At 42.3% G+C, this 120,367-nt stretch overlaps 2 protein-coding genes across 3 annotated transcripts; one reads left to right on the forward strand and one right to left on the reverse strand.

The window, feature by feature from the left end:
* The first annotated feature begins 12,012 nt into the window (after positions 1-12,012).
* Ppp4r4 (protein phosphatase 4 regulatory subunit 4) lies at positions 12,013-99,975 on the forward strand. The gene is made up of 25 exons (XM_032908312.1): positions 12,013-12,175; positions 13,509-13,582; positions 39,607-39,709; positions 61,769-61,916; positions 62,325-62,398; positions 64,320-64,426; positions 67,915-68,022; positions 71,505-71,626; positions 73,091-73,213; positions 74,347-74,516; positions 74,820-74,939; positions 78,104-78,181; positions 78,819-78,902; positions 80,140-80,322; positions 82,940-83,045; positions 84,401-84,548; positions 87,031-87,175; positions 88,358-88,399; positions 88,483-88,557; positions 89,960-90,029; positions 90,996-91,082; positions 91,928-92,021; positions 94,043-94,113; positions 96,943-97,096; positions 98,932-99,975. Exons 1-25 carry the CDS (start codon positions 12,053-12,055, stop codon positions 98,954-98,956), a joined length of 2,634 nt encoding a protein of 877 aa, XP_032764203.1. The 5' UTR covers positions 12,013-12,052; the 3' UTR covers positions 98,957-99,975.
* Positions 99,976-102,677: 2,702 nt separating this feature from the next.
* Positions 102,678-111,135, reverse strand: Serpina10 (serpin family A member 10). Of its 2 annotated transcripts, XM_032908313.1 has the most exons (5): positions 111,054-111,135; positions 107,982-108,714; positions 106,371-106,644; positions 104,125-104,275; positions 102,678-103,027 (listed from the first exon to the last, which is right to left on the reverse strand). In XM_032908313.1, the coding sequence occupies exons 2-5, from the start codon at positions 108,673-108,675 to the stop codon at positions 102,836-102,838; spliced, it is 1,311 nt and encodes a 436-aa protein (XP_032764204.1). In that variant the 5' UTR covers positions 108,676-108,714; positions 111,054-111,135; the 3' UTR covers positions 102,678-102,835. The 2 variants fall into 2 exon arrangements, with proteins under 2 accessions (XP_032764204.1, XP_032764205.1); XM_032908314.1 differs by lacking the exon at positions 111,054-111,135 and having other exon boundaries at positions 106,371-106,482; positions 107,982-108,675.
* Positions 111,136-120,367: the final 9,232 nt, after the last annotated feature.

A 120,367-nucleotide genomic window follows, 5' to 3' on the forward strand; every position in this document is an offset into this window, starting at 1 on the left:
GTTTGGATTTACATCTGAAATGTCCCTCCCCTGCGGCTCAGGTTTTGAATACCTTTCCACTTGGTGGGAGGTGCCTAGCTGACCGGAAGTAGATCACTTGCAGCAGGTCCTTGAGTGGATCATGTGATTTCTGCCTCCTTCCTGGTTTGCTCTCTGCATTCTGATACATCAACAGCTTCTGCGTGTAGGCTCCTGTTGTCATGGACTGGTCACATCATCATAGGAAACCTCTGAAACCATGAGTCAAAATAAATGCTGTCTCTCTCCAACGGTGTCTTCTGGGAATGCTGATTATGGTGATGAAAAAGTAACTAATCCACGGTCCCTCCTGTCACACTGCAGCCCCACAGTCTTGGCATGTGTGTCAAGGGAACAATGACATCTCAGTGATACAATACAACAAAGGTTCAGTTTTTACTTATGCAGCAGGAGGTGGGATGCCCCCACCATATGCGTCTTTCCCTTTACAGATGCCTGGATGTAATTAAGCATTGGATGGTTGTTGACTGTGTCTTCTGTGTGCTCGCTGGTCTGTGCACCCCTTGATGGTATGCTCCAGCTGTTTGTTGCTAGCCATCCCTAGTATGTCGGTCACTTTTTGCTACTGTTGACAAAACATCTCAAAGAAAAACAAGATTAAGAATGTTGTTTGGCTCCTGGTGTCAGAGGTCCCAGTCTGTGGCCTACTGGCCTAGTTAGTATGGATCTGGAGAAGGCTGGGGAGCAGAAGGAGACCCGAAGGGGCCAGAGAGAAGATATACCTTCCAAAGACACATCCCCAATGAAGTCCTCCCACCAAATTATGAATCATCAATGAATTAGGAATCTATCTATAACCCATTGATTATGACAGCACCCTCCCTGACCAACCTTTAGTGATGGGAATCACTAGCTGTTTGGGGACCAAGTCTTCAACACATGGGTTTTGGTAGACAATTCATAGTCCAAACCATGACACCTTCTCCTAGAACAATTCCAGACATATTTTTGAACAGAATGGCTAAATTGTAACTAGAAATCAAATAATTGCCCTAATCTAAACAAATCTAAACTATGGTCTGGATAGGTGGATCAGCAATTAATACATGGTTCTCAGTCTGCATTTTAGGAAGCTCACAGTAGCCTGTCCCTCCAACTCCAGGGAATGGACTCCCTCCTATGGACGCCACAGACATTGTACTCATATGTACGGACCCACACACAGATATACACATATAATAAAAGAAGTGAATCCGGGGCAGGAGAGGTGATTCAGCAGTTAGGAGCACTGGCTGTACTTCCAGCCAGTGTTGATTCCTGAATGTTCCTGAGTCTGGTTCCCATCACCCACATGGTGGCTTACACTGTAACTGTCCAGTTCCAGGACATCTGATGCCCAATTCTGGCCTCTGAGGACATAGACATGCAAGTGGTGCACAAACACATATGAGGGTAAAATACCCATTGTGATGGCTATTCTTGGTTGTCAACCTGACTGTATCTGGAGTGAACTATAATCCAGAAATGGAGGGCACACCTGTGACCCACATCTTGAGGCTGGTAGACACGAGCTTTTGATCCAGATCTTGGGGCTGGAAGACATACCTCTTTAATCCAGATCTTGAGACATACCTTTAATCTGGGCCATACCTTCTACTGGAGACCTACACAAGAACAATTGAAGAAGGAAGGGTTCATTCTTCTTTGCCTGTTTGCACTTACTTGCCAGCACATCTGTTGGAATCTACCTCTTTAGGATTTCAACTTATACAGAAGACCAGTTGAAACACCTAACCTCTTAGGACTGAGCAACCAGCTGTCCATTGTATGAATATATATATATATATATATATATATATATATATATATATATACACACACCATAAGTTCTGTGACTCTAGAGAATCCTAAACACCTATATTTAAAAATAAAATAAATTTTTAAATTAAAATATCTAAAATATGAACTCATACATAAATTACATGAAACAAGTACACACTTATTTTATTTTCTTTTTCAAGACAATTTCTCTGCATAGTCCTGGCTGTTCTGGAACTCACTCTGTAAGCTGGTCTAAAACTCAAGAGATCCACCTTCCTCTGCCTCCTGAGTGCTAGGATTCAAGGTGTGTAGGAGTGTGCCACCACCTCCCCAAGTACATGCATTTTAAATAAAGATAGAAGAAACACTTCACTTACTTTGTAAAAAACAAAAAAACAAAACAAAACAAAACAAACAAGCACATTCCAATGCCTCTGTGGGTCCCACTCTGATTACAATTCACTGCTAAGGCTAAACAACAGATTGCATTTTGTACATTTTGTATATCATCCCACCATTGGGGGTTGTTTTAACCATATCTATATTATCTACATTAGTGTTTTATATTATCTACATTTAATGTTATGTAATGGTGTCATGGCATAGAAAATCTTTGGCAACTTATATCTGTGGTTCGACATGTTCATAGAATCTGTCTTTGTGAGTGATAAAATTTATCTTTGTGAGTGATAGAGCCATTCATTTTCATTCCCAGTTTCTCACTTTTGGGCCTAAAGTTGTTAATTTATCCATTTGTCTGTTGATTGTTGTTGGGGTTGTTTCCAGGTTTTCGCTACAGTCTGTACTGCTGTGAATTTTCTTGTATGTGTCTCTATATGAAAATGAGCAAGAATTTCCCAGAACATATGCTCTGAAGAATGTTTATGCCTTGAAGAAGCAACATATCTTATTTAACAAGCAAGTAGCAAATTCTTTTCCAAAGTGGTTGGACCAGTTTGCACTTCAGTCAGAGTAAGTAGCTGTCTTCGTTTGTCATCTCCATGACTTTAGCCTACTTAGTGGGTTTGTCTCATTTTGTTAATGAATGTTGAGCTTAATTATTAAGGTATGGTCAATTTATTTTGTATGTGGTATATGTGCATATATGTCCATGGGCATGTACACATATGTGTGCAGGTTTATATGCATTCATGTATGGGGGCTGGAGGTCAATGTTGGGTATTTTCCTCCACCTTGTATTTTGAGACAGATTCTCTCACTTGAACTCCTCAATTTGGCTATCTTGGCTGGCCAGAGAACACCACGAATCTGCCATCCCAGCTCTCTTGGTGCTGGGATTACAGATGTGTTCCATGGAGCCTGGCTTTTACGTGGTGCTGGAGATCTAAACTCCAGTTTTCATACTTCCACAGGAAGCATTTTCCCAGCAGAGTCATCTCCCAGCCCTTGTTAATGATGAAGAATTGGCATTTGGCTCCTTTTTTTATGGTTTGCAGGCAATTCTTCTGTACATGGTTTGTTAATCCCAGAGATATGAGTGGAAAGATCATCATCCTGAATTATAGCCAAGTTAATTAAAGTAAGCTTTTTAAAATTTGTGTACATGGTTCGTCTTTCCCTCAAGGCAGGATTCAAGAGATCAGTGTTTGACGCGGTGGGAGAAAGGGTTTTTATAGCTTCAGAGTAGAGGGTTTTCAAACGGGAAAATACTGGCAGGAAAATAGGCAGGGTTACAGAAGCAGAACATAAGTATAACAAGTTGGTCATAACAACCTCCTGAAACAAAGACAAGGTTGCTAAGTGGTCATAACAAGGTGGTCACCAGGTAGTAACAAGGTGGTCATAACAAAGTGTAACAAGGTGATCATAACAAGGTGTAACAAGGTGGTCATAACAAGGTGTAATAAGGTGTAACAAGGTCATTTTGTGGTCATTATTGTGCTCTTCCTATTGCTGCTGTAACAAGTTACCACCAAACCTGGTGGCAGAAGCAGCAGTTTTGTCCTTTCAGAGTCTAGAAGGTAGATGTCTGAAGTAGTTCCTACTGGGCTGAATCTGAGGTGTCAGTAAGGCCTGCTTGTCATCTGGAGATGTAGGGGAGAAATTTCAAGGTTTGGGCGACTTGCCTCCCCTTTCAGACTTCAACAGATCATCATCTCTCAGTCTCTTTGTTTTTGAATGTGCACAGTGGCTAGCTTAGTCCTCCTCATGTGGACAAACTCTGCCTGGACTGTCGAAGTCTGCCCCTCTTCCATGCAAAAGGTTCTATGACTTGACTAGGGCCTACTCTGACAAACAATTGAGAAGAAACTGGAAGATCACCTTACACCATAAATCAGTCACCTCAAAGTCCACTTTCCATGCAGACATCATTCACAGGCTCAGGGAATTAGGTCAGGAATGTCTTTGAGGAAGCATTGCTTTAACTCCCACAGAAATCAATGAGTTCATTATAATTTATTGGCTCTTTTCTGAACCTGAATCCAGATGGTCCCTAGTCTGCTAGCAATAATAGTAATAGTAGCCTCTTATGCTGGGAAGTTGTTTTTTTAAATTGTTTGTTTGTTTGTTTCTTTTGAGACAAGGTTTCTCTATGTAGCCCTAGATATCCTGGAACTCACTCTGTAGACAAGGCTGGCCTGGAACTCACAGAGATCTGCCTGCTTCTGCCTCCTGAGTGCTGAGTTTAAAGATATGTGCCACCCACCTCCTGGCTCTGGGAAATCTTTCAAGAATTGAATACATATTATTCCATTTAATTGTTTTTACAGCTTTTGGAAGTAAAGATTATTGTTGTTATTATTATTGATTTATTTTTAACTCTCTCTCTCTCTCTCTCTGTGTGTGTGTGTGTGTGTGTGTGCATGTGTGTACTCACATAGATGCTTAGGAAGTCCAAAAGAGAGTGTCAGATGCCCTGAGGCTAGGATTACAGACTGTGGTGGTGGTTGGAACTGTACTTAGGTCTTCTGGAAAAGCAGTATTGTTCTCTTAACTGCTGAGCCATGTTTCTAGTTCCAAATGTCAATATTACTGTGTGTATATGTGTGCATTTGGTTGTATGTACATGTGTGTGGGTTGTTCTCTCATGCAGTTATGGGTGAAGGGTGTCAATGGTGGGGAGTCTTTCTTTAGTACTTTGAACCTTAGTTTGGAGACAGTCTCTTACAGAACCTGGGGATTACTGGCTGCTCATAGATCCTCCCATGGTCTGCCTACTCTGTCCTCTCCCCAGCAGAGGTTACAGTCATGTGCCGCTACACCCAGTTTTTGCATTGTTTGTGGGGATTCAAAGTCAGATCCTCATCACACATGCACTGCAGTCTCTTTACACACTGAGCCACCTCCCAACTTCCTTGCATACTATTAGTCTTAGCTTAGCTGTACTCAAGGACAGTGACATTACATAGGATAGTGGGAAGTACCTGAACTCTGATCAAAGTTTAGGCAGCGGAATCCCAAAGTCCTTGTGCTTAGCTCACGCTACTATTAAATGAGCAGGTGAAGTGGCCATGGCTAGCTTTCCTTAGCTGTGTGTTTTTGCCCAAACCACACAACTTCGCTGAGCTTCAATTTCATGTCTGGTCAAATGGTAACAGCAGAATATCTTTTCTGTGCTCTACTGGCCTGCTCTGAGGGCACAGTGAGCCATGTGTGAAATCAGGGCAGGAAAGAAGAATGGCACTCAGAGAACTTATCCTCCAGGTGTCCCCGGCAGAGACAAAAACTTGGGTTTCCTGGCAGCCAGGCGCCTTCCATCCCAGGATGACCATTAGAGCACTTACAGATTCCAGTCATCGAATGGAGCATTTCTTTGCACCAACCTCCTGCTTTCTAATCGCCAATATTAGAAGTGTGCAGTGGTATTCACTGCACACCAAATCTTAGATGGTGCTGTGATAGAGTCCAAATATGCAAACTCCTTAGCCGGAGCAGGGTAAGGTCCCTAAGTAATAATTAGTTTCAGTAATGCATCGAAGGAAAGGGGGTAATTTTCAGAAGTTTACAGCCAAGGGAAGCTACATGGGCTTTGCTCCTCATGACTTTGCCTTTTCTCGATCCTCATGCCATCACACTTCCATTGCCCCTTGACTCCTCTTTGTGCAGTGCGGAACCGAAAGCCATGATTTTTAGCTGTGGGCTCGCCACCTGTTATTTTTGTTTTGAGTTTCAAAGAAACACTGAAAAAGAAAAAGTAAAGAATGGGGAGAGGTATAATCTATCAGATATAAGTTTAGATTTTTCAAAGACCCACCTTTAATATGAATTTTTAGATGTTTTAACCTCCCTTGCAGCCCACCATACACCAGAGGTAGTGGAAAAGAAAGGTTATTAGGATACGAAAGAAGTGGACCTGTTTAGAAATTGTTCTTTAGAGCAAATCCAATCTGCATTGCCAGGAAATCAGCAGGGACAGCTGACCCATTCCCAAACACTTCCTGAATATAGCAGCACTCCAGTTCAGTAGTGTTGGGATAGCAAACATTGTATCGGCAGCAGTGGCATGACCTAGCAGAAACAGCCAGACCTCCACTGAGTCAGCACAAGTCAGTAGGAGGGACCATGACCATCAGAGATGCCAGGAGAAGTTCTCTGCTGTGCCTCTCTCAATGAAGTGAAGATAGGTGAAAGTTCAAGATCAACAAAACATTGCAAAGCTGGCTATGCAGACAAGCCTCTGTCACTGTCTGCTGAGCCTTCTTCATACTCCCTCTAAAGCTCACATGTCCTCCCACAGGTCTTGCCTCACCGTGTGAGTCTGTGTCAGCTGACATTACTTTGTCAGTTGGCCCTAGTCTGAGGAAGTGGCAAGAAGCCACGCGGCCAGAAGTTTTTGGTGCATTTCTCTTTAGGGAGTCATGACCAACAGAGCTCAGCAATGCAATGTAAGGTGAACCAGTACAAGTGTGTCATTAGTGAGGAATCCTTCATGATGTGTCCTTTTACGTGCTTGCTTTAGCAAAACATCCTTTCACCTGTGTCTGCTTCAGGAAAACACTCCTTCACATGTGTGCCCCGACAAAACGCCATCCAACACTACTGGCTTTCCAAAGAAACCTTAAGTTTCCACTTCAGTCGGATGTGTAGATGGACGTTATTCCCTGCTTCTATACATAGGGGATAGATTTCAAGGTTCCTAGCAGATGCCTGAAACCTAAAATAAATGTCCAAATCTGTATATTCTGTTTCTCTTTATAAATACATACCCCTGATAGTTTAATTTATAAATTAGATACTGTAAGAGAGTCACAGTAGGAACTGATAATAAAATGGAACTATATCAAGTAAAGTAAATGTAGTGTAAAACAAGTACTGTGGTATTCTAACGGTATATCTGATGATCAAAATGGCTTCCAAGTGACTGACAGGTGAGTGGAATATATCATATGGAAATGCTGAGCATGGCGATGACTCGTGCTCTGCCTCAGGTAGGATGGAATAGAATAGCATGAGATGATCTCTGCTCCAGATGGACCACAGATGCTGGGCAGTAACTGAAACCATGAAAAATGACATTGTAGCTGGGGGGGGGATACTGCATACATAAGGCATAGAAATGTAATCACAAGCTGAGGAAGTAAGGAAGTTGGCTAAGTACTTGCCTGTGCATCAAGTCCTAGGTATAATCTCCAGCAGCACACCAGGAATAGTAGGATACATGTGTTAAGTCCAGAACTGGAGATGTAGAGGTAGGAGGATCAGAAGTCAAAGCCATCGTTGACTACATAATGAGATTGAAGTCAACCTTGGCTCAGAAGACCCTATCTAAAGCAAGCAAGCAAAGATACAAACAAAAATGTAGTTCAATTAACATAGCACTGGCCTAAAATATGTAGATTAAAAGAGCAACAAGAAGAGCTAGAAACAAATGTGTATGCCTTTGAGTACTTGTCATAGCACAGAGAAGCAAGCACGTATTGGTGGGGGAAAGATGTGTTGTTAGGTGCTCCTGGAAATTGGCTCACTAAATAGAGACAGTATTATCACATTCCTATTAATATTACACATTGAGGTGACCCCCAGATGCCGTAAAACCTAATTATGGGAGGTGCAGATGTGAAGCCAGATAGAGCAACAGGTAGGGGAATAATTCATTTGGTTTTGGGTGAGAAATGATTATTTTTTTGTTTTGCTTGTTTGCTTTTTTGTTTGTTTTTGTTTTGAGAGAGTGAGAGAATCTCAGTATGTAGCCATATTCTAACCCTGATTGCCTCGTAACTGGATATATAAACCAGGCTGGTTTCAAACTCACTGGGATCTGCCTTGTGAGTGCTAGGATTGAAGGCCTATGCCAGCACACCTAGCTACCATTCTTAAATAGGTTCTCCTTTAAATGTACTCCCTGCACTAGTCAGGGTTCTTTAGGGTAACAGAATTATAGAATGAATCTGTATATATAGAAAAGGGATTTATTAGGATGACTTCCAGGCTGTGGTCCAGCTAATCCAACAATGGCTGCCTATGAACGAAAGGTCCAAAAATCAGTTGTTGATCAGCCCATGAGACTGCATGCCTCAGTGGGTCGTCAATATATGCTAAAATTTTGAGCTTCCTTCTTCTACGTCCTTATCTAGAATTCTAGGAAAAGTTGTGGCCCAGATTAGAGGTGGGTTTTCCAAGCTCATAGGATATGGATTAGAGGTGTGTCTTCCTACCTCAAAGCTCTGGACTAGAAGCTTCCTGGTTGAAGTTAGGTAAAAACCCTTTACAGGTCTGCCACTTTATTTTTGAGTTTTAGTTAATTCTAGCCATTGTTAAGTTGACAACTAAGAATATCCATCATACATCTAAACCTTCATGTATTTGGCTATTTCAAAAGAAACATCCTCATTAATTGTAGGGTAGCAAGGACAGAACGAATAGGCACCAAAGGATTGGGAGAGCTATTTATGGTGTTCAAAACTAACGAATCATTATTTGGAACATAAGAAACTCCTACAATTTACTTAGAAAGGTAATAGGAAAGCAGAAAAACCAGGCAAAGGACATAAATAGGCATGTCTCCGAGGGGAAAATCTTAGCGGTTAAATATGTAGAAAGTGGTCAGCACATCAACTCATCAAGAAAAACACAAGCCAATGAAAGCGACATTCCTCTCTAACACAAACTGGCCCTCAGGTAATAGCATGTGTCAGCATGTGGCCTGAGGACATAGGAATGTATTCTTCATTTATGCACCATCCGAGACAATCGCCGGACAGTGAAGGCAAGCCCTAGAGGCTCCAGGACCCAGCCATTTCTCACTGAAGGTCTGGAAGGGGCAGGCTTATCTAATGCCCACCCTAGCACTGTCTGTGTTCATTTTTGAGGACTTGATGATAGTGTTGGGCAAACAATTTGTGATGGTTTGAATAGGTATGGCCCCCATAGACAGGGTTTGATTGCTTGATCACAGGGAGTGGTACTATTAGGAGGCGTGGCCTTGTTGGTGTAGGTGTGGCCTTGTTAGAGGAAGTATATCACTCAAGGGGCAGACTGAGATCTCCTATGTTCAAGCTATGCCCAGTGTGGTACAGTCAGTCTCCTGCTGCCTATAATCAAGTTGTAGAACTCAGCTCCTTCTCCAGTACCACGTCTGCTTGCCTGCTGCCATATTTTTCACCATAATGATAACAGACTAACCTCTGAAACTGTAAGCCAGCCTTAGTTAAATATCTTCCTTTCTAAGAGTTGCCATGATCATGGTGTTTCTTTACAGCAATAAAACCCTAACTAAGACAGAAACAGAGTTGATCAGTGGCAGGATTAATGTCTTACTGGTGTACAGAGCCATGTGACAAGCTACAGCCCTGTTATAGGTCATATCTTAAATCTCCCCCAAAGGCCATGTCTTAAAAACTTGGTTAGCAGACATGGTGCTATCTGGAGATGTCAGGAACAAGTTAGGTCACTGAGCGTATGCTTTTGGGACCTCTGGGCAACCCACCCTTTCTGTGGTCGTGAGGTAAACAGTGTTCTGTCACAAGTTCCCATCATGATGGGCTGCCATAGCTGTGTTCACCGAAATTGGGCCAAACGACTATGGACATAAAATTAGGAATCATGAGCCAAATGATTCTTTCTTCTTTACACTGATTCTGTCCAGTATCTTGGCACAGTGATGGGAAACTAATACAACTTCTGAACTATTAAACCAAGGAAAAATTAAGCAACAGAATGCGTTCTTACCATACCACCACTCATTGTTTAAATAAAAGCAAACACACGAACCAAAAACATTGATTTATTTTGAGATGTGTACATATACTCATATACTGGGGCATATTTTAAACACAAGGAAGTGTGTGTGAGTAAGTGGGGTGAGAGCATGGAATATAGGCAGATCCATGCTGACGCATGAGGTGGAGAGCATGAGTAGCATAACTTACTCTTCTTCCCTTCTGTTCCTATGTGTATATCCCTGTGTGCACTCGTGTGTGTGTGTGTGTGTGTGTGTGTGTGTGTGAGCGCGCGTGCATGCTCACAAGTACACATGCATGTGTTGTATACAAGAAATAGGAAGGAAAGGCCATGACTGCTACTAAGTATGGTGGAAGAGAAAGTTTATGCTAGCTCTGTAGGAGAGCATGGCCAGAGGCAGGGACCTTGTGGGACAGTCCAGAGTGGACATGAGCAAATGGAGCTGTGTCATGTGAGGAGAAGGGACAGACTGAACCAGGTGCAGCTGCCAGGAGGTCAAACATACAAATGGGGGGCAGGTAACCAAGATTTCTGGATTATATAGGGAAGAGCCTCTGGGGGAAGGGCAGGCAGCCCCTGGGCTGGAGATTTCAGGGTAGAGGGTGGGTTATGCCAACCATACCCTCTAACAGGTAGGACATGAGGGATGCTGGGAGAACTTGGTGGCCAGGTCCACTAGGATATGTCAAATACACACCTTAGCCATTCGTCCTGGCTTTGAGAGCTAACAGTCTGTTTCGTGAGGAAGCGAGAGGAAGCTCTCCAGTGTTTTGTCCTGATTTTCTCTGTCAAGATAGGGTCTCACACTGAAGCTGAAGGCAGATTGCAAGCTCCTAGGATCCTTTGTCTCCAGCCCCTCATGTGGGGTTACAGGCTCATGCTGGTTCTTTTTAAAATGTGGGTACTGGGATCTGGACTCATTTCTTACTCTGAGTCATCTCTTCAGTTGTGTGTGTGTGCGTGCGTGTGTGTGTGTGTGTGTGTGTGTGCATGTAAGATGGAGTGAGTGTGGAGGGGTCATAGGACAACTTGGAGGACTCAATTCTTTCCTTTCACTAAATGTGTCCAATGGATGGACTGGCAACAAGTTCCTTTACCTACTGAGCCATCTTGAATATGAATATGAATATATATATATATAGTCTTATAGTTTCAGAAGGTTACTAGTCACCACGTGAGTGCTAGGTATTGAACCTGTGTCCTCTGGAAGAGGAGCCAGTGTTTTTAACCACTGGGCCATCTCTCCAACTCTTCCTGCCTTATTTTGACTAGAACCATATGTGAGTCGAGTCAACTGCTCCACCAAGGTCTTTCATGTCTTTCTACCCACTGTCCTAAGCACCACCTCCCAGTCCTCTAAGAAGAGCTGCACTCATCATGGGTCCACGTTTTCCCCTTCCTCCAACCCAGCACTGCAGGACTGTATTCCCATACACCTGTCTCCTGTCCTCAGGCACACGCTAAGCACTAACCGGCTTGATTTGGTCACTTGAGGGTTCCCTAGGCCGGGAGTTGAGTTGGCAGAAGGTTGTCTGCAAATGCGGCAGGCCAGCAGAGCAGAGCAGCCATCAAATGACCAGAAAGTTACTCACACAGGTGCAAGAGAGTCCAGCACACCGCACACTTCCCCCGCTTCACTCTCATTGGCTCAGCCTGCCCGCGCCCATTTCCCGCCCCCAGCCCGCCTCCTGGTCGCCTGGGTGACGCGAAGAACTTTGCGCACGCGCCGAGGGGCGGGGCTCGCCCTATAGAGGCGGGACGAGGGACCCGGGAGCCGAACCCGGGCGCGTCGTTGCGCGGCAGTTGCGTCCTACCGCGCGCAAAGCCCCCGGGCGGAGTGGGGGCGGGGCCGAGGCGGCCGCTGAGGTGGCTCCCTGTTCTGGCCCCGCCCCCTCCGCGCGCCCCGCCCCCTCAACCCGCCCCGCCCCCTCGGTGCGCTGCGCTCCGGCTCCCGCCGCGCTCGTGCTCTCGCCGCCTGCGGCCTCTTGCTCTGCTTCCCCGCAGCCGAGAGCGGGACCAGAGAGTCCTTCTGGTGGGCGGCGCGGGGCTGCGCGCGTCCGGCATCCCGGGGCCGCTCGGGCCGTCCGGCGAGGGAGCCCCTCGGCGGTCCATGCATCCGCCGCCGCCCGACGCCGGCGTCGCGATGGATTTCGGGCAGAACAGCCTGTTCGGCTACATGGAGGACCTGCAGGAACTCACCATCATCGAGAGGCCGGTCCGCCGGAGCCTCAAGGTGCGCGGGACCGAGAGACGCTTCCCCTCAGGGCTGCCCGCCCGTCCGACTGCCCTTCGGCGCTCCAGCACCAGTCGCCGTTGTCACCGCAGCCGCTTCCGAGCTTCACTCCCTGCCGAGGGTCGGCCTGTCCCTGACCCCCGACTGGAACCTGTCCCTTACCCTGACTAGAGCTAGCCCTGTCTCCTGACTGAGGCTAGTCCCTTCCTCTGACTGGAGCCAGCTGGGTCCCTTGACTACGGCCATCCCTTCTCCGAACTGAAATCAGCCTGCCCCTGACTGGACTCAGCCGGGTCCCCGGACTTAGTCCCCGACTGCGGCCAGCCCTGCGCCCCACCCCGCTCTGGCCTCCCCCACGAACGGCCAAGCCGCTGTTCTCAGGGCCAGCCTCCGCAGCCGGCTTCTCAGCCGGTGGTGCCGTCCCAGGTTCTGGTCGCTGGTCCATCCTCGGTTTCACACAGCCTTAGTTCCATCTTTCGCCCGGACGTCTCAGGTCCCATCCTTTCACGGTCCTCCCCCACACCTCTGCATAAGATCAAGCTTGGGTCTCCCTGTGCAGCATGGCCTCCCTCACCTCCCAAGGAGAGGCACCCTTCCCAGAGTCGTCCTAGTTCAGGGTTTCAAAGCCTCTCTCAACCCTTTTCTCCCATCCTGAGTCACCATGCATCCTTTTCCACCCAAGCCCTCCAGGAGTGAAGGCAGGACCCTGCTCCTCAGCCCCCTTGAGGGGAGTCAACCTTCTGCTTGTCCCCGAACTCCACTCGATCCCCAACCTCGCAGAGTCATCCTTCTAGACTTCTGAGGCTCCAACCCTCACCCTCACAGATAGCAGACCTAGTTTTTTGGTCGGTTCTCTTCCCTACCTTTCTGGCTAGTCGCTTATTACGTTTCTAGAACCTTTGGTTCCCTTTCAGACTGAATTCATTCGGTTCCCAATAGGAACTACAAAGCTTGTCCGTTTCTGTCCCATTCAGCCCCCTTTCAAAGCATCTCTTGGTGTGGAAAATGCTGTAGCGGTTTGGGGGATTGTGTTGGAGATAAAAAAAAAAAAGTGAATATTTAGGTATATATGTTCACACGTGATATGTATGCATATGAAGTTGATTCCATTGAGGTCCTACAGTCTGTACCTTAGAAGAGTAAAGATAGTCCCCGCACCCCCACCCTCAGCACCCAACTGGAGATCTGTGTTTGATATAGTGTAGAAGATTCATAAGATTAGTTGTCTTTGCTGTCATTGTGAAGCCTTTTCACTGATAGGGTCGTCAAGGGTCTTTGGGAACCAGCAGTGACCAAATGCTTGTGTGCCTAATTTGCATTTTATACTTGACAGACACCAGAAGAAATAGAAAGATTGACTGTTGATGAAGACCTCAGTGATATTGACAGGGCTGTTTATCTGCTCAGGTATGTCTCGGTCTTCCTTTCAAAGTGCTGCCCTTTGCCTATTGGGCAAACACGAACTGTTTCTGAAATGTCATGTTTCAATTGCTGACTGTATTTAGATCGACTGTTCCCCTCCACCAGAGTACGTCTGTGTGCATCGCAATTATGTTATGAATTTCGTTAGGTTTGGGCTTATGAATCTGAGAACTGAAATCAAATAACATATCTAATTTAAAGAACATTGCCCTGGAGGAGGGACTGCAGAACAGCAGTGGTTTGAATTGAATCACATCCTTTTGAAATTACTCTCCAACTTGCTCAGTAAGGATAGAGAAGATTTAAGGGTACCCAGTGATTAATTTTTAAGTTTATTGTTGAGAATGAATATTGTATGCAGTACTGTATAGAAAAAATTTCAAAAATATGAATTTTTGCTCAGAATATAGTTTATATTACTTTTGCCACGTGAGATTTATATTGCTTGCAAGCTTTTTTTTTTTAATTAAATTGAGTCTACTCTCTTAAGTTTCAGACCATCTCATAGGCTCCACAGAATAGCTTAAGACAAATGGTTGTGCATATGCTTCTGATAATTCTACATTATACCAGTCACAAAGGTCTCCATTTGGGTGCTGGGCGTGAGGGGGGGGCAGCTATTTTTACCCTCCTAACTTAAAGACCTTAAATACCTTGCTAGAATCAACTTTATGTGCGGATATGTATGTGTATGTATACACAGTAATACAAATGTTTTGAATCATTTTAAAAGGTAAATATATTGATGAAAATCTTCAGAAATAGAAAATTTCACAGGCATTTTGTATATATTTAAGAATTCTTTTCACCTGGATATGTATGGTATGTCTCTCTCTCTCTCTCTCTCTCTCTCTCTCTCTCTCTCTATATATATATATATATATATATACACACACACACATACACACATATACATATATACATATGTATACATATATATATATATTTTTTTTCTTTTGGTAAATTAGTCTTCACTGCTTGGAATCATTTTGAAGACTGGTGTTACCTCCTACAATGTCTGTCTCCTTTGCTTAGGTCTGCTTTACTAGCTTCAGCTGCTGTCTATCTTCTTATTCTGTTCTTGATTATAGATTATAGATCATATTTCTGGTTTCATGGTATTCATTGAATGATTCCATAAAAAAATTCCTTCTTTATGATTCTTCCGCCTCTTCCTCAAATTCAGTGCCTTGTCTATATTAAGCAAAGTGTTTACCACTAGGTTACCCTCAGCCTCTCTTCAGGACTTTTCTTAATTATTCTTTATCTAACTGGTGGCACCTTGAATTTCTCTTCTCACCGTGTATACAATGTACTTTCCATTTGGACCCTGTTGATCATGGTCTTCAGCAATTATACCAAACCAAACCCAAACCAAACAGATAAACCAACAGATAAGCAAAGCAAAGTGAAGGTGGGCCTGGTGGGTGCACCTGTTATCCCAAAGCTGATGCAGAAGAATTGCTGAGAGTTCAGAGACTGCCTGGGCTACACAGGAAGTACAAGGCAGCCAGTGCTTCATAGTGAGACCTGTCCTGCCGATTGGCTTTCATCATAAATCTTCTGCAAATGAACAGACAGTTGAAGAATACTGGATAAGTTTCTCTTGATATGGAGCGGTTAATAATGAGAAAGCAAGTCCTGCTATCCCTACGGCGTGCTTTGTTTTCTTGTCCTGCAAACCCTGGCTTAGTGTCAGGAAACAGAGAGTCTTGCTCTACTTAAGCTGACAGCAGACACCTCATTCTAGATGTCATTGATAGCCCTCCCCCCCCTTTTTAAAAGGTTTTCACTTTGCTTTTACTGTTGGTTAGAGACAACTAAGTTGTTTTTCTTTTATTCAGATATCGAATGTATGTTCCCCTTAGTTCTAGAACTTTACAAAGGCCGGGTTAGCCATCCCTCCCACCCCACCTACTCTTCAGAGAAGAGAGTTTAAAAAGAGATCCCTCTCCTTTAGTTTCTTCCGATTTACCTACCTGTAAGGAGGCTCTTGTGTGTGGGTTACCCTGCTAAATTCTCCTTTTGTATTGCTGCCCTCTTCCCACCTCCTGGGGGCAGGCAGAGTTCCTCTTTCTAGCTGGTCTCTAAAGGGATTATGGCAGGATTGCCAGAAGGATTCTTTCTTCTCCAGGATTCAGGGGAGGAGACTGGGTTGTCTCATAGATATATTCACACTGTCTTCGTTCAAGTTTCCTTTTTATCTGCTCTCTTAGAATGAGCCTTTTATTTTAAATAATTTATTCCTTTAAAAACTAGTTCTCAATATTCTAGAGCCTAATAGGGACTTCTGTCTTTTTCCTGTGTAGGTGACTTTCAGGTTCAATTTTGAGTGCTTTACCTGTCCTTGTGTTGGACATGTGCTTTTCTACGTTTGTGTGTTAGATTTTGGTTCTTTAGTTCTCTTACTGTGTGAAAACTGTTAGAACCCTTTAAAATATGGATGTTTTTCCTGTATGTGTGTCTGTGCACCATGTGCAGTCAGTGCCTGAAGAAGGCATTGAATCCCTTGGAACTGGAGCCCCAGTTCTCTGGAAAAACAGGAAATACTCTTATCCGCAGAACCATCTTTCATCCTCCAATTCTTGGAATATTAATAATACTACATTATAATTCAGCCAAATGTATTAGCATTGGTAGGCAAAGCTTTACATTAATGGAGGTTCTCATAGCACTTCAGTCGAATCCACTATCCAATGACGAATGAATGCACTGTCTTTTACTTTGGCCTGCAAGCATGACAGGTCAGTTATCATTGTCATTTTAGCAGAAAGTTTAGAACATTACAACGCTTGAAGATTTAACACAGATGACTCTGAGTCTTTCATAAACATGATGCTGGTAGACCCATCTGTGGCGTTTAGCACCAAAGCAAAACAGCTTTCTCAATAGTCACGGCTTGTGTCTCAGTCAAACTCAGATCACAGCATCTTTCTCCTGTTCTCTCTCTTCTGTGTGATTTTGGCATGTATTTTAGGAATGTACTCAAAAATTTGTGAATAATTTTATTGGAGAAGAGTCTTTAGTATGCATACTGTATTTTCACTAAGTAAACTCTCACTCACACACCTCTGTTTTCTAGATAACCCAAGACCTTTAAGGCATTTAAAATGCTTGGCCGGTGTGACTCCTTTGGCTGTGTATTGTGGTAATCCTGGTCGTTCCTCACTTTTTAAAATGGCTTTACCGAACTGTGTTTCTTGTTTCAGATGCTTTCTTTTAAAGCGAACAGTTAGCATTTTTCTTGTATTCACAGAACTGTGCGTCTAACGCCACTATCAATTTTGAACATTTTTGTCTCCCCATAAGGCTTGTAGCTACATCTCACGTCTGGGTCCTTCCAGCTTTGGGGAGCCACTTGCTCTCTGTCCCCATGGACCTGCTTCTTCTGGCATTCCTAGAAATGGAATGGCACATGATGTACCATCTGCATTTCACTTCTTTTACTTAGAAAAATATACCCAAGGTTCGTGATAGATCATCATTACTGCATTCCTTTTTATTGGTAAATAGTGTTCTATTGCATGGGCATATGGTAGTTCCCTGCTATCTACAGGGCATATGCTTTGGAACCCCTTACTGGATGCTGAAACTGCAGAATACCGAGTCCTGATAGTTAACGCATCTTCCATGGTTACTAGGCATATAACATGCTAGAACTCTTGTAGTTTGAGATTAGACAGCAAAATAAGCTCAAATCTCATTTTCTTTATTTACCATTTTATAGAACTTTCTTTTCTACCTTATGTTTTAGCAATTTTAGCATACAGCTTTTCTTTTCTTATCTTTTGTCTTCTTGTTGAGAAGTTCACCTTCTCTCTTAAAGGAAGCACTTCATGGCTTCTTTCTGGCATATCCAAATTGCCAGTGCTTTGGCCATTACTAAAACACACACACACACACACACACACACACACACACACACACACACACGTACTGGAGGGCATTGCAAAAAGAGAAATTGAATCATTCTTGCAGAAATGTCATGTGATTTACAATTTATGAATATTTTATTTCTAGAATCTTCCATTTGATAACTTGATAGTATTGAGAGTGAATAACAAAATGCAGAAAGAAATATCTTGGGTAAGGAGGGACTATTGTACCACATGTTTTCTTGATTCGTTCATCAGTGGATGGACATTTGAGCTGTTTCTACTTTTGTCAGGACCTTTTGGAGCAGTAATGCTGATTACTGTCACTTAGATCCAGGTGCCTTTCCTTATCTTAGAATATCCCTTTGTCAGACCTGTCTAACATTTACCATCCCAGGATCCAGACACAATCTTGCACCTAGTTTGAGGCCTTCCCTGTTGCCGAAGTGGCTCTCAACTCCCCTACAGTTTTAGTGCCAGCATCCCTAAAGAGAGACGGTATTCCTTCACGCTCCTTAACTTGTGCACATTGTTTCTGACAGATCTCATACTTTTGAAGGACAGGCTGTGTTCTGTTTTTCGTTCTTTCTTATTTGTGCTGTGATATGAATATATACACCTCTTAACACAAGGAAGAGCATTTAAGACGACTAAAACCCTAGAGGGGATTGAGCAACTTGTGATTGTGATTGTGTGTGTGTGTGTGTGTGTGTGTGTAATGGGCAGTAGGATTAGCGTATATACTACTCAATATTGATTAGTTTTGTATTTATACTAGGGTTTTAGATCTCTGATGCTTTTCATTTGTAAAGTGGAAATATCCCCGTTTCTCAGAAATGTGAATTAGGGGAGCACCAGGCACTGGGGTGCCCAGTTAACTCTAGCCTCCGTCTCTGTTTTCTGCTCACCCTGTTTCCCCACCACTCAGAGGCTTCAAAGTCTTGAAGAGGATAGTGCTGTTGCTTTTTCTTAATAATTTAATGAAGTATAAATAAAGTCATCAACTGCAATTTGTAACAGATATCTGTTAGCTTCCTTTGCTGATAGTACTTACTCAGAGACCAGACCCCATGAAAGCATTTTCAACTGAGTGACTGTTAGATTGGCTTGCAGATTTATAGATATTTTGCAAATGATGCCCTGTCTTAGCATTGCGCTATTGATATCTTGTATTGAACGTGGTCACTGGATAGAGCACCTAGCCCATCTTGTTGTGTTGCTTACTTTTAAAGTCTCTGCAAAGTATTTTCCACTTTGCGCTGTGAGTTTTGAAACATTTTGTACTCTAGCTTGAACCAAGGAGGTTCAAGGGCAGTGAACGCAGGGCAGTAAGTTGTGGTTCCCAGTAAGAACTCCACCTCACTCTGTGTTCAAGACCCCAGTAAGAACTCCACCTCACTCTGTGTTCAAGACCCCAGTGTAGGCAGGGGCAGCACCAATGACGCGCTTTCTCTCATCTAGTTTGGATATCTATTTTACTCAATACCTGTTCTTGATATCTGAAAGTAAACGTTGTATGAAAACTCCACTACATGCTTGTGTTTTAAAGAGCTTCCCCTCCCTCACATAGCTCTGATTTTCACTATTGTTGTGGCTTCTGGTTTTGAGACCTTCTGCTTTTTAGTGCTGTTTTTGGGACTCATGGTCCCATGCTGAAATCCTACAGTGCAGTTTGTTCTTTCTACCCTTTAAATACTTAAAGTAAAATTAATGAATTTGGGATCTAATTTAAAAGTGTGTGTGTGTGTGTGTGTGTGTGTATGTGTGTGTGTGTTTCGTCCTCTAAAGCAAGCTTTGAATATACACAGAAATGTTCACAGGTCATAAATATATAGCTTCTTGAACTTTCCTAAATGTCAAGGAGTTAAGGAACTAGCATCTGTATCAAGAAAGAGAACATTATTTATTGAGTCAGCCAGTAGCCTCCCGTGTACTCATTCCATTCCCCTCCCCCTCTGTGTGTGTGTGTGTGTGTGTGTGTGTGTGTGTGCGCGCGCACGCGCGCGTGTGCGTGTGCGTCTGGTCTCCTTTGCTCAACATTACATAGAGCTTTAATCATATTGATTCAAGAAGCAATAGATAGTTTGTTAGTAGTCTGTTTTCATTGCTGTATGGTATTCTTATAAGAGCAATCACAATTTAGGATGCCCGTGGTGGGTGTTTACCTGGCTTCTAGTTTGGGGTTTTTATGCAGAATGCTGCAGTAAGCATTATATACCAATGTGTTAGTAAATAGATGTATTTCTTTGTTATCTTTTCTAGAAATAGAATTAATTGGTAGCATACTCCAATGTCCAGCTTGAAAGAGCTGTGTAATGGTCTCTGAAGTGCTGTTATCAGTCTCTCTTTCTGTCAGCAGTGTTTAAGTGTCCCAGTCTGCATATTTTTAGGGAACAAAAATGACAAGCTTTCTAGCACAGCAGCAACGACCTGTCAAGTTAACAGCTTTGGATGTTTCTGTCCTTTGTCCTGACTTTCTCATATCTGCCAGCTTCTCTTCTGTCCCTACAGGAGAGTTTCTGTATGCTCTTAAACCTGGTGTCTGTTCTGCCGAGGCTGTGGTTAGAAGGGTTCCATTTCCTTTCCTTGTCTTCTGTTCTGAGGACAACCACAGCAGGCGTCTGCTTTCTTTTTTCCTATATAATGAAGCTTCAGGTTATAGGACATGAGATGCTTTGTGTATTTGTTTCAGAAAGAAAAGCAAAGTGAGTGTTGGAGTTCTTTGCTTTTTTTCTGAAAGTTCCACTCCAGGTCCCCATACTTTGAATGGTTCCAAGAGGTTCTATTTTTAAAAGTGCTGAGGTTATGTCCGCTGTGAAATTGATGTCCAGCTCATTTGCCCTTTTACATAGAAGTTTTAGGACCACATATTCATTGTTTGGCTAGGACCATTGTTTTCTGTATTAAGAAAGAATTATAGGTGGAGCTCAGCTGCTTGTCTTCCATTGGCTTGTCTTCCAATGGCTTGTCCTGCCATTGCTAAGGGCAAGTGATTTTAGTTCCTGGCAAACCGTGAGTTCCCTGTATTGGGAAAGTTCTAGGTCTCCGAATATAAGAGGCTTGAAGACAATTTTTCATCCCCTTTCCTGGTCTTCTGTTCTGAGGACAACCACGGGAGGCATCTGCTTCCTTTTTTCCTATATACTGAAGCTTCAGGAAGTGCTCTCTGTGAATCAGAAGACAGAGCAGTCTCATGGGATCTGCCTGAAAAGCTTAAAAATAAAAAATGGACTATTTTCATCATTGTAAAAGTGACCCATATAATGTCATTGGGAGGGCCTGGAGTTTAAAAACATGATGCTACTATGAGAGGCCTGGGTGAGTTTTCATCTTGTAACTACTGCTATTTGGTTACTCATTAAAATACTTAAAATTTCTGTAATAAAACATCATTGAATTATTTAAAATAAAGATTTTATATATTTGAATATTGCATAGGCTAAGTCATATAATGTAGCTGTAATAAATATATGTAAGTTTTACATACATGTATTTATTTTCACTTCATACATACCTTTCAGGTATAGGTAAGGATTGAATTTTATCCTAAGAGTAACCTATTGGGTTTCCAGTGAACATTTGGAATTGTGTTCTTTAGCTTGAAGCCCTAAGTTGAAATTAATAGTGATTTCTTAGTGTTTACATCAAGAATTAGCATTTACTATAATAAGTGATAAAAATCATAGTTGTCATCAAATTGGGGCTAAATGAAGGCAGTGAAACCATTGAACACTCTAGTAATCATTGAAATTTGTTCATCTTTGACATGGACATTAAGTTAGTACAGAATCTTTCATGGCCCATGCTGGCCACCAGAAGTAGGAGTGAGGGAAAAATTGCTGAGCTCAGGTTTTCATAGTCTCTCTCTTTCTGCCTTATCCTTCTAAGACTGGTGTATGGTAATTCTATCAGAATTGTTGGATGGCTTATGTCTGCCCTTGATGTGAGCTTCCTTCCAATCAGAGATGTTAGTAAGGGGAACAGATTATAGAGTAGCTAGTAGTCAGTTTATAACGAATCTTAGAAATTTAAATGGAAATGTACCAAATATTTATCAAACATTCCATGCCAGGCTCCTCTTAAGAAAAGAATGGGGTGTACTAACGTACCTGTGTTCAGGGAAGTCATGGTTTAGGAAGCAAACAGATTTTACAGATTTTTTAATGACATAGTAGTCATCCTGATTCACAAGTATTTTATCGAGCTAGTACTATGTGGAGGCTGAGGCTCACTCATTCACTGTGATAGAACTCGGATAGGCTGTGTTCCTTCTCTGAGCCCAAGCTCAGTCCAATTCTCAGACCAGAATACACCTATTCTAAGTAGCAATACGAATACCTATGTTGTAGGATAGGAGAAAAGATTCGAGGAAATATATGTGTATGTGGCACTGGCTTGATACAGAATTGTGTGTTCAGTAAAAGGTGATTTTTTTTTACTGTCTTTTAAATCACCTGTTTTCAGGGCACAACATACTTCTTTTACTTTTGATGTAGAGGAAAATTTCCATGCAAAACCATTATGTAGAGAGACTTTTCTCTCTGGATTTCTAAGTTGCACTATCCATCCCTCCTACAATTTTATGAAAATTACTGTATTGTGATATACTTCAAATAAGTTAAACATATAGTTTGATGATTTTGAAAAGTAGATCACAGCAGCAGACTGAGACAGAAGCAGATACTTCTACCCACACAATAGACAGAAGCTGGGGACCCCAGTGTTTGATAGGGAAAGGCCAGAAGAAGCTGAGGAGGAGGGTGATCCCATAGGAAGACCAGCAGTTTCAACCAACCTGGACCCCGAGATCTCTCAGTCACTGAGCCACCAACCAGGCAGCATACATCAGCTGGTTCTTGGCCTCAGACACATATACAGCAGAGGACTGCCTGGTCTGGCCTCCATGAGAGAAGATGCACCTAACCCTTGACAGACTTGAGGCCCCAGGGAATGGGGAGATCTGGTGTGGGGCATGGGGGGCATAGAGGTATGGGGACATCCACTTGGAGACAGGGGAGGAGGAATGGGATGAGGAACTGTTGGAGGACTGAACAGGAGGGGCACAATGGCTAACTGTAAAAAAAGATTAATAATAATAATTAAAAGAAAGAAAGAAAGAAGAGTGGGTCCCTGTATGACCAGCATTTCAGTCAGCATATAGACCATGCACACTGGTGTCCTTTCTCAGTTAATCCCTTCCCCGACCTAGGCAGCCATTGATGGTTTTTATGACTGGTGATCAGCTTTACTTGTTCTAGAATGTGCACATGTGTTTTCGTAGCTCTTGGGTAAGTACTTTAGAATAGAATGCCATGAGTCATTGGAAGTATATATTTTTCATTTTTATAGCTTTATTGAGATGTAATTGACATCCAGTAAGCTATACGTATTTCCACAGAGAAATCCCGTGAGTATTTACTTTATCCTTTCTACCTGTGTCGCAGTGCTACCTCCACTCAGGACAATTGTGGACCTGGTTTCTATTATTATAGGTTGGTTTTCAATTTAAGGGATTTAAGAGCAGAGTGAGTTCTTGGTAGTATACAGATGTTTATAGATTTAAGTATAAGAAACCCTGACAGAGTGAAAACTATCACAGACGTTCTTAACCTCTTTGAGATTTTTATTTTAAGGAATGGGCATTTTGCCTGCATGTGTGTCTGTGAACTATGTTCAGTTTAAGGGACATGAATAGTGAAGATGATGTTCTTTTTTGGTACAGTTTTATTCAGTATAATTTTGTTGAAATTCGTGCATGATTATCCCACTTTATGGATGGGAGATATTTTGTTTATCTACTTATCAGTTGCTGAACATTCGGGTGGTTTTGGGTAGTTTGGGAAATTTGTGTAGCTTTTGAGTATTGAAAATTAGGTGACTGTAAACATTAATTTACAAATCGTTATGTGAACTGAGTGTGGTAGCACATGCTGTGGTCCTACCATGCAGTAGGTAAAAACAGGAGGGAGGTTCAGGAGTTCAAGGACAGCCTCAACTACATAGTGAATTTGAGGTTAGGTTGAGATACATGAGACTCTGTTTTGAGTGTGTGTGTGTGTGTGTGTGTGTGTGTGTGTGTGTGTGCGCGCGCGCACACGCACGTGCTTTCCTTGCTCACTATTAAACATTCAGAAGTATGTGGTGTGATGTGGTTGTGGTAGCACATGCCTTTAATCCCAGCATTTGGGAGGCAGAGACAGGTTGATCTCTGTGAGTTAGAGGCCAGCCTGGTCGATAAAGCGAGTTCTAGAAGTAGACTGACCAGGTTGAATGCAGGGTCTACATTTACATTTTATGAAATAGCCAAAGGCTCTATTTGATGTCACTCTGTATGAGCAGACTCTTACATTTAAGCCATGCTAGTGTGTGTAATGGTATTTCATTATATTCATCACATGATATTTCATTTAGTCCTAGTTTGGGTTTGCCAATGGCCAGTGGAGGTCATGTTTGTTTATGAAGCAGCCATGAGCAGTCTTTCTTGGTGATGTGTCTGAGTCTTGGCTCATTGTTGGATAGCCTTTCCAAATACTTTCTTCCAGGTGGTGGCTTATCTTTGGAAAAGAAAAACCTTTTAATTTTGATGAGACATGGTTAATTGATGTTTTTCCTTCATAGTTAGTACTTTCTATGTCTTATTTATAGGGGGTCTTTGCCTAACAGGTCGCCAAGATATTTTTACTTTTTTTTTTTTGAAGTTTTTAAGAGTTTAGCTTTTGCATTTTAGATCTATGCTTCATTTTCAGTTAGAGTTTGTAAATGCTACAAGTAAGGACAGGTCTCAATGTTTCTTCAATATGGCCTAAGTAAAGGGCAGTTTGCTATTGTAAAATCAGGTAATTGGCTTATGTTCTGTCATCCAAGCCTTTCAGCTGCTGTGTCTGAGAGAACCTGTCCTTTTGTTTCGGAGATGAGATTGGACAGCAGTTTCACATTTCAACCACTAGGTGTTGCTAGTAGAGACCATTGTGGGGTAAAACTTTAAGATGGTTAGCCTCAGAGCCAAAGGGCAAGCCTCAACCTACGCAGAGAACTATAGGCACCTGAGGAAGGCTGGGAGCAGCAGAGGTGGTTTTCCCCAGGGAAGAGCAGGAAGACAGTGGGTTGTCCAGTGCCATATTGTCAACCCTGAAAAGACATACAAATGACGTGGTATGGCCCGAGCAGGTTATGTTTAGGAATACATACACAGAATGTGCAAGGACAATTAGTGAAAAAAGAGGCCGTGGATTTCAAGGAGAATGGGAAGGGGCATAAGGGAGGGTTTGGAGGGAGGAAAAGGGAGAAATGTTTTAATTATAATTTCAAAAATAAAATAAAAAGGTCATGTTTAAGGTCATTATGCATAATTCAGAAAGTGGCTGTGCTTCATTATGGATTGGATTATGGAATATAATCAAATCACAGATATATCATTTTACTAACCTGGAAAAATTGCTTTTGAAGTTAAAAATTTTAAATTCTGTTTTACAAATTGTGGCTGCATTTTTTAGCAGTATTTGGGGCAGAATGAGTTCTAGGGAGCATACAGATGTTTATAGATTTAAGTGTAAAAATGAGACTGCATTTTGCCTGCAAGTATGTCTGTGAACCATGTGCATACCTGGTACCCTTAGAGGCCAGAAGAGGGCATTTGATGTCCAAGAACCGGAGTTACAGATGGTTGTGAGCTGTGTGTGAGTGCTAGGAATTGAACCAAGGCCCTCTGAAAGAACAGTCAATACTTGTAACCACCAAGCCAGCTCTCCAGCCCTTCACTAAAGTCCTTCTGTAATGTGCTATAAACTGGATTTGCTTTAAAGTGACATTGGAAGATCTCTAATTACCGTTTATAAAGTATGTTCACTTATTACAAATGCCTACTGCTGTGATGAAACCCCAGGACCAAAAGCAGCTTGGGGAAGAAAGGGTTTATTTCACTCCCATTTCCATAGAACAGGTCATCATTAAAAACACTGAGGGCAGGACCTCCGGCAGAGCAACAACAGCTCTGAGGCAGGAGCTGGTGCAGAGACCCTGTGGTAGATGCTGCTTGTTGACTTGCTCCTCCTGGCTTGCTCAGCCTTCTTTCTTATAGAACCCAGGACCACCAGCCCAGGGATGGCCCCACCCACAGTGGGCTGGGCTCTCCTCCATCAATCATGGATTAAGAAAATGTCCTATACCCAGATCTTATGGAGGCATTTTCTCAATTGAGGGGCCCTCCTTTCAGATAAATCTTAGCTCAGTGGTTCTCAACCTTCCTAGTGCTGAAATCCTTTAATATAGTTCCTCATGTTGTGTGAGCCCCAGCCATAAAATTATTTTCATTTTTATTTAATAACTGTAATTTTGCTACTGTTATGAATCATAATGTAAGTATCTGTTTTCTGATGCTCTTAAGTGACCTGTGTGAAAGGATTGTTCAGCCTCCTGTCCCAATTAGCTAGCACAAAACTATGATTTATATTTGCTTGAAAACTGGATAGTTTCAAAGAGGAAAAGGATTCGCCGAAAGGGCGGCTTGGTCACACTGTGGGGGAGGATGCCTCTTGTTATGCCTGTGATGATGGAAGGAGATGGCTTTCGATATGCATGCTCAGGAGATCCGACTTATATCATATGGTGTCAGATGCTTCTGGACTTCATTTGTTAATGCCTTTTTAGGGCCTTTCTCTATTCTCTGTGTCCATATATGTGTATGTATGTGTGCATGCATGTGGAGGCCAGAGGTTGAGGGTATCTTTCTTAATTTTTTTTCCATCTTAGTTTTTGAGATAGAGTCTCTCACTAAACCCAGAGCTTGTAGATTTGGCTGGACTGAGCGTGAGCCCCAGACTTTTCTGTACCCACCTCCCCAGACATGTGCTGCTGGTCCCAGCTTTTATGTGGTCTGAGGCCAAACTCACATCCTCTTGCTTGCAAGCAAGCACTTTCCCAACTTAGCCATCTCCCAGCCCCTGGACTTTTCATCCATGTTAAGGAGAGCCATGGCCTGTAGTTCTCCCTTCTTGTGATCTTGGCCTATGCGTGTGCTGTAACATTCAGAAAGTATGTTGAGATGGGGCTCCTACTTCTGGATGCAGTTTTATAGAAATGGTGCTCTTGCCCCAAATGTAGATTTTATAAATTAAGCCGCCTAGTGGTGAAATGTTTTTGAAAGTTCTTAGTAAAACCTGTAGACGTCGCAAATAGATGTAGGCCTGTTTGCACCATCTGTTTCTTCTTCAGTGGACTTTGGTGGTTTGTTAAGGTCTTGCTGTACTTTGTCTGAGTTATGAGAATTGGGTTATGCTCTGCTGGTTCCGTATTGCTCTCTCAGGGTTTGTGACCTGTACAGCAGTCCCTATGCTTTCTGTGATTGGTGCTTTGTGTCTTCTTGCTTTTCCTTGGTCAGTTTAGCTGGGGCCGTATCAACCAGCTTTTGACTTGACAGCCATTCTAATGAAGACTTTGTTGTTCTCAGCTTTATTGACTTTGGCTCTACTTTCTGCTATTTCTTTCCTTCTCCTTGCTTTGTATTTAGTTTTTTTTTTTTTTTTTTTTTCTTTTCTGTCCCTTGTGAAAATTAGGATGGCTGCAGAGATAGACCATGTGATCTTACTGGACCACTGTCAAATGTGTGGTCCCTTGGTGGCACAAAGGTCTTTCTTTATGCAACTCTACTGAATCCTTGCTACAGAACATCTGTGAGCTAATAGATATGCTAATTAGTCTTTTCTGGTAACCACTGCACAGTGTGTATATTTCTCTCTTTTTTTTTCTTTTCTTTTTTTAGGAGCTGGGGACCGAACCCAGGGCCTTGCGCTTGGTAGGCAAGCGCTCTACCACTGACCCAACCCAAGACCTCACTATGTTTTATGTCTTGACTATCAGTTATGCCTCAGTGAAGCTTAAAATCCCCTTTTTATACGTTACCTTTAATGCTAGTACTTTATATATTATTAAAAGAAATGGTAGAATTACCTAAAATACTTATTTACTATGAGGATCAGCAAGAGGAAAATTGACTCTCTTAAGGAAAATATGCAGGTGTGAAATGAAGTGAAGAGTTACTCGGGAACTCATGTAAGGTCCTAGAGGACCAATACATAACTGTTTAATCGGATTCTTGCTTTATGGAGATTTTTCTTTTACCCGGTTAGTTGGATGGCTTTGAATGAGTATCCTGGTTGCTTTCTTTACTGTCACAAAGCGAAGGTCATGAGGGAGGTTCTTTGTATTTCTAAGTCCCTGTTTAACTCCCACATTCTATCCTGTCCTGCTATATCCTGTCTTTCTTGTTACAGATGGCTGGCTGAAAGGCTCTTTGGTCTCTTTGGGTAGATATCAGGAGTAGGTGAGAGGAGCAGCGCCCATAGTGTGACATCCTGACCTCTTGAGCTCCAGAGGCTTGGGAACCTAGAAGCCATAGCCCTCCAGCCTTGAGAACTAGGGACTCATGGCTCCAAGTTTTCTAGACCAGAGAGGCTTACTTTAGCTTGGTGCGCAGGTCAGTGGCTTACTGCTTTGGGCTGTGAGTGCCTGTGGCTTCTTGTACCCACCTGCTGGTCTTGCAGCCCTTGAGCTTGGGGTGCTGTTGTGTCTTTGCTTCTTAACCCTTGGCATGATGGATGCTCTTTCAGCAACTGTCTGTGTTCTGCGGTCTCTCTCATTCTGTAGTCCTTCATTATCGCATTCTTTAGTCCCTGATGCTCTCTGGAACTCCTAAGCCACCTTCTAAGTGCTGAACGAACAAGTCATTCTGTAGCAAGTTTTAGTTGCTGCTACAGGGTTCTTGGGGCTGAAAGCTCAAGGTTTCATCCATTTTTGGTATTACCCACTCAGTCTGTTCTACCTGTAGTAAAAACTTCAACCAGGCAGTAAAAGTCCATTTGGGACAAACCTTTCTTGGAGTCCAAGTGCAGAGGGCAGTGCAGCAGAGAGAAGCCACTGGAGTCATTCTGCAGAGTTAAAAGCAGCATGCTGTGGACAGTCACAGGGGCCTGGCATGCTTGTGAGCAACCATTCACCAATCACAGTCTTACTTCACTGTGCCTGCTTTCCCTATACTCCAACCACAGGCCTTTCGATGGGTCAGTGAGGAGGTGCTCCCTTCTGAGACATCCTACCTGAGGTTAGCTGCAGGGTGAAGTAAGTCACCTCTTTCACTGAGCCTTACAGCCACTGCATGTTGTTTGGAGTGCTTGTTCCTGAGGAAAGCCTCCTGAAACAGAAGTGAGGACTGTAGCAACAGCTGAGGTGTTCCTTACAGTTGGAGTGGGGTCTCCTCAGGGCAGTCATAGTGTTCAAAGCCCTCTTTTGGCACTGCACACATGCATAGAAAACATATATATATAAAAAAATTTAAAAAAACCTTGGAAAAAGCATTGAAAGAGGCTTACAATAGTGACTGTATGAAACTGACATTCTTTTAAAAGTCAGCCTATGTTGATTTTACCAAATGAGGGGTTTTCTGTACATGGATAGAATGTACTTTTATATTTTCCTGTTACTTTTTCTTGTCCTGTCCCCGCTTTGTCCATGCATATCGCTAATAATATTACTCTTATTTTCAGGTGTTCCCATCTCCTAGATTCCATATGAGAGACACTTGCAGAACCTTTTATTTCACTAAGAGGATGATTTCTCGTTCCTTCAGTTTTCCTGAAAACAACATACTTTCATCTTTCTTTGTCTTTGTGCGTGTGTGTGTGTGTGTGTGTGTGTATGTGTGTATCATACAAACATAAACACATGTACATGCACACATGCATAGGTTTCATTCTCATTCACTGAAGGGAGCCTAGGCTGAGTCTGTAACTCGGGCATTGTTAGCAGTGCATCCTTAACTATAGGTTTGCTGGTCTCCACAGTAGCTGACTTTGATTCTTTTGGGTATCTGCACAGTAAAGGGAATTCACATTCTTCACAGCCTAAAGTGAAGGCTTGGGTCCCTTTGTGTCTCTTCTCCTGATGGGAGAAGGAGCCAGTGTTCCACACAGCTTTTGCACACTCACTTAGTTGACTCAAGATCCCTTTATGTGTTATAACTGATTTGTTTGTCCTTCATTTCTTCCAACTCAGGGTCTTACTTCCCAGCCACATGAAGAGGCAGGGAGTGTTGTGTGTTATTGGACTCTCTGTGTGACTCATGCTGTTCACTCTGGAGTTTGGTCATCGTTTCCATGGTATTGTCTCCAAATCTGGACTGTAGGTAGCTGCCCCTGACTTTTTCCCCCTGAGCGTCAGGTCGAGCTACTTTGCTGGAACTCTGGTACTGTACTTCTACAAGATGTCTCCTTTAGAATGTCTTGTTGGCCTTTCAAATGTGAAATTGCATTCACCACTTTTTAATCTAAATATGTTCATTTGTTATTGAAGCCCGACTACCCTTTTAAATCATTTCAATTGTGTGCTCTTCCTTTCCCATCAGTCCTCTGAAGTGCCAGCCACTAATTGCTGCCTGACAAAGTCTATTATTAGATTGTGCTGGAGGATTGAGAACAGTGCCTGGTGCCCAGCCGTTCTGGATAAATATTTCCTGCAGGATTGACCCCGTCAGTCCACTTGTCTTCTGAAGGCTGGGTAATTGGGTCTTCTCCTTTTCCTGCAGTAGCTGCTTATCACACCTTTCCTCTGATGCCAGGCTTCACAAGTGTTGTTTGCCATTTCATTTTCCCTTCTGAGTGTCTCTCTTAAATCATCTTGGATAATCGATCCCTCCTGCTGTGCCATGACGTATCAAAACTATGTTTTAGATGCATTTTGAAAGGATTTTCTTTCCAAAGTTTTTAGTTAATGGGGAAATCATATAGTTGTTTTAAAAGTCTAACAGAGAACGAGCTTCCAGAACCTTCGTATTTTGCTGACCTTTGTGCCTTTCAGCACTACCACTTGCTCAGGATGAAAGCAGTCCTCCATGACTTCCCATCACTCTACAGAACCCATAGAACTTTTATCCTCATTATTAATCTTTTCTGCCTGTGTGCTCACCAACAGGAATGCATTTTAAATTGTGATTGGCTATATACGAGTGCATGTTTGTGTGTGTGATTATCAATACATACATACATACATACATATATATGTAACAAAAATTTAATAGTACTTATTTCTATGTTTAATAAAACATCAATGCTAACACTAAAAATAATCTTACCATGGAATTATAAAATGGAAAAAACCAAAGTAAATTACACAAAAATAAAATTTAATGATACGTCAGGTGTGCTGGGTATCTAGTTCTACTCCAGGGCAAGTAGAGATTTTGTCCTGCTGTGGAGTGCTGTGAGGTTTCTTGTGAAGTGTGAGGAGAGGGAAGCTAACTCCAAGATGTATGTTTAAGAGTCAGAGATCTGTTTGTACCTCTGTAAAAAGAGGAAGATAGAGAAGCTGCTCAATTTTAGGTAGTTGGAGGCCTTCCCACAGAGGCTGTTTAATGTTTAGTAAAGCTGAGGGTTGTGGCTCTTTACAGCAAACACCCCCCCCCCGCCCCCAGCCACAAACATAGCATTTTGATAGTAGAGGGCACATATCAGGAGTCATCAGTAAAGTAGTTTTTACAAGCATTGATGCTATCAAACAAGCATCTGACAACTCTTGTGGCAGTTTCAACATAGAGATTTCCTTTTTCAGTGGCAATGAGGATCAAACTCAGTGCTAGGCAAGTCCTTCCCATTGAACTATATCTCCAGCCCAGAGAACTAACTCCCTTCCTCCCTCCCTCCCTCCTTTCCTCCTTCCCTCCCTCCCTCCCTTTCTTCTTTTTTTTAATGTTGACTGTTAATCTGTCTCTTGTTATGGCACTGTGATCTGAGGAGATTTGCTAAATATTATGGACTTAGAAATTGTAGGATGAAATCCTTCTGTAATTTTTACTAATTGATAACTTTGAGCAAGCCATTGTTTCCTCCCTGGGTCTCAGTTTACTCAATTTTAAACTATAGAAATATATTTCTTCTATAATGTAAAGATTAATGAAATACTGTATGGATTGTGCTTTGCCTCATGTAGTAAGCGAGGCCCTCCGTGTTAATTTTTTTACACTTGCATTAGTTTTCTTAAAAGATGTATGATGGTGATTATAAGCAGGTTTGATGGTTCTCTGACTTTATAAATCTTCTAAAACAATGTTTTGAAGATTTAATGTTGATTTTGATGAATAAAGAAATAAATAACTATATGGAGTATAGTTATTGTTATGATCACAAAGCAAGGCCTGTTTGGCACCCACTTCTTCATAAATTCAAACACAGTGTCAGTGATTTCTGTGCTGTGTTTGATCTTGAGTGAGAGAGAGCCACTTGCAAGGTACCCTTGGCTCTGTAGGGAGCACAGGCCATTTAAACCCCAAGCATTGTCAATCAAATAGTACTAGTGAGGTTCTCAGATGCAGTAGTGACAGGTCGGCTTATCTTTTGGGGGTACCATCTACTGCACTTCTCTCTCTTTAGTAACTGGTTAGGATTAAGGAAACTATGTAGACTGTTCAGGCCAGGACAGGAGAGGACTTTATGCTATGTAGCTCATCTTCCTATCATGGGAACCCGTCTTCTTGCTGAATTTTGAGCTTTTAGATGGTTGGAGCAAGGTCCTAGAGTAGTCACAATATTTTAAGGATATAGATTCACTGTAATTGCTGTCGATCAAACCCAGGGTTCCTTATATGTTAGGCAAACAATCTGCCATTGAGCTACATCCCTATCTCTTTCTTGGCCTTTTGTCACTTGATGGGATTGGACAAGGGTTTCATAAACTAGAGCACGTAGCCTCATTTTGAGAGACTAGAGAGTCTTTTTCAATTTCCCTCCTCTCTCCCTTCCCCTCCCTCCTTCCCTTCGCCCCTTGTCTTTCTTGATAGAGTCTCATTGTATAGCCCAGGCTAGCCCTGAACTTCTATCCTTCTCATTCTCTCTGTTGCTTGAGGTTATAGGTACGTGCTACCATGTCCTGCTCTCCTCTCTCAGACATATACATCAACCTTCCTTCCTTGACTGTCTCAAATTGATTATCACTTTGTGTATTGTTCCATAGGAGTGGGCTGCATAGCTTAGGTTAGGAGCCAGAGTGGGTGAATACAGTGGCAGGAAAGGCTTGATCCCGGTTATCCATTTAGTTTGTATTAGTTACTTTTCTTGTGGCTCCGACAAATGCCTCATAGAAGTGACTCAGTGAAGGGAGAATTTGACTCATGGTTCACAGGGATGATGGAGGAGGTAGAGTAGGGCGGCTTCATGCGTGGGTGGGAGAACTTGTGCCATGCTATGCCACAGTAGCAGATGTGAGCAGAGGTAGCTAGACCAGAATTTAGAATACTGGCCCCTAGTGTTCCACATCTGCCACCATGGCTCCATTTCCTAAGTGTTCTGAGACCTCCCCAAATAGCATCCCATCTGGGACCAGGGGTCCCAACATGAGATGGTGTAATCCACACATTCAAACACAGCAGAGGCTGTGTAGTGTGTAGTGTACAGTGTATAGTATAGTGATTGACAGCGTATATTTTGAGTTGTACAGGATGGATCGCTTTAGACCCTTTATCTTTCTAAAGAGAAAATAGGATGTAGCCTGTGATAGTATCTAACTAATTGTTGAGAGAATTAGCCACTGTGCAGTAAGTCAGATGTTTATTAGCACAGGCCTGGCATGTAGTATACAAGACATTATTTTATCTTGTTATGGGGGGGCAAAGAAATAATGATTTGGTGAAAGTGTAACTGACATAGTTATGAGGGTAAGGTTGGCACAGAAGAAAGAAAACCAGGGGGAATTTTAATGTTAGAAACTGGAGAGTCCAGAGCTGAGGGACTGGGATTGTAATGAGAGTGGAACTAGTTTCATCCTTGGAAAAAATGCAAAGTCAAGGGTTCTGGTCAGCAAGGGAGCTCACAGAGTTTAAGGTTCTGGACGTGGTAAAAAGATCCAGCCTTTGACAACAGACGTGGAAGGCTGGCGTGAAGTAGAGGTAAATAAAGGTTTACCGTGTGCCTGTGTGTCAGGTGTGGAAAGTACAAGATCTGGGCCGAACACCCTAGAGGAGAGGAGGTTGGAAACGGCCAGTTGGTCACAGTCCCCTGAATGGTGTTTACTGTCACAGCAGAGGGAGTGGCAGCAGTGACAACCAAACTTTATCATAGTAACAGATGCCTGGCTTAATGTATCATTGAAAAGGCATTTTAAAATAGGTGTATCTCCCAGGGGAAAGCAAATAATTAGTAACACTAATTGAGAATTTGAAAGCTAGCTGTCCTAAATCCATTTATTTAGTTTTATATTTTCTCCTCTTCCTTTTTTAACCTTTGGTGTACAAGTGAGATGATTAACCCAGTTCTTTTCAGTGGTTGAGAAACGGCTTGCTGTGTGACTTTAGAGTGAATCGTTTGCATCATGTTTCTGAGTGAGTGAGCATCCTAAAGAGAAGCATGCCAGGAGACTAGCCAGAAGGAGCCATGGGGCAACCCAGGAGTATTCTTCATGCCTGGCTTTCAATAGAAAGCTGGAGGTTTTGAAGTCTTAGAAATGTAATTTGTTTAAATAAAAAGGGTAAGAATAATCAGATAACTATTTAAAGATTGCATATGTGCATTAAGTAACTTTTTTCATAGAATATTGTTCTGGGTCCCTTCCACTCAGTGGTGGTAGTACAGATAAGTATTAACCACATGTGATTGTTATGTTTATCCTGACTGTGACCAAAGTCAACAGAGGGTAATCAAAGGCTCACAGCCTTGAAAAATTCCAGTTCAGCTTTCCACTTTAGCAGACAAGTCTACTGTTCTTTATGTCTCTTTTGTCCTATTGGCAACCCTTTTCCAGATTGTTCCTCACACTTTCCTCTAATGTGCATTTAATCAGAGTGACTTAACTATGGTTGTTATTGCTGTGATGAAACACCATAACCAAAGCAACCGGGGAGGAAAGGGTTTATTCAGCTTATACCTCCAATCACATAAAAGGAAGTCAGGAGAGGAACTCAAGCAGGGCAGGAGCCTGGAGGCAGGCACTGGATGGAGAGGCTATGAATGAATGCTGCTTACTGGCTTGCTCCTCATGGCTTGCTCAGCCTGCTTTCTTATAGAGCCCAGGACCACCAGCCCAGGGATGGTAGCATCTGAAATGTGGTGGGTGCTTCCTGATCAATCAGTCATTAATTAAGAAAGTGCCCTAAGGCTTGCCTATAGCTGGATCTTATGGAGGTCTTTTCTCAATAGGGGCTCAGTCCTTTCAGATACTTAGTTTGTGAATCAAGTTGACGTAAAAGTAGCCAGCAGAGACTGTAGTCCCTCTGCTTGTGCTGCTGTTGGTTGTGCTCCTTGTTATGACATCATTTCTCAGGACAGATGAGGTGGTGGGGGACTGTACTGGATAGGCTTCTTCACCGGGCAAACAGCTGTGCTTATGGCTCGTTTCACTCAGTCTACAAGTTGTGGTGACTCGGCAGGTGTCCACCTTCCGGTCCTAGGTGGTTTGCTCTGATAAACATCACAGTCAAAAGTATCGAGGGAGGACAAGGCTAAAAGTCCATTTTGCAGGGAAGTCAGGGCAAGAGCATAGAGGCAGAAGCTGAAGCAGAGGCCGTGGAGGGATGCTGCTTACTGGACTGCTCCTCATGGCTTCCCCAGCCTGCCCAGGGGCGGCACCTTTCTAGTGATCCTGACCCTGTTATCTCAGTCATTAACTGAGGAAACATCCCACAGACTTGCCTACAGGCAACCCGATGGAGACATTTCCTCATTGGAGGATCCTTTCCTCAGACAGTTCTAGTTTGACAAAAAACTTACCAATACACTTTCTAGAATTAATTTTTTATTTAAAGAAAGATCTCCCATGGTGGCTCCCAAGGTCCAGACCACACAGCAGAATCACTGGGCACCTGAGGGAAATCAAGCCCTTAGGCTTCAGCAAATCCATGAAACCAGATTCTGGAGGTTGGGGTTAGTTTTTCCAAGTGCTCCAAGGAGATTCTCAAACATGCTAAGCGTGAGAGCCACTTCTGTAGCATGCTGAGTTCCCAAGTGCATGTATCTCTTGACGTTGGGACCCTTGGGTTTCTCCTAAGCTGAGCATGAAGCTGAAGTAGAAAATGGCCGCTGTGGCCCTGGTGCTCACCTTGCTCAGCTAACAGCTGCCCTGCCTCAGGCAGAGCTTCTTGGGGGATTTTTGTCGTTGAGATAGGGATGTTCTTCACTGCGGGGAGTTGTCCTGTACACTGCAGGATGTCTAGCAGCATCCTGGGTTCTATCTGCTGGGTGACAGTATACTGTGATGGTAAGAGATGTCTTTATGCACTGTCTATGGACCCCAAACAGGTGGGTAGGGATGGGGAGTTCACTGACAACAGGACCGCGGGTTAGCATGGTTCGCTATTTACTGATGGTGCTCTCTGTGTTATCCATGCCATATTTTTTTTTCTTCCTGGTAAGAGAAGAACTGGGTTATTAATTGATTATAGAAATCTATTTTTTGTATTTGTTAGCAATTTTGAGAATTATGGTTTAGGTTCACTTTTTTGCCTATTTATTCCTATGTGTAGTAAGCAGTGTCAGTCTCTGAATCATTACTGCTTTGTTAATATTGTATCAAAATCAGTGGCAGCATGATTTTCTCTTGAAGTAACTTGCTCATTTTATTTGGATACCCAAATAATTTTAAGTTCAACAGTTTATCTAAGTGGTGGTTGTACTGGATTGATTTATTAGAATGCGGTATGTTCTTTCATTTTCTTCTAATTTTAGAAAAATTATTTTAAAATTTATATATCTGAGTGTTTTACCTGTGTGTATATCTGTGTACCACGTGTGAGCTTAGTGCCTGTGAAGGTCAGAAGAGAGCTCAGATCCCTTGGAACTGGAGTTGCAGATAGGACTACCATGTGGTAGTGGGTGCTGGGCGTTTTAACTCGGACCTCCGCGAGAGTGGCAAGTGCTGTTAAAAATGAACTAAAAGATAGCTCATTATTTAATTTAAATATTTACTTATGTATGTAGAGTCAGAGGACAACTTTGTGGAGTTGGTTTTCTCCCTTCACCTGTATATAGGTTCCAGGAATTGAATGGCACTGTTACCTTTGAGCCATTTTGCCAGTCTGTTTTAAAAATAATGTTTTCTTTACCATTTCATACATGGTGTATAGTATTCTCTGATTACTCACTCTCCCTTCTCCATACAAACGTCTTCCATTCACGTTCATGACTTGTTTCCTTTGTGTCCCATTGGGTTTAATCTGGAAGGTCTGTGTGACAATGGGTTTGAACTACCCATCAGAGCCTCCTGGGCTCAAAAGTGGGTACACAGCTCGATACTGCACCTCCCTCCTCTCAGAATGTTAGTTGCTAGCAGTAAGTGGTGGGTGTGGCCTTGTGAGCCCCTTCTCACTCATAGCTCTTTGTTGGTGGGGCCAGTCTTACTTAGGCCCAGTGCCAGTGTCTTAGCCAGTGTTCCATTACTGTGACACAACAACCAAAGCACCTCTTATAAAAGAAAACCTTTAATTGGGGCTGGCTTACAATTTCAGAGGCTTAGTTCTTTATATCACGGCAGGGAGCATGGTGGCAGGTAGGTGCGGTGCTGGAAACGAGCTAAAACTACAGACTGATCCTTAGATAGGAAGGTCGGGAGAGACAGAGACAACACACACACACACACACACACACACACACACACACACACACACACACACACACACACACACACACACACACTGAGCCTGGCATGGTCTTTTGTAACCTCAAAGCCCACTCCTAGTGACACTTCTTCCAAGAAGGTCACACCTATTAATCCTCCAGATTTTTTTTCAAATAACACCACTTCCTGGTGGCTAAGCAGTCAAATATACTAGCCTGTGGGGACCAGTCTTTTTTTTTTTTCTATTCTTTTTCGAGCTGAGGACCGAACCTAGGGCCTTGCGCTTGCTAGGCAAGCGCTCTACCACTGAGCCAAATCCCCAACCCCGGGACCAGTCTTTTTTAAACCATTTTTAACTTAAAAATGAGATTCCTCGCTTGGTGCTCGTCCTTGGACTCTTCTGGCCAGCGTGTTGTATCTTTGTTGTCCTTCTTTGGTGTTACTTTTCTCATATCCTTTTTCCTGTTTTCCTGTTATATTTAAATTTTCTCTTTTTTCTTTAGCAATGACTGTTTCATTCACATCTTTTCTAGCTGAGTCATTTTCCAACATTCTGCTGAATTCTATCACCTCAGTTCTATGTTTTCATAATTAATAATGACTTATGATCCTTTTGTATTTTATACATTTCCTTAATTTTCTTTTGTTGACAAATAGTAGGTTATAGTTACCCTTTCTATTATCCTTGGCAGTGTTGAACATGGATGTTTTGCCTTTGAGGTCCAAGTGTTCAAGCACGTAGGCCTATATTCACACTTAAATCACAATAGTTGTGTATTTGTCCATGTGACTGATATTATCAGAAACTGGGTAACCTGAAACAATGTATATTGTTTTTGTAGTTCTGTAGACCAGAAGCCCCAAATCAAGAATTCTAGGTGGAGGAATTCTAGGAAGACATCCATTTTTGGCCTTTTTCATGGGACACTCCAGTGAGTGTCAGCATAGCCCTGGCCTGTGATGTCATCAGTCTGCTGTCCACTCATGTTACTAGACCTAAATAATCTAGGATGCTCTCTTTCCCTCAGGACCCTTCTGAACATTAGCACCCCACACTCCAGGGTTAGGATGCAGGTATATTTTAGGCATTACCTTTCAACCTCTGACAAGTAATGTGTTTTGAACTTTAGTTTCCACCTTCTGGCCATCTTCCTAGGTTAGCATAGTTCCCTACTTCATGCAACTCTCTTTTCTTTCTTCATATTGTCTTTAAATGGTTTGTTATAAAGATAAGAGCAGTGGAATGATTGTGACACCCTGTATTCTGTGGTCTCCATGCTGCCTCAGGCCAAGACTTGCTCCCTGGCAGGCAGTTTCCTCATAACTAGAACATGCTTCTTATGACAAATCTGCACGACTCTGAAGAAACAAAATATTACCTAGAAATCTATGTGAATACCTTATACTTAAGCTCACATACATCTCATAAACCGTGAATAAGTCTTGTTGCAGTTACTTTTTGGTTGCTATGATAAAACACTGTAAAAGAGTTTCCAGTTTCGGAGGCCATCACCATCACGGTGGGGAGCAGGGGAGCAGGCAGGCACACAGTGCTGGAACAGTAGCTGAGAGCTTACTTCTAGAAACACAACCTCGAGGCAGAGAGAGGGAGACTCAGTATGGCTCCTTTGAAACTCAAAGCCCACCTCCAGTGACACACCTCCAATAAGGCCACATCTTTCCCAAATAGCTTCACCAACTGGGGACCAAGTATTCAAATATATGAGCCCATGGTGCCATTCTCCTTCATATGATCACAGTTCTATTTGAATAGCAGTAAAAATAATTTAAATTCATTAAAAGTATGTAACTAAATGTAGCACCACCAACATTTAAGACGGATTTCTCTCCAGCACTTGACATGCTTGCAAAACTGGTGTTGCTCAGGCTGTACTTTAAAAAAGTGTTTGTAGTTCATGGAAATGTTTTTTTTTTTTTTTTCCAGAAGAATTAGAATACTTTTCCAAAGTATTTAGGCCTCTAGAATACCACAAAGGTTATTTTGGGAACAAAACCTCAATGCATGTTACACCAAAAAGGTATTATATAAAATGTCCTAGTGGCCTGTTAGAGAATTGAGTGTATCTTTTAGAAGTTTCTTGCAGTTAATGGAGCCAGTTTACACAAATCATTACAGTATACTCAAAATCGTGTTTTTAACCTATGTTATTATAATTGTTGCTGTGATTATTATTTTACTATTTTGCCATAATGCATTTTTATTATTTATAATAAAATTTATAAATATTATTTATATATATTTTATAAAGTAGAGCAAACTGTCAGATTTCAGAGAAAAGTGTAAGAGAATTTTAAGGTATTAGTAAGATTGCTAACACTTAATGACATGTGTATAAACTGTAATGTCTGCATGTATTGGTTATAAGATTTATTTAACAACATTTTATTTCTGTTTTATTTTTATATATCAACAATATGTTTAAAACACTGTAAGGAAGTCATTAAAAGCAGTCATTTTTCAAATTAACCCATTAAATTAAAAATTTAGCTCCTAATTTTAAATTTAAAAATTTGCATTTTCCTTGTAAGTGCTGGTCAAGATATCCAAGGAGCAAGTGTGATTGCAAATCTTCCATTTTTGATGCGACAGAATCCTACCGAGACACTTCGGAGAGTCTTACCCAAAGTCAGAGTAAGTTGGTATGAAATAAGATTTCAATTTCTTGTTCCCCCACCTCAATAGCAATAATGTTTGTCAATACTGGGAGGAAAATTTCAGAGCTTTCATTGCTGATCGTTTCTATCTACTAATGGAGTAGAAGACATGTTATTATGTGTATCTGAATTATGATAAAAATATTTAGGAAAATTAGTTGTACAAGGTAGATTTTTAATAGCTTAAAATGTAACTATCTATAAAATTATAGGTATATTATTTGCTATTTCTTTTCAAAAGTTACCACAATAATTTATGTCTGTATTACCAGTAATAGCTTAACTAGGATCCTGCATGACCTGTGGTGACTTCTGAAGACATCGTATGAAGGGTGTTATGGTTGATCACCATTTTAGTTTATTTTTATTCCTCCCTAAATTTTTTCAGAACTAGCTTCTTGCTCTGAACGTAAGTGTTTTCTCTACTATCACATTTCTTCTCTAAATACATAATGCCCATCGGTTATTAATAATTCAGGGTAGATATTTAATGACCAATATTTATTATTTATTTGTACCTGTGTGCAGAGAACGGTGTTTTTAAACAAGGATTTGGTGAGCAATCCAGACAGCAGTCTTTGTGCTGAGTTCTCCTGCATCGTAACCACTGACGGGGTTAGAGGTTGCCTGCAATTGGAGATAATACTGGCTAGGAATGAGCTTTGTGTACTTGCCCCCAGTTTTCTATTTGGTTATAACTGTTTACAAATTAATTTCTACATATTTAAAAACTAATCATTAGCATATCTTTGATGTTTACTTTTTGGCATGATATGTGGTGTGGTCCCAAATGCTGTCCTGTTTATAAGAAGCCCACACTTCTGTGAGACAATATGAGGTATTATTGGGTGCCATGGTGATTGATGAGTGTATTAAGCTTTGTTATGTCTCTTTTCCCAGAATCATGCCCAGTTTTGAAGTGAGTAAGCTTATATAGATCATGTCTAGTTATACATTCAATTTTGGTGGTGTTAACTGACCCAACATTGTTATCATGACAGCCAGAGGTATCAGTTAAATGGTAAAATCATCTTGGCTAGGGAGTTAATATAAGTAAGAAAGTTAAGTTTAAAGTAAAAAAAAAATCAAACATTCTGCATACTGTGTTGAGCTGGCTGAGTCTGGTCCACAGAGAGCAGATTGAGTGTCCAAAGTGAATGCCTGGCTCCCAAAGAGGTCAGAGGAGGTTATTATTAGGATCCCGAGACTGGAGTTCTAGTTTTAAGCTGCCACATGGCTTCAGGGAATTGAATCCACGTCCTTTGGAAGAGCAGCCAGTAACTCGTAGTTGCTGAGCCATCTCTCCAGCACCCAGCATTCAGACATAAAAACAAGAATACAGGATGTGAAGTAGACAGCAGCAACCTTTAGAGGTTCTGCCAAAATTTTACTATTGTGCTCATATTAGGCAATTGAGTAACTCCTCAGAAACTTGCATGTGTGAGGCTCTCGGCTCAATTCAGTCACCAGCACCAAAGCACCTCCCCTTAAAAAAAGAATATGCATTCATTTCATTTAGACAATGTATTTATACAGTCTCAAATGTATCTTCTGAGACTATAAGGTGTGCTTGAGTTATGCAAGATATTTTTGTTTCTTGAGACAGGGTTTCTCTGTGTAGCCCTGGCTGTCCTGGAACTCTCTTTGTAGATCAGGCTGACTTCTAATTCCATCTGCTTTTCCCTACTGAGTACTGACATTAAAGGTGCGTGCCATCATGCCCAGCTGAAGAAATAGTTTTAACACAGAACATTAATGAGTGTTCAAAACTAATGCTCATTAATGAATTTGTTTTAAGAAAACATTTAAATTACTGAATGATTTTCATGTATGTATGTATGTATGTATGTATGTATGTATGTATGTATGTATGTGTGTCAGGGTCTCATGTAACCCAGGCTGGTGTGGAACTCAGTCTGTAACTAACTGAAGATGACCCTGAACTTCTGCTGATCCTCCTGCCTCCACCTCCCAAGTACTAGTATTAGAAGATTACATCGTCATTCCCAGGTTATGGGGTTCAAGCCTGGGCCTCTGGACAAGCCAGGAAGCACTCTGCAGCTAAGCAACCACCCAGCTTTTTATTCTCTCTTAAGGTTAAGTAGCAGGCAACCATTGGTTGGGGCCTTCATCTCTCCTGCCCACACTATTTGAAGGAGTTACAGAAAAGGTAGGAGGGTCTCAGGTGGGAGGGGCGCCACGCCAGGAAAGTCCACAAGCCATGCAGATGGGTGCAGGGGCCCTGGCATGTGGTGGAGCACTCTGTGCTCTGCATAGGAGCATTTGCGTGAAGCAGAGAAGCTAGACTTAAGTGGGTAACAGCGAGGGCCAACATTCATCAGTGCATTTTCACCCGTGAGACTTTGCCTGTTTGCGAATGATTTTGAAACTGCTGTGCTCAGAGAGTGCCAAGACTTACTGGTTCTTCAGGCTGGCTCTTTTTCAGGTCAGCCTGGCTTCTTCCAGTGATTACTTCCCGGTGATAAGCTGAGAGAACATTTTTCTCATAGCCACTCTGTTCGCCTTGCTATCCTACTGATTTCTTAGTTAATTTTGAGGTAAAGCCACGTTGTATGCCGGAGTGAGTGAGCGAGCACTTAGTAACGATGACGTTTATGGTCTCTTGTGTTTATTTACTGAGCACTGCTGGCCAGGTGTGAGCACAGCTGTAAACACTGAAGTAGAGGTGAATAAAGACAGGGGACTTGTTCTCTCATAGGCTGTAGTGTGGCGGTGACCAGACTAACAAGTCATCAAACAAAAGGCTGACTCTCACTCGTGATACGTTCTAACTGATGAGTGTAAGACAAACAAACGGACACTGAGACAGGGTAGTAAAGCTAACAGGAGACCTTCTATGCACTGGAAGGCAAGGAGAGCCTCTTAGCAACTCAGTGCCAAGCAGCAGCAGGTGCCCTGAGATGCAAGCGCTTGGTAAGTGTGGTTGGGGCTAGTGGGAAGGGTGGGGTATGAACAGAGACCAGGCTGGACTAATGCCAGTGACATTGGATTTGAGGACAGTGGAAAGCTATTGGAGACTTTGAGCATCAGAGCTACTGTCTGTTCACATCTCGTGGCCATTTGATTAGTGTGTAGACTAGAATGGGTCAGTCAGGAAGCTCTAGTCAGAAGACTCCAAGAGTCGGTGGCAGGCTGGATTAACATGGTGAACTAAAGCAATAGAGTGGTGTGCATCGATGTCTCAGATACACTTATTAGAATGAACAGGGTTTCTTAATGGATTGGAATGGATGAATTCCAATCGGGTTGGAGTGGGGAGCAGCATCCAGATGGTTGGTGTGGGCATCAGGGTGGTTTTCAGAGTGTGAGATGGTCCGATGCACAGGCAGTAGTAATCTGAGCACTTGCTAATGTCGGTCTTCCATGATTCGCTTTGAGAGAACTTAAGGATACAAGCAGAAGGTAACTATCCCAGGGAATTATCACATTTGCGACTCCAGCCTAACCAGCTTTCAGAGCTCATCCCTTACTTTGCTTCACCTAAAAGAACACAAGGAAAGGGATATGGGGCGTTTTGCTGGTCATGCATGTTGTAAAATTATACTGGTGATGACCTTGTTTGTTTGTTTACCACATTTGCATTTTATCCTTACTACTGGTCTTAATTAAAATTTTTTTTTAAAATGAGGCGACCTGTTTTCACTGTTTTGAAAATGAAGGAATTTGGCCTTTTCTTTTCTTTCTTTTGTTTGTTTGTTTGAGGGAAGGTCTCTCTAGGTAGTCCTGGCTGTCCTAGGATTTTCTATGTAGATCAGGCTGTCCTCAGACTCAAAACACTCCTTCTGCTTCTGCCTCCCAGTGGCTGGGATCAAAGGTGTGAGCCGCATCTAGCCGGGATGAAGAAGCTTTGACCTTAAAGCAGCAGGTGCTGGAGGGATGGCTCAGCAGGTGCTGGAGGGATGGCTCAGCAGGTGCTGGAGATGGCTCAGCAGGTGCTGGAGGGATGGCTCAGCAGGTGCTGGAGGGATGGCTCAGCAGTTAGGGACGAAGACCGTGCTCCAGAAGCCTGAGCTCAGCTCCCAGCCACCAGAAAGGGGGTTTATGACCACGCGCAATTCCAGCTCCAGGGGAACTAACGCCCTCTTCTGGCCTCTGTAGGCACTGAACTCTCATATGTTCATACATGCATACACACACACACACAGAGACAGATGTAGCACATACACCTCACATACATGCACAAACACATCACACACACGCACACACACACAGACAGATATAGCACACACACCGCATACACATGCACAAACAAAACACACACATGTACACACACACACACACACACACACACACACACACACACACACACACACACACACACACACACACACACACACACAAACACACACACACACACACACCCCACACACATGTACACACACACACGTACACATACACACACGTACACATACAAACACACACACACACACATACAATCACACATACTTAAAAATTAAATCTACAAACAAAATAAGTAAAATATAGAAGTTAGGATTATAATTGCACTAATTTCATTATATTTACAAAATTTCCTTTCAAAACTAGATCCAAAGTAGATGGATGGACAATGTGTTGTGTACTTCTCAAGGTAGAATTTAAGTGAGAATCAAGAAAGAAAATAAGTTTTGATTTCTAATTTAAGTCCTATAAATATGATAATACTTCAAGATATAGTTATTTTAGTCTTGTTATATAATTCAATCCTATGGTCATTATTTGATCTAGTAATTTTCTACAACTTAATACATTGAATTCTGAGATGTTAAATTTTAATATTGAACTTGGGCTTATGCTCTCTGGAAGTGAAGGAATTTTTATTAAACTCTGTATTCCTTTATAAAATCACAGATGAAGGACTTGCCTAACACAGTATAATGGACTCCATTGTAATACAGCACCGAGCAGTTCTTCTTGTTCCTTGAATTTTTTAATTCATTTACTTAAATTTTGTTCCAAATATATGACATAATATTATCATTCAGCAGAAAATGTGCAGTGTCAGGCACAGTGAATCATTATAGTGAGTATTTACTCAGGTCCTATGGGGGTCAGCTATTGGATGTTTTATGGATTTAATCTCTGAGCCAAGACAATGGTTCTGTGACACATCCCACAGAGGAAGAGACCCTAGTTAACCAACCTGCCCATAGCAGTTCGTCAGCCTCATGATTGGCTGATCTGATTGCAGATCTTTAATGTATAATTCACTCCTCAGGCCTTAGCCACCTTGTCTGGTTACTACAACAGCTACACACGGGACCAGTTGCTTCTACTTTGCCACCTAGAAGCCACTCACCCAGAGAGGGCTTTAAGAAATACCAACCTTGTGTGTGAAAATTATTACTTAAGTGGTGAAATGACGCGACAGAATGCTGTCCCCTTCACTTACCCTCCCTTTATCTCTAAGAATCAAGCTCTGAACCTGGGAAACTGTAAATTCTACTTTATTGTAGAACAAGCTAATTTCAAAATGTGCTTAAATCATGGATCTGGAGATAGATGGTCTTGGATCATTTAGATGGGGCCCAAATGCCAACACATGTCTTCTAGTAGAAGAAGACAGAAGATGGGGTGGGAAAGACAGCAGTGAAGACAGAGAAAGATGGGGGAAGCCTGGAAGGGACAGCACAATAGCCAGAAGCCTGTGGCGGGAATGTGGCACTGATCACCTTGGTCTGAGTAACGCTGCTTTTAGCACATCTGCCTCCTAGAACTATGGGAGAGTACATTTCTGTCACCTTAATGCATCCAGCTTCTGTTAATTTGTAATAGACGCTGCACGGAAACTGAAACAGATCACTTTTCATTTCAGATAGAGTAAAGCTGCCTACCATGTCCTTTTGGACCTTGGCACCTACAATCTTTCCCTTTTCCATAAAGGCAGAAGTCTTTGTCACTTGGCTTGTCATTTTATGCTCAGAGCCTGGAATGGCGTTTGGAAATAACAGGCACTCACAGGCAACTTTGGAAAGACTGTTGATTGAACTTAATGTTCTGAGAGAGTCAGTGTCTACCTGAGACTGTGATGCATCGAAACACTGGCCTGACTCACTGGCCTTCTTGAGTGAGTCAGCGTCGGTGCTATCTGTAACACTGACTTGTGCTCTCAGAGACACTTTACAGGGGTGGGCAGAGAAGATAAAGGACAGAATAGAAAGAAGACCACAGAAACATAGGCTATTAAACCAATATGAAATTTGATTATTTAAAATTGGTCGATGTGATATAGCAATATTTTGATTCAGCAAAAATCTACCACATCCACTTTTAGTACTGTTTGTGACATTATTCTCCTGAGTTGACACAGTAAGAAAATACCAGAAATATCTTCCAGTGTGAAGAATGCAGCATTTTATACTGAATACAGACAGATTCTTAAATGATCTCATTTTGAAATTTGAATAGAAAGCATTCACTCTGCAAATAAAGATGTTTGTGAATGAAAAACTGCATGCATTTTAAAGTCTCGTTGGAAGTCGCACAGTTGAATGGACAGTGATGTGAGGATCACTCACTGTGGGGCAGGTGCTGTGCTTCATGCCTTAGGTACATTGTCCAGCAACTGTCAGCGCTGTCTGACATTCGCACTCACTGAAAGCTGATATGGGACTTACTCGAAATGTTGGGCTGTATTGTTAGGTTTCTAAGGAGCATGAAAGAATATAATTGATTTTGATAGTGCTCTGAAAAATAAACTTAATATCCCTTAACTAAGGGATGGATGAGTATGAGTGAGCGATACAGACTCCTTTCTCCTTTGGTTTGCATCTCAGAGACGTTCCTCCCTTCCTTACCATAGTTGACATTTTCTGAGATAACAGTTTAAATTCTGAGAAAAGCATAAAGGTTTCATGAAAGCAACATAATTATACATCTTAAGAAGAGCATGATGTTCCCGGACCCCTGCAGGCCACAGACACCTGTGGTGGAGCATAACATTCCATTGGCTGAATTCTGATTGCAGGCAGGGAAAGAGGAGAGGGGGAAGATCCCCACAGTGGTATAAGGTTAATGGAGGTTTCCAGCATCAGGGTAAGAATCAACGGTGCGGGAAGCTTTCTGGTCTAGAGGTATAGAGTTATAGAACAGTCTCCCAGTTCTCCAGGAGAGAAAATGGACACAGCTACAACCGGAGGAATTAGAGCAGGAATGCACAGTGGAGACTGCTCTTTTTGTTTTATAGTGCAAAACAAATTGTTGTTAACCATAGTCATTCAAGGTTAGTGTCTGATAATTGTTTTGTATCTTATGTTTGTTTATATTTAAGGATGAAATAGATTGGCATTACTAATTATTTATAATAATAAAGTCCTATGGAAACTACACATTGAGGGGTGGTCAGAGGATCCTTGTGTCCCAGCCTCCCAGGTGTCAGAATTACAGACATGTGTAATTCAGTATTTAATATTTTTTTTTACCAGATCTAAAGTTTGATTTGTGCTTCATAAAACTCTTTAGCAGTGTTCTTATATTTGCTTCTCAGTCATTTTACCATCCATCCCGCCTGTGATAAAAGTGAACTGAATCTTCTGAAATTCTTTTAAATGTGCAGTTGAGCTTAAAAGAATAAAAAAAAAAAGTTACCTGGGCTCAAAACTGGTTTCTAAAACTAGGTTAGCCTCTAAATCCACACACTCATATCCTTCTAGAACCTGTCAGGTAATCACAAGGCTGCCCCAGGAGCTGACGCTCAAGAGCAAGATGATGCTGAGTCTTGGATGTCTCTACACTGGCTGGTTTGCTTTACTGCAGACTCTGTCGCTCTGGTGAGGCTTCCTCTCACAATCCCAGTCGCTACTTTCTGAGCACCAGTTCAAATGTGCCACCATATCTGAAGATGGCTACGCTTTTAATAGAATTTTACAGGTTGCAGGACAGTCTGTATCAGGTTGGGGTAACTTGCAACTTTGTGCTCAGCAGTGCCACCTATAGGTGTCCTCTGGGACAGAGCAGTAGAATGAAGAGAGCCCTCCTTGGTGCTGTAGGTATGATGGTGATTAACTTCGACTGAGGCAAGGAAGCAACTGTGCCTACTGCCCCAGAACCTTCTCTTCGTTAAAGCAAAGGCTTGATGAGGAAGGAGTAGAATCTGCTGCTTCTGGAACAGAAGATCCACTGTTTCTGTGGGAGTAGCAGAAGAAACAGCAGCCTCTTCTGGAGAAGGACGGACAGGGCAGGGCAGTGCACTGGTGACTGCTTCTGGAATACGGAGGGAACATAAGTCTCTTGCCCTTGAGAGGGGCAGGAGACGTTAGAGCCAAGACTGCACCCAAATAAAGCAGAAAGGTCTGCCAAAGGGAGTGGCAACAAGTTTGACACTGTCAAAAGCTACTCTGCTCCAAGAACTAGCCATGGGACACTGGAAAAGCTCCATCACTGCAGTCTGGACTCCAAGGTCCTGACTAACATGGCACAGAATCAAGGGATGCACGTCTCTTATGCCCCCGCTAGCCTAACACGCAGCTGTAAGCAACAGTGCTTTATTAACAGGGAAGATAGTGAGGAGAAACCCTTGCTTGAGAGTGCTGTGGATTCAGGGGAGGAAAACCTTCCACATTTCAGGCTGCTGGCTAAACACAAAGTAACAGTGGCCCACTGTTGGAGGAATCTAAAGCTAGTGGTGCCATGGAGGTTACCATAGCAATAGTAAAGCCTAAACCTGGGTGAGATCCTGAGTAGGTTTATTGTCCTTCCCCCCATAACCCGCATAGAACCACATGTCCGTTTCAGAGCTGTTTCCTCTGTCTTCAGTGAATAACTAGTATTGAATAAAACATTGCTAAATCCCAAAATAAAGAGGGAAATGACCAGGTATCAATGATGATCCAAGAAGTATGAGATAGGTAAATTAAATACCTGTGATTAACTTGCTACAAATCTGGTAGAAGATGATATGCATGAATACATAGGGATTTCAACAGAGAGGTATTCTAAAATAGTCAAATAAAAATGCCAGAAGTAAAAGAGAGTAGCGCTAGACGTGAATCGTGTGCTTATGGGGACTATGGACACAGCTGGGTGAGGGTGACTTGTGAGCTGGAAGGAAGAAGTGAAACAGGCCGCCAACAAAGACAGCGGGTGCAGAACGAGAGAGAACTCCAGTGGTTCTGAGACTGTATAGGGTGATCTAGTAAACAGGCTGAGTCTCAGAGAAAAGAGGAAATGGAAGATATTATGGCCAAGACTTCTGAAATTAATGAAAGACAAGAGAATGCAGGAGAAACACACACAAATGCACATATTCCTGTGTACATGTGCGCGCTCTCGCTCTCTCTCTCGCTCTCTCGCTCTCTCTCTCTTCCAGGAACATATTGATAAAGCTGCTAAGGTAATGGCAAATGGGACAGTCTTGAGAGTAGCGAGAAGGAAAGGAGCAGGAACTAGGATGTGGAGACAAGAACCCAACTTCTGGTAGGGAACACACTGCTGCTGGGAAGGAGAAACGAGGAAACCATGGGAAGACTGAGTTTCTCAACAAATTAATCACGCTTACTGTGCCACTCAGCTGCTCCCTGGTGTGGAGTAAGACTGGCACACACGCTTGCATGGAGACTCGGCCATGAAGGCATTGAAATTCATGATTAGTTGCAGCTGATGCTGAAAACAACTGAAATAGCCACTCACAGGGCACTGGTAATTAAATTGTAGCAGCATAGGCAGTGGATAATACTTTGGCTTTTATGAAACAGGGTTTCACTGTGTATTCTAGGCTGGCCTTGAACTTGTGATTTTGTGCTTCCGATTCCTTGGTGCTGGTGTTGTAGGTCTGCACCACCGTACCTGGATAAGGAGCTCACTGTATGTGTATTTCATTTGGTACAGGATTTTAAAGACTTACTAGGCTTACTCACGTCTCTACTTTGTGGCTTGTTTTATGTTGCTAGTTGGGAAACTCCTGAGCTATCATTTTTTAAATTTTCAAATGTGCTTCTACCTCTTTCCTTCCAGGCTTCCCATTTCTCATATAATTAGAACTTATTATTTTTTGTCTTTTACCTCTTCTCTCATTTTTCCTTTGTGATTTATGTTGAGTGTTTAGTCCTGACCCATTGTTCAGGTCACTTGTTTGTGTCTAACCTAATTTTAATTTTGATTTCTGTATTTTTCTGATCTGGATATTCTACTTATCTTTTGTAAATCTACAATCCACTTAAATATATTAGAACTTTGTGTGGAAATTCTTTTCCTTATTCTCTCACAGAATACGTCTCAATCCTAGTTTTCCCTCCTTCCACTCTTCTCAGTCCCACCCTCTACCTCCCCTCAACCCCAGATCCACTCCTCAGTTCCCCTCAGAAAAGAACAGGCCTCCCTGTGGTATCAGGGACACACGGGCATACAAAGATACAATGAGACTAGGCACTCAGTTTTGTGACAAGCATATTTCTGAGGAGATACAACAGAAATGTCTACTCACCCCACAAGACCAAAGTAAAGACACCACTAGACTCCAGCCTGATGAGCCCGTGAGTTTAATGGGGTTGTTTACAGGAGCTCGGGTGAGGGCTTAACTATGGCAGCAGAAATGACTCAAAAACAGCTGCAGTCCCAAAGCTGGGATACCCGGAGCAACTGCACAGCTCCCAGGCAATTCAACAGGCTGGAAAAGTGATTCTGGTCTAAACCTCTTTGGGTAGCTTGGCTGGTCTCTGCTTCTCTCAGGAAGCTAGTTGGTCTCAGAGTTTCTTTGTCACTCTTGCAGCTTTATTGGTTGTATTCTCTGGGAGGGAGAGGCCTAGTGAATCTGGTCAGTCACAGGCACTTCCTGAAGCAATTTTGAGTTATTTGCCTTCCTGCTGAAGGAGCATCTTTGCCCCATGGAATGTTTCAGACTCTGAGGAAACTTAGACACCAACTCCCTCTCTTTTTGTCAGTTACAAGTGGGCAGCTCTTACCTCTTGCCTGGCCACTCCACCCTCTCTGCCTTAGTGTTCTGCTCATCACAGGAAATGTAGCCAGCTGCCTGCTGACTGAAGCCGGGAGCCAAAACACACTTCCCCCTGTTGAGTTGCTTCAGGCATTTTATCCAAGAGCAAGAAGACTGGCTGGTGCTAGAGTGCTCCTCTCCAGTGGCAGAGCTCCCAAGGCCTCTGAAAGTCTGCCAGCACAGCCTCCGTCTCTTGAGCTACTAGCCTGTGAAGACCCTCACTAGAACCAGCAATGACTGAAGAGAAGCACAGTCAGAATTACACGCTTGCTTTTCTGTACTTGCATGATTTCTCCAGGCCTAGTGGATACCTTTTCACTACCTTGTTCATTTCTATGTGTTTTCATGGAGACAGTTTTCATACTTTTGTCTAGATTTTTAAAATGATCCTTGTTGGAATATTGATGAAATTACCCCATCTGCCATTATCAAAAAGAAGTTCTTATTTTTCCTTGTTTTAATTTCAGAATGTTAGCACTGAGATTTATTTTGATTTATATGTGTGTGTGTAGGTGTGTGAATGTGTGTAGGTGCCAGAGGGGACATGGCAGATCTCCTGGGACTGGATGTGAGCGTTGGGAACCAGACTTGTGTTACCACAGGGCCATCTCTCCAGGTGATGACCCTCAGGGTGTTAACTTTAAATATTTGTTTGTGCAACTGCATAGGTTTTAGATATGCATAGCTCCCTGTACACTCCTGCAGTCCCCTGTTTACTCACACAGGCCAGTTAATTCTTTTCTAATGATAGGAGCACCTCAGAACCTATGATTAACATTCTGACAAAGATGTGTGACAAATCTCCTTATGTAAGCATGCGTTTAGATTTACTTATTTATTGTATGTGTATGAATATTTTGTCTGCATGTATGCGTGTGCACCAGGTGCTTGCCTGGTACTCTCGGAGGTCAGAGGAGGGGACTGGATTCTTGGAGGTCAGAGGAGGTTACAAGTAGGCCTGAGCCACCATGTGGGCTCTGGGAATGGGACTTGGGTCCTCTGCAAGGGCAGCTAGTGTTCTTAGCCACTGAGCCATCTCTCCAGCTCAACTCTGCTCCTAAACTCCCTTTTTTTTTGTTGAAGTGAAATTGTGTTTGCAGTAGCAGTTCTCCACTTTTATCTCTATTTTCTCTTTAGAAAAATCTTATAAATCCATGCCTTTCAGTTCATCTCTATGAAGTCACTTACTGTTCTCCTTTTGTCTTTTATTGCTGTGATGAGACACCATGACCAAAAGCTTCCTGGGGAGGAAAGGGTTTATTTGGCTTTCGTATCCTGGGTTATAGTCTACTGAGGGAAACCTGGGCAGGAACCTGGAGGCAGGAATGACAGCAGAAGCTCAGGAGGAGCACTGCTTACCAGCTCACCAGCTCACCAGCTCACCAGCTCACCAGCTCACCAGCTCACCAGCTCACCAGCTCACCAGCTCACCAGCTCACCAGCTCACCAGCTTACTTTCTACGGCTTGCTCAGTCTGCCTCATTATACCAGCCAGGGATGCCTACCCAGAGGTGCCCCCTCCCATGAGTCATTAATCCCACACCAATCATTAATCAAGAAAATGCCCTACAGGTTTGCCCGCAGGTAATTTGATGAAGGCATTTTGTCAACTGAAGTTCCTTTCCCCAGATAGCTCTATCTCGTATCAAATTGATAAAAATCTAACTGGGACACTAGATGAAATCTGTCTGTCTATATAGTGCATTGTTTGGGAGATCTATTCATGTCTCAAAGCCTTTCCAAAGTCAGCAGACCTAGAACTGAGCTTGTGAAATTTCTTTTTGTTGTTTTACATTTATTTATTTTATGTGTGTGCATTTAGGTGCATGTCACGGTGTGTGTGTGTATGAGAGAGAGAGCGCGCTGAGGGAAGAGGTAGGGTGGCAAGTTGGCAGGAGTCAGCTCTCTCTTCCTGCCATGTGCGTCTTGTGGAATCAAACACAGATAACCAGGCTTGGCATTTCTCCCAGCACCTGGGTTTCTTTCTCCCTCCTCTATCCTAAGGTGTTTCAGGGTTCTACTGGCTTAAGAGTTATCCAGGTACCTTTGGTTCTTATATCATTACTCTCTGTGTAGTCTATTTATTTTATGTCATAAATACTTCTTGAATGTGTCCACTTCCAGCCACACTGTGCCCATGCTGGTCCCCGGGGCTGTGAAGGTTTGCTCTGGAAAGCACAGTGCTTTTCAAAGCTGTCCTAGTGCTTGCTTTCCTCTTCTAGTGTGCTGTCTCTCTACTTCCCATTCTCTTTCAACTCTTAGTAGGGCAGGGCATTCTGAAGCATCTAGAGCTGTGTGTCTTCTGTTTAAAGCTCTGAGGCCTTTCCTCACTGAGCTGCCCGAGCAAACCCACCTCGTGGCTCCAGGCACATAGATTGCTTTTTCAGTCCTTTTCTTTGGCAAGTTTCTTCACACTCCCTGGTGCTGCCGGCAGGGGCTGCTCTTTCCCAAGCTTTTTGTTTTCCTGCTTCCCGCTGTGCCACCCTCTGAGTAGGTTTTCCTTTTTCTTTACACAGGCTGTTACATCTCAGGAGAGCTTTCTCTGACTCCTCCGATATTACCTCTAGGGCTCTCCCGGTAACTTGAACCTCTCATCCTTAGCTCTTAGCACAATTTTAGTGGTGGAATTAGCAGTATTATGGAAATGTAAGGTACACTGCTATTTGGATGATTGCTAAGTCTCTAGCAAACAGCATAGACCTTGAACACGATTAGCTAGCTATTTCTTGAGTGTTCAAATGTCTGAACAAGAGTCATCCAAAGGGCGATAACCAGATCCTTGACTTTTCCCAACTACTCAGAGTCTGATTCTGGTCCTTAACAAATGTGAATGAAATTAAAATTCTGTCAGCTTAGGAATTTGATTCTTGAAAACAACTGATCTGAGAGGAAACGAGATAGTGTCAAGATGGCAGTGTCTCAGCATTCTCTGCCTTCCTGCATCCTAGCTCTGCCCTCCTGATCCTAGCTCTGCCCTCCTGATCCTCACTCTGCCCTCCTGATCCTGACTCTGCCCTCCTGATCCTAGCTCTGCCCTCCTGATCCTCACTCTGCCCTCCTGATCCTAGCTCTGCCCTCCTGATCCTAGCTCTGCCCTCCTGATCCTCACTCTGCCCTCCTGATCCTAGCTCTGCCCTCCTGATCCTCACTCTGCCCTCCTGATCCTAGCTCTGCCCTCCTGAGCTCTGCCCTCCTGATCCTGCTCTGCCCTCCTGATCCTAGCTCTGCCCTCCTGATCCTAGCTCTGCCCTCCTGATCCTAGCTCTGCCCTCCTGATCCTCACTCTGCCCTCCTGATCCTAGCTCAGTCCTCCTGATCCTCACTCTGCCCTCCTGATCCTAGCTCTGCCCTCCTGATCCTGACTCATCAGCACCACAGGTACAGCAGGGAGCAGCACTTCACTGTGGAAAAACTCTGCTAATTAAGGTTGAAGTCCACCATGACCTGATAGTGTCGGCCTAGTGCAGTATGGGAGACGTCCTTCTTTGGTGGGGGTTCTCCTTCTCGGACACTGAGGAATTGTAAGTCCCCTATATACCTGAGGAATGTCACCTGGCCTCAGTTGGATTATAGGGTCAATTTCCTTTCTCGTGCAAAACCTGTTCAGCCAGCACCTGAGTTTGCTGAAATGCTTCTCCATGCTAATGAGGCATTCCACGTACTCTAAACCCACAACCAATGGCCTCTGCCCATTCTGGATGTCTCTCTCCTCAGCCCCCCAAAACTTTATAAGCCTTCAGTCACCCTAAGTAAAGTTGATCTTCCTACCGACTGTGGTCCCGTGTGGTTTAGTCACCGTACGTACTCACAAAGCTTCAATATCTCTGCTCCCTTACTTCAAGATGGAGCCCTACCCTGACCCTGAGGTTTGCAAGGTCCTGGCCATCAAATTCAATCTGAAGGAGCAACTTGAGACTTGGTTCTATTGGCACAGACACAAACAGGAACGGAGGCATATCTGTGAGCATGCGCCCTACTCTACCTGGCTCAGCATGGTGGTCTACTCTCTAACGTGTTTGACTGCCAGTGCCTGTGCTGTGGGTCTCCGGTCATTCAGAGGCTCACTGATCTGACTTACGTTTTGGTTTCAGTAAATTAGATGATTTTTATTAAAAAGAGACTGACCAGGACTAAACCAGAGAGAGTTCTGTAGGCACATCCTGGCTACTGTTAACTAAAGGATTTTAAAGAGGTGGTGTGGGGTGACAAAATGACATTTATAATTTTGGGTACCCAAATTAACTCATATCCCGTCTGGATGCAGGTTAGGCTTGATTTTATAACGACATCCAGCAGGTGCCTTGGCCATCTAAGCAAGTGTTTAATCCGTAAGCAGAACCCAGCAATTAGCCTGTTTAATCTTGTGACTCATTACCATGTAGGAATAGCTGAGGTAGGGAAATATTTTGCAACAATCATTAAATTTTTAGGAGTAGCCCAACTGCACAGAAAGTGGTTTGTCTTGAGCCAGCGGACAGGGCATACTCTATAGTAGGAGCAACTTCCTCATGGCTTATATAAGCTAAAAACAATTTTGATTTTGCGAGCTTAGCACTGTAAATGTATCCTAAACACATTGTTCACCATCACACCTGTAGTAAGAATGGAGGGCTGGGCCTCTGGTCTGCAGAGGCATCCTCCTCACTGCTTAGAAAGCACAGCTGCCTTTACTGGGGCTGGGAGCACAGGGCCTGACTCGAGTCCTCCAAGAACACTAGACACCTCACGCTGCCCTACACTTAGTGCAGCTCTAGGTCTCTACCTGGATAACTGGGTACCAAGGTGGAGATGGTATGGAATTCAATGAACCGGTGTTCAAGGATTCACGAATACTTAGGGAGGGTGTTCTGCAGACCCACAGGGCCACATCTGACTCCCCAACCTGCAAACGCTTGGTTGCAGCTTTCTTCTTTTTTGAGGAGACTCATGTGACCCAGGCTGGCCTTCACTTAGTTGCTGAGGGTGACTTCACCTCCTCTGTCTCCACTATGCCCAACTAGTTTGTTGTCGTTCATTTTTGTATTGGCCTGGGATTCGGAGCCTTCACCTCTCAGATGCTCAGATGCTGCCCAATCAGCATTGTGAGATTTTGATTGTTTTGTTTTTCTTATGTGAGTTTTCTTTTTCAGGGGGGAGGGAAGAGGGGGGGGAGGAATGAATGAGAATGCACACGTGTGTGTGTGTGTGTGTGTGTGTGTGTGTGTATGTATGTTCAGTTATCTGTGTTTGCCCCTCCCCCACTTTGAGGCAGATTTATGCACGCCTTGCCCTAGTGTTATCTTTTGTTTATTGATGATTTTCAACACGCTTGTTAACTTCACTTCTCTCAGTGGCAGATTAATAATAAAATTATTCATAGAAACTAAAACATAAATGATTCTAAGACAACTTTAGAGAGAGTTTAGGTTAGAAAAACTATGACTCTTAGGAAAATGCTATTTCTCTTTGTTTATAGAAGTCACCAGGCGTTCTATTATGACTATTTGCTAAAGAAAATGGTTTATTGTTTTTCTCCACAAAATACTTAACTAATTAAATACTATATGGATAACTTAAGATGGCTATTATAGCTACAAAATCTATTACGTTGTTATTTCTTTCATAAATACATTCTTTATAAAGTGTTAAATTGTTACTTTGTATTTTAAATAGAAACTATAAAATCCATGATTCTGTCTCCTCTTCTTCCTCTTCCTCCTTTTTTTTCCTGTTTTTCTTTTTTTGATGGCCCTGTAATTTTGCAAGACAGGACATTTTTTCCCTCATTCCAATAGTGTAAGGGTGACCATTGCTATGGCCTTCACAGAAAAGTTCTTGGGATGTTGTTTGCGTGCACCCTCATCCCCCTCCACCTTAGTCACTGAAGTGCAGATTTAAAGAAGGGCTGCGTGCACCTCTTCCTTATTCTGGCTCACAGCCTGCAGTGCATTTCCCTCTCTGCCTGATTTGCTGTTCTTAGCCAGGTCTCCTCTCCATCTTCCTTCTGGGATGGGATGAGGAAGAGAATGGGGTATGGCAGGAAACTGTTACAGGCATGCTAGAGTCGGCATGTCTTAAGTGTTTGCTGGTAGCCCAGACAGTCTTTTGTAAATGTTATAATCTATAATAAAAGAGCTGTCACCTACGGCTAATTACTGAAAATTTTCTACATTAACTACACTTAATTCCCCAAATATTTAAGTTCCTATAACCTAAGTTAAAAACAATCAGTAATGTAATGAACTTTTCAATCTTACCTCATAATCTTAGAACATGGGACCTGGGATATTTGCTCATTAGGAATAAGCCAGTAGTTACATGATGCTTCTCTCTGTGCACATTGATCTAGGGATCATTCTCTCTCCCTCTACAAGGGAAGCAGCACATGGTTTGACATACTAACTAGAGTGGATTCCAGATATGCCTAGCACACTTCCCTTCCTCAGTAGAACTAGTTTAAACTAGTTGATGCAGTATCTCATTTCATTTCCAAAGAGTTTAGGCTGAGCTCTCTGCCAAGCAATAGTAGCTATAGAATAGGAATGGCAACTGGCTTTAGGTGTGCACTGAAGCCAATGGGGACACACTATGAGGACACACGTATTTATCCCAGGAGTATATGCATTCCACATGTGTTTGTCCAGAGGGTGTGACTCTAGAGGAAAGCACTTGTTGGTAAATAGGAAATTTATTCTAGTACATTTCTGAAAAATATGTTTAGAAATTAACTGGTTCCTTTTTAACAAATAAAAAAAGCAGAGATGAAATCTCTTAGTCTGTGCTGGTTTCTTAACAGTCCCAGATATTGAAGTCAGCACAAGAGAAAAACCTAAATCCTGATAAGACTTGAGGATTTTTCGAAAATTAAATGCAAAATAGTTGCTACTAAGTCATAGAGTAAGAAGACAAAGCTGGAGCTCTTCTTGATCTGCTTTCCATGGAGGTTTTCTCTGTGCAAACCCAGGATGTAATGACTTCAGTGGCCAGAAAGCTGCTCTTGGAACTCAAAGCGGACCATGTGAACTGGAATGTACTGTGACTCTCATAATTTATTTGATTTTATATACATGTATATTATAATATTTCTAAGGTCTTTTCTGTTTTTAAATAAAAGCTATGTTTTTGAAACCTGTAAGTCTGTATATTGGCCACATTTGTTTTTTTTTTTTTTTTAATGTGTTCTCCAGATCCAAAATTGTTAGTCTGGGATGATGTTTATTCTTGAAATAGCAAACAAGGGTGATAGGAAGGCTGGTTTCAGAGAATAATTCTAACCTCTGCATTAATGTGCCTTTTTCTCTCTCAGCCAAAGCCTCTAAGCCTCACAGTCGATGATTAGTTGAGAAACACACAGAGATAATTTTGTGTGTGCGTGTGTTATAAAAGCTTTTAACAAAACAGCCACACAAAGTTGTGTTTTTTATGGGAATTAACCATATTGCATAAACATTTGCCACAGCAAAGGGCACTGCCCCATGGGGTTTAGAGCTGTTGTGAGCCATGTCCTAATGGTGATTGGACATACAGGGTCTTGAGAAAGCTGTCAGTGTACAGGAGTGCTTTGTTCATAGCAGGTAATAGGTTGTAGGGCATTAGTTTAGTGGCCAGCAACAAAACACTTCACCACTCTGGTGTTCTTTTGCTAGACCATTAGGAGTGGTACCTGCTCTAATGACCAGCAACTGTCTTACCAAGTGACGCGAAAATACGGTACAGTATATAAGTGAAGCAGGAATACGGTACAGTATATAAGTGAAGCAGGAATATGGTACAGTATATAAGTGAAGCAGGAATATGGTGCAGTATATAAGTGAAGCAGGAATACGGTACAGTATATAAGTGAAGCAGGAATATGGTACAGTATATAAGTGAAGCAGGAATATGGTACAGTATATAAGTGAAGCAGGAATATGGTACAGTATATAAGTGAAGCAGGAATATGGTGCAGTATATAAGTGAAGCAGGAACATGGTATAGTATATAAGTGAAGCAGGAACATGGTACAGTATATAAGTGAAGCAGGAACATGGTACAGTATATAAGTAAAGCAGGAATATGGTACAGTATATAAGTGAAGCAGGAATACGGTACAGTATATAAGTGAAGCAGGAATATGGTACAGTATATAAGTGAAGCAGGAACATGGTACAGTATATAAGTGAAGCAGGAACATGGTACAGTATGTAAGTGAAGCAGGAATATGGTACAGTATATAAGTGAAGCAGGAATATGGTACAGTATATAAGTGAAGCAGGAATATGGTACAGTATGTAAGTGAAGCAGGAATATGGTGCAGTATGTAAGTGAAGCAGGAATATGGTGCAGTATGTAAGTGAAGCAGGAACATGGTACAGTATATAAATTGTCATAACAGGTGTTGGATGGAGTTGAGCACATCAGGCCCAGCTTTGTAAGGACAGAACTGAAGGAAGATTGAGAATGTGCACCAATATGCTTGGCCTTGGGTTTTGTCTGATTCTGCCAAACCCTGACATTTAGGACCTCCCTCAGAATTTCCTGACTCCACCTTTTAGGAGCTGTTGAAAGTACATAAGAGAGAACACCAGGAGCAGAAAGTTCCATCCTGAATGCATGATGAGTAGTCAGAGTCACAGTGGACTAACAGACAAGTTCTCATAAAAAGCATCCTCCTGTGGGGGAGATAGACCATAACCAAGGGACTGTGCTGTGTTCAGCCTCTCCAGGAGCTGGTGTGTGTTAGGGAACATGACATTCACATATTCATAGGTAATATGACATTCACATATTCATAGGTGTGTTCTTTAAAGAATAGAATGTAGAACTTTCAAAGTGGTTTGAGATAGGACTGTCAGGGAAGACTTATTTTAAAAATGATATCAGAATCCAGACTTAAGAGAGCTCAGGGAGCCACCATGTGGAAATCTGGACAAAGCAGAATTTGTGAGCAGGTCTTGTATGTCACCAAAACAACTTAGACCTCCAGTGAGAAGGAAAGCCGTAGGGGGATCTGAGCTAATACTTGAGAATCTCTCTGGCCACCTAGTGGAGGATAAGAGGGATAATGATGGATCACGAGATAAAGGTTATTTGAATAATTGAAGATGGGTTGGACTAGGGTCATAGTGGGAGAGGTTACAAGTGGTCAGATTACAGATCTGTTTTGAAGTTAGGCCCTTTAGATGCACTGGGTGAGGGAATTAGAGAAGCAAAGGATGACCCTGAAGTTTGCAAACTAAGAAGTTATAAAAACAAATGTCATTGCTGTCATTTACTAAGAGAGATGAGGAAGATGACGGGAAGCATAGGTTTTTAGGACAGTGGTTCCCGACCTTGCTAATGCTGTGATTCTTTAATACAGTCCCTCATGTGCTGACCCCAATCATAAAATTATTTTTGTTGCTACTTCATGACTGTACTTTTGCTACTGCTATGTATCAGAATGTAAATATCTGATATTTCTGATGACCTTACGTTATGGCTCCTGAGAAAGGGTTATTCACCTCCAAAGAGGGGGTCTTGACTACAGTTTAGGAAGAGACCAGAGAAGATATGGCAAGGTGCTGTTCCTTCTACAAACTCAAGAGCAGTATAGAGGAAGATACTGGATGAACAGTGGTCATTATTTAAATGGTCATTGCTAGTAAGTTGGTAAATTATGTAAATAAAAGCTGTTTAAATGATTTAAATTTGTATGATGATCATGTCATAATTGACTTTTATTATATAATGAAATAATGCCAGAAAGGTTAGTCTTCCCAAAATCAAAAAATGAAATCATGGCATAAGTATCCCAATGCTCTGATAACTTTGCTTTGTCAGTAACAAATTGACATATAAGGGGAATTCTCACTATTTCCATAATTGAGCAAAAAATTGTGTTTTGCCTTCACATTGTACATTCATCCCTAAAATCAACAGGCTTCTAGAGGGAATTATGGTCATCTTGATATTTGAAGAAGCTTGTTTAGGTTATGTTTTAGTCTTTGATGTATTTAAAGTGTATATTTTAATATAGGTAATGTAGGCTTTAAATTTGAATATGCATGTTCAAATTCTTTAAATGTGATGAGTGTAATTTATTGTTTAAAAACATTCTTATGTTTAAGAAAATTTTAAATTGTTTATTTCATGGTAATTTATTCTATTATCAGTTATATCAAGAAACTGCATTACACTTTTTTTCTTTTCTTTTTTTTCAGAGCTGGGGACTGAACCCAGGGCCTTGCGCTTGCTAGGCAAGCGCTCTACCACTGAGCTAAATCCCCAACCCCCTTTTTTTTTCTTTTGAGAGAGGGTTATCATTGTGTAGCTATGGCTGGCCTAAAACCCTATGTAGATCAGACTGGCCTGGAACTCACAGAGATCCACCTACCTCTGCCTCCCGATTGCTAGAATGAAAGATATATACCACACTTGGCCATTTGCATATTCTTGAGTGTTTTCCTTTTCATATTAGAATGTATAATGCTTATTTATTTATTTTAGATTTTTCCACTTTTAATTATGTGTGCCTGTGAGAATCTGTGATGGGTTGTGTGCATATGAGTGAGGTTACCTAGAGAGGCAAGAAGGGTCCGTCGGATCCTTGGAGCTGGACTCACAGGCAGGTGAGAGCTGACTGACCTGGGTGCTGGGATTTGAACTCAGGTCTTCTGCCAAAGCAGTACAAGCTCTTAAGCACCGAGTCCTCTCTCCAGCCCTTATGGTGTTTACTTTTGAAACAGAAATTCAGGAAATGAAAATACAAGTGATTGAGATTTGACATTGTTGGGCTCAGTAGGATGACACCCGCATATTACCATTAGCAATGTAAAAGAAAAGTTCAAGTCCACCAAAACCACCTACACTGGTCTTTAAAGGTTTACACAGGGTTTATCATTTTTAGCCAGTAAAGCAGAGAATGTTACTTATCATATAAATTCTTCAAACATTTAAAATTTCCTAAGAAATGTATCGTCTAATGAGTTAAATATTAGGGACAGATTAATATGGTTCTTTTAAGAAGTTCGTATCTTTAAAGGTTGTATTTAGTGTGCCTGCCGTTTGGTTTTTGTAACCTTGGCTGTTATAGCATTACTCTTCCAACCTCTCATTTCTGTAAATAGTAAACTCTTTCTGCTCACACAGGAAGTCCTGCATGTTGCAAGTGTGGAAATGCAGATAACGGCTGCAGTGTCCTTCCTGACCATCCTTCAGGAAGAATCAATGTCAGTCCACACGTTTGCACACTCCTTCCTGCAAGTCATTCTCCTGCACCTGGAGCACAGGGATACAGGTTGGGCCCAGCATGCTCAGTTACATTCTTGTTTATGTTACCTGGCGAGGGGCTGTGGTTCATTTGCCTCCTGTGGGCCTGATGAGAAGGGCTGAGGTCCTGTAGGAAAGATCCCCGGAGAGAGAGCATAGGAGTGCTTCCTCCAGCCCTTTCTTCCCTTAGATGTTTCCTTCACGTTTCCGCTCGTGGGATTATCATACAGTAAGAATAGCATATCCCTTCCTCAAATTACTTTTCAGTATTTATAATTTTCTAAAGTTATTCAAGACAAAAACTGTAGAACATATCTTAGACTAGTGAACAATAATCCTTACTTTTTATAAAATGGGATTGCAGCTGTTGATGGACGAGTTGAGAATGTTTGTCCCTGAGATGTTTGACCTAGTGTGTTGCATCTATGCCCATTAGGTGTCAGCAATGCATGGCTGGAAACACTTCTCTCTGCAGTAGATTTATTGCCAAAAGAAACCCTGAGGCATGAGGTAATTCTGTGTTCCTCTTTTGCTTTTTGTAAATAGTAAGTTATGTTGCAATTTTTTTTTTAAAGAAATAAGGTTGTTTTCCATTGTGAAAGCAACACATACTCATTGCAGAAAACGTAAATAATTCAGAAACTGTAAGGAAGAAAGATGATGTATACTTGTGTAATTGGCTGGTTTTAAGTTGTTCCTGAGCTCTGTCCTTTAGCTTTCCCTCTGTGGTTGCTGCTTGTCACACCAGGAATTATATTGAGTCGGAACATGGACACTTTTCACTCAGCATCATTTTCATGTGTGTAGTTGCAAATTATTTACTTGTTAGATGCTGGAAGCGATTTTTGGCCTTCTCTTTTATTATCAAAATACAGCATCTCTGTAGAGCTTTTCAGGTGTTCTGTAATTGTAGCATTTATAAAAGTGGTGTCCTCCGGTGAGGGGACATTAATATTCTTAAGCTCTTCCCTAAATCTGTGAAATACAGTTACCCTGAGTTTTTATTAACAGTGGTGTTCCGCTGGGATGTGGCTCAGCTGGTAGAGAGCTTGGTCAGCAGGCACTAAAGCCTGGGTTTGATCTCAGGATGCCATTAGCCAGGCATGGGGTCATCTGACTGTAACCCTGGCACTCAGAAGCTGAAGGTAGGAGACTGCAAGGTCCTTGGCTGCACTGTGAATTCCAGTTTATCCTGGGTCGTGTGCGACTGCCTTAAAGTCAACAATAAAAATGATGTTCCAATTTAATTTGGTAGGCTAAAGGCATGAATGCATTTTAACTGGAAATTTCAAATTATACTGTTGACTATTTTTTCATATATGTAATTGGTTGCATTTATTTAGAAATTATCTGATCCTGTCCTGTAGGCACCATTTATATACACCACCTCTCTGCCATCCTTGTTACATTTCTATCTATTTGTATAAAAATTAGTCCCAGGTGGCATTTGCCTTTCAATTTTCAATGTGGTTCATTTTTTCTCTTGAAAATTTTTATTATAAACTAAGATGACAGACTAGAAAAAACAGCAAATCTGTCTTCTAATGAAATAACTTTGCATTCTTTGAACATTCTCCTTGTATGTATTTCTTTGTAAACATGGTAAGAAGTTATTCATTGAAATATCCTCCACAGATCCTTGTGTCTTTGTCCACACTCTAGTTTGCCGTTCTATCACAGCACCAGCATACTCTCTGTAAGCCGGCACCTGTTATCCAGTAATGTGTTGTACCCGATGGCAGGCATCTAAACATCCCGTAGAGTGACCAGCCCAGCACAGTGCAGAGGGCGTTCCTGTGTGTTTGAAGAATGGTGTAAACATGAATGGAGCAATCGCTACTCAGGAGTGCTTGGCATCTTTAGCGTGTGACCTCTCATAGAATCGTTGGCATGAGAAATAGCAAGGTTAAAATAAAGAATGAGTATGAGAATGACAGACCACTATTTGTAATTCTTTGCAGTGTGCCATGCTGTTGGGTATTTTAGTGCCTAGAAGATGACTAATACAGCACCAGACTCTGGTTTTTTTGTCCAAAAAACCGAATTTCCTAAACATTTTCCCCATATTGTCAGAATAAATTTAAAATTCCATGTGAAACAAAGTTCAGAGTATCTGGTGGCCAGTTTGTCTTTCTCTGTTGAAAATGTGTATTTCAAAATGATCCTTCCTCTGCACTCAGATCAGTGCAGAGCTCGCCCAGGAGCTTTACCTCGTGCTTTATTTCTAGTTGGTTTCAGTTGCTTTGTCATCTGTGCCTTAGCCGAGAAGACAAAGAGATGATCTCAGTTAAGAGTGACCATGTCCCTCAGTTGTAATTCATGCTCTTTAACAAGGTTTGAAAATGAAAATATTGTTTGAAGCCGTTGTTGTTAGCAACGGGAGTGTCTAATTCTCTGTCCATCCGTTTATCTCTCAATCGTTCCCTTTTAGATTCTGAATCCACTTGTTTCCAAGGCACAGCTTTCCCAGACTGTCCAGTCGCGTTTAGTTAGCTGTAAGATTTTAGGAAAACTAACCAACAAATTTGATGCCCATAGGTGAGTATTTGTACGTAATTGTGTTTCTTTTATCAAATTGATTTAAAACACATAAAGCTATGTTAGCAATGGTTACTGTTACATTATTCCACACACTCACAACCTTAGCCATTGCAGCTGTACAGACGTCTCAGACAAGAGTCTACTGGAAGCATTTCTTTTCAGTTTCATGGGGTTTCAAGGTCGAGCTAAATCATCCTCTAGCTCCCATCTTAGTCTTCCCAATCCCAACCATGGTTGTCTTGGGACTTCCATAATTGACAGACTTGACATGAAGATAGGATTTCTGCTTTCTTACACCACTGCTCTGAACTCTGTATTTTGGATAATCTCATAACAGAGCTTGTCTGCTGCCCATGCTGCTCACGGTACATATGGTGGGATATAACATGAGAGCGAGTCTCAAAGCAGACGCCAGCTCGTGCAGTGCTACAGCTTTCTGAGTTAACTATGCGTATTTAACTGCCGTACAAAGTTTACCATTACTTTTAACAAATACTGTCATACATGTGTTACACGTAACTGATGATAATACCCAAGTTATGTAAAAATGCAATATAAACTGTGAAATCTTATGTTTAAGAATATTAGGGTAATAAGCTAAGTCATGATATCTATCTATCTATCTATCTATCTATATATGAGCATATTATTTGAACATGTACATACACACAAATGTATACACAGCACATATGTATAATCCATGTTGATATAGCTAACCTGAATGTCCCTTTATCATTCCCTTCCAGATCCTTCCCCTTCTCATTTTGATTCCTCTTTTTCTTCTATGTCTACCATGTCTAATTAGTGCTGCCTACATGGACATGGATGTGGGCAACCTGTCTACCCACCTTGAAGAAAATGACCCCATGACCTTTGCCAGTAACTTCTCAGCTCAGGGTGGAATCTCATGTGTCCCTCTCCTGTCATTGCTGGGATGTTGCCTGGCTTGTTGTTCTGCCAGTAACTGAAGTTACTGTAAATTCAGAGCATGCCTTTCCCTCTTCTGTTTCTTACCTTCTATCTGCCTTCCCTTTCGCAGTGTTTCCTGACCCTTGTAGGGTTAGAATACTCAGTGGATGCTTACTCTCTCTCAGCCCTCTGACGAGATGTGACTCTTTCACACTGGTTCTCCCACTGCCGAAAGAAGCATCTCTCTCAGCTGAGAGCAGCACTGCTGTGTAGGCACAAACATAAATGCTTAGAAGGCAGTCTGACAGCTGTGCATTTAGCAGAGTAACTGCCCTAAGTCTGCCTATGGCCTGTAGCCTCCCAGCTGTGGGTTTTCGACAAGATTTACAGTAAGAGGCATGGATTTCCTCCTATGGCATAGCACTAACACCTAATCAGAGAGCAGTTTATTGCCTCCAGAACAGTCTCGCCACCATTGCGCAGACGTCACATCTTGCCTCATAGGTCAGTATTGCTGCATGCAAGAGCAGCACTGGGGAATTGTGCTGATAACTTTTCCCCACTAGTTGTTCACATTGCCTCTTCTGGCACCATGAAAACTGGCCAGCAGGGTAGAAGCCTTCATGTCAGTGCTGACTTGATTTCTCTATAACCTATAGAACAACCAAAGTATGTAGTGTCTTAAGTGATAGTGTCTTACTATATAGTTATATGGGCAGCCAAGAACAAGATCAGTAATAGGGAAACATCACACATCTGGTAGTAAGGTTTTTATTTAATAACATGTATCTTCTAAGGAAAAGAGTGTTGTGTACCCTTGCAGGGTACTGCCATTCAAACTCCTTTATAAAACCATGTATCTTAAAAATCACCTGATGAATGGTTTTCCTAAAGCTTTTCCACACGCCCTTAGTTGGGTTAACCTACTCAGTAAGTGTTCTATTGCTGTGAAGAGATGTGGTGACATCTTCCCAACTCTTATAGAAAACAGCATTCAACTGGGGCTGGCTTACAGTTCAGACGTTCAGTCCATTATCATAGTAGTGGGAAACATGGCAGCATGCAGGCAGACATGGTGCTAGAGAAATAGCTGGGAGTTCTCCATCTGGGTCTCCAAGCAGCAGCAGCAGCAGCAGCAGGAGGAGGAGGAGGAAGAAGAGGAGGAGGAAGGAGAGATAGAGAGAGACAGAGACAGAGACACACACATACACACACACACACACACACACACAAGAGAGAGAGAGAGAGAGAGAGAAAAGGCTGCTGACTGACTGACTGACTGACTGACTGACTGACTGACTGGGCTTGGCTTGGGATTTTGGAATCACAAAGCACACCCTCAGTGGCTTACTTCCTTCAACAAAGCCATGCCTCCTAATCTTTTTCAAGCAGAGCCATTCCCTGAAAACTAAGCTTTTAAATATATGAGGGGTTCTATCTTATTCACACCATTGTTCCTACCTTTCATCTCACCTCTCCTTCCATTCCCTGTCCCAATCTATGCTTAAACCTTTCATCAATATCTCCCATGATCGTTTTTTTTTTTTAATTGGATTTTTTAAATTTACATTTCAAATGTTATTCCCTTTCCTAGTTTCCTGGACACAAACCTCCTATCCCCCCTCCCCTTCTTCTATAAGGGTGTTCCCCACCCCAACCACCCCTGTTACCACCCCCCTGACATTCCCCTGCACTAGGGATCCAACCTTGGCAGGACCAAGGGCTTCCCCTTCCATTGGTGCTGAACAAGGCCATCCTCTGCTACATATGCAGTTGGAGCCCTGGGTCAGTCCATGTATAGTCTTTAGGTAGTGGCTTAGTCCCTGGAAGCTCTGGTTGCTTGGCATTGTTGTACATATGGGGTCTCGAGCCCCTTCAAGCTCTTCCAGTTCTTTCTCTGATTCCTTCAACGGGGGTCCCATTCTCAGTTCAGTGGTTTGCTGCTAGCATTCGCCTCTGTATTTGACATGCTCTGGCTGTGTCTCTCAGGAGAGATCTATATCTGCTCCCTTTAAGCATGCCCTTCTTAGCTTCATCAATCTTATCTAGTTTTGGTGGCTGTATATATATATATATGGGCCACCTGTGGGTCAGGTTCTGAATGGCCGTTCCTTCAGTCTCTGCTCCAAACTTTGCCTCCATATCCCTTCCTATGAACTTTTTTTTTTTTAAAAAGGTTTATTTATTTATTTTATGTATGTGAGTACACTGTCGCTGTCTTCAGACACACTTGAAGAGGGCATCAGATCTCATTACAGATGGTTGGGAGCCACCATGTGGTTGCTGGGATTTGAACTCAGGAACCTCTGGAAGAGCAGTCAGTGCTCTTAACCACTGAGCCACCTCTCCAGCCCCCATGCTACTCTCATATCATATTCTACTATCCCATCCCTCAAGGCCTCTCTCTCCATCTCATGTGCCCTTTCAAGCTTCATGCCACATTAAACATTCAAATCTAAAAATTCAAAGATGTTCTTTCTCTCTCTTATAATGAGATTTTGGGAATTTTGAAAATATTAGTCTAAAATGTGCATCCATTTACACATTTCTTTTTTTTTTAAATCTGTCTTCCTCAGCATTAAAAGAGAAATACTTCCCCTGGTAAAATCACTCTGTCAAGATGTGGAATATGAAGTTCGATCTTGTATGTGTCGGCAGTTAGAAAATATAGCTCAGGGCATTGGGTAAGTGTACTTCCAAGTCCTTACGCCGCTCAGTCGAATTGCCCGAGTGCGACACGTGCATGCATTTCATGTAAGTCTGTGATTCTTCATGTGCTGTCCCCAGGTGATCATAGCAGGCCTCTCCTGCAGGCCTCTCCTGATGTATCTACGGTAAGAGATAAAGGGGGACATATTAAGCATGGCAGTAGACATTCAATTAATGCCAGTTTCTTTCTTTCTCATCCTGGTTACTCAGTCATAGTTCTCAGCAACCAGATCCATGAAGGGACCATGGCCCAGGAGAAACCACACCTGGATTATAGCTGAACATTTCTTTTGGTTGACCACATTCTGGCTATATTTGTAGGTGTTCTAGGTGGATTTGCTGTTACTGAAGTCTTGTTGTATCCCTATGCAATTCCAGGCTCTGTGTATGCCTGGATTTGTGGCTCTTCTTGCCCACTGGGGACATACATTTCAGGAAGTAGAAGCATAGGACAGGCAGTCTACTACATTCTGCCTAAAACCAGATCCGAGGTCAGAGTGCAAGTATAGTATTAAACGAGATCTCTAAAAATCATCTTGGGAAGTGGTTTTTGTTTTAAGGGTTCTAAAGCAGGAGATTGGTGTGTCTTATGTTTAGTAGAGAGTACAGGGACAGTGAACTTATGACCGTGATGACGGTGGAATGTCACTAACAGACCCAGGACATAGTCATAGACCGTGTGCTGTGTCTGCTAACCAGTTCTTGTGTTGTGATCTCAGAACTATTTTCCTGAAAGGTCCTCCCGACGCTTTGTGACTCTTTTGGATTACTGTGGACTATAATTACCTCAGTCCCATCTAGGCCATGCATATTAGTCAGAGCCAGAATTTGATCGGACGGTGTACTACTTACTCACTTCAGAAAGATGGATACCTATTCATTTACTTTTTGTTTCAATCTTTACTGTTTAAAATGGGAAAGCCAAGTGTTTTAGTTACTGCTCTGTTACTATGAGCAAGGGAACGTATAAAGGGAGGAAGTGATTGGAGGCTTGCTTACAGTGTTAGAGGGTTAGTTCATAGTCATTATGGTAGGAAGCAGACAAGAATGGCTCTGGAGGACTAGGTGACAGCTTTATATCCCAATCAGCATAAAGAAAGAGGGGAGAGTAGACACACACACACACACACACACACACACACACACACACACACACACACACACACACACACACACACGGGGAGTGGCCTTTTAAACTTTAAAGTCTACCCCTAGTGACACACCCTCCCAAACAGGGCTACAGCTATTTCAACAAGGCCCACCTCCTAATCCTTCCAACTGGGGACCAAACATTCAAAAACCACCCCACCATCATGTTCAAATTAGTCTTCCCTAATTAATTCAGGATTATTTCTTAAGGATTAATTTATGAAAATAAAATTACAGAGAATATACTCAGCTTTCAGTAGGTTAGAAATACATTTAAACCAATTTGCTTGATCATACGTGCACATTTATTTAGTGTTGAGTTCTCTTGTCCTATTACAAATATAATGGTAGGACTTTTCCTACCTAGGTATGGTAACAGAAAAGTAATGGTACCTCGTAGCTGGAAGTGCCAGTCAGCTTTCTGTTATTGTCAGATGCTGTGACAGCTTATGGAGAGAAAGCTTTATTTGGGGGCTGATGATCTCTTACATTTGGGCTCGGGGAGGCAGCACACGTGGCAGAGCAAAGCCATCACCTCTTGACCAGGAAGCAAAAATGAGGAAGAAGGTGCTGTCTGTGTCCAGAGAAGGTCTCCCGTGTCTACAATCTCCCAACATGACCTGTGTTCTAAAGTTCCCATTGTCTCCTTATAATAATCAAAAGAGTAAACTAATTATCTACTTAATATTTAAAATTATTTAAATTCTCACTAATACAGTGTGATTGAAGATTTAATGAGGAGACATTCTTGAGACAAACAAAAATCCCTGTGAGACTAAAAGTTCAAATAAAATTCAAATTAAGAATTTTAGGGCTGGAGAGATGGCTCAGAGGGTAAGAATACTGTCTACTCTTCCAGAGGTCCTGAGTTCAATTTCCAGCAACCACATAGTGGCTCACAACCATCTGTAATGAGATCTGATGCCCTCTTCTGGCTTGCAGGCATACATGCAGGCAGAAAGCTGTATGAGGTATACTAAATAAATAAGAAAAATATTTTTTAAAAAAACTTTTAAAAATTAATATAGGATAGAGAAATTCCAGTGCATAGTGAATAGTTGTAGAAATCACTCTCTGAGCTCAGAAGAGGAAGATCAATGTATAAACTGCTCGGAGGTGTGCTGTTAGACTGTGGTGGAGAGAGCTGTCTTGTGCATGTCCTGCTGAGGTTTTGATGATGTCCACATCATACAACAAATACAGTAGTTATAGAGACCACAGTAGTAAACTTCATTCAAGTGAGGAAACTGAGGGGACAATTTTCTGTTGAAGTATTGTTTGCTCCCCCCACCCCACCTTTTTTTTTTTTTTGACAGGGCCTCATTATGTAATCTTTGCTGGCCTGGAATTTACTGTATAGACCAGGCTTAAACTCTGAGATTCACCTAGCTTTAAATTTTTTTAAAGACTTATTCGTTTGTTTGTTTGTTTGTTTGTTCGTTTATTTATTTTTATCAAAACAGAGTCTGTGCAACCCTGGCTGGCATGGGATTTACTTTATAGACTGGGTTGGCCTTGAACTCAGAGTTCCTTCTGCCTCTGCTATTGAGTTGTTTTATTGTTTTGTTTTAAACTCTGTTGTACTATGCGGAGTATAATTTATGCTGTCTTCTGTATTGTATGCAACAAAGGCTGTATCCGAAGGCTCCCTTTCATCAATATGGCCCTCGTCATCAGTAGAGATGGAGTGCTTATGACTAGGTTCTATGCGTTGTTATTCTATAAAAACATTTATCATCCCTTCTTCTTTTAGATTGAATATCCAGTGTTATCTACCATTCTTTCGTATGGAAACTAATTATTTTAGTAATGTCGTATGCACTTCAGATTAATTAGAAAAATAACATGTCTCAAATTTTAAATCAAGTGATTTTGCTTAAATTTCTTCAAATACTGATAATATTTTTTCTTAACTAACTGGATCATTTCCTGAAATTTAAAATAGAAAATTATATAATTATATAAAGTGTAATACAGTACCCTAGTTATTAAAATTTCTATAGTTAGCAGTAGTTCACAGGAGAAATTAGAGCTGATTTGTTTTAAAATTATTAGTGGTATTTCTTAAATATTTTTAAATCTTTGAGACTTTCATACAATGTATTTTAATTATATGCCTCCTAACCCCCTATTACTCCTCCCATATCCACCCTGTGTTTCTTATGCCCATGCTGCCTTCCTCAGCAGTTGGCGTGCGTGGGGATGGGAGCAGGGCACTGGGACCGGCTGGGCTGTTCAGCTGTTTTCATTAGACTCTGGCTGCGGGTTTGCTGCTCTGACTTATTTTCTTCTACTGCTTATTGTGCAGGACAGAACTGACAAAGAATGTGGTGCTTCCCGAATTAATAGAACTCTCTAGGGATGAGAGTGGCAGTGTGCGGCTTGCTGCTTTTGAAACCTTGGTTAACATGCTTGACATGTTTGATACAGGTAAATCTGTGTGTGCATCTTCATCTCTGAAAGGCAGTTTTTCATGTTTTCCATCACTTGTGAGGAGCAGAGGCTGCTTGAGATTTTTCTGTCAAGTGTAGAGCGTTACGGGTGTTCCTCTTTAGTGTTTCGTGTGCTTCTGCTCTTACCATCCACGAACCTAGAGCTGCCGTGTGCTTCCTACTTCTCATTTCTCTCCTTAGAACATAACTGACAGGGGTAGAAGGTGAAGAATTTGGCTTGGGAAGTATCCCGTAACTTAATTCCCTCAGCTAACTGATGTTAAGTCCTGACTATACCATTTCTACTTGACTAGGACATGATTATAACGTGTCTAAGAGAGTTCTTTCTTAGTAATAGTTTAATGCCATTGGAGGAGAAATTTGGAGTAGATCACCCAGTGGGGGATGTGTGAGAAAGTATTTCTTGTTCTTATCCAAACCAAGGCACAGCACAGCGCATTGCTCCACTAAGCATGTACCCGGGCCTAGATTGATGCCAGCTCTGGACCAGAAGTTCATCAGGAGATGTTTTGTCAGCACTGAGGTGTGAAAGTCACCTGCGTAACTGTAGGGTTGGGCTCACAGGGGCTATCAACATTCGATCTGAAATAGGGCTTCTGGAAGATTACTGTGGTATAGATGAGAATTCTGTGTAAATATTTCAGAATGGTCATTGAGGTAATACAATAACCACAGGTTTCTTTGCTGGGTTGTTCTTCGAGTACTAACAGCATTTTTAATCTTCATATAGTGACGTTTCTCTCACGTCATATAATGCCTGCTCTGTTAATCACTAACTATTGTATGGGTTTCCTTTAATAACTCCTGGCGATAAGGCCCTGAATTGTGATGGTAATACAGTCATAAAAGCATGACACCATGTCTCTGTTAGAGCCTTTCACCTCTCTGACGCATGTCTGCTGGCTTAAGCTACTGTGGGAGTTTTCATGAGTATCTAGAAGACTTAAATATTGCTATCCTATCAAAAGCATATGGTCTAAGTAGATGCCTGTACTTAAAGAATTGGTCAACCTTTAAAGACCATCTAGGAAGTAACAACAGTGAAATTAAGTAGACAGGCTAGATTTCAAGTTGACTTTGATTAAAAAAAATTAAAGTTACAGTGTGGCATGGGAGGACTGTAAGAGAGACCTGGAAGCTCCCAGGGCTTGCTATCTAACTACTTAAATATTAGAATTCTCCTGGTTATTCGGACTCAAGACCCCTTTCACCTAGTTGTCTGTTTGTGGGGACCCTATGTACATTCCCCTGTGGTCCTGTGCAGTTTCTGGTCACCTCACCCCTTGTCTCCAGTCCCCCTGTCACCTCGGTCAGGTATTTCTGTTGTTAGTCTATCAGAGACTTTTTTGGGGGGTAGTGGGGACTTGTATGTGTCTTATTTTCCACATGGTAAGGTCAACAACTGCCTCTAAACTCTGTATTGTTTTGTTCTGTTCCCCAGATGACAGAAGTCAAACTATACTTCCCTTGGTGAAATCATTCTGTGAAAAGTCTTTCAAAGCAGACGAATCAATTCTGATTTCTTTATCGTTTCATTTAGGAAAGCTATGCCATGGACTCTATGGTATGTTACCTGGGGGCTGCGAGACAGCTGCTCTTCTCTTTTGTCCTACTCATTTCAGTCAGCTCTTTTCCGGTAGCACTTGCTTTCCAGTGTGCAGCCTTAGGAGAACTTAGAACTTGGCAACTTAAAGCACATTTAGAAACGATGTTTTTATGGATGGCACCTTATTTGAAAAGTCAGTAAGTGCAGCCCACAGAATTTCTGGGCAGTTTGTATATTTAAGATGCCGTGTGCTAATACAAGTTCAGGATGTTAGCTCTTTGTATGCAGTGAGAATAACTTTAAAAACCATTTCTCAAATGATAAATATGGCATGTGAGTAATTCAGTTTAGCATGTAGACTAGAACTCAGGAGTCATGTTGTTTGAGCATATTCTTAGCTTTTTGGGATCATGTAAGAATTAAGCTTGTATCTAGTACAGTAATATTCTTCATGTGGATTGCAGACATCTGGACATTGGAAAATGTTTTACAGTGTCCACTAAATCCCCGGATCCGAGACAGTGATGGATGTGGAACAATTCTGTTGAGGAATAGTACTTTTGATCACTTTGACATCTTCCAGGCTAGGTTCTTTAGCTCCATCTCTGTAGATACATGTGCATGTTTTCCTGCAAAGACTTTAAAATATGTACCATAAGTGCACAGTAGTATTATAAGAATGGTCCTGATGATGATATTATCTTAGTTCTCCACCAGCTGTAGAACTAATGGAGACACCATTCCTGTTTTCTATAGTTCGTATTTTTAAAATTAAAATATTATTTATTATTTATTTTTAACGTTTATTCTTCTCTCATACATTACATCCCAACCACAGTTTCTTCTCCCTCTATCCTCCCAATCCTTTCCCTTCCCCTCCCCTGTCCCCCAGATCAACTCTTCCTCTATTTCCCTTCAAAAAAAACAAAACCTTGGTATAAGTTATTAAAGTCAGCACAAGGTGGCGATGTGTGGCCTGCCAGCTCTCCTCTGAGTACTAGTTTGCTCCCTGTTGTGACTATGAAGCAGCCATCTGTAGCCATTTTGCTTTAAAACTTTGTTCTAAACATTTTTATTGTACTCCAGGCTTCTTTAAAAATTTCTTTTGTTTGCAATTGAAATGCTGGACTCAGGTTTTACATTTGTTTTAGGAATTTTCACTCCAGATCAGCACTTGAGATTTTTGGAATTTTATAAGAAACTTTGTACACTGGGTTTGCAACAAGAAAATGGCCACAATGAGAGCCAGATTCCATCCCAAATCGTAGAGCAGGAGAAGAAATACACTTCAGTACGAAAGAACTGTGCTTACAATTTTCCGGTAATAAAATACCTGCTATGCTTATTGGTTGTTTTGCTATGGCATTGACACATGAGTAGAGCACAGCAAATTTTGGCATCTCTGACTTGTGTGTAGCACTGTGTCTAACTGTGGAGTATTGGTACAACCTACATTTCTCTTTGTGTATAGATTAGAATTATATTTATGCATTTGTGTTTTATAGACAATATTTTAATAAATATGCTTAATACAATGTGATTTCCGTGTTAGTGAGATAATTAATACTAGGTATTGATGCATGTTTTTCTCTCCTTCCCATTCATCTCCTTCCACCTCCACTAGGCCATGATTGTTTTTGTTGATCCTAAAAACTTCCACATGGAACTCTATTCTACATTCTTCTGCCTTTGCCATGACCCTGAAGTACCAGTCAGATACACTATTGCTATTTGCTTTTATGAAGTAAGTCTAAGAATGAACTCCCTGCTGCGCCTGTTCATTCTCTCTGTGTTTTGTAGGTACTGTTTTAATATTCTCTATACTGTGTTTACAGACTTGTTATAAGATCGAGACTCCATCTCTCTTTCATGTTGTAGTTTTAAGTCTTGTTTTTGAATTCCCATAATTCTCTTTTTAGTGTGTTTACAAAATCCATTTACATAAATACATTATATTCATTTACTCATTAACCTATTTTCAGCATACTTAAACTAAACATTTACTTTAAGCCAGACATTATGATAGTTATAATTTAAAATGATTTGTTATATTTATACTTTGCCCTATGTTTAAGTAGTTTTGGGGTAGGTGGAAAATTGAGTAACAAATTGTTTGTGCTTACTGCTGTTACTGCGAGTGAGATTTGATGAGCGTAGCTCTTAGCTTCAGCCGTACAGCTTTCTATAAGCTATGTACAGAAACAGACTTTTATGGTAAACATGATTAACTTTTTATCTTCGAAGTTGAAATTAGGGACCCGTTTCTAAGAAAAACAGTAAAAACACATGCATGTAACAGTTGCCAAGCACATGACGAAAGTAACTTAAGAAAAGTTTTACCTTAGCTCACTGTTGAGGCACAGTCCATCATGGCATGGTGGGGAAGGCCTGGTAGCAGGAACAGAAGGCAGCTGGCCACAGCCGGGAGCAGAGAGCAGTGAGTGCTGCTGTCAGCTCCTCATTTACTTAGTCAGGGACCCCAGGCCATGGAGCAGTGCTACCCCAGTCAGAGTGTGTCCTAGTTCTCTTCTCTGTTGCTCTATTGAGTACCATGACCCAAGCAACCTGTGGGAGAGATGGTTTGGTGAGGCTCACACTCAAGGTCGTGGCCCACATTTGAGGGGAGTTAGGGCAGGAGCTCAGATAGGTGCTCGAAGCAGAAAGTATGGAGGAATGCGGCTTCACATGCTTGCTCTGTGCTTCTCTCAGCTAGCTGTCTTTTCCAGTTCAGGCCCACCTGCCTAGCAGCGGTGTTGCCCACAGTGGGCCGGGCCCTATTATGTCAGTTATCAATCAAGACAAGGCTCCACAGACATAGGCCTGTCTGATCTAGCAGTTCCTTGGCTGGGCTTCCTCTTTCATGGTGACTCTATACTGAGGAAGTAGACCACTGAAGCTAAGACAGGGTGGGCCTTCCCACCTCAGTTAATCCAATCTAGAAATTCCCTCACAGAGGTACTGTGAAGTTTGTCTGCTAAATTAGTCTAGATCCTGTCACATTGACAACCAGTATTAACTATCACAATATAGAAGCAATAACTTGTCCATTCAAAGTAGTCACATGACAGACTCTATAATTGATACGATAAAATATTTTCTTTCCTTATAAATCCTACAGTAAATTCTTATTGTCAATGGGAATAGTTCATCATCTCTCTTGTACTGTATTCCATGTCAAGGCACTACTAGATTAACTGAGAAAGTGTAAGACATTAATAACATCGTTATAAATATTATTTAAGATGCTTTGGGCTGTTGAGTCATATTCTTTGCTTCTTTAAAATGTCACCTTTCCAGGGCTAGGGAGATGGCTCAGTGGGTAAAGTGCAGAAGTGTGAGGACTAGAGTTCAGTTCCCATGCAAATCTAGGTAGGCATGGCATGCCCTCAGGAGGTAGACATAGGCCATCTCCAGAGCCAGCTAGCTGGCTAAACTAGCTGAATCTGGAGCAGCTCTAGATTTAAGGGAGAGACATTTGATATATAAAGTGGAGAGTGACCAAGAAAGACACAGCATCAACTTCATGTACCCACATACATGTGAATATGCATATGCATATGCACATGCCCAAATACATGCAAACATGCATACCAATGAAAAAATTTAAAAATGAAACTTTCTGACATTGATGGAGTATATTTCTACACTACAGTATAGGGAATATTCCACTTAAATGACAGTTATTTAAAGCAATCCCAATGTTGCACAGTTGTATCCTCTGTAAACTGACCCATAAAACTTTACTTTTAGAGGAGGAAGGAGACTTCCTGTTGGACCCTGCAGGGTATTCATTCATTAAGTTGTCTCTTACCTCCTTCGTTTAATCTTTGAGTTTAGTTTTATTTTGTTTAAGACAAACCAGCACACACGTGCGCGCGCGCACACACACAGACACACACGCACACACACATGCGCACGCGCATGTGCATCAGCATTCCTGTATAGGAGTCCCTGTGGAGATGACTGCTTCCTGTATTCTATGGATATCTGGTTGTCATGTTCTCACAGTCATACCTAATGCACAGGGTAAGGGTAATGTTCAGATTTCCAAACGGCTTATTTTGCTCTTTAAATAATGAAAACTCACCACTGTGCTTACAAGTTTTCTAATCTAGTATTAATACTAGATTTGATAATTACTATATTATAACTTTATTCTGATTTTTCAGAAAATGTCATTTTGAAAATATTTCTAACAACTTGAAACAACCCAAAGTGGAAAATTTCAAAATACTTTATTCAAAATACTTTAATCTTCCTACCTCAACCCCTGGAAACAAAACTTGACTCAAACTCAGTATGTTCTATCTTCCTTTCCCACCCTTTAAAAGGTTACATACAAACTGGTGAGCTCATCTTTGTGGGCTCTAAGTTTGGTTAGAGGAGCCATACCAAAAGCATCGATGTAGACCTGCTCAGACCCTGTCAGTTCCTCTCAGACTGAGGACGGGCTCTGATGTTGATGAGGAAAACCATCTTTCCTTTTTGGGAGTTACTACACCCAGTGTCACCAAGGGCTTTCAGTGCAGTGCAGTTCTGCTTTGAGAAGCTTGAGTGGGAAGAAAAGCCTGTAGGCCTCAGGTATTCTTTAAGGCCCGCCCCTTTGAGAGCTCTAAGACTTTACATTCTGAATGAGGGTCTTCCGTGGGTTGTTAGGAGCTGATGCAGAAGTCCTAGCCCTGGGAACCCATCCTTTGTACTAGCCCTCCCCTCTCGCAGTCTCACCCTGTGCCCACACACGCCAGCATGGCAGCAAACACATCCATGCAGTTAAACTAACTAGAAATTAATTTTATAGTTATGTTGTTACTTATTTCTATTTTAGAAGTGCTTAATAAGAATGTAGTTAACATGTATTTTAATATTATATAGTCTCAAATCTGAGAGATTTTCATTGTTGTGTTTTAGGTATCTAAACTTCTGAATTCTGGAGTACATTTAATACACAAGGAACTGATAACATTGTTACAAGATGAGTCACTGGAGGTAACATAAGTTCCCACTCTGGTATTTACTTCTTTTATCTTAAGCCAAATTCTATCAGTACCTGTGTCACTGTGCCATTGGGAAGGTCTTAGAAATTAGGAATGAAGGTGTGTATTGTTTATTAAGGAAAATCAGAAGTGCCCACAAGTAGACAAAAGAGAAGCTTCAGTTAAATCACTGTTGGTCTTTGTTCCGTTTTTGGTTTTCCAGTCAGGTTGCCTTTTTCTATTACAGGTTTTACACCCTGTAATCGTGTAGCATTTTGGACTTTTGCCCAGCATCGTTTTGAGAGTGTCTGTTTTCAGAGTATATTTTATCTACACGTACACTCATGAACATTTTGAAACTCTTCCACATGATGCTATGTTTGGCACCTTCTATTTGCCAGAGTGACTCTTAGCCTGGGAAGTTTAGCTACATCCCTGGATGTACACTCCTTTCCAAAGTGGGAAGGCCGTTTTGAATATGTTAGCTTTCTCCAATTTAGACAAGTAGAAGCTACACTGATTTTCTACAAAAGAAAAAAAAGGAACATCCAAAATGCTGTTTGCTCAGCAATACTTATGTATAAATTGATTTGTGGAGTTAACTAATTTAGAAGATAATAACCATTATGAATATAATATCTCTTTAAAAGGTACTAGATGCTCTTATAAATCACCTCCCAGAAATCTTGGAACTTATGTCTACTGGTGGAGAAAACAGTGTTCAGGAAAATAAGGTAAATCCCATCTTTCAAGAGAGCTGGAGGTTTGTTATCTTACTCGGCATGGTGGTTGTGAGGGAACAGCAGAAGAAGGTGTGAGAAATGTTAACATAGTTCTTGCCCTTGCGCTGGTCAGTGTCCAGCCCTCTGTGCATTTGTGAGGATGCAGGGATGCAGCCAGCGCATCTCCATTCAGCTTTAAAATGTACATGAGGGGTCTAGAGAGATGGCTTAGCAGCTAAAAGCTCTACCAATCTTATAAGGAAGGACCTGGGTTCCATCCCAGCTTTTTTATTACACAGTGCACAACCACCAGTGCCCGTCTCCAGAGCAATCTAATGCCTCTTATGGCTGCCTTTGGCACTGAACTCGTGTACTCCCCGCCACACATATGCATACAATTAAACAACAGATATATAGACGTTTACATGAGTTAGTTACGCTATGAAAAGGAAGGACTGACTACATTCCAGCTCTGAGCCATATTTGACAGGATTCCCATGAGATACTGACAATTGATTGAAAATATCTTAAAGTCCCAATTTCTGTACTGTTATTAAGGAATTTGGAGGCCTAAAAGTCATAGGCAGCTCATACCTGTATTTTCCCAGATGGTGAAGTGACATAGGAATGATTTCTTCCAAGTTCTTTTCTCCTTGGGCTGTTTCCTGCACTTCTGCTGTATAGGTGACAGTAGACTGGTGTAGATTATTTGAAAAGCTCTGAAGGAGGCCCTTTTTAGACCCAGCGTTTCTAACCATTGAACATACTATCTTTACAACACTCCTACAGTCTGTGCCCATGGAGGCTGCCAGCACCAGTTACCCTCTCCAGTTACATAGTAGTGCCAACTCCCACAGTTCTTGTTAATGTCTTTGAAATTTGGATTCATACTTTCAGTATTAATAATTATTATGAGGATAACAAATAGGACAATGGGTAAGAATCAGAAGGCCAAGCTTGACCAGAGTGAAATGTAAGAAATTTTGAGCTAGTTAGAATAGTTGCCTTGGTAACCAACCTGATGGCCAACCTGTCAGGAAGAAGAACAAGTCCAGACTCTAGGGATTTCATTTCCTGGTGCTATAAATTTTACTCAAGCATTTTTACAAAATGTTTGATTGTGCCTGCTAACTGCTGCCCGGTGACAACTGAGACGCCTTCCAAACTCTGAAGTCCTTCCCTGGGGGTGGTTCAGGCTGCAGTTGATGACCTTAGTCACCGTCTGCTCTTTCCTTGGGTTTCTTCACAGTTCTCCTCACTGCCAGACTTGATTCCAGCACTCACGGCCGCTGAGCAGCGAGCTGCAGGCTCTCTGAAGTGGAGGACCCATGAGAAGCTGCTGCAGAAATACACCTGCCTGCCTCACATCATATCAAGCGATCAGATTTATTACCGTTTCATACAAAGAATGTTCACCATCATGATGACCAATGTGAGCCCTGAAGTCCCCTGATTGTTTTGAAATTGGGGATTACTTTGTCATTACCAAATTCTTTAGTTTTTCAAGAAAGTCAGTTCCTATCAGCTTGGAAGGGTGGCTTTCCCCCAGGTCCCGAGGAGGAGAGTCAAGTGTCCTCTGATTGCCCTTCGCTCTTCAGCGGAGGGAGGTGTGACCAGGATTGCAAGTACTCTGCCAGGATAAACTTGCCTCAGACTTTGTGTTGGTTTGAGAAGTGGTGTGTGCATAACCCAGCCTGCCCTCAAATTACCAATAGCTGAAGATGGCATTGAACTTCTGGTTCTCCTGCCTCTGTCTCTCCAACTCTGAGGCTATAGGTGTGTGGCACCATTCTTGATTTCTGTGGTGCTGTGGATTGAACTCAGGGTTCATGCATGCTAGGCAAGTTCTCAACCTACTAGATACAGTTCCCGCCCTTTTACCTCAGACATGTTTCAGTTCACTGGAGAGAAAGATTGACAGGACTCTGTAATGTCAACTGCTGTTTCTCCTGCTGTCCCCACGTCAGCATCTCACATCTGTCAGGCCCTTATTCCCAAGGCTCCCTGCAGCCCCCTTAGTCTGGTGGGCTGTTACATTGGAAGTTATAGTCCCTGAGGGCAGTTACATTGGAAGCATGCAAGCCTTGGTGTAGAGCCTCTTGCTGAAGGAGAGGAGGTACAGCTTGCTTTCTAGACAGCTAACTGGAACCTCGTGAAGTTATCCACCTTTTATAAGAACTTCACAGTTCTCCTCACTTCCAGACTCGCTTCCCACACTCACTGAGCAGTGAGCTGCAGCCTCTCTGAAGTGGAGGACCCATGAGAGGCTGAGAAATGCACCTGTCTGTTTAGCCTAAAGTTCACTGTATATTCACGGTGGCATCCTATTGAAGTTTGTAAATTTCTTTAAAGCTGCAGCTAGTGGGGATGTAGCTTAGCAATAAGGTCCTGGAAGAGCATGCATAAGGTCATCCATCTCCTGTAACAGGAAAAACAAACAAACACACCATGTTTCTATGTTACAGTCTTGGCAGGAGCAGCTTCACTTTCATAAAAGGGAAATGAGGATACCTTCATTTAAAATTCTAAAGAAGTGTTAGCTTCAAAGATTTAGAAAGTAGAAAAATATTAATGCTATTCTTTTTAGCTTAAAAAATAGGAAGCACACAATATTACCTACCACCCAACAAGCTCATCACACGTACCAATGGAAATCTGAGGAATCGAAGGGTATGCCCTATGTATAATAATCTTAAAAAGTGACTTGACAATAATAACTCCTTGTTAGTTTTGTGCTTCTATCTGTATGTCTGTCTATCCATCCATCCATCCATCCATTTATTGTGTATATGTATGTGTGAGGGTATACAGGTACCATGACATATATGTAGTAGTCAGAAGATAACTCATGGATGCTGTTCAGAGGCCCTTTTCATTGATTTCTGTCCTAAATGAATATTTGTCTTGCATTATAGACATATTACATGAGGTACAAACTAAGTGTATTTTCATGCATCTTGAATATATATATTTGAAATTCTGTCATACTATACTAAACTGAAGAAGAGAGGAATAGGGTTTTATTTAGTTCATTATCTAGAATTCATTTAAGCTCTATTATGTTTCTGCTTATGTACAGGTCTTAAATTTTCATTTCTAAACCCTAGAAAACACCTTCCTTTTATATCCAACAGTTAACAATATCATATAGCATGGTGCCCAGTAGGACGGACACATGTGTAGGTGGAGAAGGACACAGCCAGCACCACTGTCTCGGTGTCACACAGCTGTTCAGGTTCCTACTGTGGTAGTCTGGACATTCGGTGAATGGAGAATTATAATGTAGATAAGTCAGGCAGGATGGTGTACATGAATTACAGTGGTCAGTGTATATCTGGTTTAAAGAGTTTTCTTTTATGGTATTAAGACTTCCTCTCTAATTTCCAGTACAGGTAGCTGGTTCAATTTAAAGTTCTGTGTAGTGGTGTGATGAATCTGAAGAGAGGGTTTGGAACATTGGAGATACCTGTCAGCCAGCTGGGGTCCTTTTGCTCTGTGTGACGACACTCTCTAATGTTAACCATTGCGTAGAGTTCTGGGCCTTGGCCTTTGACAGCTTTTGCATAGGTATGGGAGCTGGAGATCCCTCAGTGAAGAACATTATCCTAGACATTTAGTCTCTAGTCCTAGATATACCAGTCCCTAAATTCCTCAGTAGTCAATCTGAACATGGATTTCTACATTTCTACTTTAGAGGTTACACGGTTCTGGTGATGTAACTGACATGTGCTATGTTCGTCAGAATGTTTGTCAGATATGTGGAAATCATTAATATTTCTGAGGAACATGTCACTGAAGATGAGGTAGCAGGGAAATGATAGTCGAACACCGGTCACCTGGATGTGACTATGCAGGATTAGCCTGTCAGAGGATATTTTATGTACCCAGGTGATAGTAACATTAAGTAGTAGAGATCCTTCCAGAAGGGTATGAGCTCAGGATAGTGAACATGTCTCATTTAGCAATTGCTTGATATTGGTTTGGCAGGGAGTAATTGTTGAGAACATACCTTAGGGTGATGATTGTCCTTCTTGTTTTATTTCTTTAAGAACGTCTTACCTGTCCAAAGAGCTGCAGCACGAACTCTGTGCATTTTTCTACGATATAATCGCAAACAAGAGCAGAGGCATGAAGTCATTCAAAAGTTAATTGAACGTAAGCAATGATTTTGGAAAAAAGTTACTAAAATAATTGACCTTAATTAGATCTTTAATGCATTGTATGTAATTTTTTGAAGCAAAATTGGACTGATGGTAAAAATCTGGTGTGTGCTTTTATTTGAATTTTGAAGGTTAATTTGTATTTGTCTTGGAAATCTTTATGTCAAAATTTCATAGATGAAAATAATATTTAACCAGAGTGGCCTTTTATGAATTCCAACACTTGAGAAATTAAAATACGTAAATGTAAGTTGAAAGGCTAATTTCTACCTTGGTGAAATAGCATTCATAAATCTAATAATTTATTATACAATGCTGTTCTCAGTATGTATTGAATGAACAAAATGTAGGCTTATAATTTTTTATTGAATGGTGTTAACAGCATTGGTTAGCAGAATGGTGTGACTCTAGTGAGCTGTAGTGGTTTAGAAACTAGGTCAACATATGCAAACTTATTGTGATTTGTTAAGGGCTAAAATAATGGCAAAAATCTTTAAGGTGTTAATCTGGTAGCAAATATATACATTTGTCTAGTGAGCTTATTAGTCACTGACTACTTGGCTTTGACTACAATTATGCTTAATTGGTTTTTAATAAAACTATTATCCAGACTTCCTAACTACTATAATTTATCATTTTAATCAAGAAATACCACATTTCAGGTGAAAGAGTATTTTATGAAATTCTATTTAAGAACAGTTAGGCTCAGTATGTTTTGCTTTTTCTTCCCATGGCCTGTTTTAGTTCTGTTTTCCTTTTGCATGAGAAGGGTCTTCTATTCAGAGTACGTTGTTTGATTTTTAAAGATTCTATTTGGTTTTAAGTATTAAGAACATTGCCTTTGCTCATTTATGTAAAAATGAGAAAATTATGCTTTGAATACTGACCTATAGTAATTGTGTTTACATATGACTTCTCCACTTCAGACACCTTTAAGGAAACAAAAAGAGAATAACTAGTTTAATTTTAAAAGGCTTGGAGAGCCTGCGTTTGATTAGTCCAAGTGTATGCATCCCATCATCCTGTTTTCCAGGTATAAAAACGGTGTGTGTACAGGGTCCTCAGCATGTAGGTGGTGGCCATTCATAGTGACCTCATCATTCAGTCATCACAGGTCATCCCAAAGTGGTTCTTGGTGTTTTGTATAGTAACACCACTTCCTAGTTTTTGACATGTAAATATTGTAGTCTACAAATCTAGAGCACATAATGACTATTTTTCTCTTATTGATTATATTTGTTAAATAGATTGCAGATAGAATGAAACTTTACATACATTTTTGGTGTTTCATTTTGTAATATATAATTTCATGTAGGAAATACTGTATTATGGTATTTTTGTTGTTTGTAGAGTTGGGTCAAGGAAAAAGTTATTGGAATAGACTTCGCTTTTTGGATACCTGTGAATTTATCATAGAGATATTTTCCAGATCATTTTTCTGCAAATATTTCTTTCTACCTGTTATTGAACTAACACATGACCCAGTGGCAAATGTGAGGTACGTGTCACTTTTCAAGGTTTGAAAATGTTGCATTTCTCATTTCTATTGTGGTAAACATTTGCAAACCCTTTTTCTTAGTTAATCAATCAAGTGAGGAATTGATGCTTGCTCTCTGTTATTTTTGAAGCTTGACTTAATAGTCATACAAGTATGGGGTATAGCATGATAATTTAATAATTTGGGTATTAGATGTAACAATAAAATCTAGGTAGTTAGCATTTTCATTTCCTCAAATATTTGTCATTTCTATGTGCCCACAGCCTTCAGCCTGGTCTTCTAGTTATTTATAAAATATACAGTAAGTTGTTGTGAGCTGTAGTCAGAGTGCAAGGCATTCCTCCTATATTAACCGACTTTTGGTGTTCTTCGCCTGCCTCCTTCCAACCGTCCTTCTACTGCTAACAAGCACTGTTCCACTGCTCACCTTTTTGGCTTCCACATCTCAAAAGGAAAGGGCAATATTTATTTCACTGTAGGGAATGCCTTCCTGTTCATCTGGGTTGCAGCAGTGTTCCATTTTCTGTTAGCGCTGAATACTCAATGTATTTATATACCATGTTCTCTTCACCCAATTGTCTGTTGATGGACATCTCAGTTGGCTTCATGGCTTGGTTAGTAAATAGTCTTGGGAGACAGAGTCACTCTCTTCACTGATATCTGAGATCTTTTAGCTTACTGGGCTGAGCAAGCACAAGTCAACGCCAGCCTGCCAGCCTGGCTCAGCAAATGTCATCTGTATGATCAGAGCCTTAACAAGTCTTGTTTACCAAAATTTCAAGAACTTTATAATCTTGTGGGCCCACGAATCAGTGTTTTCTAGACATACTTTAGGTGATAAAGAGTGATGTATGCTTTGTGTGCTTCTCAGGTGAATGGTTTAACATTTAATTTACTGAGTTTAGACACCGTCCAGGCTGGGAAAATCCTGTTGCTATTCAGAGGAACCTTTTCTTTCGTGGCCAGAGTGAAGGAAGTTTTCTGGAGAGGACTTGAGAGTTCTTAGTTAAAGCGTCCCCTCTATCTGTGCTGAGCAGTGAGTGAGTTAGAGCCCTTGGTGTTTAATGTTGAGAATCCCAGAGACAGCTTCTTCACCTCTTCAGATGCACAGAGCCAAGGGCTATTGTGTAGGCAGTGCTCTTACCGGAAGGCCTGCAGACAGCATCCTGGCAACCCTTGGAATGGGATGTAGCTGGCTCAAGGTTTGCAAAAGCAATAGAGCATTAACCCGGAGAGCACATGATGAGGGAATGGCTGCAGGGGCTGTAAGGCATCCCTTTCCAGAACTGGCCTAGAAAGAGGCAGAGTTGGTGTTTATCAAAGCGGAGCACCTCAGTGGCAGCCGTCCTTCCCCGGGATGCTGTTCTTCAGTCTGGGTTCTCTGTTCTCCCTGAGCCTCCCTGTTTCTTCTTTACCCAGCTGATCTGCACAGTGGCGGTACCTTAGATGTTTCCAATTCTCCTCCTCTCTCACTGCCCCTTTGCTAAGTGTCTTCATCCTCAGCCTAAACTGTCAGCTGCATGCCTTCCTCACTTTATCTCTTGCAAGGACATCCACCTGGACATGGGCTTCCTGAGCCAGCTGCAGATTTCTAATCCCCATTGAAGTTCTAATGGGCCTCCCAGACTTAATCTGTCTGGCAATCAGTGCTGGGTCTGTTTTGTCTGTATCTCTTCCTTTTGCAGTCCTCTGCATCTCAGGAAGCTGCTGGTTCATCTTCCCCTTGCTTAAGCCAAATCCTAAACCCTTTTCTCTCCCCCATCCCAACTGCAATCTCTGAGGCCACAGAGCAGCTCACAAAAGACATGCAGACTGCAGGCTTCTCTGGGTACCTGCTGCTGCTGCTTCTGGCCCAGAGTGCTGTCAGCTCTTGTTGGGGACTTCTCTATTGTTTCTTAACCACTTCTGGTCTAATCTCAAAACAGCACATGGTGATTAGGAAAGTTAAGTTGGATCATTTTACTCCTCTGCTCAGACCCTCCAGTGCGTTCATTGCATTTGAAATAGATGCCTGGCTCCACGCAGTGTCACAGGGTCCCTGTCACCACTCAGGTCTCGTCCTAAGCTCATCTTTGCTCTACTCTACCTTAAAGCTAGTTTGCTAATTCAGAGTATCACTAGGCAAGCCTTCCATGATGGCCACAATGCTTTTCAGACGCTTGAGTGGCTTGCTTCCTGATTTCCTAGGTCTTTCCTAGATTATCATCTGTTCAGTGAAAACGTTACTGACTTCTCGAACACTGCCTTCCACCACTTTCTGGCACACATTGTCTTTATCCATGCATTCTGTCCTCCATGCCTCATACTAGAATGCAAACCCCCGAGGGACAGAGGATTTTGTTGGTTTGATTCCATTCTGTGTCTTGGCATCCAAAATAATGGATGCCTTATAAACAGTAGGCACTCCGAGCATACCTGATGCATGGGCAGGCGAACTGAGGAACATCCCCATTACCTTAGTTATTACTTGCTGTCGCTACAGAATGAAACTTTGCTACCTGCTGCCCAAAGTGAAGTCCGCTCTGAAGATACCTGCAGATATGCATCTCCTCCAGCAGTTAGAAATGTGTGTGAGAAAACTCCTGTGTCAAGAAAAAGATAAGGATGTCCTGGCCATTGTGAAAAAAGTGAGTGTCTCTCCTGCTGAGTTAATGTGTCTCAAAGCATAGCAGGTAACCTCAGCTTCCCCTCCTTAGCCTGATAGGGTACCAAGCTTTTCAAGTGCAGACAGAACGAATAGACAGCAGGGTGTGTGTTTGCTGCTGTTAGCACAGCAGTTCCTTCAATGGGCATTTATTTCTAAAGGGCAGTCAGTTTTTGTCACTCAGGAGTTCCCTGTGGGAGAGCTGAGCGACTGCGAGGTGTTTGCGACCTTGGCTTAGATGATGACTAATACCTCTTTTCCTAGGCCTTATTATAAGTGATCACAATCAGGTAAAATTAGGAAATTTTACTGACAGGAAAATTAGAGACGTCATGTTATCTGGAGGAGTGTGCGAAGGCCCTGTAAGAGTGGATTCAGTTGTCTCTGACTTTGAAGGGTTAGATCTAGACACTGGCTGCTCGGGGACAAGCTGATTGGTATCAGACCCCACCATGGAGAGCCGGCCTCACCTCAGCCCAGCTCTTCCCAAACGTCCTCATTTAGGCTATGTGACTTTGCTCTAGCATACAGGCCTGTTATGTGGGTTGACTGGAAATTTGGGAAAACTAAGATAGTAAAGAATTTGGGTTAGTGATGTCAAACCTTAAAAAGGCTTTAGCCTTCAAAAGCTATAGTTAATATGTAACTGATACTGTTATATGATGGATAAAAAGGTATGAATGGGTGTGACTTTGAAACAGTTTTGAATGTTTATTGGTGGTAACAGATTAGTTTATTAATATCATAGTGTTAACTCTTCCCTTTGAACTCCTTGGGAAAGGAAGCACCTTTTTTTTTTTTTTTTTATTAACTTGAGTATTTCTTATATACATTTCGAGTGTTATTCCCTTTCCCGGTTTCGGGCAAACATCCCCTTCCTCCCCCTTCCTTATGGGTGTTCCCCTCCCGCCCTCCCCCATTGCCCTCCCCTCGACAGTCTAGTTCACTGGGGGTTCAGTCTTAGCAGGACCCAGGGCTTCCCCTTCCACTGGTGCTCTTACTAGGATATTCATTGCTACCTATGAGGTCAGAGTCCAGGGTCAGTCCATGTATAGTCTTTAGGTAGTGGCTTAGTCCCTGGAAAGGAAGCACCTTTTTGACATAATTGGTTGGTTGCATTTTCTTACTGTTGAATCTGTGTAATTTCTGACCTCTTTCCTTGTAGACAGTATTAGAGTTGGACAGAATGGAAATGTCTATGGATATGGTAAGTACACGCTGTTAAGAGACATTTACATCAACAAGAAGTTGTCACTAATGACTGACAGTGTCATTTTAAATTTTACACAGTTCCAGAAAAAAAATTATGAGACAGATTTGTTGGATCAAGAGAAAGAAAGAGAGGAACTGCTGTTTTTGGAAATGGTATGTTGTTTCCCATGGACACAGGCCTTTCCACTTAGCAATAGCTGAGCTTTGTTACTAAGCCTAAAACTAATTTATTTCAATTTTATGTTGTTCCACATTTCCTAAAAGGCTAAAGAAAAGCCTTGATTTTCTGAAGTTTTATTTTTTATAAATTAGAAGAAAAATTACACTTGAGAGTGTTTAGCAAAATAAGTTTCTTAAGTGAAACTAGTGTGTAAGTAATCACATGTATTCAGTCCTAGTTGAGACATTCCCACCTGTCCCTGGCAATCCATCCTCAGCATCCACCTCAGTATCCACCCTCAGCATCCATCCTCAGCATCCACCTCAGCATCCACCTCACCATCCAACTTAGTATCCATCCATCCTCAGCATCCATCCTCAGCATCCATCCATCCTCAACATCTACCTCAGCATCCATCCTCAGTATCCATCCTCAGCATCCACCTCAGTATCCACCTCAGTATCTATTCATCCTCAGCATCCATCTCAGTATCCATCCACTAAAAAGACAATCCTGTTTTATTTTTAGTTATGTGTTATGTATGTGAGAAAGGAGTCAGATCCCCTAGAACTTGTTATAGATGATTGTTATTCATGTAGCATGGGTCCTCTGGTAGAGCATTGCTTGTTCTTAGCAACTGAGCAATCTCTCTAGTTCCCAAAAATATATTTCAAAGGTTTGCCTAATAGTTAAAAAAATGTTAGAACAAATCCAGAGGTGGACAGTAGATACCCGTATGAAGGACTGAAGCTGGTCCAGGCTGTTGGGCTCTCATCTGCAGTGTTCCACACACTCACAAGCTGACGGTCAGTCAGCCTTGCAGCATCTTCAGTGTGAAAATGCCAGACTCAAGTGGTTTTCTACATATCAAACTTAAATATTTTAAATGTGTTTGGCAGACTTCTCTTTTCTCTCAGACTTTGTAAAGAAAAATGTTTTGTCATTTGCTGAATAGAATTGAAATAGGCATGGTTAAATAACCACAGTTTTACTCTCTGTTGATGAGAAAAACCAAACACCTTGGGGAAAAATGCTCATTATAGAGCGATGCCAGAGTCACTGTTTTAGCTGGACAAACTTCCAAGGGCAACATTCTGTGATGTAAAAGGGCCACAGAAACAAAGCAAAACTGAATTCGTTAACACAAGCACAAAAGGGAAAATCCATTTTTTTTTTTTTTTTTTTTGGTTCTTTTTTTCGGAGCTGGGGACCGAACCCAGGGCCTTGCGCTTCCTAGGTAAGCGCTCTACCACTGAGCTAAATCCCCAGCCCCGGGAAAATCCATTTTTAAGGGTTATTTTTTGTGAGGTATATTTGCATCTCTAAAGCTGAGAGTCATTTTCTCCAGAGCAAGCTTCCAAGCTGCACCTGTAACACAGTGCTGTGTCCCAACAGGAACAGCTAGAGAAGGAGAAGCATCAGAATGACGGGAGGTTGACCAGCGACAAAGGCTTTGAGAAGAAACGTGAGTGCTCTGTCTCCCCACTATGCTTCAGAGTTAAACATACCTGGGGAAGTCAGGGCCCTGCTTGGGGGTCTCAGTCGTTTCAGCAGAGGAATTTAAGAATGCATGCAAATCGAAGCTTGAGAGTAACTTTATTGGTATTTAAAAGAAAAACCCTGGGTCAGACAAGCTGTTAATCTTGGAGTGGAAGATGGAAAAGAAGAAAAGAGAAAGTCATGCCATTTGAGTTAAGCTGGAATGGAGGTGAACCACAGGGTAGAGGGAGCCCTAAGGTGGGAGCTTTAGAGAGAGAATGAAGCCCAAAGCTTTAGGGAAACCATGTCGAGGAAAGCAATAGGAAAAGCAGACATTTGAAACTATGCCTGCAGCTCTTTGTAAGCAATTGCACAGAAGCCAGGAATCTGGGAGGGAAATATCATTAAAGAGATAGTTATTCCGCCCATCTCTTTATCAAGGCAAATCTGTCTTCTGAAGTAAGTTGGTTCCTGAGCAGCCCGACTGGATTAACTCCTAAGGGAGCAGACCCAGGTTCTACCCAAAGATGGATTCCATTCTTTTGGCCTTGGAATTACCAATGCCACAGTGACATTTGTGTCTTTGTATATTGAAAGACTATGCTAAGTTTTAATTTGGCAGGGAACATTACTTTTCTTACACTTCTTTTTAAACATTATTTTGAGAATTGGCTGGTTAATGTGGTATAGGTATTAGGAAAATATAAAATAATAATAACAGGAGGCTAATAATAGTAATAATGATAATGATACTAATGCGAGGCTCAGAGCCTCTGGAAGGGACGCCTAAAGTGAATGTCAGCTGTGAGCTTGTGGAGTCGGCCTTAAACAGCAGAGGCTGAAATATGGACGTATATAAAGTAGGAGCATTTGGAAAATCGTGCTGGTTAGTAGACATAATGATCGTATAGAAGTCAGATGAAACTGTACAACTTAAAAGAGTTTATTTTAGGCAGAGACTCCAGGACACCAACACAGAGCCTGTCCAAGAATGCGGCCATTTCTGTTCCTGGGCCCTCTTCTAGCACCCCGTCAACAAGTAAGAAACATTCTGTGTTATGATTCATACTTTTTTTTTTTTTTTCGAGGCAGGGTTTCTCCAAGTAGCCTTGGCTGTCCTGGAACTCACTCTGTAGACCAGATTAGCCTCGAACTCACAGAGATCCACCTGCCTCTGCCTTCTGAGTACTTGGATTAAAGGCATTTGCCACCACTAAGTGGCTCATACATTTTTTAAAGACAAATTAAGGGTATTCTTTTATGTTCTTGATAGTGAAAACAAAAATGGAGACTTATTCAATGCGGCTATATTGGGAAGAGGAGCAAAGATTCCATGACGCCACTCCCTCCCCGCACTGCTAAGTGCACTTTCAGGGTACTGTGATGAGGTTGAGGGCTGTAGTTATGCATATCAGGGTGGTCAAGGTCAAGGTGCAGCCCTGTCCTCCACTGACACATTGTCTCTCCTGCCATCTCATCTGATAGATTGCAAATCTCTTTGCAGGAGAAAAAATCCCCTCTGCTTCCCAGAATTCAGGCTCACTCTTCTCCCTGCATGAAATTCCTGAGAGCATTCTAGTTCGATGAGGCCCACTGTTTCAATATTGTGACGGTCAAAGGGTGGGACAGAAATGTCTGTGTAGAGTATCTTCTTTCCCACCAAGCCATTTACACTTTCTACTGTGAATGAGTTCTTAGCCATTTCCATCTAATTTTTCATTTATCCTTAATGGGTAGGTTGAATGACAGTAATTCTAGTCAGCTCAGACTGAGGAGGCCAAACTGATCCTTCTGGACTTTTCTAGAAATGGTGTATCCTGAGGAGGACTTTGGAGTTGGAACAGCTAAAGAAAACTGAATTTTCTTCTTTCTGTTTTACTCTAGGCAAAGAAATCAAGAAGTCCAAATTGACTCGAAGCCAATCTTTTAATAATCAAGCTTTTCATGCAAAATATGGCGCCTTAGACAAGTGTGTTAGGTATGTGCTGGCAGCTGGTTATTCTTAACTAGAGTTGTTCTTTTGTGGTCATCATATTTATTTACATGAAATACTAATATCACTATAATCAGAATTAATTTTGAATTTTTTATGGGCTAACAATTTGTCACTTCTGTAAAGATGATCACATTAAAAATAGAAGGTGTTTACTATTCATTAAAAATAGGTACCTTTGTATTGCCAGAAGACTATTAACGTGATGTATGATAACATTATAGACTCTGCCCACCATGTATGAGAAGGGAGGGATCTACTGTGCACACCTCTTAACTCCAGATGGTTGTGAGCATGCTCTGTTTGCCACAGGCTGCACGTGGGTGTGCTTCGTATCATTCTCCATGTAGAGGAGCCACGGGCATGCTCGTCCAGTGAGGTGGCCCAGACAGGGCTCTGACAGCAGATGCGGATTTGCTTTCCATTTAGAGCCTCAGTCCAGTCGACAGGGAGTAGTTAGAAGCGAAGCAGCATGATTGGCTGCCACTGTTGCTGTTTGTGTTGTGTGCATGTAGCATTTAGAGCTATAGGTCCTTGGGAAAGCAAAGCCGTTTTAAGAAAACAGGAGATTCCTGCACAAGACCGGTATACAAGATCAAGCTAGTCTGAGTTCTAGCATGGAGTCCCTACCCCTAACTGAGAGCTCCTGACAGCTCCTGGCTTCTCCGGGAGCAGAATCTCTGTTCTTTAAGGTCGAGGCCCTGGGTGGGTCAGCTCTGTTCTGGTGGATGGCCCCACACCTCTGGGCAGCACAGGTTGTCCTTGGTAGGTTGTTGGGGTTAGGTTTTGTTTGTCTGCTTTGTTTTTGTTTTTTAAGGAGGACATGAAGTTGGGAGACTGTGAGGAGATAGGTCAGGGTTGATCTAGGAAGAGTTAGAAGGAGGAGTGTAAGGGGGAAATATGGTCAAAATGCATTCTATAAACTGGGCGGTGGTTGCACATGTCTTTAATACAGAACTTGGAGACAGAGACAGGCAGATCAGTGAGTTTAAGGCCAGCCTGGTCTACAGAGTGAATTCTAGGACATCCAAGGCTACATAGAGAAACCCTGTTTCTAAAACCAAAACCCAAACCAAACCAACAACAAGATACATTGTATGAAACTCTCAATTAATAAATATTTTATATTAAAAGGAAAACACAAATGCCTTTAAATTTCTCAAGATAACACATTGAAGAAAATGTTTTTTTCTGTTATCAGTTATACCTTAATCTAGACTTTTAGCTCTAGCTTTTGACATCACAGTAAGCTGAGCATCAAAAGAAAATCTGTAGTTTTGAAGAAGCAAAGGAAATGCTTTTAAGTTGTAGAAAAGGTGCTTTTAAGTTCAAAAAGGTATTTTGAAGCATGAATGCAAGAAAAAAAAAGCAAACACAAAAAGCAGGTTTCTTTTTTTTATTTTTTTTGTTTTTAAACTTGTATTTTATAACTATATTTGTACAAAGGCGAATACATTAATATTACATGTTATTATAGTCAACTTCCAGTTACTATAACAAAGTGCATGGTGTCATCAAATTATAAAGATAAAAGGTCCACTTTGGGCTCACAGTTTGGGCATGGTTGAGCTTGAGATTAGACAGCACAGTATACGGGTGTCTCAGGGTCACGACCCGAAGCCAACTGGAGAGGAAAGGGCTCATCCCATTTCCAGTCACATCACAGTCCTTCATGAAAGGCAGTGTGTGCACACAGGGAGTCCAAGGCAGAATCCTGGATTCTGAACCTGAAGCAAGGCATGGAGGGGTGCTGTTTACTACTGACAAGCTCCTTGCTCAGAAAAGACAGGTTTCAAAGAAGAAGAGAAAAAGGAAGAGAGGAGGAGGAGGAAAAAGGAGGAGGAGGAGGAGGAGGAGGGGGGAGGGGGAGGGGAGGGGAGGAGGAGGAGGAGGGGGAGGAGGGAGAAGAAGAGCATTTACAAAACAAGATTAAAACCCCCAAGTATTAGGTAACTAAGATTGAAAACTGTGGTTTTGTGTTCTAACTGAATCGTGTTCCTTTTTAGTAAAAGTTCCACCTTAGCACACTCGTCTTCTGTCTCAGGGCTGGTGAGGACCGCCATGCTGTCACTAACTGGTAAGCAGCAGTGTAAACATAAAATGGCTATTTTAATAAGCTATTACTCTCTCTAAGCAACTTGTCTCTCTAATTCTAGATGTGATGTTTTTCTTAAATATGTGTCTTCATCAAGTCTTTAAGCAATTAAACTATTCCTGTCACTGGGGACACTGGGGTTCCTAGTCTATTTAATAAAAGAATCTATAAGCAAACTTGAACCTTGAGGGGAGTTTTATCAGAAATTAAGAGAAAAACAACAGGATAGGCAAGTTGTAAATCTTAACAGCTGCCAGGAGAAAAGGAGATGAGAAAAGGACAAAGTCATGCAGTCTGAGTTAAGCCAGTGCAGCAGAAGTGAGAAAGAATAAGGGAATCCAAAGCACCAGAGAAAGCACTTTTAGGCTCTGGCTAGCATCTAAAAGAGACGAGAGAAGACAAGGAAAGTTATGCCTTTCTGTGTCAGGAACAGGGAGTTGAGCAGATCCAATAGAACTGCAGAAGGCCTTTCAGGGACTGTCCTAGGGGAAGGAATTCTGGGAGGAAAACTGTGTTATCTCATGTAAGGCTAATTATTCTTCAAACCTCTTTAAGCATGGTTTCCTGAGTTGTGGTTGAGCAGACAGTGGTATACTTCCATCCAGAGGTAAATACCATTCTTTTAGGTAGGAGGCAACCATTTTCTCTTAATGGGCCTTTAATGCTACTGTAACACAGCAATTGAAGAACTACTTAACTATGTCAAGACTTAGAGCGTGGCACTTATAAAGAGAGCAGAAGGACTTATGGTATGGTTGCTTGACCATGGTCTACATGCTTGCTGAAGACATTCAGTGATTTCTAAAGAAGTTGACTGAGCAGAATTCACTTACTATCTTATTGTCCTAGAAGTTTGTTCCAAGGGCCAGAAGATCCATATAATGACCAGGTTGTAAATGTTCTAGACACTGTGGGCTAGTCACAGTCACCCAACTCTGCCATTGCAGTGTGGTGGCAGCCACAGGCCTTGCATGCTGGATAAACTTAACCACCTGTTCAGGTGTTTGTTTCAAAGTTTGCTGACTTGTGGGTTTTACAGTAGAAGACAGATTACTCATAGAAAAAACTAGAATATATTACTAAAAATTACTTGTGGCTTTATAATTTTGTAAATTGGAAATATTGGTTAAGTGCTATAATAATGATTGATAAATGTTACAATAGATAATAGTGGCCTTTAATTTTATAGGACCTGAAATCTTAAAGAGTTTAGCTACATTTTATTTTGAGTATTCTGTCTTCCCTTTTTACTATGTTTATTTTATTCTTATAACTATGTATAACATACAAGATAGTTTGCAAACTTTTTATTTTCAGAATAGACACTTTCTATAATTAAAGCATTGATATCCAGACACAGAAATCAACATGGTAGACCATGAATATCACTGGAAATCAGACAGAAGTGCGTTCATCATGGGAGTTAATGATGTCATTACCATGTCTGGTAATGCATTCAAAAATGGCACTAGACCAATTGAGTATTTATTATTAAAGAAAACCCAAACTTCAACCTCAATTCATATCTCACCTTATATAGAAATAATTAACTCAAAATGTGAACTTAAGCACAAAAGGTAACATTACAAATTTTTGAAGAAGATATGGAAGGAAGTCTGTAATTTTGGAGCAGATAGATATTTATATTAACCATAGCAGAATAGTAGTGACATAGTATATTGTGTTGGAATTTAAAGCTCGGGATTTTGAGATAGGGTCATAGAAAAACACAAGTGAAGACCTGGAGTAGAAGAAAATACCTGCTGTACCTGATCTTAAGAGGACTTGTTTCAGACTGCCCTGAGGAGCCTAAGCCTAGGCAGCTAAGCTTAAAAAGGACAAAAGATTTGAATGTGAACTTTTAAGGAAGGTAAAGGTATAAGTGTATGAAAGGATGTTTAGCATCGCCAGTCATTAGGGAAGATCAATGCAAAACAGTGAGGAAATGGAACATAACAGTGTATGCCCACAGTCCTAGCACTCAGGAGTGGGAGGCAGTAGGATCAGGAGTTCAAGTTCATCCTTGGCTGGGATACCCTGTATCAAAACAAAACAAAACAAAACAAAACAAAGCAGCAGCAATGAGGAAAATGCTGTCCTGCTTGTTGCTCACTAACATGTCTGAAATTCAAATGCTTATAATGCGAAGTCCGAGGATGGAGCCTGCACTTCAGGCTTCCATTCACAGAGAGCTTTAGTAGGAGGCAGACAGTGTGTCGGCAATTCCATCTGAAGTTACACACTGAAACCAGCACATCTATTCCCAAGCATTCACTGAGAAATATAAAACAGCCAGATACAGATTCACATACAAATGTTCACAGCGGTTTTATTTATCATAGTCAATAACTTGAATTATCTAGATGTCTGTCAGTGAACATTTAGGAGAAATGTTAGGCCATCCACATAATACCAGTTATGAAGCACTAATATTCCTATATGGATGATTTCAATTTTTCTGATCATATGAAAAAAATAAGATGGTATATTCTGTATGAATCTTTTTATGTAAAATTCTAGAAAGTACAAGCTAATCTTTAATGAGAGAAATTGGAGGTCTGTAGACTGGGAGCTGGAGGAAGAGTGACTGACAGGTCCAGGAGACGTTTGGTGATGACATGCTTTCACGTCTTAATTGTGGTAATGACAGTGGATCATACACATGGCGAATCTTAGTGCAGTGCACTTTACTGTGTATAAACTATACCTCTATAACACTGACTTACAAGAAAAATGCCCACTGTCTGGGGTGTTCTCTCCTTGGTGAACATCTTTCTGAGTGTGCCAACACCTCTGCCTCTCCATTTTCAGATGACTCATTCCGGACTCGCAATACCAGTAGTGTTTCCGTTCCGGCTAACTTTTCTCCTAACCCTGTCTTGCCCAGCACTTCCCGTGGGCCAGGTAACACAGCTGATCCAAAGAGTAGTGGAAGTAAAGATGCCCAGCCCCGGAAGGCTACCTTGTGAGTACCAGGTGACCCACCACTGAGTGTGCTGTTTGGCTCAGGGCACCTTCCTCCCCTCTGCCACACTTCAAACAACTGAAAATGTCTCTAGCAGGGAGATGCTAGTTCTAGGGCAAGTTTTCACTGTGTCCGTGTGTGTAAGAGGTCCTATGGTAATGTGTGACTGACACACTGTCTACTAGGTATGTAAATACCTAACCGTAGTATCCGATCGCCTTACCAGGTGGACACAGCTATTGCCGCTTTGAAATACCACAACAGCACAGAACCCTGAAGTGTGGGCTCAGTGAGCTGGAAATGTTTGTTGTCAAAACTTATGCTTTGAAGTTGAAGATATGAAGGGCCTATTTTCTTCTCCCATGATTTCTTTCTGTGTGCTATTTGCATCTTGTTTGAATTACTATTTTTTGAACACTTAAAAGAATGTGATATCCGGAAAATCATCACGATGGCGTTCCAAGGGCAGCCAGGCTGTAGTCCCAGCTTTAGTCCCAGTTTTTGCACTTTCACACAGAGCACTCATTCAGACCACAGGGAAGCTTCGGAGACCCATATTTCCTTCTGACCCTATGCCACTAAACTCATGAGCTTTCCTCCTCCCTCCTCCTCCCTCCCCTCCCCTCCCTCCTCCCTCCTCCCTCCCTCCTCCCCCTCCCTCCCTCCCTCCTCCCTCTTCCTTTCTTTCTGCTTTCGAGATGGGGCTCACCATGTAGCCCACTCTGGCCTAGAACTTGAGACCCTCTTGCTGTAACCTGGGCTACATGTACCCCCATTTCATTCAGAATTCAAAGCTAATGATTTTAAGGAGCTCAGGAGACTGGGGTAAAGTGATGCACAGATATCCCTAGGACGGAAGATTCAGATACTCAGTGCCGGCCAGCTTGAAGGGTGCTCTTTCTAAGAAAGCCCGAGCATCTCTAGGAGCCGTGGGCCTCTCAGTTCTGGAGCCTGGAATCTTTCTGTCACTCTAGACCCTCTTCTACAGCCATGGCCTTCTCCTGAGGAACATGGGAGCATCGTTAAACTGGTTTTGCTTTTACGGCAGCTTTCCTTCATTTCAGACGCCGTACCTGTTCTTACCTTGCTGAGCACATCTTTCCCTTTTGCAGATTGAATTTTCTCCTTTTGATAGTTACTGAAATGAATCTAGAGTAACGACCAGTAAGAGTGCACATAGAGTTTGTACCTTTCCCAGTGGTCTGAAGGAAGGCTTGCCAAGCGTTCACAGCCACTCCTTCTCATGCTGCCTGGGCAGCACCTGCTGTCCCACACATGGTCTAAGCTGCCCGTTAGTTGGATGGGTGGTGGGTTTCTACACTGGTCTATTTTCAGTGAAGAATTAGTCACAGTTTAGAGACTGTCAATTGCAAATTAGAAAGATGAAATCCTCTTTGTTTAAAATAGGCCTATGAAGTGCTTGCAGAAAGTGTTACCTCAGTTATACTTCTTAAAGAAAAGAATCTGTGCAGCCCATTCACCTGCTTTTCCAAATGCCGCTTCGACTATTGACAAGCAGGGTGTCATAAAGGAAGTATGGGGTGGACAGTTGATAAACCTGAGTAATTCCCTGTGTATACAAAGTCGAACATGTATGGAAAGTTGTGTGATTAAAGGGGATGCCATTAGATATGCCCAGGATGAGCTTCTGAGTCGTCCTTGATGTGTAGTTAGTCTCCTCTCTGTAAGAATTATCGTCCTGTAGTCTTACTCAGAGGAGCATGTTTCCATTATTTACTTGATATGAGTAATTGTTCTATGTTCCCTTTTTGGCCTCTTTCTCCTTCTCTATTTCCTTCCCTTCTCTTCTTCCTCTTGTTTCCTTCTTTTATTAGAAAATCCAGAAAGTCCAATTCTTAAGTCAACTGCTTGGTGAAGGAGTCAAGCAGTCAGCGGAGACGGTGGAAAAGCTACAGCGACGGCCAGGCTTGTTAAAGTGTGGAAGGGAGGAAGGAATATCGTGCAGCTGATGTGAAACTTACCCTATTTGGAATTAGATTTCCCTAGGAGGTATGACAAGTGTTTTAATGTAGGCTCTGAATCCCAGTGTTCCAGTGCAGGGTAATGCTCCAACTTGAGGTGTGTACTGCCTGCTGGACTGTTAGAGCCGTGCCTGTCTTTAAGTGAGAGGCTGGCTTTTGTTATGCAAAGTTGTAGCATTTAGACATTCCAGAGCAGTCTAAATTAGCCTGCTTGTCTAAATCGACTGCCTGGTAACTACTTGGGCTAGGACACAGGAGGTAAGGAAGGCACTGTATTTCCTATGAGCTCTCTAGGCAGAGCAGAAAGGTCAACCGGAGCAGCTGTCTGTGGTCCTATGGGTCCTGGGATTCTGCGATGGTGTCAGCACCTGGATGGCCCCAGTCTAGATTCAGCAATGAAAATCTGCAAAGATTCAGGAAAACTCTAGCTACAAATACCTTTAAAATGATAGATTGATGATTTCCTTAATTCCTAGAATTTCTTTTATAAATGCTTTGTTTACATTTTAGATTGTATCTGTCCTTAATGTCAAATGGTGAATCCAGTTGGAATCAGCTGTTATTCCAAGCTATCATGCTCACGCCATGTCAGCAGTACCCATTTGTACGAATGCTAATACTTCCATCAAAATTTGCCTGTGGAACATATATTGTCCTTAACTTTAAAATGTCATTTCCTGAGATAGAATGTATGAAGCTATTGTCAGCTTCTCTATTTCAAGTGCAATCAGCATATATCTATATTGATAACAGAAATACTTGTTTTTTAAAGATATATTGATGTATGATAAAGATGATCTAATTTGTGAATGCATACGTGTGCGTGGTTACTTTTTATAATGTGAAGTGGATAATGAGCTTATTTAAAATAAAGCAGAGGTTAATGTGATACCTGTACTTGTGAGAAAAGTTTTAAATACTTTCCTACAGTCCCTACTCTATAAAGAAAAGGCAGTTCATCTTTAAGTAATGAGTTGGTGGAGCATAATGGATCAACTGTAAATGACTCAGGGACAGTCACTTATTGCTTCTTTGTTCTTTGTCACCCCTTCTTTCCCCATGGCCTCTCTGGGGCACTGTTCAGGGACTTAATGCTTTTCATCAGGGACAGTCAGAAGTGAAAGCCCAGGAGCCCTGAGAAACTTGACTGTCCTGCCTAAGGAAATTCAGTTTAAGTAGTTTGTGTCTCCTGCTAGTGTTAGACATATGGACTTGAATCTGCTGTGTTCTGGAGAATTCACTGTGCACAAGGGGCAGCGAGGCTATGTCAGTTTTCCAGTATTCTGGTTCACCATGCCGGTGGCATTGATTCTGTTTACATTAGACACAATGGAGAGTTTCAATTTGATTGTTAAATAATACACTTACTACTTATAAGCTTTTCATATTCCTGTTATATATGTGGGATAAAGGAAAGTGATCTGACAGACTAGTCACCACTGCTTATAAAGTTGGAAGTCAATTGCTTAGGCATTAAACTCTCAATTAAAACAGTCATTCAAAATTACTTTTGGAAGTATTTTTTTCACAAGTATTACTTTAAAAATTTTTTTGAATCTTTGTTAAAATTATACCCCAGAGACAGATAAGCAGGAAGATTAAAAAGCAAATGAGTGGTGGATAGGAACACGTATCTACTTATATCTTCACTTTGTCCAAAGACTTAATCTTCCTTTAACTAGGTGCATGGCAGAGTGCTGTGCTCCATCTGCAGCAGTGGTGGCCTGCCTATCACTGGGTTTGGCTGTGTCTATTTAAGTATAGTAGAGCCATAGGCTTCCTTTTCTAGATTTCATCTAGAAATGAGAAAAGGGCCAGAACTCTCTTTTTAAATTCCTCTTTCTGGTCCTGAGTTCAATTCCTATCACCCACATGGTGGCTCACAACCATCTGTAACTGTTGTCCTGTGGGATCCAATGTCCTCTTCTGGTGTACAGATGAACATGCAGACAAAACATTCATATATAAAATAAATCTTTAATTTTTTTCTCTTTGTACTGTTTTCCCACAAACATGTCTGATAACTGAGCACAAGTGTCCCGAATGGCAGCTAGAGCCATCCTCGATCTCTCTTCCTAGGCCCCAGAGTAGTCTGGTCCTAAATGAGCATCTGTTAATGCCCTGGAATAACTCCAAGAGAATTAATGCCGAGACTGAGGTGGGGAAGTCTGGCTTAGACTGATTTGCCAAAACCTCCTACTCATGGCCCTTTGGTTGTCACCAAGTAACTTATCAGTACACCAGTCTTCTGTGTGTATATATTAACCAGCTGATATGGTTACAGCTAAGCATTGAGTCAGCCCGGCTGATTGGTTGGCCTCTGATGACTTACCGATCTCTGACTCCCTCCTAAAGCACTGCCTTATTTCTATAAGCTAGAACATGGCTGCCCAGAAGGCTGTAGAGGTGTCTTCGTTTTCCTTTCACACTGGGACAGAGTCCATGCTTCCTTTTGTTTAAGCACAGTGGGTGACTGAGGCAAAGGACAGCTCAGCAGTTCCTGACAGATGCTTTAGGAAAGGAAGATAGAGCACCAAGGCCTCGGACTAGAATAAGAAGGAAGGATTGGCTCACCCTGGTCACACTGATTGGCCTTGGACTGGTGTTTTATTGCCCTTGAGATCTAAGGTTAGACATACATGTGCAGTCGGCCCTGTACTCCCTGCACTATATACAGTCAAGACCCTTCATGCTATCGAGATCCACAAAGGTATTTCTTAATCAGCAATGAGCAAGGCATAGTTTTTGTTGGCAACGATGAATGTACTTGAGACTGTGTTCATCTCTATACCAAAGTGATTATAAAGGTCATTGTTAGTGTATGTATTTATATGTTCACGTATAAACTCTTATGAGGAAAAGAGAGCACAGAGGAAGAAAGTGCCTGTCACTCATGGAAATCCGGATGTGGCCTTTGTTCCAGCCACATCCTTATAAAATGAAGTCATTGAACTGGGTGATCTGTGGTTCCTGTGACAGAGCCATGTGACTACTGCATGATCACAGAGTTGATTGCCATTGAGCCAGACACTGCGACCAGGATTGACTGTGGTGATTTCCTGTTAACTTTAATAAAAGAGAATTCTGTGATTAAAACACACACACACAAAGCTGAGCATGGCGGTGCACATCTTTAATCTAGCACCCAGGAGGCAGAGGCAGAGAGGCAGAGGCAGAGAGGCAGAGGCAGGTGGATTTCTGTGAGTTCAAGGCTAACTCGGTCTACATAGAATTCTAGACCAGCCAAGTCTATGTTATAGGCCCTTGCAGAGGTAGGGGTTGGGGGGAAGAAGAGTGGAGTAGGGAGAGGGGAGTGAGAAAGACAGACAGAGGAGAGAGAGACAGAGAGAGGAGAAAGAAAGTCTGAGACAGACTTAAATAAAACACATACTTTGCAAGAGAAGGATCTAGAGTGGGAGAAGCATGCTCATAGGAGAATGTGCATGTTCTCCCCAGAGCCTTTGACCCACACCTGCTGTCCTACTGACTGCTGTCAGTCCAGGCATGCGAGAGGCAGAGAAAGGGAGAGACTCTCCCCAGCTGGTCTTGGGCTCTCAGGAGCAAGTTTACAATGCCAGACAGGTTGCACACATCCCCTCAAAGTATGAGTCATTTTAATTTCAGTGTTAATCACACAACGGCCATAGCAAACTGGCTGGGTACAGAGAATGCATCCTTTACCGTCTACCAACAGCGTCTTGTGATTCAGACACCTCGGGCTCAGCACCTGTGGTGGCCGAGGTCCTACATGCCCGAGTCACAGGACTGTCGGGTTCACCACCCTGCCAAGAAATAGGAGCATCCGGGACGTCTCCTCGTAGATGATGAAGTGAAAAGGCCGGTCCACTTTGATGACAGGAGGCATGCAGTAAGCGGTGATCTCTGACACCGTCCCTGACACCACCTCAGTTCCCCTTTCATCCACCTCAAGCACTGACTGTTGTACGACCTAGAAAGAGAACGGACATGGACGAACGTTTGTGTGGCAACGGGAAGGGCGAACTGACAAAAATTTTCCACAGTAGCTCTGCCCACCCAGCCATGCTCCTGCGGTTCACAGTGGCAGCCCATCTGTGCTAGGCGGTGCATGAGACTGCACCAGAGAGTGCCTCAGAAATCCAAACTATACCAGGAGGCTATGGGAAGTGGTGCTGCGGGCTGTGGAAGATGCATCCTGGGCTTAGAACCAGGGAACCTGGCTGGCAGATCTCTATATGCAGGCATCTAGTAAGTATTTATTGAACATGTACTTTGTGATGCTGATTCTTGAGTTGAACTGTTGGCTTTTGAAGGCACTTTAAGCTGCCTGGTATTTCTCTGAGGCATTTTTAGGGTCAGCCTAAGGGTCTGTGGTTACCTGGTTGCCTTTACTCAAGCCGAGCTTACCATAATGGCTCCAGTTCACATAGAATACCATCCTAAATCTCTCAGAATTAACAATTGTATGGGGAAATGTCAACCCTCTCGATTGCAATGGTGGAAGAGAGAGCTGTAATGAATCCAGGCCAGGAATGCTCGTTTACTCCAGTGCACAGATGTGCTGCAAGAACCAAGAAGGGACGGATAGGTTCTCCGTCTGAAGAACCGGAAGGGGAGGGGAGACATGCTGGGAGGAATAGGGTCCTCTGAAGCTAATCATAGAGGAAGCGGAGTGTCCATCACAAGGAATGAGGGTGACCAGGCGATGACTCGGGGGTTCTTTCATGCTAAAGATGGTATAATTTCATGAGTCTTTTCAATATTCAACCAAGGTACTGATGGGTGGTAAGCCAGTCTGTATGAGGGACAGATGTTTCCCTAAGCCTTGGGAGGGAGGAGGGGTGGAGCGCTTCCAAGGAGAACCTAGTTAAAAGGGTGTTTGAGTAGCATGGCTTGAGGTCCTTGGAACCCTCAGCTTGGGTACTACTTGAAGTCGTTAATTCTGGAGTAACATTCTCTGCTACAGCTAGTCATTTAATCACAACAATGTGCTTTGCAAAGTATTTGTTGGTTTTAGTGACATTGTGAGCTGCAGACTGGGCCCCAGCATGGTCCCTGACGACTTGCCTTGGACACCTGAAGATTTCTTGCCATGGCTGAGAGTTCGCTGAGGTCAGCTGAGGTGGAGAAGATCCTCCTAATTCCCACCTGCTTGAGCAGCTCATGCATCTCATACCTCTGGTTCAGCTTGAACTTGGGAAAGAAGACCTCCATTTTTCTGTGGCACAAGGACAGGACAGATGATGGTGAAATGGCTGGGGCTGCTGCTAAGGACGTGTTCTCTTTTCTCCTTCCTCTAAGATTATTTCCTTTGCTTGATGGTGTATAGTTCATGGGGTCCTTTCATAGTGTTCTATCTCAGAGAAAGTACTTCTGGGTTTTGAAGCACCACTGTGTTAATGCCAGTGAGCTAGTTCATCAGCTCTCTTCCCCAAATCCCTTAGTAAAGACTGCCAGACTCCATGTTCAGTTCTGTATGTTTCAAAACGACAGCCCTAACCAACTCCCTAGGTGCTCCCTGCATCCCAGCTGACTGCTGAAGGATGCTGTCCCAGCCCAGCACCCTGGACCTTGATATTTCCAGAGAACTTGGGGAATGGGCAGACAAGGGAAGCAAAGAGAGCTTTCCACAACCCTGTTTTCTTAGCCAGGGAGGCTCTGAGGTGTTTATTTTATCTGTTATGAGTTCTCTGAGAATATGAGATTTGGAAAGATGAGTTTTGTGGCTCAGAAATAAAAAAAGCATGAAAGCCACTAATTGAATCAAATTAATCTTAATTTTCAGTTTTCTCACTCTGTAAAGAGTAGTCAAAAATACATGTACCAATGTCAGAGTTTTTGCAAAGAGTGACTGACGTATGAAAGGTGTGCAGAATAATGCCTGATACACAGCAGCTATTTCATAAACATACCCTTGCCCACTTCTCTCCCTGTTGTGTAGTTGGGCTGGGCTTCATGCTGGAAAAAACTGAGGATATGACATGCCCTAAGTTTTAGTTCGTAGGTGTAATCACTCAGTAAATATTTGTTAGGGTTTACATTCCATTCCTTTGCTAATGCTGAAAGGCTTTAAAAAATGACAGAAAAATGAAAGTGAAAACTGTAGCCAGGACCTTCAGTTCTACCAGTGCTGGAGTGGCAAGACTCAAAAGGCACAGCCATGAGATTCTTATTGGAGTTGTCTGCCTTATGCTCCAGCAGGTGGACTGACTTCCAGCAAACACCTAAGTTCTTACCCTGCCCTTCCATTTCTTCTCTCCTCACAGGGTCTCCCATATTCAGGCTCCCATGTACCTGCTTTCACGGTACTAACCCCCAGTCATACACCTGTCACTCTTAGAGTCAGACTCTGGCTTTGCCCTGGCCTGGCCTCTTTCTTGTGGAGCTTATGGAGACATTTCTAGTTCAGATGATAGGACTGAGCTCTGAACCCACTATAAGACCTGTTCCTTTCACATTCTTAGTGATATGCTTACCATTGAGATACTGAGGCCCAAAACTACAGATACTGTTGATTGACAGATAGCTCTTTGGATCTGTTTCTATTTACACTTTCATTTGCTCTGCATCCCATTCCATATCTAGTCATATTTGTTACCTCTTACTTCCTGACAGATCCAGAGTCTTGTCTACATCTTGTCACCTCACCTGCTACCACCATAGTCCAAATGGCAGCATCTTGAAGTTGTCTGTCACCCATCTGACTAGCTTCTTCATGGTCCTTATTTGTGCCTGCTCTTAGCACAGGATCTTGTATGATACATTAATCAGGTCTCCTTGAGCCTCTGATCAGAAGCCTCTGTGGCTCTCCATCTCCTGCAGGTAAAGCCCATGACCTTTGGTTCTGGGGTGGCTGTCCCTGAATCCTCTCACCTCTTCTGCATGGATGCAGTCACACTGGCCACTTTTCTGTTCATTAAAGCCTCCAGCCATGCTCTATCCCAAAGCTGTCTCTAAATACTCTTCTCTTCAGACAGACCAGTGAAATTCACCCCTCATCACCAGAGAACATCATCCCTGGCTTTAGCCTGCACCTACAGAAGTGCTTTTTCCTCTTACAGTGTTGTGTGTCTCCCTTTGCCTGGCTTGTTTACTGTTGTAGCCATGGTATCAACAGGTATCAATGGACAAACTGTTATATCTGAACAACTGTTGTTCATTAGAACAATAAAGCTAGACCTAACCTGGATTGATGCTCAGGATACAGTAAAACAGGACCTTGGCAATCAGTGGGGAGCATGGGCAGGAAGCCATGAGGCATTAGGTAAAATTAGTTGGGAGTGTTGATGAGGATGGCAGGGGAAGTGTCATACCTGGTTTTCATATCCTGGAGCCACGTCTCCACGAGGTCTGTGGTCAAGTAGTCCTCCAGGGCCAAGTGGTCACCCGATTTCTCCATAAGGACCACTAGCATGGTGGCATTTCCTTGGTAGGGCAGTTTGAGGATGTGACAACGGAACTTCTTATCAAAGGTAGAGGCAAAGTTCCCCTCCCGGTACATCATGGGCACCTTAACTGCCTTGTATTTGTCCAGGTGGAAAGTGTCAGCCTCAGTGAAGATGGGGTCAAATGGAGTCAGCCACTTCCCTGAACAAGTCAGAAGAGAGCCCCTGTAGAAACAAGCCTCCACAGAACACATTGGTCTTGCACAAGTGGTAAGGGAGAGAATATCCTGTCCCCTTTATTCCCAACTGAGAGTGCCATTCCTTTTTCAAGTTTGCATGGACCACAGCTCGGGCATCCAATTCCTCAAAGACCAAACTTCAGTTCTACCTGTGACCCATCACAGAACCAAAACTTGCTCATTTCCTGGAGGATGGCTTCCAATACCTGGTGCATGAGGGACCCCTAGCTATCACATTGCCCCAACATGACCATATGCAAACATACACTTTACAGGTATGGGGGTGTGGCCAGCTCAGCAGGACTTTATGTGGATTTGGAAGCAAGTGAGGCCAGCCACTACATGACTCTATACTGAACATGTTTCTGAGTGTCTGCAAATGGTCCTTCTACCTGAGGCTTTGTGAATCTCCTGGTATAACCATAAGCTCCAGATTCATCCACTCCATACTTTGTTAGAGCTGGAAGAAATTGGGATTACAAAAATCATGGGATCTCCCTTGGCATTTGGCCTCTGCCAGTCATTGTGTGAGCGTGTTCATACTAGCTTCCCCAACCTTCACCTTTATCCCCTTAAAGGAAGCAGTGTCCCTACTCTGCTTGCTGCATTGACTGCCAGAAAGAAGGAATATGCAACCCGTTCTTTCCTGTGGTGGATAGTACCAAAGGTCGTGTGTAGTACCTTGCATATGTCAGCTCTTATAGCTCTGTGACTATAGCAAGTGAGAGTCCCGATTTTTACATAAAACTTCCAAGACCAGGGGACTGAAGAGATGGCTTGCAGATAAAAGCTCATACTTGTACAGAGGACTCGTTTGTTTTCCAGCACTCATGTTGGGTGGCTCACAACTCCAGTTCAAGAAGGATCCAGTACTTCTGACCTCCTGGTATACCTGCACTCACATGCACAAACCCGCCCACTATAATAATGGCAGCAACAATAAATCCAAGGGCAGAGATTTTTGCCCCAGATCACAAAAGCAGGGAATGGGGAGCCCAGATGCAGCATGAGTCTTGCTGATCATAAGCTGCTCGTTTAATAGCCCTGTGTGACCTCTTCCAAGCATTAGATGAAAACTAGGCAGGAGAGCTATGGAAACTGAGGCCTGCAGGTCTGCAGGTGGTGAGAGTGGGGACCTCAGGGACAGCATTGGTCCCTCCTCAATGTATACTGAACGTATAAAACAGGGACCATGTTCGCAGAACATCCTTTAGTACTAACTGTACACTGACCAGAAGAAGAAAAGGGGGAAATAGTGTCAGATTCTTTTGGCTTTGAGGCAACAGAAGATTCAAAATACCTTTGAACAAGATGTAGTCCACAAGAATTAACTTTGTTTCAGGATTAATCTCATCAAAAAGCTTGGGGATTTTCCCCTCAGTCTCTTTGTTAATGTAATGGTTCATGAGCCCTCTGGCTTGTGAGGAATTTCGAAAATTTGTAGTCACGTACTCTGTATCAAAATACATTGTGGATAGATTGAAATAGGTCTTTTTAATTTCAAAGTCCTTGTGGATGAAGGCAAAGCTACCCTGGGTGAGGCCCAATTTCTTGTTGCTGGAAAAGGTCTCTTTGACTCTCTTGAAGAGGGCTGGAAGGATCAGGGGTCCTGCCTGGCTCAGGGCCTGTAGGTTGAGCCCATTTTCTACCTGCACTTTGGTCTCTCCCTTGGCCCCCAGCATCAAGTTCACCATAGCCACAGACAGGCCAAATGGTGAGAAGATCACATTGCCATCATGCCTCATGGAGATCTTTCGAAGCAGGCTGAACCCAAAGCTTGAAGTCTCATTGGAGAGTTGCTGGCTGGCCCTTAGCCAGTATTCATTATCATCCCTGGGATCAGCCCATTCGTACTCTTCCCAAGTTTGATTCTCGTAATCCTGAGACTCCAGGCGAATGGGAGCCTCTGGTGAATGGGAGCTGAGATTGAAACTGCTCACCAGCCACACCTCTGCGAGGAGCACAGGAAGAAAGAGGCTAGAAACCACCCTCATGTGATCAGCTGTGGAGGCCAGGGGCCACTTCCCTTCATCCTAGGCAGAGAGGAAGAATGAATGGATGAGAATAAAGAATATCTCAACACTGAATCAAATGTCTTTGCCAGGAAAACATTTCTCCCGTGACCCTTCTTCCTTCTACCAAGTTAAGTCTGGGCTCCTGTGGTTTTATTGCTGGTTAGCTATACCCTAGGCTGACCTGGACCATAAAGGTGGTGTATTCATCCACCTGGTTTGGGGAGGGGGGCATTTTACAAGACTTCCTCCAGGTCCCATCTTCTTGAGCAGGTCCTTGAGCAGCTTGAGGTCCCTCCCCTAGTTTCTGTCCCTTTGCTTTCCTCTGGCAGGGCCAGATATAGAGCAGGAGCAGGTAGGAGTTGGGGCCATTTCCTGATCTGCTTCAAGCTTTTCCTCTATTTGGCCATTAGGCATATCAAATAGCTCCTCCATGCTGAGTCACCTGACCTTGATGTGTGACACCTTTGACAAGGGATTTGTAGGGTCCAAGAGGGAATCCAGCAAAGAAAAGGAGGCTTCCCCACACAGTTTTCGATTTAACCCTCTCCTTTCCTGCGTCTCCTTACACAGTTCCTGATAGGTCTCCTCTCATTCCTCTACCCACAGCTTCCAGATGGCTGCAGGAAGCACAGCTCATTCTTTTTCTACACAAGACCTGGACTCAAGTTACCAGTCTTATTGTCCTGTGGTGGCATACACGGGTTGGCCATACCCCAGTTCCCCAGGCTGCGGGAGTGTACCCCTGCCCTGGCAGTGGCTTTCCAGCCCCACACTCCTTCCTCTGACTCTCTGTCCCTTCCTCTCTTGAGATCCCTCTGCACACTCAGATACAAAACCTGCTCTGGGGCGTGCCATTACGTTGTGCTCATAGCAATATTACCAGTGTCCTAGAGGCTGGCTGGGTATGCCACTAAGATGTCCCCAATAGCTCACTACCCACTGGACAGTAGGAAAGCCTGGATGGCAAGATGCTCAAGTCATAGGTGTTAGAGATTCATGATAGCTCCTATCAGCAGAGCTCCTCCTCATTCTAACCATTGGACCCTAAGTTAAAATGTGACAAGAAGCTCTCCAGCTGCTCCCCAGTCCCTCTTCTGTATCTGTCACAAACCACAAACAGCCCCAGGACACAAGCCCTGGCCCTTGCTTTGCTAAATGGCCCCAAAGAATCCATGGTCCCCACCTTCTAGCTTTAAAGACCCTGCTGGGTTTACCAAATGTCACCATTTAGGAATTGCTTCCCAGTCACAATGACAAGATCCCTTGGTAGGTCACCACATTGGTATAAGTGTTGGGTCATTACCTCTTTCTAGGTACAAAACATCTCCAGTACCATACCTTCAATTTTTAAATGGACAACTTACCTTTGATCCTTCAGAACTCGAAACCTAGGCCATATCCTCCAAGGTAAGGGAATGACAAGGTGGGGCCTTTGAAAAATAACTAAATGAAGTCTGAATTGTGGGGAGATTGTGAGGAATTTAGTGTCCTTAAGAAGAGGAAGAGACACCCGAACCTCCCTCTCTTCACCAAGAACACTGAGAAGACCACTTGTACTACCTGCAAACCAGGAGGTAGGCCTCCACTGCAGCCCAACCATGCTAGCCCTCACCTAGGGCCTCCAGAACTGTGAAAACACGTGTTAAACTTCCAGAATTGGCTATTTCATCCCAACGGCCTGAGCTGCCCATGAGAATTCTGTCGTGGCATTTAGCTCTGCCTTGTAAATTAAGCACTCAGATTAGTTCCAATTCCATAGTTATTTCTTACTGCCTCAGCCATCAGAAAATTTCCCAACACACCAGCACAATGTTCCCCTTTCCTAGAACTAAGTCTCCTTGAAGTAGCTCTATAACATCTGGTCGTTACTACACCCACTTATTGAACAGTGTAACTTGTCCTTTTTGGCCATTGATTATCATGGGAACCATCCACAATATACACAGAGTGCTCCTGGGACCTGGGGCACCATTAGGTGTCACACACAGTTTGAAACGGGCTATGAAATGGGCAGGAAATGGGCCCTCTACCTGACTCTCAGCCCTGAGCATGTGTGTAGAACAGTACACCCCTTGCCTCTCTCCAGCCCTGGCTCATTTGCCTGGGCAGTGAGCTGGGGCAGGCAAATAAATGCCAAGCCTGCAGAGCCCTTCCCTGGCCATCCATCTATGGCTAACATGCCTTTTATGCTACCCGGAGCCCAACTTCAAAGTACAGTCCTTTGGAGTATAGATGAAACTCCCCCACTCCACCCCACTCCCTGCTGAAGCCCACTGGGAGACAGTAAGAATGGCTCTTCTCCCCACCCCTCCCTATTAGATACTCTAGAGGGCCCCCTACCATCCACCAGCACTTACCAGTTCCGGACCTCTGGTGCAGAGAAGATCATTCAGAGCAAAGAAGTAAGCATACGTTTTGCAGTCTGAAGCCTTCAGTAAATATTTGTTAATCCAAAGTGTGGGCCTTTTGGGACTGTTACTGATTAACACCCTGCTGGGATATGACTGAGTTTCTGGAAAACCAAAGAACTTCTGGTATTCCCTAGGCTTGTCCTGTGGCCCCAACTATAACCAACTCACAAGAGGCTCACTCTCACTGGGGTGGGGGGTCAAGGTTCTAGAATTATGGTGGACTTCATGGCTGCTTCTGGGGACCATAAAGGGGTTTGGGTAGCATTTAAGATCTACTCTCTTGTCCGAAAGGAACTGTCAGCCCAGTGGTGGATACTGGATTCCTGCTGGGTCATGTCTTACAATACAAACCCTGTCACAAGGTCAATGTACTACCTTCTCAAGCACTCAGAGTTGGAAGGCATCCTGTAAGACACAACTTTTCAGACCTACTAGGTTGTCATATGTAAATCTTGCTATGTGTCCCTTCCTATCCTTGAAGTGAGACAAAGTTAATACAGCTTACCCACAGAATCGAAAAACACATTGATAGGGGTTAGGGTTATAGCTCAGTTGAGTGTTCCCAGGATTTGGTCCCCAGCATTGCATAAAATAAAGCACAGTGGAGCACAGTTGTAACCCCAGCACTGTGGAGGTGGGGGCAGGAGGATCAGAAGTTCAAGGTCGTCCTTGGCTACATAGCAAGTTTAAGGCCAGGCTGGTTACATAGGACCCTATCTGAGAAAATAAATAAAAGGATTTCTCAAATAACAAAACAGGTAAGAAACAATAATAATATTCCAACTATAATATGAAGGCAAACGACAACAACAGCAACAACAACAACATGTCTTAAAATACAGTGCCATTCCAGGATATCTGTGCTAGCAGGTGTGACCATTTGCTCATCTCATGATGGAGGACCAGTCGTTGGACAGGAAGGTAGCCACTGGGGAAGAACTCCATTAAGCAATGCACTGGCTGACAGGAAGTTTGTGGTCTGTCATCCTGAGAGCCACCTTACTAGAAAGCAGACCTAGGAGTGGTTTTTATACAGCAGGCATGTGATCACCAGCTGGCAGGCTGCTTCTCATGGGTAGAGGTGGCTAGCTGACACATCTCACCTGGACCAAGGACTCCCAAGGCATTTTCAGTTCTTCAAACCACAACATTGATGTGGATTAATATATTTTATTGAAGATCATAACATTGCTGTCTTAGTCAGGGTTTGTATTCCTGCACAACACATCATGAAACATCATGACCAAGAAGCAAGTTGGCGAGGAAAGGGTTTACTCAGTTTACACTTCCACATTGCTGTTCATCACCAAAGGAAGTCAGGACTGGAACTCACACAGGGGAGAAACTTGGAGACAGGAGGTGATGCAGAAGCCATGGAGTGGTACTGCTTACTGGCTTGCTCCTCATGGCTTGCTCAGCCTGCTCTCTTATAGAACCCAGGATCACCAGCCCAGGGACAGCACCACCCACCCACAATGGGCTGGGTCCTCCCACCTTGATCACTAATTGAGAAAATGCCTTACAGCTGGATCTCACGGAGGCATTTCCTCAAGGGAGACTCCTTTCTCTGTGATAACTCCAGCTTGTGTCAAATTGACACATAAAACCAGCCTGTACAATTGCCTTGTTATTGGTTAGTTTGCCTCAGTGTGGGGAGGTAGTTATCCAGAGAAGTGGGACATTGCTGTTGACAGGTCTGGAGCTCTATCAAGTGTGTGACCTCTATCCTTTTTTAAAAGATATATATATATATAATATATATATATATTCGCTGTCTTCAGACACACCAGAAGAGCACATCAGATACCATTACAGATGGTTGTGAGCCACCATGTGGTTGCTGGGAATTGAACTCAGAACCTCTGGAAGAGCAGTCAGCGCTTTTAACCATTGAGGCATTTCTCATCTATTCTTATCTGACCCGTTTTGAAGGAGCAGGCAAGCTTCACCTACAGGATGGATACAAGCCCGTATTCCACATTCCAATGTAATCACATTTTTCCAAAGCAAACAGCAAGTCCAGTAGAGTTTGCTACCGTGTCGAACTCAAGCCCTGGACATGGCTAATGGAATAGCAAACTCCTAAATTCTACCTTTGGGGTGTGACAAAATTCCCATGTATTCTCATTCTTCATTCTTGCCTACATCATCCTCTAAAGAATAGTTACCACAGGAATGTGGAGAACCACAGAAATCAACACCAATTATCTGAGATATTTGGGGTCTTTGTGGGGGATCTCTTGTTTTGACCCCAGGATTTTTCTGTTTCTTGGAGGAGAGATGAAAGTAAGTAGAGAACAGTAAGGATAGGGATCTGAAAGATATTTCTGGAACAACCTAGATCAGATATTTGACATAAAGTGTGCTTTTTGTGGACTTACTGACAGAAGCATGACCCTGGTAGTATCGGGTCCAAGTGCATTCCATTACTGGGACTAAACATGGGCCTTCTTGGTTGCTAGGATGAGTGTCTTCACTGTGCTAGAATGATGTCTTAAACTAAGGCTCTTATATTCCATGCGAATGGTTGGTCTATTTATAGGTAGGTATCTGGGAAACTACATAGGAAAACTAATTAGGATCATGCCGGAGCAATCGTGGTAGTTGCAGCTCATAGAAAGGTTGCTGATTGCCTCATCTTTACAGGATACACAGTCCGTTGCTTCATTCTCCCATACCCTTTCACATATATATATATTCATGCAACTCTTTCCATCTATTTAATATATGTAAAATAAGTCTATCTATTTATTAGCACTATTAAAATAGATTCATGGATTCTCAAGTATATTCAATGAATCTCAAGTATATTCAATGCTTTTCAATGCTGTTTTTTTTTTAACTATGTCTTCATGTACTATGTCTTCATGTCTTCATGTGTTTCTCTAAGCCACACGTTTATGTCTCCAATTCATGTATAGGACCATTCTTCATCTTCCTTCCTCTCCCCTCCTTCCACCTCCTCCCCTCCCCTCCTCTCCTCTTCCTTCGTCTACCCTTACCACCCCTCTCCTTCCTTCCCTGCCACTCTGTCTCCTTCATCTTTACTTGTCTCTCTCTTCTGTCACTGTCTCAGTGGCTTTGTCTCCTCTGTCTTTCTCTGTTTCCATCTCCTTTTCCTCTGGGTTTCTTTCTTGCTGGGATTGAATGCAGGTCTTCACACATCCTAGGCAAGCACTCTCCTGCTGAGCTCTGTCCCCAGCACTCTTCCTTACTCTCCTGCTCCATGTTTGCATTTCCCTTCTTCTCTCAGCCCCACAAGACATATAAATAATATCATAATGTCATATGCTTACCCCACTATGAAAGGCAGATCTGCAAAGAAAACTTGGAGGTTTCTTGGCAGTGTTTTCTCCTTTAAAGGGGGAGCATATGGTCCAAACATCATGTCCCAAAGATCCTTGGCTCAATTCTTTTTCTTCCCTTCTGTGTGGTTTTCTGAAATGTGCAGATCCTCCTTTGTTTTTCTTTTCAGATGGCTTTGAGAATTTTGTCATCTTAATTGTATTGTTGAGTATGCAAGATGTTACTATTATTCCCAAAGTCTAAAGTATATAAAATGATGCGAGAAGAAACCCACCACCCCTAACATCCCTGCTACCCCCATTTAACCCTCCCCATCTCTTGTGCATTATTTAACCACTTTCTTTTCAGTTCCTTCTTCTTGCATTTCTTTATATGAGAACAGACATGTGTTTGTACGTCCTTATTTCTTCCTTATGAAATCATGATGCCCAGAGGGATTACTGCTTCTTTATATGACCTCTCAGTCCTCTAGGGTTTGCTCAACCAAGTTTCTGTTTGGGCTTTTAAGTAAGTTTTTAATGTTTTGCAATTACAAAATACTTTAGGGAGATTGTTTTCAAAGTGCCAGATGTATGTCATTAGCATACATTTCTCAGGGCAGGGCTTTTGGATCAAAGGTAAATGCTTAAAATCCTAAGGTTTTTGTTCGTTTTATAATAAAGTTGGAGTTGAGTAAGAAGAGGTTTTGATGTAGGTTTAAGCATGAGCAATAAGTGGGAGAGAAGGGCTGGAGAGATGGCTCAGTGGTTAAGAGCACTAACTGCTCTTCCAGAGGTCCTGAGTTCAATTCCCAGGAACTACATGGTGGCTCACAACCATCTGTAAATGTTCTCTTCTGGTGTGTCTGAAGACAGTGACAGTGTACTCATATACATGAAATAAATAAATCTTTAAAAAAAATCTACAGGCACACATTTAAAAAAAGTAAATGGGAGAGAAGCTTAAGAGAAATATAGTACATGTCTTGGGATTGGTGTGCACATGAACACACACACACGCATGCACGCACGTGTTCACTTGAGAGTTCTAGCTGCTTTTGTAGAGGATCTAGGTTTAGCTCCCAGCCCCCACATGGTGGCTCACAGCCATCTGTTAACTCTAGTTCCAGGAAATCTAACACCCTCTTCCGACCTCCCTGGGCAGCAGGCATGAATGTGGTGCACATGCATCCAGTTTATGTGTATGAGTGTTAACTCATACACATAAAATAAACACATCTTTTAAAAAGGAACTTTTCATTAAATGTGATGATAAGGAGACTTGTGATTGGGGATGATCCAAAATATATTCCGAGAGATAAGTCTCAGAGCATGTAAATGTGGCAGAATTTGATTAAATAGTCTTTGTAGGTGTAGTTAAGAATGGGAGGAAGAGATTGCTCCAATGAAGAGGGCCTTGTCTCCCACTGTGAAAGCTCTCGTAGGAGAAAGGCAGAGGGAGATTGAGGTAGAGAAAGATTAGAGGGAAAGGCCACATAAAGATGGATGCAGAAATACATCCGCAGCCAAGGAATGCAGGGGTTGCTGACACTCACCAAGCTAGGAGGGAGACACTGCATGGACAAACCTTGCTTGTGGACTTAGCCCTCCGACACTGCATGATTTTAATTTCTGTTGTTTGAAGCTACTTGCTGTATGGTAATTGGTTACATCAGTCATAGAAAGCAAACACCAAGTATATTGCTAAATTCCCTTCGCAGGCAAAGTCTGGCATCTACCACAGTTTGTGAGAAGGACGGTTCCAGACTCAGGATCCAACACCTCACACTCACATTTCTGCCAACCTAGTAGTTTGCAAATGGGATTTCAGTGTAGTTTTACTTGGTGGTTTTTAAGTGAAGTTGAGCATATGTCCAAGGGTTTGATTGCCATCCCTATATTTGTTTGTGTTCATGACTTTCTGCTCATTTAAATTAAATTATTATATATAAATAAATTATATATTATATTAGAAAGTAATTATATACTTATAAAGAAATTATGATTATAAACTAATCTCTCAGTTAACTTTCTCATCATTTGACAAATCACCCAATTGAAGCTATCTAAGGAAGGAAAGATATTTTGGCTCACAATTTCTATCCTTTATGGCAGGCAGGGAAGATGTAGCAGAGTTCCTGGTGCTAGAAGCATGTGTTAAAGACTCCCCACATCTTGGTGAATCCAGTAACAGAGAACAAAATCAGAAATGGGGCCCAGCTATGGTCCTTAAAGGTCGGTCCCTAAGTGTTCTACATCCATGAACCAGGTTCCATGTTCCTAAGGGACCAAAATCTCCCTCAACAGTGCCATCAATTGGGTACCATGTGTTTAAACATATGAGTCTATGGGGGGATATTTTACATCCAAACCATGCCCTTGCTGTGGCGTATGGAAATCTGATAATGCAACATTCATCTTACTGGTCCCCAAAGTCTTAAAAGTTTCCAACATTGTTCAAAGGTCCAAAAACTCAAAAGTCTCTTCCGAGACTCAAAGCAAACTTTTAGCAGTGAGCCCTTATAAAATCACGAGTATTACACCTACAGTGTATAGCAGCACAGAGTAAACGTCCCCATTCCAAAAGAGAGTAACAGGAAAGATTGTGTCACAGTAAGAACCCAAAACCAGCTGTGACAAGTGGTGACATTGTGTAGACTCCAAAGGGCATGGTCACTTCCACTCCTGCATCTCTGTTGCCTGTGGCACACATGGCCTTCCTTTGGGGAGGTCTTCACTGAAACTTAGTTTTTACCTAAGCACCTCTCTCCATACATGAAATCCAGCTCTGTTCCATGTTATCTGGTCTATGGTTTTTCTCTGGAGCCTTGACACAGATCTCCATTATCCCCTAACCCTTGAAATCTTTATGCAGAAGTCCTATGGCATCAAGCTCTGTGTTCATCTTGGGGAGTAGCCTGCCCCACCCCACCCCACCCCATCCCTAACCCTGAGTCATGGCTGCAGCACTCTAAGTTTCTGTGTGATCTAACCTGGAAGAAGACCCATCTAGGTGCCTCTGTTTGAGCTGTGTGCTGTTCAGATGGTTTCGGCATTCTCACTTTCATGAGTCCTGCCACAATGGCCCCAACATTGTATGTACAACACTCTAGGGCTCCCTTTACCCATAGCACCAAACATGTCAGGAGCCATAATGGGACAAGCTAATAGCTAGCAGGTGATCATCCTGAGATGGCCTCCTTCGGATTATTATATAATCTATGACAGGTTTGCCCTTATTTAGCAAGGCTGCAAGGGATTCATTTTAGGAAAGATATCTGCTATTAATATATGTCTGCTTTTCCTGTTGCTATTAAACATATATAATAATGATTAAGAAATTGGTCACCCATTTGGAGCAGATCTCTGCAGATCTATGAAGATGTACTGTCTTGTAATGCTATATAGACAAATAGATGACTTCTTAAGTCTTAAAGATGATCCTATAGGAATTCCTAAAATTATATCAGTGATTATTAAACTCTTTTATAGTGGGACTGCTATTAGGCCCTTTTCTGATAGTCAAAACTACAATGTAGAACTCTGTCAGTCTTCCAAGTATCACCAGTTAATTGCTCTTAGATGGTAACCAGACTTTCTCCTACTCAGAGCACATTCCAAGAGGTTGTAAAACAATTAACCAATGGTCATAAAAAGGGAACTAACAATTTATTATAGGTGCTAGGACAGAAGACAAAATATTGACTGGGTTTATCTATACAAAACTTCACTAATGACTTAGTTATGGTTTTAAACCTTCTGTGAACCTGTGGAGCTGTGACAGGTGATGGGTGTTTAGCCCAATAATTACTCCTAATGGATATGCATGTATACACTCTCTGTTGTAGACTTCTATTTCAATTTATGATTTGATTTTTGAGTGAACTTGTGATGCACTTTTTAACATGTGATCATGTATTCTGAAAAATATTTACATGCCGAGGACAAAGAGAAGAGTCAGAACTGAGCTGAGGAGAACGGAGCTGAGAGAGGAACTGAGCTGAGGAGAAGTTTTTAGACAGAACTGAACTTAAGAACTTAGAAGTATAGGCATAGCATTGGGAGAAAAGGCGTTGAGAGTAAGAGCATTATTGTGACATCAGAGCAGGAGGAGAGACCAAGATAAGAAGGAGAATGCGAAGTGGATTAACGTAGAGACTCTAAGGAAACAAAAGAAACTAAGAGAGCAATGTGAAGACTGCAGAAGGAAAGAAGAAAAAAGAAAACACTGCAGAGAGAGCAGAAAGAGCAGGCGGGCTTCTTACTATGGGACAGAACAGGTCTTTTCTTAATAACAAGTCAGGCTTAGTCTTATTAAAGGAACAAAGCAAATAAAGATTCAAGCACATTTTTCATCCAGAATGAGTGAGGTTTTTTTCTGCACTGGTGCTTGGTCTTTTGCTCCATATGCATATGTAAGCATGCATGTGTGTGGGTAAGAATGTAATTATAAGAATATATGCAAGCTGAGCCCTACTGTTTGAGTGGAAATATATAAATATACATTTGTGAATCTGAATATGAACTGATGTGAGTTTATGCATATTTGCCTATGTAAAAGTTTTTCCTTCTGCAAGTGTTATTCTCTTCTTTTGGTTCAATAGAAGTTTATTGCTCCAAATGCCTCCCTAGCCCCACAAACAAGAGGCATCTGGACAAAAGGGAAAAGTCTCTAGCCTTTATCTCCTGCTGTTTAAGGATGAGGTGCTAACTGCCAGAAAGTGCAGTTTTTGGCCTCAGAGGAACACAGAAGGTGGGTCAGCTACAGTATCATAGTAACTTACTTAGATAAGTAAACTTTTTATTATTATACAGCAACCCTAAATATCTTGTAAAACAAAGTCTTACCCCCAAATTTTATAAGACAAACTGACAAGAAAGAGGACCCCCGCTGGGGCTAGGCCCCAGCACAAACTCTTCTACCTTTCTGTTCCAAAGGCTGCAGTACATGGCCAGACTTAGCAGAGCAATGGTCCCTACTTCTTGGTCCCAGTTTTCTGCACTAGTGGCTTTCTTTCATCACAATGACAAAATAGCAGACAGAAGCAATGTACAGAAAACATTTATTTTGGGTCCAAGTTTCAAGGTTTCATAGTGAGGACAGCACCTCTGTGTAGTGTTTATGGCAGTGAGGAGCATTGGGGTAACCTTTTCTTCACATTGTGTAAAGGAGTGTCTCTGTATTTTCAATTGTCGATTCTGCAGAGATTGAGTACTGGCAGGACTCTGGCATTGCCATATCTATGGCCCATCACTGGATTTTCTATTTTGTAAATATTCTTCCTTCCTCGCTTGCATGAAGGCAATGTAGAATTGTTCAGAGGTTCTTTCACTAATGACGGGTTGTAATAAAGATCTGACAGTATGTAATTGAAGCAGGAAGTGGGCGACAGACTTTCCGGGCAGGGAAAATGCCACAAGGAGAGAAAACAGAAGCAGGAGATTTGACAGCAGACTCTGAGGAGAATGGATGGACCAGAGGACCAGAGCAGAACACAGAGGTAGAGCTAGCCACATGGTAGCATGTAGTGCCAGGATTAGTTGGGTTAAGATAGATTGCTGGCTGGGAGACTGTCCTAGCTAAAAGGCCTAAGCTTTAAAATATTAAAAAGCCTTGGTGTCATTGAAACTCCTGGTTGATCCAGAAAGTCCTGCTATAGGGGAGTTTGTAGCACAAGCTCTCCAAATCTTGGAAAACCTGGCTCAAATCTTCAAAGGCATGTCTGTCATAGATTTCACCCACGAACTCGGTCTTATACTTTGATGGGTTCCTCTGAACCTCCCTCCCCCATGGCACCAACAGCTCAGGATCATGTTGAAACAAATGAGTGTAGGAGGGACTGTAGTCCCTGAGCTGTAGGCTTCTCCTTCCCACTCCTGCCAATGGCCGCCTCAGTTAAAATGTCTGACGGGAGCTGTTCAAAATGGAGGCATCACAGTGTCTCTTCAGCCTGCAGTTGTCACAGGAGGCTCCAC

This window comes from Rattus rattus, chromosome 7, assembly GCF_011064425.1.
Source record: "Rattus rattus isolate New Zealand chromosome 7, Rrattus_CSIRO_v1, whole genome shotgun sequence".
NCBI lineage: Eukaryota > Metazoa > Chordata > Mammalia > Rodentia > Muridae > Rattus > Rattus rattus.

Coding starts and splice junctions, on each gene's coding strand:
- Ppp4r4 (XM_032908312.1), top strand. CDS start 12,053: ATGCATCCGCCGCCGCCCGACGCCGGCGTCGCGATGGATTTCGGGCAG. Junction 88,400..88,482: donor TGGAAATGTCTATGGATATG/GTAAGTACACGC, acceptor AATTTTACACAG/TTCCAGAAAAAAAATTATGA. Junction 91,083..91,927: donor TTCTAGCACCCCGTCAACAA/GTAAGAAACATT, acceptor GTTTTACTCTAG/GCAAAGAAATCAAGAAGTCC.
- Serpina10 (XM_032908313.1), bottom strand. CDS start 108,675: ATGAGGGTGGTTTCTAGCCTCTTTCTTCCTGTGCTCCTCGCAGAGGTG. Junction 106,645..107,981: donor GGACTACATCTTGTTCAAAG/GTATTTTGAATC, acceptor TGACTTGTTCAG/GGAAGTGGCTGACTCCATTT. Junction 104,276..106,370: donor CTCCAGGATATGAAAACCAG/GTATGACACTTC, acceptor CTTGTGCCACAG/AAAAATGGAGGTCTTCTTTC.